The sequence below is a fragment of the Parus major genome, chromosome 6, assembly GCF_001522545.3.
Source record: "Parus major isolate Abel chromosome 6, Parus_major1.1, whole genome shotgun sequence".
In the NCBI taxonomy this organism is placed as follows: domain Eukaryota; kingdom Metazoa; phylum Chordata; class Aves; order Passeriformes; family Paridae; genus Parus; species Parus major.
Window position 1 is genome coordinate 15,747,595 of NC_031775.1, and position 129,377 is coordinate 15,876,971.

A 129,377-nucleotide genomic window follows, 5' to 3' on the forward strand; every position below is an offset into this window, starting at 1 on the left:
TACCCTGGCTTTACTGTAATAGGTGGATGCTGTGTGTGGTATGTGTACCACATGCTTGTGACAAGGAAGTGATTAACAGAATGCCTGGAAACCTGTTATGATTGCTTAATCTATATAATTTTTTAAACCTATGTTTGCTTTTATGCTCAAACATAGAGACAGCTAAGATTTCATTGCTCTAAGTTAAATGAAAGCTGCAGAGACCTCTGTGGAGCTGGTTTGCCTAACCTAGCAGGGAAAAATCTTGCTTCTTTTTTCATGGGTGTTTCCTTCATCCCTAATGAAAACCCAAGGTTTGGCCTTCTCTGTTTCAGGTAAGGGCTGTGTTACCTGATACCATTAGTCAAGCTCTGCTTTTCAGATTGTTCCCCTGGCAACCATGAACTGTCGTGACAGATGGGGATCGATCAGCTTATTTATATCTTGAGCATTAAGAAATATTCCCAGAGAGAGGGACCACTTGGGTAGGTGACTCTGGGAGATGGGAGTTCTTGTTCCATTTGGACATGATCTAGTAAAAGTTTTTGCCTTATTTGTGCATTTTCTTGCAAGTAGATTGGTGGTTTAAGTCTTTGGGTGTATTTTTGTGCACCTGTGTCACACTGGGTAAATAGCACTGACTTTTGTAACAGATGTATTGCACATTTAATGTTTGCTAAGTGATGTAAGTTCATTTCATTAGAAATGTTGTCTCTTTGTCTTCACAAGAGAGATTGCAAGCTTGTAGATGATTCACGTGTCTGCACAATAAGATGTTTATCGTAAGTTTCAACCAAGGTTAGCTTTCTATTTTCATTTTTGCTCTTATATATCACACTGCAGCTGTTCTGCTTCTAGATACTTTGAATCCTGTTTAGCAGATGTTATACCATTGTAAGGTATGTTTAAAATACAAATCTGTTCGGATTTATTTTGTTTTTTAGGAAGTTTTCTGACTGCTCACCCATTTTGTACTTTCATATCAATGATCCAAAGCCCTTACACCAATGTGTGAGGGACAGTTTTAAACTTTTAGTGCAAATATAAATGCATCTGTTTATTTACATATCACACACATTCCCATGTCTACTGAAAATAGCTAGATGCTTCACTTATGTCATCATGTCAAAAAATGATCCCTGTTTCTTCTGGGACATGAGCAAGTCACTGTTTCTTCTGGGAAGTCTCGTTTTGCTGCAGTCAGTACCCATCAGAAGCTGGCATGCTTCCTGGGATAAATGCCAGTGGTGCTGTAGTTTAGAGCTGAAGCAGCAGCATTACTGACCAAGGCCTCAGCCAAAAGCAGAGCTGCCAATAATACTGTCAGATGTGCTTTCTAGTAAAAGCTGGGTCAGCTTTTAGTCATCAAGACCACCAGAAGTTTTGCCAACATCAGCATTGTGGCTTGCAGTAAGGAAGTATTTCTCTCTGGACCAAGTGCAAATTAAGAACATAATCCATGTTACACAGATTTTCCCTGGATGATCACATTTTCTGTTTTGATGCATGTTAGCCAAGCTTTGCCAGAGTGACTCAGCTCCAGATGAACTCTTATAACTAAATTAGGTTGTTTCTTTACAGTTTTAGAAACTGTATTACACTTAGACACCTAGCCCATGGATTTAGGGAGTTTGTCAGTGAATACATCAGAGTGGTTTGTTTGGACATTGCAGGATCTGGTAGAACACTTACCAACTTAATGAACTTAAATGACTTTTTTTTTTTGGATGTGAAAGTGCCACGGGACCTTTACTTAACTTTCAGGTATGCACAAAGTTACATTCCTGCTAATGAGCTTTGGTGCAGGGACATCAAAACAAAAGCTGTGGTGAAAGTCTGAAGGATTTACAAGCTAAACTTGTCACCAGCCTCTCATGCTCAGGAAATGCACTCAGACATTCCCTTAACACATTGGTCTGCTGGGTTGTACACTGTGCAGAGATCACAGGTACTATTGTTTCCTCTTATAGCTGAGAACCCAGTGATTAGAGAATGCACTTATTCATAAAGTTTAAGGAGAATCGGCCCTTTTCTTTCCCTGACGTCTCAGAAGAGTAACTTGAGAGCAAAAGGGGTTCTTCAGCTCCAAACTGGGACAGCAGCTTTACTTTTAAAAGCCACATGTTTCTGAAGAAAGGTCTACAGTGCCTGTCTGCTGCAAAGAACATCTGTCTATAGTCAGGCTTCTCCTTAGCTAGCATTCAGCTAGGGCTGGGGAAACAGAAAAATCAATTTTGCAAAAGCAATGGAAGTTCAAATAACACTTTAAATTCTGCTGTAAACCCTTCTGGCTTCCCTAATTAATGCTAATCATGTTATTTCCCACACTGTTTATGGTTTTCATTATCAGTGGCCATTTGAGATGACTGATAAGATGTGACTTTGAGCTTCCCATAAACGGAGTCTGGCATGCATGTATGTCTTAATTAGGTTGCAGTTTTCTGTCTAGTTGCATGAGATGATACCATCCCTGTCAAGCTGGTTACATGGATAAAACTATCACTTTCACTGGCACAGTGTAGACATTCACCAGTTCTGAATTGATCAGGGAAATTAAACCTGGTTGCACGTCCATCAAGAAGCCAGCTGGATATCACCATGATAAGGTCCCAGGCTTCCTTCTTACAGGATACTTTGAAATACGTTATCTTGGTCTATCTTTTTGGAACTATTAATTCAGTATAAAATACTGAAAATTGGTTGGCCATAGAGACCACCAAATGAATATCTGTCCCTGACTGCTGGTGGGGATCTCTGAAGGGGGACTGGGAGTGAGGGGAGGTCTCACTTCATCAACACATGTCCTGTTTGAAGAATGCTTTTTTTGCAAGAAATGCATGTGACATTGACAATGTTAGAAGAGAATTTACATCTGTGGCTCCTCTAGAGCAGTCATGTCTCTCACTGGCTGGCATGGCCACCTCCCACTCAGGACACCAGCTTTCTGAATCTCCTTCCTGGAGCACCTTATGGAGGGGAGCCTAAACTCCCCAAGTACCAAAGACACAGTGGTGCTGTTTGTTGAAACAATGTGGGAATGATGCACTTCTGGTAATCAGGAATTAAGTGACATCAAGTTGTGCTGTGTTATTTATCTTGTTTTTCTGCTATTGCAGATAGCAATGCATGAGTGCAAATATTGATTTGAAGCAGTATTCTATGGTATTCTATATCTGCTTAGACTAGAAGTTCATACAGACATAGGAATACCAGTAATTTTCTAGTTGAGAAACATGAGATTAAACTGTTTTAATGACTTCTGGTGCAGTAGCTACTAATTTAGTATGTAGTGAAATAACAATATATTCTAAAGAATAAGATGAAGAGTCAATGCAGAAGAACTATTGTGGCTATTTTATTTAAATTTTGCAGGTCTTCATGTGCCGTTAAAAACAGGGCTTCAAGGCAGTGTGAGAAATCAGTGGCTGATGTCCCTGAGCCAAGACAGCCTCGCCTGTCAGGGGTGGTTTAGGTAGTTACATAAGTGTCCCGATAAATCTCCAGTGGTGGAGATTTCACAGCCTCTGTAAGCAATATGTTTCACTGCTCATCTACTCCAGCCACCAGAAAGATCTTCCTTATCTTTTGCACTTTTGAACGTTACTCTTCTCATTGAGCACTGAAGGTTCTTCCTTGAATTTGATCAGAAGTCTGAAAGACTTCTACTACATTCATATTAGTCTGAATTGTTCTTGAAGTACAATACTCAACATAACCACGTGAAAGATGATTATAAAAACTGAGATTAAAAGTGACACAAGCAAGGAGAATACCAGAAGTTCATTTATGGATCTAAGAAAAATAACAGAGCCATCTTTCAATTTTTATTTTACAATTTTTATTTTATAAGCTCTCCTTATGGAAAAAAATTGTGGAGTTTTAGCTGTCTTTCCAGCTACCCAACATGGCATCAAATTCATTTAATTTGCTGTTTAAAAAGAACAGTATGAAAGCTAGGATATATAAATATGCTACTAAATATTGGTAAACCATTGTATTAGCCCCCAGGTTTCCCTGGATCAGTAACTTCAAATAACAGTCTTTCTGGTAGGTTGAAATTCAATTACTTGAAGGGGATATAACAGAAAAAGGCTCCTGACATTGTAAATCCAAAGTGCTTGAAGTAATGAAAACATTACTGTTGCTTCCTGCCTTACAAATAATTAGACTTAAAGCTAATTAATTCTTATCAGTAAGGAAAGCATGTTAGGCACAAACTTCTCTTTTCCACATATAACTAAAGAGAGGAGCAGCAGATCTCCTTTGTTAATTTTCAGGAAAAAAAAATCTGAGATTTCTTAGCTTCTAAGGAATGGAAAAAAAGCAGTGATATGATCTGCATACCATATGAAGCTGGAGTTTTATAGTTGGTTTTAATTACATGTAGGTAATGGCAATAGTATTTGTGGGTCTGCTTTCAAAGTAAGTGTTTTACTTCACTGAAACGTAATTTTGGTATTTTGCAACATATAGCACAATAATGACCTGTATAAATTTATCAGCAAGAGGTTTTTCTTGTAATATTTATCAGGTAGGACTAAATCCATTGTTAAAGTTTATTAAAGGTAGAATGAACAAAACTTTTTATCACATCATGAACTTTCCAGTCTCCCTCTACAGTACCAGTTTCTAAAGTGGAAGTGTTTTATGCTAATTTAAGAAAGCCTCAGAACTACAGAAGAGTGCTGACCTGTAGTAGGCAAACTTATTTCATTTATAATACATAAAAGATCAGGATTTCCTTTTGCAGAAACTATGCTGAGTATGCAGCTGGGAATAGAATACTAGCTGATTAAGCTGTTGTTAAAAGACAAACTTTCAAAAGTAGTTTAATTAGAGATTAAAATTATTAGGCTGCAATGAAAAGCATAGTTATTATCCTGAACTAAAAGATTTGTAAAAATATATGAAATTAAGACAATTTCTCTCATGGAAAAACCTTGAGATTCTGAATCACAATTTCTGTTTTACTCCTTAGCTTATTATATCTTTGGTCAGAAAAACTGTTGTTAGCAATTGAGCAAATTGTCAAATACAAAGATTAGCCTGAGACATGGTCAGTGAAATTGAAAAGTGGATAGGGAGTGGCTAATACAATAAATCTGGCAGAGATATTTCAGATATAAAGATAATATCTTTTAATATTTTCTGTCTCATGAACACTGGATTTAATTGAGAATAACATCACTCGATACTATCAGTTATTTTCAACAAATTGGAAAACACCTTCATATTTAAGAATAAAAATGTAACATCAGGGATTAAGGTGAACATTGTGGGGTAAATGCGCGCAGTTTTGCAATAAAGCAAATGGAGAAAGCTGATACCAGCTAGCAATCAGAATCAGCAGGCCAGAGAAACATACACCTTGGGTACTTGTGTGTCCTCAGCAAACCACAAACTTGTAAAATGTGCAAATTTATTCTTAACTAGTGTATCTTTGCAAAATTTCCACATTTGAATAATTTCCATGGAAGTAACTTCTTGTTGGGACTTCACTACATATGCAAGGAACAAAATGCTCACAATCCATTCAAACTTACAGTAGGTGCTAGAGATTGCAATTTGCAATTGTAAATCCATCAGTGATTTTTTTTTGCCAGTTTCTAATTTGTTGCCAGAATTTGACATTAACTTGTGTTTTGTATTAATACCAAAATACAGCGACACTTCAAATCCACTAGAGCAATTTGTTAAAAACTGCACTTTGGGACATTTGTCAAATCTAAGGCTGAATAACTGACATTTCTCAACTTTAACCTCTAAAATACAGAAGCAAAACAAGTTTAATTCAGAGTAATCATACACCCAAAATTCAAAAATGGCCTCTGACATTCTCTGAAATATAAACTTTCTTCAGCACTGAGGAAGTTTATGTTTGCCAGGAAGTTGGTTTTTCTGAGATTAAACCTTGGTCAGCAATTTAGCCACCCCTGATGGTGGTTCTGGATGATCAGCTACTTCAGATTGATGTTTTGACCATCAGTCTTAAGCAGCAAAGATCTAACATGACCCTCCTGAGTTTTTATGTATCAAGATGTTGATCTATTCCACATATATATATAACAGATGTATGTATATACTCTACACACTACACATATGTACACACACCATGTATAAATAAATATATATATATATATATATATATAGTGCACCTTCGAGGGCCAAAAATCTTTTGCAGCCAATCTTGTCAGTTAAGGTACAAGCACAATCATCAGGATTCAACAACCAAGAACTGGGTATGCCAAAACTAAAATATAGTCTGACACAATAATTGTGCTTTTACTATTCTTACATTTAATAGTGCAAAAAGAAAAAAAAAAAAAAAGGCCAGTAGTTTACTATTTAAAATATTCCTAATTCTAAAAATATTTCTGTTTGCAACTAGAAAATGCAGGAGCTGTTTTTCAAAAACATGAGGTAAAATACTGGGGCCAAATTATAATATTAATACTTTTTGTGGAACTGAATTATCATTTTGTCATTTATACAACTGTAAGAAATAAGCTTTAAAAGATCTTTTGCCTAGCATATTGGCAGCATATATGAAGCAAAGATAGTAAGTTCATTTGGAGCTCAAGCTGTACAGAAGTCAATGTGTGCTAGTAATTCTCTATGCTGGCTCGTTGGATATGGCACTTTACATCTGGGACACTCGAGAAAACTTTCATCAAGGCAGCTGGAATGTTTCAGGGGAGGACTTCTGTCATATGTGGTCAGCTTCTTGTCAAATACAGCTTGCAAATCTTCTTGTGATTCCATATGTCCAGATTCTCGGAGTTTCTGCAAAAGGAGGAGCTTCACTGTAAGACTGGGGCATGCATGCACTAATCAAATGCTGTGGGAAAATACATTAAGGTTTGATGGCACACAGGCCTTGGGTGTGTTACAGCACAAAGGACTGTGCCCTGTTCACCAGCAACAAGTCTGAGTGGAAGCACATTGCAGCTTTGTCACGGTGCAAGACAAAACTGGGTCACACACTGTGATACAAAATACAGAGTGTTCCCTGCTCAGCAGGGACTGTTCTGGAGCTCCTGCTGCAGTGCTCCCGCTCCATGCTTGCTGGAGAGAAAAGCAATGCCTGCCTGACTGGCACAAGGCTGCACCTTGGGGAAAGATATAAAGGATGGAGGGACACTTAGTGCTTGGAATAAGAACCCAAAGCAAGAGGATGTGTGTTTATTAAAAATCCCTGACTAAATTCACCTGTAAGTTTTTCAGTACGTACCAGAGGCTCCAGACGGGTTATTTTCTCCTTGGCCTTGCGCAACTCCTTGAGAACATGGTTTAACTCATGCTTCAAGTTCTGGCGGTCAAGCTTTCCATTCTCTAAGTCCGTGGTGCATATCTGGATCTGGCAGCCCAACAAAGTGAAAAACTGAAGTCAAAGTTAGTATGAATCGGGAGGAATGTTTCCTATTTATATATTTAAAGTCAGTTTTGCTCTGCAATAACATCTCAAAATGGGATTAAAAGGAAAATTTAAATGAAAAATTAAAAATTGCTGTTGCTTTCATTACAGTGAAATTCACATATGCCCAATTATTAAAATCTCCTTTAGCAGAGGTGCAGTTTAAAGTTATTTTGTTTGGTGGGTGTTTCAATTTCAAATAAAGAAAATAGAAAATACGGCAATGCAATTATATCTATATCAAAAATATCTTACAAAGCTTTAATTATGTGATTAGTTTTAGAATATTTCCTGTGCCTTATCTGAGGCTTTACATGTTGAACAGTGATTGTGGAGAAAATAGCATCAGGTTTGATCATACCTTCTTATCAGTAGAACATTACAGATTTTCCTCCTGACAGATGTTTCAAAATTTTTGAAAGCATCAAGAGATTATGCACTGTTGAATATTCATGCCTAGCATTACTTTATTTAATATACTAATCATTCTTAAATGTGAAGTTAGTCTAGAAAGACTTTGTGCCTAACACAGATTAAATATCAGCACTTTAGCACGTAATTTTGTACCTGTTGTTCCAACAAAGCTATTCTTGTGTGTTCTGCCTCCTGTCTGAGCAATGATTTACGAAGAAGTTGCACCTACAAGGCAGATTAACACTTGTAACAAACAATTTCCATATACTATAGTTAATAAGCTTAAAAATTTATAATGGGATGGAAGCAAACTCTTACATTCCAATGCCAACAGAAAATGTATGCCTGTTATGCAAGAACCAAACTCAATTCAAATCACTATTTCCCCAGGAAAAACCCTAGTGAAAAATTATTATTGCACCAAGAAGAGGGAATGCAGGATGATGTTATTGTTAAAAAAACCAAAAACTGAAGCCTCCTAGGTGATTGTCAGGATGCTGACAAAAATATATTCACAAAACCTGTTTGCACTCACATGATATGATGTTAATAAAAACAAACAATGCAATTTTTTTTAATATAAGAGAACAAGTTTAAAGGTCAGAAAGTACTATATCATAATCATAAGTAAATGCATACATTAAAATATCCTCTGCTTTCAGCATGTATCAACTTTTATGATAATGCTGTTGTTCACCTTCAAAAAATAATAATAATAAAACAAATAATAAAACAAAATAAAATAAACTTCTTTTAATCATTATTAACCAGTGACAACCGCCTGTCTTTAGCATGCTTAATTGTTGTTCTGGCTTTGGCATACTTTGGTGTCTAATAAATTTTATTCTCATATTTCAAATATCAGCTGTATTTTAGCTTCCAGGTGACAGCAGATATTATTGGTATTCCATAGTTGGGAGCACATAATAAAATGAGTTTTCAGCTTTCTTGTTCTCATTCACTATCAGTCTCAAGGATGAACTATATCAGAATCAATTCAATATTTTCTCCTTTCTCTTTTGTGTCTCTTAAGACCAGGGAAATAAATGAACAAAGAAGTTTCTTGTTTAAACAGTTCAGTTTTAACCAGAAGGACACAAGTCTAGATCTATGTGAAGAACAGTTATCAGAGAGAGGCATAGTCCATTCTGATTAACTATGAATTTTCATCTCTCTTGATTCTTTGCTAATGACCTCAAACCTCCAAATCCATCAACTTACCTGACATAAAAGTTCCTCAGACTTTTCTTTTTCTTCTCTGAGCTGTTCTTTGATAGTTTCATTTTCTTGTTTTAGTCTTTGTGCTTCCTCTTTCATTTTATTTTCGTTTTCTTGAGTCTTCAATTCAGCAACCCGTTGTGACTGCAATAAGGCATTTAAACTCATCATTTCCCCTTGTGTTTCTTCATATGTCTTTTTAAGTTCATCAAGTTCAAATCTCAGCTGGGTTATAGTGCGTCTTTCAGTCTCATGATCATTCCTAGCAGCTAGTAACAGCTGGTCATGGTATTCTTGCTTTTCCCTTTGTAGATGACCTTAATGAGTCAGAAATAATTGAGTTAGTAATGTTAAAACAATAAAATCCACTTAAAATCATAGAAGTAGATCTTGAACAGCATTTTAAGGTTTATTAATAGAAATTGACATAGTCTGCCACTGCAGAGCTCAGATTAGAACTAAACTTTGGTTGAAACAGCTTTCAGTATTTATAATACATTAAGTCTCCTTACCAACATACTGGAAAACACCATTCTTCTAAGGCCTCATGCATTACACTGACTCATGGGAATCTGCCCCAAAGACACTGGATTCCTACTTCCACTTTTAGGCTCTTTAGCCAAGCTGCTGGCATTACCCCCTCCCCAGAGATACTCTTGGGATGTGACAGATTCTACTTCAACCTTGTTAACCACAGCCAGACCTTCCATTGTCTTTTGCAAATCATCTTCTCCAAATAGTATGTCATAATTTACTTCTAAACAGCAAATAGAAAGGACTAGGATATTTATTTTGATTTAAATGCTTGCTTCTTGGGTAGCAACTATTATTTAAACCAGTGCTAGAAAATTTCTGCTTGTTGACCCAAGAAAGGTTTAATAAGTAGGAAAAAATTAAGAGGCAGAATGCAAAAAATCAGGAGCCATACAAAATATATCTAGAAGCAGAACAACGGATGTAGAATTTCACGGGCTTTGCTGATTTTTAGCACTGTAAGTTTTGTGACTTTGATACTTTTCCTATTGAACACTTGGACTAATTCTTCAAAGTATAATTTACTAGGGAGAGTTTCCTGCTTGACAGTTTTCCTTTCCCTCAGCTATAAACTAAGCCCTAGCTTCTCATTAGCAATACTCCTTTATAGCAGTGACATTCTCAGAGAGAGGCCAAGTTTTTCCTTGGAAAAGGTTTTCATATATACTTTTAACTTGTATAGCTAGATTCTTAGAAACTTGGAGTTCTGCTACTGCCTAGCTGATTGAAGAAAGGAACTTTCTAACACCCTGACTTCAAGTCTCCTGTCTGCTCTTCTGGCAAAGCTTTGACTGCAGTAACTCTGGGGTACATTTCCTGGTGAGCTGAGTCTGCCTCCCTCTAAAAATACTGTTCACAGATTTCTGAACAGCACCAAAACAAGATTAGGATGATATTTCACTGTTTTCCAGAAAGATTCAAACAGCAATACAGAAACCAATCCACTGCCCTTGAATTACTATTGCAAGTCTGTGAGTATGTTCTTACTCCACATGATGCTAGTTCTGTTTAGTCATTTTTACCTTGCAGGTGAGTTGCAGCATGTATGAAATTATCAATTTGGTAATAAGAAAAGCAAGTCAATTCCTTCTGGTTCTTCTGCTCAATATTATTTTAATTTTATTAATACTGAGAGGGTGTGCCTTATTGAGGAACTGCACAGCAAGGAAGTGAGCTGGAGCTGGCCAGATCCTTATTGTGAAACACTGCTTTGGAGAGGTGCCAAAACCTGTCACAGGCTTTCTTGCCCTGTAACAACTGTTCAGGTGAGTAAAGAACATGGCAATCTTGAGTCATTTTTATAATATTTATTTTGAAAAAAGTAAATTTAAAAAAATCTGATCCACACCTAGCTAATAAATCCTTAATGCTTCCATTATGTTGACTGAAAGTGTACTTTGAAGGATGGGAGACGTACATCTATTTGCCTCAACACTTTCCACAAACAGATAGGTTGCTAATAGAGTGTCAAGGCTGTTAAAAACCATCTCTGAAGTGGATAAGAGCAGGAAGTACTGTTGGTCAAGTAACACAGGTAGATAACAGCAAGCAGAGAAATAGTATTTAACCAAGTTTACCATTAAGCAGCCAAAGTGTTGAGAACAAAGCTTTGATTTTAAATGTGCTACAATTTGTTTTCATAAAATTTATTCTATAGATAATTATGGTTTGGGTCACTTGTGGGGGTAAAAATAAAGTTGATACCTTCTGAATTTGATCTAGGTTCTTGCCAGCTAACTATTTCTGTCTTCTGTTCAAGTTCAAAGATCCTCCCAAGCAATCCCCTGACATATGCTTCCCGTTGCTGGTCATACAGTAGCCACTGCTGGTTTTTCTCAAGAGCCTTCATAAAAAGAAACAGAACAACAACAAAAAAGACTCTGGTAATTAATCAGCTTTTAGAAGTATTTGTCTTACGTCTTAAAAATATTAGAAGTTATATATTGGACAGTTTAAAGATAAGCTAGTTAAGTCTGATGCAAATTGTAGTAATTGGAACAATAAATAAATAAATCCATCTTCATTTGGAAAGTTAATTCAGGATGCTGAGCATAAGTTAAAAGTGCAGCAATGGGAAAATTACTTAAAGAACAAAGGCTTCCATGAGTTGTGCCTAGATTATGAAGAATTAGCTTTTCAATCTCAAATAAAAAATGAAATATAAAATAACAGACCTTGAAAATGGAATAAAATAAAACAGTATCATTACAATTTAGTTTGTAAAAACAAGGACATGGATGTTTTAGTTGCTTGGCTCCTAGACTTACTCAGCTTGGAAGGGACCTCAAGAGGTTTCTGATCCAACCTCATGCTATCCCAGGCAGTGTCAGGTTCCTACAGGCTCCTGACTGGTCAGCAACCGCTTTGTTCTGATGTTCCAAGCAAGCTTTTTCAAAGATGATGGAAATCTTAATTTTTTTTTCTTTTGCAAGTTTTTGGGTTTCTAAATTTAAATTATTGCCATATCACAAAATAATTTTAGGTATTATATTTTAGAGAGAAACATACCCTCTGAGGTCTCATACTACCCAAAAATGTACATGATGATAATTTACATTATTCTGCATCTCAATACAGGTGATATGTGCTTGAAATTTACAGGAAACTTACATCTTTCAATTGTATTTCAACTTCAGTGCTGTTTGTTGCACCTTCCTGCAGACAAAGAACAACTTGTTAATGGTGGTTAAAATACATGGCTGAAACAGCAAAGCTACTCCTGTACAACTATTAATCTCACATAAGTAGCATAAGAATATTTTAAAAATTAAAACAGATGCATTTAAAAATTGAAACAGATGTGCCTTTTGTGTTTAAAGATCTTTATAGTTGGTTGCTGACATTTGTTTGAAGGATCCAAGTTAAATAGAAAGGCATTTCATGTATTTAAAATAGACTCTCCTGCAAAATACAGGACAAAGATTTACATGGAATTTATTCCATAAGTCTGCAACTCGTAGTTACATTAAAACATTTCCTAAGGAAACTATAATGTATTTTTTGCTGAACTGCTGTCTTGGAAGTCCTGAAGGGTGTTCTGCAAAGAGCTTTTGAAAAATGAAGATACTTGAAGGGTATCATTTAAGTACAAGGAGAGGTAAATCTTTCTTCTATTTGTGTATCCCCATACATATGGCAATGACCCAGACATACAGAAGTTGTCAGGGAAAGACAGAGATCTTGGTGCTTCTCTGGGATAACAGGAAGACTGTAAACATCTGGGTAATTGTGCAGGCCTGTCTGGAAGCATAAGGACAAACTGCCTGATTTTCTGAGACCTGATCCCTGGTGCAGTTAGTATGACTTTTGTACACATATGAGTAGGAGAGTTCTTGAGACCCATCTAAAACTGGAGAGCAGTTACACAGACATATATCTTCCACTCTGACATGTATCTTCTCTGCATGATACAAAGTGGTTATGAAATTGTGTAGGTGTAAGTCAGAGGGAACTTCACTGAGAAAAAAAAAAGTAGACTACTACCCAAATCCAAACCACATTTTTTCCAACATTTTTCTACAGATCTTGGAAGAAATTATAGCTGAAAAATACAGAACTTTGAATGTAATTAATAAACTTAAACACTTCCTAATAAAAATAGTATTTAGAGACACTGAACTTGTTTCTATGAACATCAGAGTCCTGCCTCAGTAAAAACTTTCCCAAAATTATGTCATAAAACTCTTGTTTCCATTTCAGAGCTCATATGCCACCAAGCAGTTTCAAGTGGCATTGCTAGACTTGTTTTCAAGTTCTCCAAGACATCCAGTCAATACATCATTGTCCTGTTGATAAGTCAGTTAAAAATTAAAAAGAAAATTATGGTTTTAAAGTAATATATATTTGGTGGTTTATCGACAAAAATATGATGGAAATCTGTTGACTCAATGTACATTTTAATACGTTTAATGAAGTTTGAAGTGTCTTAAAATTTAAAATAAATACACTGCATTTAAAGTGATATTTCTCAATAAACTGCATTATTAGAAGTACTCTATATACATGTGTTATTCAAAAGCAGTAGATAAAAATAGTCTGTTATTTGGCTACAGCAGAATTTCTAGAAATTGCTCAACTGCCTTGTAGAGCGCAGGGAACCAGCACCATCTGCAGGTCAAAAGCTGGAAAAGAAAGAAAGCCACCTATTTTTAGGCACCTGTGCCCAAACAACTTCCCTGTGCCCCTCATAGAGATGCTACTGCATTTCCCAAAGAACATTAGAACAGAGCAGGGGTGGAAAAACAGCTGTAGAATCATTAATGGACTTGTAAACACTGTCAAGGATTGGCAAGATACCTATAAACCACTTAATGAGGGGAGAAACTCATTAATCTTGTCCTATCCTGTGTCACATTTAAGAATTTACCATGTGTGATACCATAGAAGGTAAAGACAATTAGTTTTAACAACTGAGACACAAATGAGGATTCATAAGAGCAGAGAGAAGAAAGATATTCCCATGACTGAAACTGAATTAGGTGAGCAGCTTAGTCTGTCTTTATTAGTGCCCCACATCTCTTACCACCGCTGCCTTCTTACTCTGTCTAATCACTGAGCACACAAATCTGAGAAGGGCACAGTGCCTGCCTAAACAACAGTGGATCATCCCACATAGTATCATAAGACACACTACCCGTGTGTGAACTTGAACAAGGGACCTTGCAATAGAGCAGGAGAGCATTCCCTCCTCCCCAGATGTGTTGCCTGAAGTGTGGTCTCTGACTGTCCCTCATTTACAGTTCAATCTGGATACCATCTCCCTTCATACAACAATATTTCAGCATACAACACAGCTTGTAAGAAAATTTTTAAAACATCCTATTTTATAACAGGTATTGGTGTTTAGTGGGCACAGATTCCAATTTGCAATTGCAATATTTCTTAGTGCTTACCTGGGCTGCCTGAGAAGTACTACTGGTTTTGTTCTCAAGATCAGAGCATTTTGCCATGGCTGCAGATAAATTACATTTTAACCGGTTCATTTCTTCTGATAGAGAACAAAGTAACTGTTCTCTCTTTTCTGCTTCCTTTGTTTTTTCCTCTAGCTGATTTTGTAGTAAGGAGACTTCACTGTTCTTGGTTTTGGACCTGAGCTTGTTTTTCAGGTTTTGGATTTCTTTGTCCTTCTCTCCAAGAAGGTGATTGTATTTTTCTTTTTCTTTCTCAAGTGAAAGTACTTTCTAAACGAAAAAAGAATAAAAAAGAGTAAATGTTACTCTATGCATCAAATGCATTAGTAAGTTTACAGTTGGAGATGATCTGAGCAGCAGGGTCTAGTGGAAGGTGTCCCTGTGCATGGCAGGGGGGTTTGAACTAGGTGATCTTTAAGGTGTCTTCCTGCCCAACCCTTTCTATGATGCTCACTTTCAAAGTTCTCTCTTAGCCTTTAATTCACTGAGAAAATTACTTTTAACTCAAAGCAGACAATACTGGAGCAATCATATGAAATATTTCAAGTAAAACCAATCTGAAATAGACGAAACGAGGAGAGAGTGCAAAGAGCCAAGTTTCACAGGTTTGGTAGGTACTCAGTTTTGCATATAAATAAAGATCACTACAGTATATGAACCCTAAATCAAAAGCAGTATAAGAACTCCAAAACACTTCCAGCAAAGAGGTTGGTGCTACATTTCTTAGTATATTTCTTATCATATTTGGTAGCTTTGGGGAAGCGGCAGAGCCTTCTTGCAAACTACATGACAGTGAGTTACAAGAGCTGTAATAAAGCATTCAGGAGAAGGATCCTGTTTTCCATATTATCTGGGCCCATAGTTTCAAAATGTGCTTAGTAGATATTTTCACCATGCACTCTTTTTCCAGTAGACCTCCAGCACAGGTAATCATTACACAGAATAATACCACATTTAAGATTCCATGGGGCTCTGTATGAACGTCAGATGTGATAGCATTTAATTTTGCTGAGAAGGGCTGATGTTGAAATCCTGCATGTTGACATTGGAAAGACAAGTCATTAGAAAGAGAAACAGAAAGAAAGTGAATTTGAGAGAGCCTCATTTATGGAATGGTTGAACACCATTGCTCACTAAAAGTAAAATTAATATTAAAATTAATATTATTTAAATACCAAAGAGTATCTGGCATATCAAACATGATGGTGACTTTCCACCTGTTTTTCTAAGTTTATAGGAAGCCAGTATTAAGTTACCAACACCAAGCAAACAGCAAACAGCAACAGACTCAGCAAATACCCTAAGGAATTTAGACAAAACTGTGCATGAGCTGCCCAGCAACAGCTCATCCTTGGCTCTCAACTGACATTGTGGCACAGACACATGACAAGCCCTTTGGTTAAAAAAAGTGCCATAGAAATATTAGTATGTCTATTCTACCTTAGTTGTACCCTTTTCTAGTGTCTATCTGAAGTTTCCCTGTCCTTCTGGGAAGCCTGACAACCTCTGACTAGGTCATCTGTTGAGTCGTGAACTTCTCACTTTCAACCACAGGTTTACCTCGAGTGGAAGAGTCATATAGACATACAGATGCTTCAATACCTTGCAGCATCTTAGTTTCTGCTCATTAGTTGCAAAGGAAGTTAATGTAGCAACCCAATTACATTTTCATTTACCTATAGCTGAGTGGGGGGGGAGCTTGACAATTCAAACAAACATTCTGCACCCTTCGGCATATTTTTAATCAAACGTTTGCAAACATAAAATTCTTTGCAGGAAGTGCTTAAAATACTTCTCTGAGACGTGTTCTATCTGGCACGTGAGGACGGGTCTTAATGGACTAACTGGCACCTCTGGCCTCAAGTCTTTGTATTTACCAGCCTTGTCAGACGAGTGTGATTTTAGTAGCTCAGCTGTCATTGAAAAATATCTGAGAATTAAAGTGTGAAACGAAAAGTTCGTCTAAACTGTCTAACGCTACTAAACCAGTCGTGACATCAAAAGTTTTGAGAGGAAGGGTGGGGCTCCGGCTCCCGAGGCCGTGTCGGTGGGACAGGGCCGGCGCTGGCCCGGGGGGAGCCCGGCTCACCTGCAGGAGCCCGCTCCTCTCCGGCTCCGTCTCTCTGCCTGCCGCCACCTCCTCCATGGATTTCCGCGGGGCAGAGCCCTCCTGCTTACCCTTCTCGAGCCCGCTGTCAGCTCTGGAGTTGCCCGACTTTAGCCCCCCCTTGCCCATAATTCGATCTATGGCCGTCTTGGCGTTCATCTTGAGGCGCCTGTACAAACCAAACGATGCGCTACGGAACAGCGATCCCTTCTAGCGGCCAGGACAAGCCTTCCGACAGCTGGAGTCGAGCGCAGGCTGCGCGGGCCTTCCCGGACCCCGCGGGGCCCAGAGGGGCCGCGAGTGACGGAGCGGGGACACGGCCCGGAGCGGGGACACGGCTCTGTCCGGGCCCGGCCCGCGCCGCTTCCGGGAGTTTGAATCCCGCGGCTCCGGACCGTCACTTCCGGCCTTTCCGGATTCCCCGCGAGGCGGGGGCGGCGGGGGCGGTGTCCCGTGGTGTCACCGCCCCCGGTGTCACCGCCCCCTCATGTCGCGTCCCTACCCTCCGCCGCCGGGCTCCCGGGCGGGTGTCGGCGGCAGGGCTGGGCCCGCGGTGCGGGGGCGCGGAGCGGTGCGCCGTGGTGCTCGGATGGCCCAGTGCCCGCTCAGTGCTGTCTCTTACGTGTCTGTGTCCTCGTTTCTCCCTGAACGCTTGTGACTCCCTTCTCCAGAAATCCTTTTCATCTACCCCAAATCTAATAATTCTAGAAATTACAAAGTAAGCTAGGATAGGTCTCGTGTGACCAGGTAAAAGCTAGGCTGAAGTGCGCTCACTTGTGACTCATTTTGCTCCATCTTTCTGGCTTCCCCTTTCCTCTGCCCTGGGGACACGGGGACACGTGTGGCAGTGGCAGCGTGAACCTCTCGAGATTTTATATCTGTTCACAGCTGAGAAAAACTAACGCTGAGCACGGGGAGCTCAGAGTTCTTGTGCTTGTCCTGTAATGTTACCTAGTTCATACCAGAGTGTTTGTTAAGACAAAATATTCATATGCCTCCAAGCAACATATGTCACTTTTAATTTATTTTTTCATGCCATTTCCTTAATACTCTTAAATTTTTAGTTATGGATGTATGTTTCAATAATTCCTCAAGAAACCTACTATATCCAGGACGTTCCGTGGGGAGGCTGCAGTGTCGTTGTTCCACAATACAACAGGAGGGGGAGGACTTAGACTGGTTTTTGGGATCATCGCCAGTTCGTGACTAGGCTGGCACGGAGACAAGCCAAAAGCATTTGCGAGCAATGAAGTTCTAAAAATTAGGGGGGAAAAAAATAAAAGCCATCTTAAAATTTCATACCTTGGTATACCGAGAGGCAGATGTGGTTTAGCTCGAGTTCCAGAGTCGTGCTTAAAGTTCATGTTGCTTAATTCTTGCCTTGGTTTCTGACGACAGATCTATCAAGCAGTTTAAGAGTAAAAGCAGCAACAAGAAATCGGAGTTTTTGCAGCGTGCCCTTTCTGTTACAGGATTTCATTAGCGAGAGTTCTCTCTGTGCAGCAAGACAGAACCTGGTGTCAATTTACAGGACTCTTTTTTTCCCGGAGCTTTTGAGTAGCTAGTCCGTCATAGATCCACCCATAGACCTCCTTTGCTGTAAACCAGTAATTCCCTGCCTCCTCTTCCTGCTAGCATTTCGGTCCAGAAGTTAAGGACTGTGAAACTGAGGATTTAATTCCTTCAGGGGCAGTCAACATTTAGGCAAGACGGGAAACAATGCTTCGGGTGATTGTGGAATCTGCTACCAATATCCCTAAAACCAAGTTTGGGAAACCAGATCCTATCGTTTCTGTTATTTTTAAAGGTAAGCAAAACTGTCATAGATGTAGTCTGGGAAGAAGTTTTGTAAAAGATAGTGCCCTTTGTAAGTATTTGAAAATCTAGGAAAACATGTTTTCCTGAAATTACATCTGATGTAATTTTTAGGGAAGATTTTTAAATTAGAGACAGGAGTTACCTGAATGAAGTTTGAACTGGGTGGAGCGCATTGGGCTGTTCTCACCAGCTGTGCTTCTGTTTCAGGATCCACATTTTACAAGCTTTTCCAAAGGATTAGCCTGTTGTTTAAAAACAAATCTAACTGCATAAATTAACCCACTTTTAATACTGATATTGAAGATAACATTGTTTTCCATCTGAAAAATCATTCCTGTCTTGATTTCTTTGAACAGGCACTGCTCACTGTCACATACATACAATAAAAATGTGATTTATTGTTGTTACAAGTGACAAGTTACATTTAAAAACAGTAGTACTGTTTCTGAAGGTGTTTGATTTTGTTTTAGTTTGGTGTGGAGATGTTGTTGTTTTTTTGGGTTTTTTTCAAAAACAGAATTCCACATCAAAACTTTGTCTGTTAAGATTATTTAATTACAAGATTTTGGAAGGAAACTGTATTTTTCACTTTCATTGGTCATCAGTTATAGACTGTGATAAAACTAGCATTTATATGTAAAGCTAATTATGTTTTACAGTATACTTAACCTGTTGCCATCATTACCTCACTTGGCTAGACTACAGGAACTCGATTTCTGTATTGATTTTAAGGTGCCAAAACCGTTAAGCAATTTTGGATCATGTAATACATCAAACCAAACTTTGACAAGCAGGTGTCTTATCTCCTGCTAGGGGACCTGGTTTTCTAACTGTGCACTGAAATCCAAATGGTATTTTAAAGTGTGAAAAATCCTTGCAGGAGTTTGTCACCTTTAGAAACCAAACCTGAAATCATGACAGCTGTAGGCTGGAAAAGGCACTGTACATGCAGAATCTTAACCTTCAAAGTAACAAGTTTTCAGATTTATTTCAGCATCAGAAAGATGTGAAATTGTTATATTCACTGTAGTTTCCTCCTTTTTTTCAAGGTTTGTTGTTTTGGTTTTTTTAGCCACCCTGTCTGTTAGAACAAGTGGCAGAGCCTGTCTCGATACATTTTGGAACACCATAATTCTTAAAATATGATTTTACTTGCCCTGCAAAAAGTGAATATACTGTAATTTCTCTGTTTTGTTTCACAATCTGTTTCCTCTTAATTATCCATTTTCTCTTTCCAGTTCCTTGTCTTTCTTTGCTTTCCTGACAGTTTTGCCTTTCTGTGTTGCCTCTATTCCTGCAGTTTGGAACTCCACAGCTGATTTTTGCTTAAGTATCTGTTTAATCCCTCCTTGTAACCTTTTCTTCCTTCTATGTGCTCTAATGCAGTTCACTTTTACCTGGTAAATATGTCACAGATTATTTTTTTTTCTTTATTGCTGAATTTGTTTTTCAGTCCTTCAGATATCCAAATGAATCCAAACTGGACAGCAGACATTAAAGGAATTAATCTATATTTATCCTTTATGTACTATAATTGGCATTTTTAATGTTCTCCAACATGCTTAACTGCATGCAAACATGCAGTGTCAGCTTTGTAATTGTGACAGGTTTATAATAGGATATTTAATTTCTCCTTATGCTGCCACTTCCATTTATGTGATTTTACTACATACCATCAGTCTGATTTTTGCTTCTTCTCCAGAATGATTCAAGTGAGACAGAAAGCATCAGGCTTTTACCAGCTATTACCAGATCTGATTTAATTTGCAAGTGGATTGCCTGGTTACCAAGCACAAGGGCATAGAGTTAAATCTGAAATATGTTCCACTTCTAGCTGTTTATGTTTATAGATTTTTTTTTAAATATACACTGCTGGTTCCCCCCTCACCCTGTTAATGTGTAGAGATAAAAAAAAGTCTTATTTTGGGAAGATTATGTCAAAGGGCATTAATCTTTAACTTTAGTCCCTACCCAGTGTAAATCCTGGGGGACATAAAAACATGTTTGGGAGTGCATGTTCTAGACTGGGAAAAACTCAAGAATTTGCAGGACTATGGCCATGGCCCTGCCACACATTTTCACGTTCTTGTTGGACTCTGGAGTATTCTTGGTGAAGTCTTAGTGAAAATACTCATTTGAAAGAAGACTGCTGTGGAAGCTGGCATTTCATTAGAACATATTTCTATGTATTTTCAAAGTATTTTGTTCAAATTTTAATTTACAGGGCCTTTGCTGGTGCCAGGTTCAGTAAATTTGAGCCTCCCAAGGAAACACAGTCTTTCAGTCTCAGACCTTTACAGCCATGCTGTGAAGTAAAAGCTCATGATCCTGTAACTGTTAGTATGAAAGTGACTGAAAATGTTTTATGTATTAAGACATGTAAGTTAATATGGTTTCATCTATGAATAGAATAGATTTCATCCAATTTGTTTAACTAAGCAGGCTACAGACTAGGTATTTAATATAATTGTTACAGTGATACATATTAGCTGCATATTAGGAAGAAATAGGCAGCTGTTTCTGTTCTGATATAGCAGAGGAGTTTTGTGCAAGCAATTCCTTTTTTTTTTACACATTTATGTCCAGTCCAATGGGATGGAACTTTTATTTACTTTAAGAACAGCTCACAGTTCAAAGAGATCTACACCCCAAGAGTAAACGAATATCGCTATCTGGAACTGGGTGCTGTTCTTGCAGAATTCTGAGTTTGTCACTCAATGTGAGACAATTAATTAGTCAAATCAATACAAAAAACTGTTGCCATTTGCTAAACTGACACTAAGTGATAATGATTAAATCAATTTAATTGTTTTGGTTTGTTAGATTCTTGTCTCAGTGTGTAAAAATTGATTCAATTGCAGTCAATGCTAGCACATTTAGTGTTCTGATCATTCATCATGGCTGCTTCATTCCACTTTATGCAGTAAAAACTGAGGTGAAATGGCATTTAATTTGATTGATCCAACTTGATTCCATTTGTGCTTAATCTAAGAGTTTTTCATCAGGCCTGAAGTAGTTCAAAGCTATTTTAGTTTATATTTCAGTCTGTGAAAGAAAATAGTTTTAGAATGTAATTATTCACTAGATTTAAATTTTCTGTTTTGCAGAAAGTTAAATTATCTGAATTTAATTTCCAGGTTTTGGAGGTCTGCCCTTTTGATCCTGCACTTGCTGCCACCATGCAATCTTAATTCTCATTTGACAAAAGTTTTATGGGATATTTAGTTGACCAAAGAGAGAATGTGATTCTCTCTTGAATCTTAGACTTAGGACTGTTGTAAAAGATAATGTTTGTTTCTGCTATTCCCCACCTGCCTATGTTGATTAAAATGTAGTTATAATAGGAAAAAAGATTAAAATGGAAACATTAAGTGTTTTGCTATACTGTAATATTTTTAATGATGGAACTGTTATTATTTAAACAGCTCACTTAATTTTTTTTGGACATCAAGCCATTCTTATTATAGTCATTTCCACCTGAGAATATTAATTAGCATCTTATAAGGTAGTATAACGTCTCCATCAAGATAAAGTAAACAGTGGTTTCTTCTACAATACCACTGTTACTGTAGTTAGTTTTTAAAGAAACTAGTATAGAGTGTTCTACCTGTATCCACTATAATTTCTTATTTCATGGTAGGGTCACACTCAAAATTGTGAGTGGCCCCATTGCACAGTTTATCCTGATGTGGTTTAATCCTGGTTGCTATAGCTGCAATTGTTACCAGCAGAGGAAAACAGCCTGAGGACCTGAAACTTTTGTGAGCTCCTGGAATAACTGAGCAATCCACCTCACCCTACTTGGCAACAGGGATTTTTGATTGGAAGAAGAAGGAGCTTTGCCAAGAGCTTAAAAACAAATACTACCACCACCCAGTGCATTAAAATACCGATAAAGGTGTAATAAAAAGGAAGTCAGTAAAGAGACGAGAATATATGCAAAATATTTCCTTGAGGAATGTGAATGTCACATTCTGGCTAAAATTACAACTAAAACCCAATGTAAGCTGTGCTTCCCAGTGTTTTTTTCATCCAGCTTTCACAAAGACTCATAACAGGAAAAGGTTTTTTTTTTCTCAGTGTAATCTAGAATATGTGTATTAGTGGAAACATAAATCTTGCTTTTATGAAAATGGATAATTCAGAGTGGAAAATTTAGGACCAGTCAAGAACTGTTCTGACTCTTGCTCAAGCCAGGACTCACCTTAGAGAGTTACATTTTAGCTTTGGCAGGGACCATAGGACTTTTATCCATTAGTGCCATCAGAATCAGGTCTGTAATTTACTATCCTCTTTACAAACAGCTGTAATTGTTCCTTTTTTTCACTGGCAGTGAAAACATCATTTAATCTCCCAGCTTCTAGAGGAACTTGGAGTATCAGTGCCCAACCCCAGATATTCTGGGATACCCAGTTTTGTAAATGCTTTGTCTCCTATTAGATAGCATTAAGTTGAATTTCTCTCACTAGCTTGTTAATTAGTTCTGGGTTCTGCAAAATGTCAGGCCACAGTATGGTACGTTATGAAAGCTTTTTCCTTTGTCCTACAATGAGTCAATATCCTGTGTGAATTGTAGACAATTCCTGTTACATAAATGGAAGTCAGTTCTTGTAATCTGCAGCATGGGCAGATGACTTTTTCAGTGCATCCCACTCTCATCCAATAAAAAGAGCCACACAGTCAGCAGCCTGACTAGTGGGCATATGAGCTTGCCCTTTTGGCATATCTTTACTCTTGCTTCCCAGGCCCTTGCAACATTTTCCAGGCTAAGTAGAGTCATAACTTCAAATAATAAAAATGCAGTTATCTTTACTAGAGTCCTTATAGATGTGGAGTGTGTGTGAAGCTTGGACTTGTGGTGGCTGAGCGTTTTGGAGATCAGCAGCTGCTTTACACTCTATACTTAAAGATGCTAATTTGTTATCACAAATATATGCAATTTCTGTTCAAAGATCTGTGTGTTTGTGCTCTTTTGTGCTTCTGGTTGTCAAAATACTTGTCCTCCATTGGAGCTATGTACAAATGTTTTAACTGAACAGGAAAAATAATGCCAAGCTATGTATCATTTGCACCACACCCCACATTCTCATGATTTTTAGCTTGCCCAAATGCAAATTTTACCATGAAGTATGGAAATTTTGCAGGTTTTTTTAGTTTTTAGGCCACAGTAAGTTCAGTGAAGTCACATCTGCATAACCTCTGGAAATCATTTTTTTCAGGAAGGATTGCATTTTCTCTTACAGGCATTTCTTCTAATATTTGCTCATTTAAAACAGACAGTGCTGACACTGTAAGCATATTTTCTTAAGATTTTTTTTCCATGTGATTTTATTCCAGAGCTAAACATTCAAAATTGTTTTGTAACTCAAATATGGTAAATATGTAACACACACTTTTTACGACTTTCAGAAGTAGTATTTTACTGCTATTACTTAGAGGTTGTGTTTGGTTTGATGTCTCTAAGTATTTTAATCTGTGTTTTTTCATCATTATTGAAGGTGAAGCTAAGGGTCATAAAAGGTTGCGAAACCTAAATATTTATTTTGTTTTTTTGGAACTACATCTAGCTATTCTTAAACAAAACAATGAAAAACTTCATCTACTAAAATTGCCCAGGGGACTTCTTGATTGTAAAATGTGTTACTTCTGGAAGAGCTAAAAAGAATTGGAACATTTGGTTTAAAGTTCAAACCTTCTTTAGAAAAGTGAAAGGAAAAAATACAATATTTTTGTAGTGCTTTAGCAAAAACAAATAATCAGGCTTTGTTTGTATTTGCAGATGAAAAAAAGAAAACAAAGAAAATTGAAAATGAACTCAATCCTGTTTGGAATGAGGTAATTTTTTTAAAAATAAATCCTTAGTCATTTTAAGACAATGCTTGTAAGGTCATTAAGTCAGTTTCAACAGCTGAGCATTTTGCTGGAAAGGGGATCTAGTGCTTTGTGTTCTTTCAAGGTGTTAGTAAATGCAGGGGAATGGATACATCTTCAACATGTATTACAATTCATTAGTAATGTGTTAATGTCAAATTGAATGGATCACTGATGAGTTTGTGGCCTGGTTTTGTTCCCACTTTCTTTTCATCAAAATTCAGTTCAGCCATTGTTTAGCCACATGTATGGGAACATGATGGGATAATTTGTTATGTACCAGTGAAAACCATACAGAATTAAAAGGAATTGTGTATTGATAGTCCTCATTGTTTATTTGTAGGCCTTGTCTTATGTTGCATCTTCAGTAATATTTTTCTTGGGGAAAACGTTTTATTGGCAGTGTTTTTTTTACAATGATAAATGAAAATTAAAGTTTTTTCTTACATTTTGTAATTAGAATTATAAAGAAAGGGAACACACAGCTATTTGTTTAAATTCTACAGCAACCGAGTTCAGCCAGTATTGGAGGGGATTAATATCAGATATTATGAATGACAAGACAATATGTATGTTAGTGTGAGGAAGTGGAACTGCAAAATAAATGATGGCTCACTATTAAACTATTTAATTGTGCTATTGTTGCCAGTAATTAGTAAATCAAATACATGTTATGAGCATTTTTTACTTAACTTTTGCAAATGTAAGCTGGATTTGGTCTCTCACTAAATGAAAAACTTATTTCAGAATAATTTTGTTGTATATGCTACTCTGTTGTTAATTTTTACATAACTTGTCATTATAATTTGTGTTTGGTCCTTTTTTTTGTTGTTCAGATTGTTGAATTTGACTTGAAAGGAATTGCTCTGGATAATTCATCTTCCCTAACAATTATTGTGAAGGATTTTGAAACAATTGGACAAAACAAGTATGTTAATTATTTTCCTCTCCCTCCCCACTGCCACCTCAGCATTAAACACAACTTTAATTTAAAAAGTACAGAGGGAAAATGGAACTGATAGCTGCTGTTTGCTGTGCTCTCTCTTTTCTCTCAGTGCCAAGTAGTGTTCTCTGTTGCTATTCTGAAAGGAAGTACACTCATGTCATCTTTTCTATTTTTTTCATGGCAGATTTCATGTGTGTTAGGCAAACATTCATGTTTACTCATAGTAGCCCAATTCCATTGTTAGCTTTTCTTTACTACTCTCTGCCTCGTCCCACCATGTGGATTCTGTTTTTTACAATACTCTAACAGCTCTGTGATAAACTGTGAATCAAGCCAGTGCCCTCAGGTCTCTCATTCTTGAGATTCCTGGAGGTCAGATAGGCAGGAATGTATTGCAGGCCTCTGACTTAGGGAGATTTCGAAAATTGAGATAGGAAAACTTATCAGTAATCAGAATTTTGTAATGGACTTAATAATGCATCAGAAACTAAAGGAAAGTGATAATCTGAATCACCTCAAATGTTTCACTCTGTATATGGGCTCAAAGTTTAACAGTCATATGGTTGGTTTTCTTCACATTGTATTTGTAAATACCATCTAGACTCATATTTGTAACTTAACCCCCAGCTTGTGCAAATGCCTGTTTGCTTTGCTTGGGTTTATGTACAGAAAGTTATTCACACCAAAGCCAGAGTAACAGCTTCAAAGTCAGGCTCTTTGAAAAGAAGAGATTTGATATTATGAACATTCACATTTAGATGGAAGAGTACATGAAAGGAAGGAACATAGATAAGTTTCTCACCTACCAATTGATGTATGCATAGCTTGTATTTCTGTAGAGTTACTGTTCTATTTACTGAGTTGGAGAGAGATTTAAGACTACCATATCATAGATCTGCTACTTTTACAAGGTATCCTCTTTTAATACTTAAGAAAAAGTCTATAATTAAATACACATCTGAAGTGCTGCAGCATTTCAGAAGAGTGCTCAGTGGAAGAGTGTGCAAATATCACTTCTATGGTTTGTCTGCATGCTAGTTCAGGGTTGGAAAGGTGGAGCACAATGCCTATCTAAAGTCCTTACTACTGAGAGCTATTCTAATGACAGTTTAAGAAACCCAGTGTTTGCTTTTGATGTTTACAAGCAGACCATTAACCTGGGAGGTGTAGGTGTCTAAGCAAAGTGGGTTTCGAGTTGAAATCAACAATCATCCCTTTAGAGATTCATGTTCTCATATATTTTATTTTAAAATCAAGATTGAATTTGAATTTCATTTTTGAGTGTAAAGAGTATGTCTAGGGGCCTCTGTTGCCTGAGAACAAGCGATGAAAAGAACCTATGCCATGTCTTTGGCTTTATTTTCTTTCTTCTGGAGGAAAATAAGCAGTGAGGATTGCTGTTGTCACATTCAAGGTAGTGACAACTTTTGCTCAAGTGTTCTGCTACTGTCTGTCTATAGGCCAGGAGTAGAGCACTGGGTTTCTCAGCCAGCCTCCCTCCCTGGCTGCTCACTCCCAAAGCTCCTGGCCAATACACACTCTGCTGTCCCATGCACTCTTACTCCTGGCTAGTTCCAGACACCTGGTCTGTTGCTATGCCCAAGAGGTGACTACAGAACCTGCACTACCCTCTGGACAACAGAGTAGAAGGTTGCAATATAAGACATTATTGGTTCCAGCTCCTAAAAGTTGATATAACTATTCATCCAGTCTGTTTTTAAACATGCAGGAGAAGGAGTACAGTGGATGTTATTCTGCTTTTACACTGTGCCAAGGCACTGAACTCATTGCTTTGGTATGTTTTTGTAAATTAAGCCTGAAAGAACATTTGGGTATTTTTCCATTTCTTTGTTTTCCTGGAGAGAAAATTTACTGCTTCATTTACAGGATCGCTAAACTTTTGCAGATAGGTTAATGAGAGCTCATCATGGTGAGAAGTCACAATAAGTGGAAAAGATAAATAAAGCAAACCACTGTATACAGACAGACCATCATAGGAATAAACCAGAGGACTTGTATGATTCATGCTTAGTTAGATTTTCCGGCATAAAGATGTTTGAAAAGAGAGCACATCTGTTTTCTATTACATCTCATACTGTTAGTAGAAAGATTTCAAATTCTTCCAAATCTTTATGCAGCTAAAAAAATCTCAAAACCCCCACTGTAATGTCAGTTGTCCCTGTGAAGTTAAGAGAATGAGCTGGGATTATGTGCTTCACCGTGTCCTTTGTGTAGTTAGTAACCTAGTGAGACAGGAAAAACAGATTGGGCACACCCTTTGCTCTAACAGAAAAATGCAGCTACAAATGAGCAGTGCAGCAAATTATTTAATCATTACTAAGGATTTCTCATAGTTAAATAATTTCCAGATTGCTTAAATCCTCCTACACTGTACCCTTTTGTGTGAATTCTTTTCCACATCAGTGTGACTGTACATAGTTGTAGGCTTTCCTTGCATCCACTGTATGCAAGATCTAGACAGTTTAAGATTCAGTTCTGGGCTTTTCTTCCTTGCTGAAAACAGTATCCATGTTTTGTTTATTTTTTGAAGTTTGTTCTTGCAAAGAGTATTATCAAATAAGTAAAGATAAAATAGAGGTTTTTCTTAATAAAAAGAGTTAAACATAGCAGGAATAACAGAAGGTGGGTGTTTGGTCTTGTAGCATAATCTATAATGAAATATACACATTGAGAAAGGTTGAGTATATAATTATAACTGCAGCATAGAATCAAGTTTGCTGATGAGAATCATAAATATAAACCTCTTCCAAAATAAACCCTTAAAAATAGATGAAAATAATTTAAATGCTTGACTCTTGAGTAATTGAAACCTTGGGTCTTCCAGTAGAAGTAGCATGTAAGCAGCTAGAGGCCATGAGAGGCTAAAGAATTTAGTATAGATTGCAACCTTCAAACCAAGAGGAATAATAAAGTGGTTGGTACTGTGAGTTAACACTTCCTGATCCAGAAATGGGTGTGAAGTTTCACTTCACTTGGTTATTTGGGCAGCTAACAGGAAGTGCTAACCACAGCACTAACGGATTAATTAGCTCTGGCACAAATGCAACTCAGTGTTTAATAGTTGGTCATCAGTAGTTCATTGATTTCATGCTTATAAGGTAGGTGTTTTCCTTTGATCACTGGGGAAACTGTCATAAGCCTGGTAAAGTTCAAAATCATCTTCTGAATAGGGACTTTGCAATAATTTTAGGTGTTGTCTCCAGTGGTAGACCAGAATGTTTAAACTGCTTGTGGCAAGACAGGGTTTTTGCTTTACTCCTGCAAATGGAAAAGTTTAAGAGGCCAGACTGATTGGGCACGTTACCTGTAGAAGTCTTAGGGATGGCCAAAAAGGTACTGAAACATTTAAGAAACAATATTCATTTGCTTTGGTCTTCTGCTAAAACAGCTGATAAGCAAAAGGTCAGAGGATGCATTAAGCTGTTCCAGTAGCAGAAACTGTCCCCCTTGATGGTGTCAAGATACTAGTGTGATCTGGAATTAGATGGACAAATGTTGATCTGCTCAGGCAAGAAAAAGAAAGCTGAAATAGGACCAGCAAATAACAGTGTCCTTTGATGATGAACAGGTGCTAAAAACTCTTTTCAGCTATGCTGGAAGGAAAGGATTACTTATCATCTTGTAAGTCATGACTTCAGATGGAGATCGCATACAATCCTGCCTGAAGATGAAAAGTCTTCAAAGTTCAGAGGAACCCAGCAACTTCACAGTAGCCATGCAGAGAACTGGTGTCTAGTTACCTGTCAGAGGGAGCAGACCTTGCAGCAAAGCACTAAACATCAATGAACTGCTGAGGGACATGATCTCACAGCAGCCCCTGAGGTCTGTCTTAGCTGACTTAGCCCAAAGATTAAAAACCCAAGAGTAGCATGTCAGAAAAAAAGGCTTTCTCTAAGACTTTACAAAGTGACAAAGATGAGACCTAAGGATGATTTTGAGTAATTTCTTGTTACTTTGGAATGTATTACTTCAGTTGTTGAGTAGATGTATGATCAAAACCAGACTGGACATAGTCCTGGGTAACCGGTTCTAGCTGACTAAGCTTGAGCTGAGGCACTGGACTGATCCTGAGTGATTCCTTCCAGCCTCATCACTTCTGTGGTTCTGATAAAGGAGGGGTGAAACCTCCCAAATCCAGGGAAGAGGATGACTTTGGGAAAGACAGAACAGTGCCCAAAGCTTAGAAATTGTCTAAAGTCTAGAAGTGGACTAAGATAGTTTATAGACTGAATATTAAATTTCTCAGTCTTGGTAGAGTGGAAAGAGACTGGAGACTGTTGTTGCCTAACCTGCTAAAGGAGGGGGAAATAAAAGAAGAAATAAAGAAATAAAATATAAATATAGAGGCAGCTGGTTGCAAGCAAGAAGTCTATATTACTGATTCCCTCTTCAGTCTGCTGAAGGTGGTCACTATTTTAAAAATGGTTACTATGCATTCAAATGTGTGCAGTTATCATTTGTACAGGGCAGATGAGGATGTAGAAATGAAAATATACAGTGGAAAATTTCAAAAGCACTACAGGTGAACAGAAATTCTTGAGTTAATGTCACCAGATAGGAGGGTGTGGTTGATGAAACATTCATCCTGATGATTTGAGATTACTTTGGGTGGCTTCTGAATTGATGTTTTTGAAGTTAAGTCACTCCAGCTCATATCAAATCAAAAGGTCAAGTCTACATAAATTTTCTACAAATGTGCATAGGAAAATATTTTCTTTCTCTAGAATCTGATTTGGCCTAGCTGCTTATGGGTAGACTTGTTGGGTTTTTCCCTTCTATGGCATCTCAAAATATGTAAGTTTCTGCAACTAAACAAGTTGTCATGTGTAATACCTGGAAGGTATATTTGCAGGAAATTGATGTCTTATGCTTCTTTATCTTAATGCACTTTGCAAAAAATTAATTTATGTTCTTGTGACACAGAATGCAAGAGTAGCTATAATGCTCCATGTCAAAAAATACCCCTGCATCCTTAGCTGCTCCATGAAAAAACTGTAACTTCAGGGGACCTCAGTTAGGTTCTCTGTGTACAGATCTTTTTTCTGCTTTGGCAGCAAAGCTGGTATTTTATTTGTAACACATATTTTTTGAAATATTTACAGGGTAAAATTATCTTGGCTTTTTTTTTTTTTTTAATAGAAAAAATCCCAGTTATTCCAGTAATCCACTTCAATATGGGAGTAAACTGCTACTACATACCATGGGAATGAAATACAGTGCCAGTGCAGAATATCATGAGATCAGTACCACACTAAGAAATGTTGCCAAAACTAGAAGTAGTCTCTCAGGTTAAAAGTACATGTGATTTTCATCTTTCTGGGAGAGGGTGGGAGTGACTGATGCAGTCCCAAAGCAGGCAGAAGTAGCTCAGAAGTCTGACACTTGTCAGATCCCTTTGAAACCTTCCTTTGGTAGACTGCTCTAGAACCACTAGAAACATTCTGAGAATTGAGAGGCAAGAAGATGAACCTATTCCAAAACACAGAGTATGGACAAGAAGATTAATTTTGTAATCCTCTAATAAGCACATTAATTTCATTTGTTCTCTTTCACTGTTTTCTTTACAAAGATGTGAATATGTCTGGTTTTGCATCTTTTTCTGTGTAGTACAACAGCTCTTATACCTAGTTCATATTCACTACTTCTCACCTGAGAGTTTGCAAATCAGTGTATGGAAAGAAATTTTTATATTCTTTAGTTTACCAATGAGAATCCAGTGTTGGAAATAAGTGTCATGGCTGTTGAAAGTTATAGAGAAGATTATTTTCAAAAATAAATGAAAAATAGTTTCATTTTCTAACATCTTCTAGGTGTCTAAAGCTCTGGCTGCCAGAAAGAACATTTGAGTGTACTGAACATTTGAGTGTAATGAAACAGAAATTAAAACTTAGCAGTACACAATCATTTGTAATAGTCTTTTGTTGTGCTTTAAGTTTTCAAGTCATGGCTGGAGGTACTTGGTTGACAACAGATACTAGCAAAAGACAAATGGGAACATCTGATGTATAGTTGCATTCTAATTATTATTTTTATTTAATTTCAGATTAATTGGAAGTGCATCCGTAGCACTTAAAGATCTTGTAGGCAACCAAAGCAGATCTTTTCCCTTCAAACTCATACCTCTACTGAATGAAAGGGGACAAGAAATTGGAGTGAGTGACTTACATTTTCTTATTTTACTGGATTCTTGATCAAAATGCTCCAGCAACAGGGCTAATATCAATTTAATTCATGGAAATTTCTAGCAAAAGTTCCAGACAGAAGAAATTTATAACCAGACATATATTTGTATATGTCTATACAATTTTGTTTTCTCTGTATATATTATGTATTTGTATATATGTGTTATAAATATTATGGGCCACAGAGTATGCATGAAAATCAGTCTGAGGTTGAAAAGGTGCATTTTCCAAGTTGCATATGCCCTTTTTTTGCCCTATGCTTTGTAACCTGTTCAGCTTTAGCTACCTGTTGTCACAGCACTGGTTCTGGAAAGCACGTGGTCATGTGCATGTTCACTGCCAGCTCTGTTCAGAAAGTTACACAAGAACTTGCTTAACTTGATTTAGCACATGTTTAGATTTAAATGGCTATTAACTTAGTTATTAATTAAGTAGTTTTTGGAACCTGGGACCTTACTGTGTTTGTGCAGTGCAGCTGTAAAGGCACTTCATACTGCATTCTAGTACACTTCAATAATGAGAGGCTCTAAGCATTAATTTCAGTATCTCATCAGCTGTATTTTAATAACATGATTAGTTGGTCACAGGGTTGGGCTTTTTTTGCTGACTTCTCGTGTTACTCTGGCAACTGGGAATAATAATGGTTTGTTCAATAATCCAAAACCACAGTCAAGCACAAAAAAGATGGTTCTATAATTAGAATGGGAAATGACAGTGTTTTTCTTCCAGGATGGAGATATGAACAAGCAATTAGAGAAGTCAGATAGGAAATTTTACTTATGGTTCAGACTTGTTAATTTGTTGATGAGAGAGTGTTCTCTACTGCCTTTGTTTTTCTGTCAGCAAATTTAGGATTTCACCTTGTCTGCCCTGATTATTGTGGAACTAAACATTTGTAGAACATTTTACATGCTTGTATTGTGACAGATTTTCTAAATATAAACACAGTAATTCCATTTTTTAGATATTATTTTAGAACTCAGTCCATTAGCTGTGAATTATTGTTTGTATGTATGCATATATATAGGTTAATATTCTTAATAATAGTTTATTAATTTACTAGTAGATAAATTTTATAAAAGTGTTGTGCCCATGAAGAGTTAACTGTTAAAGTACAATGTTAGAACAACTTACTGCTTTAAATCAACTGTTGTGAATACTGTGGGCTACATAAAAAACTATTTTTCTATAGGCAACAATTGATTTGGTAGTAGGATATGAGCCACCAGCTGGACCTGCAAATCCAACTGATCCAGGAGGGACCGGTGCACAGGAAGGTATTTCAATCTTTTCTCAGAATTATTGTTAAAAGCTCCTGTAGCTGTTTAAGGTAAGGCAAGAAAGCCATCCAGCACCACTGTTCAGCAGATGCAAGCATGTCAAGACTGCCAGGAAGTGATTTTAAAGAAATTAAGGATGATTCAGAAGCTAAGAAAAAAATTTGCATTTCCTGACATAAAGTGGATTTTAGTATCATTTTCTTTATTTGCTTAAAAACTTTTCAAAATGGCTTTTGTTTAGGAAAGAAAGGTTTTTGAATGTTCAAGTAAACAGTGATTATCTCCTGCAATTCTAGGGCTGTCCAAAAACAGAGAAGTCCCATCTATTACTTTCAATGTCAGGGAGCTTTGTGAAAAAAAATTACTGAATAATTAAAGCTCTTTTCCCTTTTAGAAAAATTAAGGTTTGGAATGGACTGGTTTATATTAGGTTGATATTTGACTAGCCAATGAAATATTGTGATCAGTAGGGAATATTCTTTGGTCTCTCCATATATCGTATTAACTAGGCTTTGGCTAAGAGCATTTTTGAGATCTGGTTTTCTAGACTCTTAAAATAGCTGTGAAATAACAAGCTTTTGCAGTACATTGGAAAATAATAAGCCTAATATCAAAGCTGTGTTTGTGCAGACAGAAAGAAGTTTAATAAATGTTTTGTGTTTGAGAAGTAAATCAGTTTGATCATTATTTGGTGATAGATAATAACATAAGAAGGAAAAAATTGAAATCAGGAGTCTTCTGGAGAGAAATTTTGATTGTACTGGGTTCTCTCAGAGGTGTTCTTGGAGAGTGGAAGAATAAGTAATATTAACCCAAAAACTGTGTTAAATTCTGCACTTCAAAGTAATTTTATAGAAATGTGGACTTGAAGGCTAAAAATGCAAATTCATTTTTATGAGATTATTTTGATAGCTGTTAAAATATTTTTTAATTGTAAGATATATAAATGGCAGGTTTTTGGTACACAGCAACTGCATGAAAATTATTTCAGTGTGAATTACCTAACACACCTTAGTTAGTTATTATAAATACCAATTTCCCATGAAATGAAATCGCTTTTCCTGAGATAGCTGAGTCAATTTCAGAAGTGAAAAGTTAAGTGCTAGGGTATGTAATCAGTTAGCTGCATGGATCCATTCAGTCAAATGCATTTTGAAAGATGTTAGAGAGGTGGGTGGAGCCTTCTGCTTGTAAAATCCATGGTATGTCAGTCTCTCTGGTTTTATACGTCTCTTACAAGGACCATGGAGGACTTCATTGTACAAGGTGATCATCAGCTGTAATTTATGAAGTTAGTGTACATTCTGTTAGTGCCAACCACCAGAGACACAGCTCATTCTTCCTCTAAATTTTACCATAGTCACTGTCCAGTTAAGAAAAGCCGGAAACACAAGGGAGTCACCACTTTTGTGGTCTAGATATTTATGGATCCTATTTTGCAATACTGGAATCTCAGAGTAAGATTCAGTATTGTAGTGTCATGTGGCTGTAGAACTGTCTTTCACAAGGGTTTGCTGATTTCAGAACTGTCAAAGAGCCTTACTGAAAAACTTATTCCACAATTAAATGTTGTGGAGAAGGATTACATTTTATTTTGGATGGCAGACTTTGAATGTATTCATGCATTCAAGATTCTGAACTAAAAAACAATGCTGTGCTATAGCCTAGTCTTGCTGATGGGAAACAGCAAGATTCATTAAACAGCAATGTTTATCCAATAAAATTAATAATGGAATAAAATTAATCCCTTGTGGTGTGGAATTGTGAACTAGTTGGGGGATGATGTCAGCTGAACTTTGCTACAATCGGTCGATTAAAAAAATGTATGGGAATTGTATTAGACACTCTGCATCCAGAAGAGAGACAGATCTAGAGTTAATTTTTTTTTAGGATATAAACTTGTTCTTAAGCAGGCTAAAAATTACTAGCTTTCAAAAGGAGTTGGAAAAATGTAATTGGCAAAATGTAGTTGGCAAAAAAATTGTTGATGTGAGCTAATAATAGAATTTTAGTGGAACTCTTGGATATCAGACTCTTACTCCTGTAACTTTAATAGCAATTTCTGCTATTTATTTATTAATTACACTGTTTTTTGCTGTATGAGATGGAGAAGATGATGGAGGTTACGAGGATGGGTTGGATGGTGCAGTTGGTGGTATCACACCAACAATTCCAAGTGGCACAAAGGAAGCCCAGCTAGCTAAACGCATCACCAGAGGAAAGAAAACACGGAGAATCCTCTCTAACAAACCACAAGATTTTCAGGTAATAGGTTTGTTAAATATTGTATGTTCCCTTTTTCTGCTAAGCATAACACTTATTTTACACAGCCTGAGCATAATTTAATATCATCTTATCAAATGCACCACAGAGATAATTAGCCACTGCATTTGAAAGCCAGTATTTCAAAATTATTCCTCAAATGTTCCTGTTACTGAGATGAATGATTTTGTACAGTTCTGACTGAAACAGGGATGAACCTTATTTACTGTATGGTTGTATAGATTTCAGACTACTGTAGCAGCTTTAAAAATAAATGGTAAAGGCAAGTGAAAAAGCTCTAGTGAAATAATTAACCCTAACTTGTCTTGTGAAATTATTTACTGTCATAATAAAGATTGCAAAGTCTGGTTCATATCTGTCAGCTACTTCAGGTGTTGGGTAATATTTTTGGTGGTGTAATAAGCAACTGTTGTGATCAGGATCACAGATAATATAGAGAATGAATTAGTACAAATTTTTTTTTATTTTTTTTTTTTCAGATTCGTGTTAGAATCATTGAAGGTCGTCAGTTGCCTGGAAATAACATAAAACCAGTAGTCAAAGTTCATGTTTGTGGTCAGACACACCGGACAAGAATAAAAAGAGGAAATAACCCATTTTTTGATGAAGTAAGTGGTGTGAGAACACACTAGCTGAAGTGTTGGGGCTATCAAATGTAGAGAAATAGTTCATACAGCTTTCATTATGATCAATTAATAAGAATTTACTAATATTTATGGGTAATCATGGCTAACATGCATTATGACATCCCTAGTCCTTTTCTTTATGTATTCACATCACTGAACACATCTCTGTCACTGCCAGTCTTAGCAGATAAAACTGCCTAGAAGGAAGTCAAGCTTTGTATGAGACATATGGAACATTTTCTTTGGTGCAATTGGCCATGTGACAGAATCACTTTGAATAGTATGTGTGCAGGTTATAAAAATCATAGAAAGATTAATTAGAAATCATTGTAGATCTCTGTGGTGTGTACAGATAAGTGCTCAGAGCAATGCCATAGGACTGCCACAGAATCTGGAAATGTCACTGCCTTTCTACCCATGATTTGTAAAAGCACAACTAGATTTCTCTGTCCAGACAGGGGGTCTGTATATCAAACACACTGAAATACAGGAGAGAATTCAAAGCCATCTAAGGGACACGAGAATGATCCCATGGCTGGAAGGCTAATGCTGCAAAATTAAAGTGTAATAGAGAAAATGCTGAGGGCAACTCTCATTGTCTGGGCATGTGTGGAAAATTCAGAAGCTTTTGGAACATGGCAGGCACGTTTAACACACAGAGACAAGACCAAGGAATTTACAAAACTTTGAAACTTGAACTAACCTGTAGGTAGCAGTCAAGATTTATGAAACCATGGGAAAAATAGGGAGGGCAGAAAGTTGATTGCACCTTATATTGAAACAATTCCTTGGCAGTCTCAATATCCATAGTAGTCTAAAACTGGAATAGGAGGGACCATGTTTACATACCCTTCCATTCTTTTTTTATAAAATACTGACTGGAATATAGCTGGGATCAAAGACCAAGCTTAGTGAGGCATGATCTGTTATGATAACAAACTAATATATAGTATATATATCTTCATGCTATCAAACTATCAACTATATATATCAATCATGCTATTGATTACTATGGCCTTGAATTTAAATGGCCTTAAAAAATTCAGATAATTACAACCACTATCACCACTAACTCTAAACAAAGGCTCTGAAAAACACAACAGAGATGGTTACACCAGGATTTAGTGCTGTGGCAAATGAACTTTACAGTTTCTGGAGTTGTTCCCCTGAGAAAAATATGAAGTGCAGAGCAAGGAGCAAAGGGCAGTGCTGGAAGTTTGCAGCACAGTTATGCTGACAGTGTTAATTCAAATGGAAGCTGTGACTGTCTTGCCTGTGGTGTACTGAGTCAACTTACCAACTTCTGGTTTTCATTCTGCACTAAATTACCACATAAAATATCCATCAAGGAAGCAAGGTAAAAATACTGTATCAGGCATGCTTCACATGGCTCCTAAAATAATGCTTTTGCATTTTATGTTCAAGTAATTGTGTTTATCATTTTAAGACAGGGTTTTTTGTTTTTTACCTTGACAGATATTTTTCTACAATGTCCACATGACTCCTTTAGAGCTGCTTGATGAAACAGTTAGCATTCGGGTAAGAAAAACCAGTGCATATTCACAAGGTGCTGGATACCTGTAGCATCCTCTGGCCATTTCACCAGGTTGTTTAGGAACATTCCAGTTTCATGTTCCTCTGTCTTTTTAGGTGTATGATTCTCACTCTCTACGAGCAGACTGTCTAATGGGTGAATTTAAGGTGGGTATGAAATAAGCTCCATATCTGGACTAAATTAAATAAAACTAGAGAAAAATTTTAAGTGCTAGTTTTAAATGTTTACATTTATACTTCTTTTTCATGGGGCCAAATAATTATCTGATGATGTCTTGTTTCTCAAGCTAGAAACCATTTGCTCAAAGCACTAGTAAGCAGGTTTTTTTATTCGAGTAGAAGACTATTATTAAAGAAATTTGTGTGGTTTTTATACCAACTTCTCTAATTTGCATCCAGGTAACTCCTTCTTTTGTGGTCAGGTGATTATTTGGTATGAGGTAGGGCTTGAAGAGATGATTTTATTAGGTAGCTAATAGGCAGAATAGTGATATATATGGCGGTGTAAAGACACACATTTTCAAATTATGTGGAGAAGTGTTCCTTTAGTCAGAAGTTAAGTAAAAACAATGGTGGAAAATTAACTTATTTAAAGTAGTTTCTGTGGTTCTGATGATATTAGTGAGATTGTCTCTATCTGGATTTGTTATGGTCAGCTTTGGGAAGTAGACATCTGCCTGCCAAGAATTCCCATGGCAATTGTAATGGCTACTGGGATCCACTGTTACAACACTTCCAGTATCAGTGCTGGCTGTCTTTTCTGCCTTTTTGCTTTTCTGCTTTTCTGCTTTTCTGCTTTTCTGCTTTTCTGCTTTTCTGTTTTTCTGCTTACTTATTTGGTACTGCATAAATTCAATAGGACCAGCTTTTTACAAAAATATCTAAAGAGGGAGGAGTGTCCTTTTCTAAATGAAACACCTTCTGCCACGAAGCTGGTTGTTTTTTCTTCTCGCTGCTTATTTTCTTTGTGATTTCTGGTGATTCAGTCAGTGGTGTATTTCTCTGTGGAAGTTTGAATATTCACTAAGCAGGTGACAGCACATCACTCAGCTGCTTTCTGTTCCTGCAGGCACACATTCCAACAGGAAACCACAAGCATAATTCTGTCTAGAAAAATCACCCTTTCAGACTGTACCTGCAAGGGATACTAGCCCCAACTGCCATGAGCAAACATACTTACATTCCTGAACATGTTTAAAGTCTGATACAATGAATGAGGCAATCTTGTCCAGATTTGACACACTGGGGAGAGAAACAGTCATATTCTTAATAAGAAAAAGGAAATTATTAATTTAAAAAACAAAAAACCAAGTCTCATTTCTGGAACTGAAGGATGAGATGTTGAGCAGGAAGAAGGAACAGAAGTGTTCTGAAAAGCCTGTGTGAACATAAAATAATGAGTGAGCGTAAGGAGTTCAAGAAGCAGTAAGCCAGCCCCATCTTGTGTCTCTGGTAAATGAAAAAGCTAGGGATCCAAGAAAAAAACAAAATAACTACATGTGTTATTTCTAACACATCTTTTCTTGCATTTTCTTTTTGTCTGCTCTATCCATTTGAAATCCCTGATTTTTCAGTGTAAGGCATTTTCTCTTTCTCCTAGTAATATTCTCTGTAAACTGTCTTTTCTTTGTGACAAGAGAACAATGTAGTATTGCCCATGAAAAACATGGGGGGAGTTGCCCACCATTTTTCTGTTTTGGTATTTCTTCAGAAATTTCTTCTTCTTTTTGATCTTTATTTCAGATTGACATTGGCTATGTTTATGATGAGCCTGGTAAGTAATGGTTACTTCAGAACTTCTTGCCTTGAAACTGCAAGTTGAAACATTTCATTAAATTTCTAAAGTAAAAGAAGAAACTTAATGTAAAATTATTAAGGTTTGCTGCCTTAAGTATTAACTTCAATATATAGCTCAACTTCAGTATATAACTCTTTTCAGTGAATTCACAATGAGGTACAAGCCCCTTTTATATCAGACTTAAAATTTGAAAAATAACGCAAAAAATATTGGATAACTGTATCCCTGAATTAGTACACCAAAACAGTTTAACACCAGATTTCTTGTTTTGGATGGCACTATTGAGACCTGTCTAGGACAGGATTATTTTGTTAAATAATTGAGGTAATTTACAATAAAGCATACTTTTGAAATAGCTCACTGCTTATATGATGTCTGCATTTTTTAATGGATATTACTGGGGCCGATGATGATGTTTGTTTTATTTCAGGCCATGCAGTTATGAGAAAATGGCTTTTGCTGAGTGATCCTGAAGATACAAATTCAGGAGCCAAAGGCTATATGAAAGTCAGCATGTTTGTCCTGGGAACTGGGGATGAGCCACCAGTAAGTTTAATTTAAATGTTTTTCTTCCCCTCTCCATCCCCACTGATATTTATTTGTGCCCCCCCAAACACTTTTACTACTGTATAATTTGCTCTGTGAGCAGTATTTATAAGACAGAATTTACAAGTGGTTTCTGGGGCATCCTGTACTAAGTGGTTAACTCAAAGCTTGTTTTGTTTTTCTGCTCAGTTCAGCAACCTCTGTGATTTGTGGATACTCCTTCACATACTGGAAGTAGAGATCTGTTAGCCTGGTTTTGCATGCAAACTAATATGTAATTCTCCTTAGCATAGCTAAGCAGGCAGAGTAACACTGATACCAGTTCCAGGACTAAGTCAGGAGTGTCTCCACTACCACAAAACATAGACAAGCCCATAGAGAAACCAGAGTACTAGAAAGCTCCAAATTTTTCCTGATGAGGATCAGACCCCTCAATAATTACAAGTCAGGCACAAGTGATTTGATGTGGATAAAAGCAGTAGATAGTTTTAACAATCCAACCTTCACTCTCTGCTGTTCTGTCAAGGTGAAAAACAGTGATTTTTTTCTTGTAATACTTTTCTTACCTGACCATTACCTGTATTTTAAGTTCTGCTTTTCTTCCTGTCTGATATTTTTTGCATACTGTTACTCTTTGGTTAAATGTAATGCCCAGAACCATGGCAGATTGCCTTTTAGTTTCTTATTAACTGTTCCTCTCTGCTATCCTTTTAATTCTTGAAATCACAAGGATATGTGTAGTTATTAGTGGTGTTTTTATTTTTAAAGGAGGAAGCAGTAAGTTCTGGTAAGTTGTATCAGACTTGTTAGCCTTTGCTAATTGTAGTAAATGCCTTCTCTTGAGACGAGTATGAAATTTGGATGAAGTTGGCATTGTACATGTGCCAAAGTCATCATTGTCTGATGGTGATGACTTTGAAAGTGTGATTATAATGGGCTCCTCAGTACTTTGGAGATAAAACTGAAAGTAAAATAGTTTAGCCAGAATCAATTTTTTTGTGGCTTGATAATTTGATACAGTCTCATTCATCATGAAACTGACAACAGCCTTTAGCTAATCAACAGAATCCTAATTCTGTACATTGCCTTGTCTTTTTTTTGTCTGCAACTGTATCCCCCAACAGGTTGAAAAAAGGGAGAGAGATAATGAAAGTGATGATGTGGAGAGCAATCTTTTATTACCTGCTGGGATTGCACTTCGATGGGTCACTTTCCTTCTCAAAATCTACAGAGCTGAGGACATTCCACAGAGTATGTAGCTTCTCCCTACTTGTCCACTGGTGTTTGAATACCATTAGAAATAGTTATTTATGGTAGCTGTTCAGAAGAGAATATAGGTGCCTTTTTATCCCTTACTAGCATACTTTCTCACCTATATCTGTGCCAAATAGCAATGTCTTCAAATATATGTATCATGTTTTTCAAATACAGTGATGCCTTTAAATTCAGGAGCAGATCAGAACTCTTATGATGTTTGAAAAAAATTTATATTCTTAAAATTGCTCCTAAGCTAAAATTCTTAATTTTTTACCTTAATAATAACCTGAATTTAATCTTTGACAACTCTCCAGTGGATGATGCTTTTGCACAAACTGTCAAGGAAATATTTGGAGGAGAAGCAGACAAGAAAAACCTGGTAGATCCATTTGTAGAAGTTTCTTTTGCTGGGAAAAAGGTAATTTGGTAAATATCTGAACCTTTGTATTCTTACTGTAGTCCTGAGAACAGATTTCATATGCCGACATGAATGTTTAAGTTTACTGGAATTATGGAAATTTTTAAAAATTAAAAAATAGAGTTAACTTTATTTAACTTCATAAGCTTTTAAACTTTGTTAACTTTATTAACACTTAGTAAAATGACAGACTTCAAGGTACAATAGAAAGGGTGTAGAACTGATGACTAATGAAAGGAATGTATGACTAAAGGCTAGAACTGACATATGCCAGATTGCTCACCTAACAGTTGTTCCTGATTGCTTTTAGTAATTGGTGATACAGATCTTTCTGGGCAGACTGACCACATTTGTTCATTTAAATAATAAAGTGTTCCTTAGAATGCCAAATTTGATGTGGATCACAATTGCACAACCTATAAAATAACCTATAGTACAACAACCTGTAGTAAATTTTTCTACAGCGAGTAGTGTGGATGATCTTTAGAGGACGTGACTAGCAAATAATGCAGCCTCTACCCTACAAAATATTCTTCATCTATGCTAAAACCTGCATAAAGAAAGCTGGAATCAAGTCATTCCTTCATCTCATTTCTCTGCTGTGATAAAAGCACGTTAATTGTAGCTTGTGGAAATAACAAGCTTTAATAATTTCATTTAGTCATAGCTAGTGAAAACGAAAGGGAGCATAACCCAAATTCAAGTTTAAACACTGTTTCAATATTTTCTTTTCCTCCAAAAGTCATTAATGCTGCATAAGCAGATTACTCTAACAGTAGTTACCAGTGGAAAACACATTGAGCATCAATGGCTCATTGCAGCATTAATTCAGGATTCGTTGACTACTATCCCTAATTTTTCCAATTGGATAGTGATGTGTCCTAAATCATAGCTAGTAAATGCTTTTGTTTCTGTTTTACCTTTGATGTCTTGTATATTTGGTTTCATTTTTGGCAGGTTTGCACAAATATAATTGAGAAAAATGCTAATCCAGAATGGAATCAAATTATTTATCTTCAAATCAAGGTCAGTTTTTTACCCTTGTTTCTGTAGAAAGCCATTTTTTTTGAAGTCAGGGCATTGATATTAAAGAGGTGAAAAAAGTAATGAGTTATTTTACTTTCATTGTTTTTTTTATTTCAGTTTCCCTCGATGTGTGAGAAAATAAAACTTTCAGTTGTTGACTGGTGAGTTACGACTTTTAATCAAATTACTTGGGAAGGTAAATGATGATAAGCAGAGAAAAGTCTGGTTCCATAGATGTCAGGTATTTTTACAGTGTCTGACAGTATTTAAGCAAGTGTTTAAGTACCTTTATGGTTTCTTTACAAGAGATCTGATTAGTGTAACATGAGATTATTTTAATTGTGTGCAGTGAGAATTGAACACTGTCACTGTTTAATGATAGTATAAAAGTCAGGTGAGTTCTTCATTGTCTACAGCCCACTTTTGTAACTTGTCATTACTGGTTTTGTTAGTAATATTGACATATTTTGGGCCATAGAAAATGTGTGTACTAGTAGCTTGCCACTTTGTGTGATGACCAGCATTATATTTAAATAAAATCTTTCTTTTTTTCCTTTTTTTGTAGGGATCGACTGACAAAAAATGATGTAGTCGGAACAACATATTTAAGTCTTTCAAAAATTGCTTCTTCTGGAGGAGAGATTGAAGGTAATTGTTTGAGCAGTGTGTAACACACTATCTTCTCTTGTGTTACACAGAATGGGAAAGATCAGTGCTCTAAGAAAGTATATATTTATCTACAGCTTCTCAATTCCCTGGCAACAGGATTGTCTGTTCATGAAATTTTCAAAACAATTTGCCTAGAAAACATTCTATGGGACTTTTAAAAGCAAAGTATTAAAATTTTAATGATTAAACCACATCATCATGGAAATGGCAGTGATTCAAGACTTGGTTTTCCATTATATTTTTATATATATATATATATATATATGTGTATGTATGTAAATGAACTAAGGACATTTGTGAGTACTTTCCCAAGTTCAGAAAATGATGTGATATCACAATCTACCATGTGTAAGATATGAAAATTTACTTAGATGCTTAATGAGAAATTTAATTTCAAGACAACCTGGAGTCACTGCTTCAGAACCACTTCTTCTTTGGACACTGGTAAACATGACTCCTTTTGCTGCCTTAGAAGAGTATCTGTTCTGTCTCTGAGAGGAGAACCTTGAAGCTGTGGAATGTTCCTGAGTAGTTAGCCTAAAGGAACTATCTAGAACCACATACTCACTTCCTTGACACCACTAAGCTGCTTTCAGATGCTATATTCTAATATAATCTTGTGATTACTGATCATTTCTTTGTGATCTATATCTATAATCACCTCTTTATATAGCAAGATCTTTCATACAGTTTCGCAGGCTCCCAGACTAGGATTCTGTGTTAATTTGCCAGAAAAATTGTTTTATCTTTTTAATGAACGTAGTTTGGCATACTAGTTATCCATACAGAATTGCAAAGCTCAACGTTAATCAGGCTTAATATGTATTTATCTGACTGTCTACACTATTTTGAAGGGCACTGTCTCAGAACCTTTTCACCATTGTTGCAATAAGAATCTAAATTAGTAATTTTCTCTCTTGTACTGATAATATGTATATGATATGTCCTTGTCTGAGACAGACAAATTTGTCCTTAAGGTGGTGGCTATATCAGGTGTTTAAAAACAAAGTTAGTGGCTCCAATACTATACTGACTTGAGGCAAGAATTGGATGGAACTGTATTTTCAATCACATAAAAGCTTATAATGTAGTCCTCTTAGAAGGACTGCTGTGGAAGTAAGACTTCATGCAAACATTCTTTTTATATATCCTATGCAAAGACAGAAGCAAAAGGAAAGGGCAGTGGGAAAGCCAAGACAGAAGGGTTGGGCTGTTGGGGAAAATTCAGCTCTGGAGAGATCACTGTACTCCCCATAGGAGTGTGTATCCTGAACTGCAGCTGAGTCACAGCACATTTACACTTCAAACACAGGCACTCTGTAACTGGGGAGATTGCTTTGGTTGCTCTCTCTGCTGAGGTATTGACATTGGAATAGCCATTTCTGTTATCTTCTCTTTAGTGCTCTGCCTGAAGCCTGTTCTGGCTTGTAAAGGATTGTGAAACTGAACTAGTCTATAGTCCTCAGTAAATGTAAATGTAGATAACCTAAGGGGCCCTGAAATGTAATTTAAAATGTATTTTAAATGTAATTAATTGTAAATTCTAATTTAGAAATGTAAATTAGAAACCCTAATTTAGGGTTTCTAAAATGTCCTCAAGATTTTAAAAGTAGTTTTAAAAATAAATCTGTATTTTGTGTGGACGAGAATTGTACAAAGCTGAAAAATAAGTGCTAAAACAAGATATTTTGTCAGACACATGCTGTTTTTATCCCCTTTGGAATTTGTAGAGGAAGAGTAATAACTTCACATATTAACCAGAAGCAAAATTCTAGCTGATATGATCTTTATTTTTTCTCAAGCTTTCAACTTTATTTTAAAAGGAGATTGCTTTGTAATGTGAGGGGTTTTTTTAAATGCTATTGTCACTTGTCATATAACTACTTCTCTTTCCATAATATAGATTTTTCATCTTCAGGAACAGGGGCTTCATCATATGAAGGTTTATATCTTCACCTGTTACTGATTTTGTGTTCCATTGCCCAAACTGAAAAGCATTGCCTAAGATACTCCATCAGCTTAAAAATATTTTTAATAATTGTTTGTCTAAAAGATTTGACCATTGTGATTAAAGAGTATCAAACAAAACTAACTCTATAAACCAGTTTTGGCACTGGAATTGGTTTGAAAATATTTCTGTTTGGCTGATGCTTCAAGCTGTGTGTTAGAGATGAGCATGTAGTCGCTTCAATTGCAGAGTGCTAAGTCTAACAGTGGCTTGAAATTTTTAACTTAGCTATGGGATCACAGGCATATTTGCACCTGCAGAGCCCTGCAGAAGTAAATAACTGCTTATAATAATTAGTGGCTGTTTTGCTTATGCTTAACAAGATATATAAACAAAATCTGGAAAATAAAATCTGCTTTTGTTACTACCTGGAGAGGTGACATTTTCCATAACTGTCTAGGTTGACATCCAGGTTTGAAAGACTTTCTAGTAAATATTTAAATAGTATGAAATAAATACAACTGGAGTGAAGTTGAAAGGTAGTCAACATTCATCCACATGGTACTTCATTTACTATCCTTCTTTCTTAGTAAAGTAATATTAAGTTAAAGGCTGAAATGATTTCTCAGAGTCACTTTCTATTATACATGATCATTAGTCTTCTAAAAGTAAACAATTGAATTTTAAATTTAAAAAAACCCAGAAAATAAATTATTTTCATTCCAGTTTTGGGAGGGTTTTTTTGTTGTCTATATGTTTCTAAATTTATATTCTGTTTAATTGATCGGCGTCAGTAAGTAGTGAATGCATTGATTTAACACATTTCTGTTTCTTAAACCTAGTCATGCTGAGGTCTGATGTGAGCAGTTCAGTCTTAGAATTTTTTAAAAATTGGACATTATTCCAATGATTTTTTTTTTTCATTCAAATTTTGAATTGTTTCTGATTCAGAGGTAAGGATGTGAAAGTATCCAGATGCAAAATAGAGAACTACAAATCTTTATTTTATATTGTGCAGGTTATACATGACTTTGTGTTGACAGGAAATTGCATCAAGACATCACATTCACTTTTATAATCCACTTGTGTCACTCAGCAGTGGCAGAGTGACACAAGGCACAACCCTTTACTGTCACTGTGTTACCTCAGCCTTCTTTCCTGTGAGAAATAATTGCATCCCTCCCTGTGCTGCAGATCACTCCAGGCAAAGTTGACCTGTTTCTCATCTTTTTTTTCTGCTAGAGAGTGCATCTTTTGTGTGGCTGCTTAGTTGGATCATTGGCCTCACAGTGCATTCAAGTGATTGTAAATGTTGTTTTACACAGTTTCATTTCCTTCTAGAAAACATGCTTTCTATTAGCATAAGAACATATTACACATGGACATAAATTAAAACCATATATTTGGAGTGTGACATAAATTCTTATTCTGTGGGATTTTTGCTGCATGAAGCAGTATTTAGTGTAAATGTTGTACAGTGAAGAAAGAAGTTAGGTACAAGTACAGTCAGTAGTATAATTACTTTAAATTCATATGGTATATCCAGAGAGTAAAGTGTTCTTATATTACTAATACCTAACTAATATCTAACATTTCTTCTAATGAATTTGATAGTCATGTTATTTGTTTCTTTCTGCCTCAGTATGGTAATTAACAAAGATATGATAATGTCTTCTGTTAGTAAACTCTGGAGAAACTGAAGTTGGCTTTTTACCAACATTTGGGCCTTGTTACCTAAACTTCTATGGAAGTCCAAGAGAATACACTGGATTCCCAGACCCATATGATGAATTAAACTTTGGAAAGGTAAGTTTCTTTATTAATTGTTTTTCATAAAAGAATTAACCCAATTCTTTTTAATCAATTAATTTATTCATTTTAATGTGGTTATTTTACATTAAACATCTCTTTCTCTTTATTTTTGAATAATAGTTTATATTTATGATTAATAAGGAAGTATGATAGTATTTTCCATTCCTGTTTTTCTTTTAAAGATATTTTTCAAGGAGCAGCAATGATTTTGATGATTTTTACTAACTGCACCTTTGCATGCATTTGTATTTCTTCTTTCCTTGTTTGCATAAATATGTTTTTGACTTCTAGCATTAAGCCAAATGCTTTATTTCACTTGTTCCAATATGTACATCCATGCCTCTGCAGGAGTTTTGAGAACACTTCAGTGAAGCCAGAATCATGTACCACTAAAAAAAATATACACTTCTTTAGAGAAAATATATAAAATTTGATTTGGTATGTGTCTGTGTTACAGGGAGAAGGAGTTGCTTATAGAGGGAGGATTCTGGTTGAGCTGTCTACATTATCTGAAAGCAAGCCTGTTAATAAAAAATTAGAAATGATTCCTAATGATGACTTACTGGTTGTCGAGGTAAGTCCTTGTTTTATTGTCAGTTTTGGTAGTGGAGATGTGCCTTGGCTGATTGTTTCTAGAGAGTGATCTGACTCACTAAAATCAGTACAACAAAGTGCAACCCCCAGGTTAAGAGATGTTTACTGGTGGCTGAGGAGTAGTAGCTACAAAAATGTCATGCCCTTGTAGCAAGAAGTGTTAATCTGAAACATATTTTATAATATCAAATAGAATATATTATATGTGATATTATATTATAATATTTTATAATATTGATTACAATTGTAATTGTAAAATTACAGAGATTTTGTACATTATTTGGGCCAGCTCCCAGAAAAGGACTCTGTGTTAATTTGCCAGGAAAATTGTTTTATCTTTTTTGTAGAATATTAGATAAATAGTAGAATATTATATAAAAATACATATGATGTATAGAGTATATAATGTATAACATATAAAATAGAGTATATAATACATAATATTATTTTATATTATGTTATTTATTATATATAGGTTATATAATATAAAAACATAATATTTTATAATATCAAATACAGTAATTTATTATACATGCTATATTTTTTGGTTTCTTCTCAGAAAATAGTGAAAAGATTAAAGTTATTATTTCCATTTAGATATTGCTATTGTTTTCTATAAATGTGGATCCTGTTTTGAAATACAACTGAAAAGGTTGTTTTGGTAGAAGTACCAGCGCAGGAGGAAGTTCTGCTTGGCTGCTGTGTTCCATTCTGCCACCATGCTGCAAGACACGGGCGAGCCCATCCAGTTCGAGGTGAGCATCGGCAACTACGGCAACAAGTTTGACACCACCTGTAAACCTCTGGCATCAACGACCCAGTACAGCCGTGCTGTTTTTGATGGTAAGGATGCTCTGGTTTGGGGATGAAATACTCTAAAGTTGTCTTTTGGAAGTGCTGTTTATAGCTTTGGAATGTCGGCCCAAACTGCACTGAGCACCTCCTGAAAATGCGACAGAAAAGAGCGTGTGGCTCTTCACAGCTTTTGAGATGAAGTTACATTTATGGAACACGTGCTGCAAGGCCTGCTGAGGTTATCAATAAAATTTTGACAGAATTCAGTAAAATCTTTAGACCATGTACTAGATATGCACAAGTTCTGCAAGGAAAAGAAATCAAGTTATTTTTGAGGTATCTAGAATTAAGCGGGGAAAACGCACTTTGAATATCCCGATCTGGAATAAAATAATAACTTGTTTTTAAACCATACATCTCTCAGCCTTGAAAGAAACAAATTAGCTAGATCACAGGAAAATAGACTTTGGCTATAGTTTGTTTATTAACTGCAAAGAATAGTTGTTGTTTTTTTTACTGTGTATTAAATTAAATAATCAGACTCAGTTTAGAAAATGATTATTTGAATATTTTATTTAAAAGAGAAAGTTATATTAATGTGCCATCTACATCACTCTGTTATGGGAAATAATATGTTAACAACTAATTCATTTTTTAAAATCTGTTGGATTTTGAAACAATTTGAAAAAATTTGAAGTGAGTATTTACCATTCAGCAGATGCTATAGTGGCTTGAAAATACAAATCCTTTTGTGAATTTGGAGTAGCTTGTATGTCCTTAATGATTTGTAGTATATAAATCATATGAATGTAGCAAGAGTGTACAGTATGTATTCCTGGCATGAATTCTAAATCTTACATACAAATGTTTCACACCAGGTAATTATTATTACTACTTGCCATGGGCAAACACAAAGCCAGTTGTAACGCTGACTTCTTTTTGGGAGGACATAAGTCATAGATTAGACCCTGTGAATGTAATCCTAAACATGGCTGAAAGACTGGTAAGACATTTAAAATCTTTCTTATTCTGATAGGCTTTTAATTTTTATTCTTTTTCATTTAGAGGTGTAATCAAAAAGTGACATTTTGAGCAAATAATGGAGATTTTGTGATACTTCCTCTACTTTTTTTCTTAGTCAAAAGTTGCTTAGTGTAACAAATGGCACTGTTAATCATAGGCCTGTATTTTAGCAAGGCTCAATAGACTCCTTGAATCCACAGGGAATTCCCACGGGAAGGAAGAGTCCTCAGTGTTGGTTAGGAGCATGTTAAGTCTGTGGGACTGTCATTTGCATGTTTTGTTAAATACAGTGGGGGAGAACATCAGAATAGCCCTGTTAAATACAAACTAAGTTTAAACATGAGTCTTTTTTTGGTTTGGCCTTTACACAGACAAATAAATAAGATCAGAATCTTGAAACTCCTACTGACCATAAACCACAATGGCAGCTTGTGAGTGCAAATTCTTTTCTTTTAAATTCCTCAGCAATCCAACTTAGCCACCTTAAAATCAGGAATGCAGGCTAAAGTGTCGGAAAACCGATTAGCTGAGATGTGGTTGAAGCTGATTGATGAACTTACAGAAGATATAAGGTAAAAGAACTTTTTTATCTCTTATGTTATCATTCCAGGCCTGCTCAGAATCTTCATTATTGCCTCTGCTAAGTCAGAAAACAAATTCTGAGGACTATAAAACTGACTAACCCATGAATTGACCTAAGAACTGAAATTCCAAAAGTGTCAGAAAGTAGTAAAACATCATGCATATTGCAAATCAAATAATCCATGTATTGTGTAATTCTCCATTATCTCAGGATAGTTTTATTACTGACAGTGATAAGACAAAACAGTATCTCTTGAAAAAAATCTGAGGACTGTTCTGAAAATAGCTATTAGGTCACTCTGTTGCCTTTCTTCCATCCACCCTTCTTTAGAATTCCTCATGTACCTTTGCTTTACCTGTGTTTCAATGTTATTTCTGAAACTTCTCCTGAAGAGGGAAGTCAAGTACTTTACTGGTAAGCCCAAAATGAAAAAGTCAAAAGGTATGCAGGGATTATGGGCCATAAAGATCATAATTTTGAATAAGCCTCTCATCAATATGTCTGTATGTGTGGGGGTGTTCAGAGAAGGCAAAAGGGAGTCAGCATTTAGAGTTTTGAAAGAGAACAAATTCTAAATAGAGAGGAATGAATTGTAGAGAAAGAGACATTAAAAAAGGGGCTATTGAGAGTGGGAGAGTAAACAAGTGGGTGATAAAGTAGCACAGGAAAAGGAAAGGGAAAATGACAGAACAGTTGTTATCCATAAGAGGAAATAACAAAGAACATGAAATGAGAGACCAAATTCATCAAGTTGTAGAGCCAGTATAAAAGCAAGCATAGGAAAAACAAACAGTGGAGATCAGTATATACTAGCAAAGAATTACATGATAGAAAGCTTACGCAAAAATATAAACTAATAACTTCATAGAATGCTGTGATCTGAAAGAAAGCAGAGAGAAAGGACTGACAAACTCTAGGAAATTAAAATGTGAAGGGCAAACTATTGTCACATGGAGCCATCTAGCCAGTGTGGAAACTTCAGGTCAGTTCCTGACACATGTTTCCACTGTTATTAATTCAGACCATTATTTCATAAAATATCACTCAACAATTATGGAGCAATAGCATTTAGATAAAGCCACCAAATGAACTCCATGTTGCTCATGGGATATAATACTCTATTTGGGTTTTTTTCAGCAAACTCAAAAAACCTGCATCAAAGACATAGTTCCCAGTGTTGAATTCATAGAAGACTTTTCCTTGCTGTGCTGTGGTTTAAATGAGTTAAGAGTTTGAGAAAATTTTCAGTTCACTACTTAAACCTAAAATGACGTGATTTTCTGAAGGTTCTGAAGGTTTCTGAAGGTTCTGATCTGGTGCATTTGCTTCATGTCTAAGTAGCTCCCAGGGCAGACAGCCCTCGCATTCAGATTAGTAGAATTAACTGTAGTAGAAGGCACAATAGTCAGTATCAAGGTTTTACAAAATCAAAGCCCTTAGAAGTACATAGCATGTCATTAAATGTAGGTTAAAGAAGAGTTGGCATTTTCAAACTAGGCAGTGTCTTTGGAAATCTTTGAAACTTTTTGTAAAATATCGTATTAAAGACATATTAATGAACTCTGCTAAAGGGATACAGCCATTGGCCATTGAAAAGTTGCCTTTTCCTCAAACCTCCCTTCATTTTTGTCACAGAATTGGACAGCACCCTCTGATGCATGGTGTGATTTTTTGGGGTTATTCTCTGCAGAGGCAGGGCTCAGTGATCCTTGAGAGTCCCTCCTAACTCAGGATTCCACGATATCTTGGTTCTATTGAATAGTTACTCTGCCCTCTGCTGACTCAGAAGTTCTGTGTCACAGATTTCTTAAGAGTTCTTTAATGTTTTCTTGCCAGAGGGTTAGATAAATCCAGCCATAGCCACAAGCCATGTTTGTATATTGAGTTTCTGAGAATATACAGTTTCCAGTGAAGGAAAGAAACCTAATCTTGGTCTGAAAGCCCTGGTTGCAGTTTCAAGATGTACATTTTGAGATGATAATTTTTACTGTGAATATATAGAGAAATGGATTTCCCTTGGCTTGATTGGCAGCAATTACATTAAAGCAAACACCTCAAGGTGTTCTACCTTGGTGCTTGCTATGTAAGTACAACCTTTCCTTCCTTTCTATAAATACCTTGTGAGGTGAAAATCTCTGCAGAAATAGATGCAATAGCACTTTTTCAGCGGTTTTCAATCACAGGAAATGATGGCACTCAATCCATTGCCACTGTTTGCATGTCTGCATTTAGAGTATAGCTAAATAAAATCCACTTAGATTACTAACCATAACAAATGTTCTCTTTTCAGTAAACCATTTCCCCTCATAGAAGGCAAATCTAATATTACAGTCCTTGACACTCAGATAGAAAAACTGCGCCTCAAGTCTCTCAAACAGATTGGAGAAGCAGCAGCGAGGATGAGAAGTGAAGCTACTGACGTGAAAGCCACTCTGACAGAAATTGAGGATTGGTTGGATAGATTACTGCAACTGAGTGAGGAGGTTAGTGCTTCACAGCACTGGTGTTTGGCTTAGCAGTACTGGCTAGTTTAGCAATACCTGTCTAACACAAATGGGTGTAAAGCTCACTGCTGATCAAGCAATATCCACTCTCCGTAGAATAGTAATTTTAGATCTTGTGAAGGTAAACATGTTCCCCTCTGTAACTGCAATTTACTTAAACAGAACTCATGTGTTAGCTGTTCTCACTGAGAATGTGTGTTGGGTAATTGATTACTGTAATTGGTAGAATAGAACCTACTCTGTTTAAATGACTATTCTGTCCTTTCTTTTCTTCCAAAGTTGCAAGTCACTTGTTCTGGTTCAGGGACTGCAAGGGTGTATGTTGGATTTCCACAGATTGCTAGTCATAGTAATCAATTCTAACAGAGTTAAATCTCTTTCTGTGGATTTATTTTTTTTTAATTTTCAGCAATGTTTTATGTTTTCATCTTGGCTATCTCATAACTGGTTTTCACATTTTAGACATGGTTTTATTTTTAATTTGTTGCTTCTGATCTCTAGAGCTACTGATTAGAAAAAAAGAAAGAACAATTAATTGGCCAGACTTGCAGCTAGCTCACAAAGGTGGACAGAGAACTCCAAAAAGGTCTTCTGCTAAAAGTCTTACAATGACATACCCTTAATGTGGAAGCATCACAAGCACTTTAATATGTAGCAGGTCTGTCCAAAGCACCAGCATATGGCATCCAGCCACTATCATCACCATAAGGGAATCGAGATACAAAAATTTAATTTAGAAAAATTTATAAAATATGTAAGGATTGGTTTTTTTAATAAAACTTATTTTGCTTTCCAAAATTCCCAGTGGTATCATCTATGATTCTTTCAGTATATTGGCTTACTTGCAAAGCAAAACAATTCCCTCTATTATTCATAAGTATGTTGTGATTCATGATTCTAAACGATAAATCATTTGACATAAACTCTTATTTATGTTTCTCTTTTCTAAGCTCTAGATTAGTTCATTTTTCTATTAATTACTCTTAACTCTCCTTTCCCCACCAATAACCCTCAGCCACAAAACAGTATGCCTGATGTAATCATATGGATGATCCGAGGGGAGAAAAGACTGGCCTATGCTCGTGTTCCTGCACACCAAGTGCTGTACTCCACAGCAAGCCCTGAATCATCTGGTAAATATTGTGGAAAGACCCAAACAATCTTCTTAAAGGTACTATTTTTTTTTTTCTTCTTAAGAAATAATTAACTCCCTAAATTGAGATGCCATCTGACATGAGTGTGAAACATGCGAAAGGGCTATGAGCAATGAGGTGTCCAACTCAGGACAGATTAGAAGCCAACTGCATATAGTTTCTTCAAAATATCAGAGAATTTTTAAGTTCATCATAAGCCAGTAAGAACCAGTATTGTCCCTGATCTGTGAGACCTTTCTAAAAGAGCTCAAAATTGTGATAGAACTTTAAAGTGTTACTGGAGTTGGTATTTGGGGACTGGACATGAATTGAAACTTTCAGAGGGAATAATAAGTGTAAGTCAGAGAAGTTCCAAAAACCTATACAAAATTTTGGATGGTTTTCTGTAAGCAATAAATCATGTCTACACCCAAAAGCTGTCTCTCTGAATTGAGTCTTACTCTTGAATGGGAATGTCTTTCTTCATCCAAGCTGACATTGTGTTCAATAGAAATAAACCAGAAAAAAGCAATCTGACAGTAAAACAATAGCAATTACAGAGTTTGTCATTTTACTAGTAATTATATTCATGAATGCCTCAATGCAGACAAGCCTGTATCTTCATGGTTTATTCAAACCCCCACTGATTTTGCTTTTACTGAACCATCCCTGCTCACCTCTGATTTTCCAGAGTCTCCCAACAAGAAACTCAAATATCTACATTGTAGTTTTAAGTTATTGCCAAAACCTCATTGCTGAATGAAACTTGGGAGAGAATATACAGGAACAGGGATAATACTACTGTTAGTGTGTTTGGTTTTTACATGCCCTAGGCAGGTATCATTTAAAGAATGTTTTCCTTCTGAACCACTTATTACTGGCTTTTGAGAAAAAGCAGTACAGGAAGAGATAAATAAATATGTATTGTTACTTATATCTCTTTGTTATTATATATAATTTACTGAAAGCTATGATACCTGCATAACATAACAAATAATAACATTTTTGTTTGTGTGCCAGTACCCACAGGACAAGACGAAAGATGTCAAAATGCCTGCAGAATTGCGAATTAACATTTGGCTGGGGCTCAGTGCTGTTGAAAAGAAGTTTAATAGCTTTGCTGAGGGAACATTCAGTGTTTTTGCAGAAATGGTATGTCCATCATTGCTTTCTTGCTTTAAACTTGGATGTGAGTGTTGGGAATTCACTCAATGCAATTCAACTCAATGCTGTTGGAGCTCTATTGAATTTCCTTGCATGCCAGACAGAGAGAGAGAGTAGTGTTTATTCTAAGGAAACAAGCAGAACCCATTCAAGGCAATTAATAATCAAGTCCATTGTGCCTACCAGATGAACTTCAGCAGACCAGATTCTGAACTGGTTAGTCAGGTACAAATCTGGTTAACTCCAGTGATTTCAAATACGTTTATTTTAGATTTTTATCAATGTAATTAAGATTGAGATCTAAACTATTATGTTTTGGCATGTGAATAATCTTTTTTTTTTTTTAATTGCTTCTTCACTTCTACAAATTATACTTCAATATGAGTGGTTTTGCTTAATAATGGTTCTTTTGTAGCAGTGGAAAATTTACCATTGCTGACAAAATGCTGTAATACGATAACATTTCAATGAGAAGAGTTAACAAATTCCAAGTACAAATGCTTGAAATAGTCCCACAGCATATAATAGAGGTTTTGAATGATAATGGTGAGTAGCAGGTGTGTTTTATATGCCACATCACCTAATGGTGCATATAATCCAGTATCAGTAAAATAGGTAATGAAAATACATTTTTACAGTGATGTCACTGTTGCACCTATGCTTAAATATTTGTTAGTGCTGTACTAAGTCACTTAAAGCAATGGGTGTCCAAAGCCATTATTTAAGTAATGTTTTAACAGTTTAAGAGACTATTGAATGTCTCATTTGCTGGTCTTCAACAATCCAATAGTTTTCAGGAATAAGGGCAGAAAACTCAAGACCACCATAAACTACAAATAATCCCAGGAGGGGAAATAGACTGGGCTGACATCAGACTCACACCCCTGGTAGCTACTATGATTAGCTTTTGATTCAGTCTGACATGTTACAAAAGAGAAGATTTTAAATAGGAGGAGATTTGAGATGGAAAAGAATGACAGAATAATGCTTTTAGGGAAGAGGAGGAACTTCTTTGAGTAATGTAACTGAATTTTATTTAACAGAGCTTTAATTCTGAGAAAATTTTACTGTAGTTGTAGTTGTAGGGAGGCATTACATTAAGATTGTTTATCAGGCAACACAGAAGAAAATGAAAGAAAGAAATTGATGATGACATTGCAGAGTAATGTGGAAAGGGAGTACTTAATTTCAGTGGAAGTAAATTTATAGTAAAGAGTTTCAGTGATAGTCACATAATTTTCTTTTTTCTCCCAAAAGCTGTTTATTATTCCTAAATAATAATGGGATTTTTGCTTTCTTCCCACACAGTATGAAAATCAAGCTCTCCTTTTTGGAAAGTGGGGTACCTCAGGACTTGTTGGTCGCCACAAGTTTTCTGATGTTACAGGAAAAATCAAACTGAAAAGAGAGTACTTTCTACCCCCAAAGGGCTGGGACTGGGAAGGAGAATGGATGGTTGATCCTGAAAGAAGGTCAGATTTTTTTAATTTTATGCAGGTAGGAATAAAGGCATTTGTGGTGTTGGGTAAAAGCTCCTCTCTGTTTTCTTAGATGAGAAAGGGATTTTAAGCTGAATATTCCAGGACAGCAAAAACCAGCCAATAGTCAAAGCTAGTTAATAGTGCTAAAATTAACATTACCTTTTTCAAAAGTATAACAAAACAGGCAACAGAAAGAAAACATCCATTTCTAAGAACTAGCTTATGGTTTTTGCAGTCCCCATGTTATGATGGCTAGATTGCTTATATTCTCTGGGTCTCAGTGCTTCATCTTTTTAAAAGGGATAATAATACTAGCATGTCATGCCTCAGAAGCTACTATGAGGTTTACACATGTCTGTGTGAGATCCACAGATCCTGCTGTGATGGTTTCAGAGAAGACCCTTGGATTGGTGGATCTTCCTGGATAGAAACTTAACTCTGGCATCCAGTACAAACCTGCAGTTCATGCTGTAGCAACACCATTACAGCATTTGCATGGGCATTCACAAGCACTGGATGTTTTTTTGTGTTTATTTCATTAAATGGTGAAAAGTTCCATTGCTAAACAACTGACACGGGTTATTTCTCAAACTGGCTGAAGGCAGGCATTGTTTTCAGCAGAAGGTTGTGGTGCCATGTGGCAGCTCCTCCCCTGGCAGACAAAATTCATGAAGTGTCAGTCCTTGCTCAGCTCTGACAGGTTCACTCTTGCTCTGCCGGAGGTTTTCAGCTCTGGAGTTGTGCCAGTCCAACTGTGTTGCCACACCTTAAAACAGACTGGAAACATTATTTGTTTCATAAACAAAAATCAGTATAAGAAACAGACTGTTTTCATTCTTCCCAGAAGAAAATATTTTGTCCATTTTAAATTCTTGTGTTCTGACTGCGAAAAAGATACAGAACTGTTGCTATAGAAAAACTGTGTGGGAAAAATATGTGCTATTATTTGATCCATTTTAAAATTTTCTCAGTTATAGGTATGAATGGATGAGGTTTTGTTTATATTAAATCAGTAGTTTTTATGAATTACATGAAATGAAGATATTACATCAGATCCTGTTGAAATGCATATTTCTGCCATGCATCTGCTTACACTGGGAGATGATCTGTGGCTCAATTTGGCCAGCAAATGGCAGTGTGGAATGCACTTTGGTGCCTTCTGAACCACAGGGAACCACCAAGGGATAGCAAAAGGCTTTTATCTTATTTAATGTGCTCCTATTTCTTTTACTTGCAAATTAGAAAAATATTAGCCAACTGATTGCTTGCCTTGTCAACATAACTGAAAACCTATGTCATGTCAAACTGGAAACAAAATGTCAGCAAATGGAAACAAAATTAAGTACATTGTCAAATTTTAGTGTATACATAGATGCATGTGCTTTAGAGACGCATGTAATTCATACACAGTCTGTGTGTGTCCCCTATACTAAAATTAGTGGTATTTTTTTCCAAGAGAATGCATTAAAAGCAGATCCTGAATAAAACAGTAGTTAAACATTGCTGCTAGTCACTCATGTTCCTCCTATTGCTTACTACTACTGGAGTTTCTTCAGTGTTTTCTTCTAAGTTTCGTTTGTGTAGCTGGACAATCCAGAATACCCCATGTGTGCACATCCTGTACTATGTTTCTATATGTTTTCTGTAGTGAACTAAATATTTATTATTGTATTTTATTTTGATGTGCAGTCTATTGACTGAAGCTGATGCTGGTCATACTGAGTTTACTGATGAAGTGTATGAAAATGAGAGTCGCTATCCTGGAGGGGAATGGAAAGCAGCTGAGGAGAGTTTCACAGATGTGGTGAGAGTTAAATTTTTCACTGGATAAGTAAAGGTTTGAGAGAAGGAGTACTAAGTTTTGCTACACAGTGTATTTACCCTACTAATGCAGAAAACTGTTGTATCTCCCTTATATAAAAGAATGGAGAAAAAGCCCCACCTCCACGTGAATTCACATGTCCTTTTGGATGGGTGTGGGAAGATGATGCTTGGAAATCCGACTTAAATCGAGCAGTGGATGAACATGGTAAGATTTACTGTTTATCTCCTGATATTCGGACAATCTGCTGTAATTCATAATGAAGGAGGACACATGTCAAAACTGTAGCAATATTCTGGGTGTGATATTGGTTGCCCTATGGAAAAATACCAAGGAAATATTCGGATAAAGCTGCTTAAGGAATCAGAGAATATGACACTGAGAAAGTGTTCAATGTCTGCATCTGTTTCTATTTCCATTTTAATGGTTTAGTAGCAGCAATTGAGGGGTTTTTAGAGAAGTCAGAAAACTGAGACCTGAAACCTCTGTAATTGCACCAAGAATATATGATAAGAAATTTTTGTTTTGTTCTAAACAAAACAAAAACTCTCAAATAGTTACTGCTTCTAAATAAAAAAAATAGCTAGCTATTAGAGTAGGAAAAAAATCTTATATTTATCTAGAGTACTGACGTGTCTTAATTAGAATTTCTGGTAGGAGTCTGCAGTAAGTTTTAAATGAGATGAATTTAAATTAAATTCTGAGTCTTAGATGCTCGGCAACTGAATTATACATAGACCAAAAATACAGTAACAGGCTTATCAGTTCTTAAAGTTTAATTATCAGAGTTCATGTGAACTCTGACTTAAAATTAAGGGTTAGATTTTCCTGCAGTGGTAAAAATGTGATGTCAACATCTGAGAAAACAAAAATGGAAAGAAAAGAACTTGAATATTATTGTATCTGTTTTAATGTTGAGATTTTTATTGTCACATATATTACTACACAGCATCATTATAAAATGTCATCAGTGGCCCCCTGACTATTGGGCTGCAAGGGTCTGCAGTGCTGAATAGTCTTGTGTGATAAAGCTTCACTGACTGTAGGTACAGTCACTCTATTCCCCATGTTTTTCTTCTTTGTATCTCGCTTGTATTTCTGAAAATATAACAACTCATCAATTCTGTTTTAGGGTGGGAATATGGAATTACTATTCCTCCAGACACTAAACCCAAGTCATGGGTTGCTGCAGAGAAAATGTACCACACACATCGACGGCGAAGACTGGTGCGGAAACGTAGGAGGGAACTGTCTGAAGGAGTGACAGCAGGAAGGGTAAGAAAAGAGAGATCCAGTCAGGGACCTGCACATTGCAACAGTTTGAGGTTTTTGGTTTTTGTTTTTTGGTTTTTTAAATCTGCATGAGATTACTCATTACCTGAATGAAGAAAAAAATGTAATACCAACCAAAAAAAAAATTAGAACAACCTTTTATATTTTCATTATATTCCCTTTTTTTATCTTTTTGTACACTGATGTTTCTAGCTTTGGTTTTTGAAGAGGTTTATAAGGGAGCCTGCCAGAGGAAACAATGCTCTTTTTCACTACACTGTGGATAACAGCAATTTATATCTTCAAGGGAAGGTCATCATATGAAGATCAAGAGGGATGGGAATATGCTTCCTTGATTGGCTGGAAATTCCACTGGGAGCAACGCAGTTCTGATACTTTCCGTCGAAGACGATGGAGACGAAAAATGGCTCCCTCAGAGACACATGGTGCTGCAGCTATCTTTAAACTTGAAGGTGCTTTGGTAAGGGACACTGTCAAAAACATCTTTCAAAGGTCAACCTGTTAATTCGCAGTAAATAAACAAATATATCAGACATTCTAGCCCCTGAATTGTTAAACTAGTATATAATTGAGAATCTAATACAGTGTACATTGTTTAAATCATTTAGGTGGAAAGGGCCATTAAAGTTGGGGTAGAGATTCTTGTATTATTACTTATTTTTTATATTTTTATTACATATGCAATATTATAGATCACATTGTATATTATTTGTTTTATATTTTTAAATATTATTTTTTACATTATTTTCCAATTATTTTTATTTTTGTATTATGAGAGGTTTAGCTCAAAAGGCCGGATTACTAGATGAGCCTCCTGAAAGTAAAGTGAAAAGATAGCTTAAGATTTTCATGCATGCAGTTTATAGTTTTTATGTTTTAACATCAGCACAAAAGACAACAGGCTTGGAAAAAGCTGCCCCTGATGAATATTTGTTTGTATAAACAACCAAACACAAGAGAAGATAGTAAAAAAAAAAACCACAAGAAAAGAAAATAAAATGTTGGAGAAACCAGAATTTCATATGACACAGATAGATGAGCAGGATGCAGTTATTCCTCAAGTTTGGAGGTTAACACAGGTTCACAAATAACCAGTATTTACCAAAATACAAACTGCAGCAAGTAATGTGAGAAGGCTCCTTTGATTTTATAAAATATATAATAATTCAGAGTGTATAGCATTAACAAAACGTTGCACTTTTTTCTCGGTTTGTTTCTCTTTTTTGCATCAAATCTTTTTACAAAAGATTCTCTGATAGAATTTTCTTTCTCCAGTTAATTTGGTTCTTCTGAGTTCAATAATTCCTATTTTGGTTTCCCTAACTGCTATAATTCCTGGGCTGGGCTAAAGCCTTAGAGCAGTTCTCTGGCACAGCACAGTGCAGGAGACCTGTGACCTTTCCTCCACTATGAGCTGATAGGTATCTAGATATCTCCAGAGATAAGACATTCTGGAAGTAAGATGAAATGACTGCAAACGATTTCTGCATAGCTCCAATTGGCAACTGGAAACGACCTCTGGACATGAATAAACATCTTGTAAAGTACATTCACTCACAGAAGTAGATTTCTCCTTGTGCTGGAAAAGTGATTGAAACCCATAAATTCCCCCACAAAGTCCATTTCTATCAAGTTCCTTCTATGTTTGTAAATACTCAATAACTTTTCTCTATATGTAATTTCAGGGAGCAGACAATAGTGTCGATGATGGAGAAGGGAAGAGTTCAGACAGAACCAAGGAGTCAGCTACAATGGTGTTTGGTGCCAATACACCAATGGTTTCCTGCTATTTTGACAGTAGGTTCTTTAACAATTCCTTTCTCAAAAATCATGTCTGTTTCATTTTGGTCTCAAACAGAATCATAAATCTTTGTGGTTTACATCTAGCTTCTGTAGTAATTACTGTCAGACCCTTGATTGGATCCTATTTAAGTTATTCCAGAAAAATTACAGTTAGGAATTTCAGTATTTCAGTCCACTGTCACACACATATTTTTAAAACCTGTATGGGACAGGAATTTCAATGCTAAATTTAACTTTTTTGTTGGTTCAGGTCACTTGACCAGCTCAGTGCGGGATCAGACAGTGCCTGGCCCAGAGGAAGCAGTACCATGTAGTTGAGTTGGCAAAGTGAACAAAACTGTAACTTTGCCAACCTGGATGGGTTTTAAATTCTTTGTAATCACTGTAATGTGAATCACAAAAGCAGGGATGTTGAGATGGGAGCCACCAGTGCTAGTTAACAGGAACAGAGGCCAATCCTGGGACTTAACATCCTTTTTGAGGACCTCTGACTGAGCAATGGTCTTTATTTGAGCTCTGCAGAACTTGCTCAACCTGCTGAGAATGGGTGTCTAAATCTTAAATATTTCAGAACTTGGGAAACATTGTTGAAGCTTCTTTTTAATAATGACCATAGCTGGAAGAAAATGGCACTTTTTCTTGCCAGGGGTCAGAGGTTTCAGCCCAATGAGACTATATAGTGGCTTAGATTTTTTGAAGAGCTGAAAGGCTTAAACCTGACATCTTTTAAAGAAAAGCTGTAGTAAATTAGCCCCATACGATCCTGGGCTTGGGCCACTCACATCTATCTTTTTTTTTAAGTTATTCCACCTAACATGTAGTGGTTTATTTTTTTTTAAACTTTTAATCAAAGTGACAGAGTTGCAATTAGAATAACTTTCTTGGCTAAAAGCTAAAAATATGAAACACCCCGGACCTTGGAAGTGCTATGGTGAATGCTTAAATTAAGCAAAGGAGTGCCCAGTTCTTGATTCTCTTTAGATGAGCTAGATTATCACACTGTTTCAAACAGAAATTTTTGAATAGAAGGATTTTTAGATAATTGTATGGTGAAAAAAGCCCAAATACCATTAGTGATTTTTTTTTGCATTTCTGCTTTGTGTTGGAACAAATGTTCTCAGGTACTAGCTCATTTGTATTAATACACTCATCACATGAAAAGAAAAAATGTTACTACAGTTCTTGTGTTAAAATGTGTAAGGCATTTGTATAAACTCAAAATATCTTCATCACAGAAAAGAAGCCTGTATAATACAGTTGAACTGGTTTTATTTATTTGATACAGGAGTATATACTTACCACCTTCGCTGTTACATCTACCAGGCAAGAAACCTCATGGCTTTAGACAAAGACAGTTTTTCAGGTATGGAAAAATCCTTTTAAAGGTGCAGAAACCCCACTTTTGCCATGAATTTGTGTCTTGATTTATTTGGATGTAGAATATCCTAACTCCTTAAGGTCTGTGTGTAGGTCCCAGCTACTGAAACTGTGCTGTAAAGGAAGTCTCAGGTTTATTACATATTATCTGAATTTGGTTACTAGTGACCCAGAGGCTGCTGCAAGCAAAGTGCTCTATATGTCCTGTACCAGCTTCTGCCAGTGAATTCTCAGTGAAGGAATTGGATTTCAGATGAGGTCCAAATATCACATGACCAGGTCCTTCCTTTTGCCTTGGACTCTCTTTCTAATCAAAGCCTACATGCAATTTTGTCCAGCAGGAAGCTTGCACAAAAAAGAAAAGCTGGAAAGCTGGATGGTTTCTTCATTGGTTATGTCACCAAGTGCCTAACAGTGTTCAGTGTTTTATATTAATTCATTACAGAAATGAACTTGCAGAAAGCTACACTGTGCCTTACCAATAAGCATGTCTTTTATTTGTTTATATGTGTTTATTTCCTGCTCTTAGGTATTCCAGCAGTGTTGTGTCCATCTGGCATCTTTGTAGTCAGGATAATACCCAGTTTTCAAGTTTTCCTAACTCAAATCAAAATTTCACTGGAAAGTCACAGCGCAAATTGAATTTATATTCAGTAAGAATAGGACTTTACACTTCCTTTAAGGAAGTTCAGCAAAAGACAAAGCTAAAATGAATTTTCTTTCTCCATTACCCTCCATTTGTATCCTTCTTTTTCTCCCTGTAATTGAGTAAGTGTAATGCCTCTGTTACAGTGCTGATATAGTGCTTTGCAAGTTTAGTGATATTTTCTAAAATGAGGAGGGTTTTGTATGGCTGCCTGTCAATTTGGTCTTATTTCAATATGCAGCACTTAAAAGCAAAGCAAAGAAACAATTACAAATGCCTTTAAATTGTGTATGGATAATTCAGGACAGGCATCTCAGATACAGTCATACATAAATTAGCTCATCTACATTTTATTTTCCTCTAAAATTAGTTTGAAGAATTGGCCAAATTTTGTAAAGTGCTAATCATGTACCTTTTCAGAATCTATTGAAACTGACCTAAAGATAACCTTTAAAATTGCCTTTAGTCTTTAGTAATTGCAATTTGTACAGGAAACATTAATGGCCATCATCAGATACCTTCTACAGAGCTCTTGATGATTTAAAGGCCTGCCAAATACTGGGCCTAGACCACTTCAATCATTCAGCTATTTCACAAGAAGAGGTTGCTATAAATAAGCATGTTTGAAACCTAACCATGATCTGAGCAATATACCCTGGGAGAATTTGTTGTTTGGCAACTAGTCAGAACTTGAATTATTTCTTTCTATTATTTATGAGGCTGTACTGTTGTATATCAATGGAGACAACAAAGAAGAGTTTCTACGGACAAGATTTAAGACAAGATTAGTATAAACAGTGTTTCATTTTAGATTTCTGGTTCTTTTTCTGCTTTGCAAGATATTTTATCATTTTCATTTATTACTCTGTTAATCAAGCCTTTTATGAAGGAAGTGATTTAGTAATCAAATGGAAATTGCTCTATTAAATGTAAATTATGTATATGTATTCATTTTTGTTTTACATAGAATGGCTTATAGAACTGGTAACAGTAGAAAAACAACATATTTGATAAAAAATGTGCTCGTGTGCCTTATGGCTTGATGTGCTTTTGTTTGTCTGTAACTCTGTGCTTTCAATCTTTGTATGATATTTCAGATCCGTATGCTCATGTTTCTTTCCTCCATCAAAGCAAAACAACTGAGATCATTCATTCAACTCTAAATCCTACATGGGACCAAACTCTCATATTTAATGAAATTGAGATCTATGGGGATCCACAGTCAATTGCCCAAAATCCACCTAATGTTGTTATTGAACTTTTTGACAGTGACCAAGTGGTAGGTGAAATCCTTTTACCCTGATTGCTTTTTTATTTATTTATATTAGTTGACAGTACATTAATGGTTATTTTTGCTATTTTTGGTTGCAGGGTAAAGATGAATTCCTTGGAAGAAGTGTTTGTTCCCCCATGGTCAAGTTAATCCCAGAAGATGACATCACACCAAAACTGCTCTGGTATCCTGTAACAAATAATGGCAAAGCTAGTGGAGACATTCTTTTTGCTGCAGAGCTTATTTTGAGAGACAAGGTATGTATTTCTTTTTTGTATGTGTATATAATAATGTGTATGTCTATGTGTAATATAATAAGATGCAACATATATTCTGTCATGGTGAGACATTACTGGAAGAACTGTATTAGTGCTTGCAAGGTATTTCATCTAAGAAAGATGAGAGAAACTAATACTTATGCTTGTGTCTTAACAGAGTGGTACCAACCTTCCAATTCTTCCATCACAAAGGGCACCAAAGCTTTACATGGTCCCTCAAGGAATCAGACCAGTAGTTCAACTCACTGCTGTTGAGGTATGGTTACTCTTAAACTAACTGCATACAAGTGCAGTCTTCCCATCCTCTAGACAAAAAGTTTGTGTATTTACTTACAGAAGACAAAAAACAAAATTCATAGTGAGAAATACGCTTTTCCCTAAGTGTTTGTGAAGCTCACTGTTTTTGTTAATTTTCCTAAAACTAGAATCTTGAAGTATTTTGCCAGACACATGTTATTATTGAAAATATTTCATTTCTTCTTTCCTACTTTCTGAGTATTCTATTAAGCATATTTATATCCTTTCCCACTTCTGCTTATGTTGGATTTTATTTTACAGATTCTGGCCTGGGGGTTGCGAAACATGAAAAACTACCAACTGGCACCTGTTATGTCTCCAAGTCTAATTGTGGAATGTGGGGGTGAAATGGTGGAATCTGTGGTGATCAAAAACCTCAAAAAGACACCGAATTTTCCATCTTCTGTTCTCTTCATGAAAGTTGTACGTTATAAAAACCTACATGCCAGCTATCTTAGCAAAATAAGTTCCTCCATAGCTTAAAAAGTCAAGGATTTGTTCTGAGTAGAAAAACTCACATCCTTTTTTCATTTACCATAAGCAATTTATGAGCCTGAAAACTGTTATAAAGATCATGTAAATATGTCTGTACAGTCACTGGTAGGTTGCACAATTTTATATGCACTATCCAGTGCAGTTTATGTTGTTTTTTATTTGAAAAGGTATCAATTTATGTATAGATGATTGGCTACTTTCTTATTGCTAGGATGGGTGCTGTGCAAGAGTCAAGAAAATTCAAGATTTGGGGCAACGATTCTTACGGACTTTTATTAACTGAGAAGATTATTTCATTTCATTCACCATACAGCCATAGAACATAGTAGTTCAATATTAAATAAATGAAGTAACAGCTCTAGTTTAGAGGGGAAATCTTGATTCTTTCTTTTTCTTCTGTTTGCATTGTAAAAAACCCTCTAACTTTCTATTTTTAGCTTTTACCAAAAGAGGAGTTATACAGTCCATCTCTTGTTATCAAAGTAATAGACCACAGACCATTTGGACGGAAGCCCATCGTGGGACAATGTACTATTGATTTACTGGAAAGCTTTCGCTGTGACCCCTACACTACTAAACAGGACATTGCACCACAACTGAAAGGTAGAAAGCTGGACAATGAAAAGTTTTACTTTCTTGTGAACTGCTAGAATTACCTGCCCATTTACTCTGCATGCTGTACTGATGAACAGCCATCTTGAGTTGTGCACTTAGGTGGAAATAATATTATCTGAAAGGAAAAACATCTAACAGAGTACTAATTAGTGTAACAATCTGTGAAGCTTAAGAGGGCATAATAAAGGCGAGTCCACTCTTGGACTTGTGCTCATTCCTTGAAGCTCCTCCTTAGTACCAACTTGGAAGTTAACTACCTGCAGATCACCTTAGCACTAGTGCCAAAGAAATCATCCAGTATTCCAGCAAATATGGTCTGGATACAACGGTGATGTTTCCTCTACATTTTTTTGAGTTTTACTCTTAATTTTATTTCTATATATTTGAGAAATGTTTGCATATCCTACACAAAAATACTTTATTTCCAGCAAAAAGTGGCAAGGAATTGCTTTCTTTAGAGGATCAAGCATGTAGCACATGAATTATTTTACATCTTCTATAACTGTCTGGACTTAAATCTGATGAAACTGTTTAGTAAGATTATTTTTTCTACACCATATTGCCTTAATAAAACCTTTGGCTTACAGTTAGTCTGCTCTCTGCTGCACCTCGCCAGGATACAGTAATTGATATGGAAGACACACAGCCTCTGCTAACAGCTCAGGTAATCTTTGAAATTTGATGCTTGACTTTGTTCTTAAGATCTCTGATTTCTAAGGAACTACCTAGACAGCAAAATTGTCAGAAACATATGCAACTCTCTGGAAAGCCAGATGGGAGAAAGTTACTTGGTGACAGGAAAGCAAAGGAAATTTGTTAATAATTTTAATCTTTGTTTTCATATAGTAAACACCAAAATATAGCACTTAGTCCTTGGTCAAATTCACCAGTAGCTTAAGGATTAATTCACTTGGTTCAATAGCTACTGAAAACACGGGAAAGAATATCACCAGTTCCTGCTGATGGTGTTTAGAGCAGACTGATTTTGTACAGACTGACCAGTTCTAGATAAAGGAGTTAGAAGTAGGTGTATGCTCTGGTCCCTGAGCCCTCCGTTTTATCACAATCACGGCTTGGCCTCTCTTACCTTGGAGCCACCCCACCCAATACCACTGAAACAATTCTTTTCTGCACTAACACTTCTTTTCCTTTTCCATTGAGCCTTGTCTCTTTACTGTTTTGATTCTTTTGGAACCACCACAATACAGTTTTACTTTCCAGGTAAAAAGCAATTCTGCTTACAAAATTTTACTCTTGAGCTAAAACATGACTGAAGATAGATTCCAAGCAGTACATTTTTAAGTAAAAATTGTTAATTATTTTATGACTGTAAAACATTCCCCTTGCCTAAAAGGTGTTTTCATAGATTTCTGATGGATGTTACATTAAAGGAAACAGAGAAGTTATGCCTTTTAGCATACTACAGCAATTTTTCAGGAATGCAAATTCTCATTAATACTTAATTTAGAAGTTTCTAACTTTTATCTGAAATAGGTTTTCTCTTATAATATAAAGCTGGAACAGAGAACTATAATTTTCTTTAAAAATTATAAGGAAAAATATTTAGAAAATAAAGGAGACTTAGCACTTCAAAGTCACTGGTAAAATTGATTATATTTATGTAGTTTATTTCAACTAAAAAGGGAAAATTTTAAATATTACATAAGCAAAAACACAACTTCTTTTAGCCTGACATCACCCAAGTCACATATAACATTAAGATACAGTGAAAGTATCCATGAGGAATGAAAACTCAGAACAATCTGAATTGAAATAAGTAGAACTGTGGAAAGTGTAAGTAAGTGATATGCAGACAACACCCTGGGGACACAAAATGCCAAAAATTTCATCAATTACATTCCAATTTCCAGTGTTTAAGCAGTATGTCAACAGCACTCAGCAAAATGGCTTCTCCAACAACAGTGCATGTATGTACCAAACTGATGCATGCAGGTGATCAGGATGGGTTGGATGGGGAGGAACATTAACCTATGGGGCCTTGAGGGGGTACTTGGAAATTCTACCAGGGAGAGATTTTGGAGGAGATGATACTCATAAGTCCGGTAGGATTAGTTATATTAAGGTATCCTTGTTCTGAAAATCTTACTATTCATATACAATATGTATGAACTACTAAAAACTTCTTTTGTGTGTCAGCTTACCTAGAATCTGTGTGATAAAAGCAAAAAAAAAAAAAAAAAAAAAAAAAAAAAAAAGAAACAGGAATTATTGCTATTAATATTTAAACTTTGTTTAGAAGACTACTTCCTGGAAAATAAAATTAGAAATTACATTTAAAAAATTCTCACTCAGACTTTTCTAGCAATCCACTGTATCTCTTAGATTTTTGTCCATAATTCCAGATTGTTCCATTAACAATGTTAATGTCTAGATAGATTAATGTAAAACAATCTACAGTGAATTTACTGGGTACATTTTAAAAAGGACAGTAACATTACATTGTTTTACCATGAGAATATTTCACTCCAAAATCTCTGATTTATCATATGGCATTTTATTCTGTGTTTTGGCATTCTGTGAGCACATCCTGATTACAACTTTTAGTAACAATAATATCTGAATATTGAAGACTGTTATTTGCTCTGGGAATTTTTAAAGAAGATCTCAAATTTTTGATTTCTTTTTTTCCTTAACTACTTCTTCCCAAAACTACCAAGTGCATTATTTGAAGAGACATATGGAGGTCTATCAAGGGATAAAAAAAAATACAAACCTAAAACATAAAGTCTGACTTAAACTCTTCCAACATTATGCTGAAATGAGAGATGAAAGATGAAATCTTTATGATGAAAGATTTGGTTCTACACAGTATATTTTGTTAAAAGGTTTTTAATTTGGTCTTTAAATTATGATTGCATAATTATGCAAGCTAACCTTTGCATTGTTAACATTACAAACCAGTATTTAAATACAGTGATATTAAAATATGGCAAACTATTTGAAATTACCTCACGAATTCTGCCAGTAAGTTTTCCAAATCACTAATAATGTCGTTTCCACAAAAAAATCACTCCAACTGTCTTTAGAAAATGACAATCCCATGCTAATCTGGTAAGAATATGCTGTATTTATGATTTGAAGGTAGAAAAGACAAGTATAATATGACAGACCTGAACATCCCAGCAAAATAATTACTTAACAGAACAGCAATGGGAATAAATGAGAATGATATAGCAGAGTGATGTCCTGACCTATTGATGCATTTGGCTTGTATTAATAAAATGTTTTTCTTTTTTCTTCTGCTTTGCACAAAAATTCATTGCTAATGCTTTTAAATGAAAACATAAGGTATAATGTATCAAAAGTAGCAGAAATGACACTTGCTAATCGTGGCTTCCAGATGGGATGCATGATGCTTGCTCTTAATGGACTAGTGGGTCGAAATTACGGTGTCTGTGATTTAACAGATGAAGCATTTTGGATTGTGCACATTGTTTTTACTTACATGGATAAGTCTATAGACACCATTCTTTATTTTTTTTTTACTATTTTTATATGTGAAGAACAAAGCACAGGTCTTACAGTCCAGAAAACCCACTTTCTAAAATGTGTGTAAATATATATATATATATATATGAATATATATACACACACACATATATATGTATGTATATGTATGTGTGTGTATATATATGTGTGTGTGTATATATATATGCATGCTCCAGTTCAATATCTAGAACATTCTACTTTTCTGACAGCCCAAAAAAAAAAAAAAATCAAATAAAACACATGGTGTCTCAATATTCTTCAAAAGCATTTCTCAATTATTAATGTTAGTAACTTACTTTTCACACTTGCATATACAAACTCCTAAACATTTAAAGCCTATTTAGCTGTATAAAATTCAACAAATCATATCCTTACCACTGCTTTTATTTTGCTCTTTTTTTATGACTTGGTCCTCACGAGCAGCTCACAGAAAAGGTAACGTACACTACTTTTAAAAAATCTACACATTGCTTTCTCCAATTGAAAATCAGTATATCAATAGTGCCTACAAATCAGCAGTATTTTAAGCATGTGGGTGAGAACAGTAATCTCTGAAAGTGTTTGATATAAAAACCTATATTACCATTGTAACATGGTAAATTTAGAAAAATATTCAAGACTGAAATAGGAAGCCCTATATATAAAAAAACACCCCAACAAACCCAAAACAGCCCAAACAAACCCTCACCATTAATGATCTTCATAATATTTTAAGATTAATTAAGATTATGATTTTTAAGATTTTCTGTAAGTCCAAACAATCTTAAGAAAAAATATCGATGAACATATTTATTCTCTTTATTCATAGAGAATTAATGCTATTTATTACCACTGGAAGTTTGTTTTCAGGGGAAAATAATTATGTTATACAACCCCTGAGAATACAGAAAATAGCACCTTCTTAAAGAGTGATTATCAGACTTAATAAAAATAAAAAACCCCATAGAAATACTGTATTAGTAGAATGTATAGATTGCTAGTATCTAGATGACATGAGATTCATTGAAGTACTATTTTTAAGAAGCAAGACTCAACTACTTTTAAACTGCATTTGATTAACAATGAGGTAGATCTGCAACTGCCTTAATTATTATATTCTAATTTTCTTTCAGATTAAGCTTTAGTATTACCTATCTGATAATAAGTTTTAGAGTATATTATTTGTTACTATTCTTAATTGTTCATTATTTCTGCTGTGTGGTATAACAGGAGAGAGTCTTTATACCCCAATAAAAGCTTTTTTTATTTGTTTTTCTTTAAGGAGGAAGAAATTGTTGACTGGTGGAGCAAATTTTATGCTTCAATAGGAGAATACGAGAAATGTGGACAGTACATTAAAAAAGGATATGACACTTTAAAGGTATTACTCAGGAAAAAATAAGTTAATATATTTCAGAGTTTATAGGCCCAAGACCTGATCAAAACTGTCCCCCCCCCTTTTTTTTTAATGCTCTTCAAAATTTAACTATACATGATTTTCTATAAAGGTTCACTTTCAGTCAAAGGGAATTTTACTCTTGACTTCTTTGTGTGCCAGGCAGGCCCTAAATAAACATACACATTAAGAAAGTATGAGCACAGAAAATCAGTACTTTTACTGTTGTCTAAAATTTAAAATGAGACTCCTTTCATTTCTTATCTAATGCAGCTAACAAAGAAAGTAAAGATAAGCTTATGACATGCTACTTACTTTGGTTTTAACCAAGCCTAAATGAAACTTTATCACATGTTCTCCAAAACACTGCATTTGCTCCCACTTTGATATAAAAATAGTTCCAAAAGCTTTGGTTCCCTAAAATAATCCATCAAATATAAAATACTTTGCAATGCCACTATGGTGGAGCTGATATATTTGATAATTTCTAAACTTTCCTTTTTTCTTTTTTTAAGGTGTATGACTGTGAATTGGAAAAAGTACCTGAATTCAATAACTTAACAGACTTCTGTGACACATTTAAACTATACAGAGGGAAATCTGAGGAGAGTGATGATCCATCAGTGGTCGGGGAATTCAAGGTAAATTTCAAATGATTTGCAGCAAATAAATGCTAGTTGCATTTTTGTTTTGTATGTAAGTGGTTATTGAAGTAGATCTACATGCAAGCATTTCAATTTAAATATGGATGTGTGCATTAGTAGGGGCAACAGATATTCATAAGTACTTAGCTAAAGGCCCATCTTTTTCAAGGAAAGTACTACACATTGCTCACACTAGATATGCTACATGTTAATTGAAAATAAATATAATTCCTGCTAATGTAACCTTCCCAGATAACCTCTTAAACAGGACTAAAATTCCAAAAAGCACGTTTTTAGAATGATTTTGAAAAGGTATTTTGTACTATTTCTGTGTTTCTGTGACTTTTATAGATTAAAATAATGCTAATGTACATAAAACCAACCAACCACTCAAAAAATCTCCAAACCTTAAATTGTATTTTTGGAGAGAGAAACAAATACAAAGTATCTGTTACATATTCTTAGCCAGAGCAAAACTGAGTAATTGTGTTGACATCAAAAAGCTGAATTGAGTTAAATTGGCAAAGGATATAACCTTGTCTTTTTAGTCTTATCAACCAAAACCCACCAAAACAAAACAGAACAATTCTAAATCACTGTGGATTAGGCTATAATTCTGCTATTCCTATATAAAACAGAGTGTGTATGTGCAGGATAAATAAGAAAAACCAGACTTAGCAGAGTAATTTCTCTACATTTATCTTGACCAAGCCTTTATACTGTGATTTAGGGATCATTTAAGATCTATGCACTGCCTGACGATCCGGCTATTCCAGCTCCTCCGCGGCAGTTCCGAGAGCTGCCGGACAGCGGGCCCCAGGAGTGCATCGTGAGAATCTACATCATCCGAGCCCTGCAGCTCCAGCCCCAGGACAACAACGGGCTGGTGAGGCTGTTTGCTTTTGTTTGACACCTAACTGCTCTCCTATACTTCAAATAAAATTAGTCTTGATACCTATTTCTTAACAATATTCTTCTTTCTTATTTTAAATAGTGTGATCCTTATATAAAAATATCTCTAAGCAAAAAAGTAATTGAAGACAGAGATCATTATGTGCCTAATACCCTCAACCCAATCTTTGGCAGGTAACATATTTTTCTGTATTTTCAATTTACTGTATTTTAGAATGTTTTCCTATTTTTCACGGTAAACCATTACTTGAAATATCCAGTGCTCTATTCAGTTATATACTGACAGTTAATTGTGAGTAAAATTGCATAAGGTGTTTTCCTTTGAAATCATTGGAAAAAACAGGTGTTTGGCTAATCCATAGATTTTCTTTGTCATGTGGGTAAACTGCACAAAGTAAAACAATGTATATATCTGAAAACCAGCCTGTTAGGCATGTAAGAATAACAAAATATGCTTATGGAATATGGAAAAAGTTTTAACTCTGAAAACTAGATGGATCTCTGAAGTAATCAGCTTAGCATGCATTCCTGGTCTTTCCATCAAAAGTTAAGTACAGCACTGAAATACATTAAAATAATACTAGTTAGGAATGAAAAGTAACATCATCTGCATAATTACTATGAAATTATGGGTCTGGTTTAGAGTTGTACGAGGATTTTGATAACTTAGGAGGTTCAGAGAGGAGGAGTAGAAGGATTGTAAAGGGTTCAAAAAGCATAATTTACAATGATGTGCTACAGTTTTTCAATTGTTCAGATTATGCAAAGAAATAGACAGCAAAAATACATGATTACAGACAGAGTAACTTCCTTCCTCAGTCCCAATTCATGCTGATGTACAGAAAACATCTAAATAATACATTGTGCAAAAAGGAAAAAGGTTATATCCAGAAGAGTAAAAATGAAATTATTTATAAGTGCAAAAATAGAAATTGGAGCATGAAAGATAAGAACTGCTGCTAGATTTACCAGCACTGGAAGCATCCTTTTAATACCTTCTAAAGGCTACTGCTCAAAAATAAATTAGTGCTTTTTTCAATTTGTATTTTTAAGTTTAAAAATAAGAAGCATTTCTCAATAGAGCAATAGCCTTAATGGGGAAATTTTATGTTTAGAATGTATGAACTCAGCTGCTTCTTGCCTCAAGAAAAGGATCTGAAAATTTCAGTCTATGATTATGACACATTGACTCGTGATGAAAAAGTAGGTGAAACCATAATTGATCTGGAAAACAGATTCCTTTCTCGTTATGGATCTCACTGTGGCATCCCCCAGCAGTACTGGATGTAAGTAATTTTGTCTGTTGAAAATTTTTGTCTGTAAGACCTAGTACTCAATCTCTAAAAAAACCTTAATTCTATGGTTAAAAAATAATGCTGTGGCTTCTCAAGGATATTTGTTGTGCTTGTGCTATCATCTAAATTCCAAGTGAAGCTGTAAAACTTCAGAACAGACTTTACCCAAAACCATGGCATCAACTATTTTAATATTTTCTTAATACAGTAATGTATGTTATTTCTGTCCAGAGTACTCATGCTTAACATAATTTTCTGACCTACCGTTGCAGTTAAATATGAAAGCATCTGTGAGTGTAAATTATTTTGATAACTAAAGAAAAAAACACTCTGTCTTGGAAGGTAATTGAGCTGATACAAAATTATGTCACTGTATCAAACTCCAGAGCCCTCAATCTAGGCAGTTACAGTGCTGCTCTTTCTGAGCTAGTTTAATGAATACATTTTACATGATGTGTAAATGCCCTGAATGGTGGATAATTTTAGGATATGTTTCTTTTGCTTTCATAAAAGTTCAGGTGTGAATACCTGGCGTGATCAACTAAAACCCACCCAGTTATTGCAAAATGTAGCCAGATTTAAAGGCTATGCTCCTCCTGTCCTCTCTGAGAATGGCAGAAAGATTAACTACGGGGGTCAAGACTATACTTTGGAGGAAGCTGGTGAGTTGATTCACTTATTTCATATGTTTTTATATTTTATTTGTATGTCTTAAATTCATTTTTTAATTAAATTTATTTGTATGTCTTAAATTGATAAAATATAAAACTTTCAATTTATTTATGGAGTACTAGAAAAATATCTTTGATTTTTCTCCAAGCTGAACACACTTTTACGCTCAATTTTAAACATCTGGTTTTAATTATTTCTTTAAGTTCAAATGCAAATTCTAGTTCACAAGCCCCTGCTTTTTTCCCATGTCTTTTATATCAGAAGCTAACAAAATCTTGCATCAGCATCTTGGTCCGAGTGAAGAGCGGTTAGCCCTTCATATCCTCAGAACCCAGGGTTTGGTACCCGAACATGTGGAAACAAGAACCTTATATAGCACTTTCCAGCCCAACATCTCCCAGGTACTGTGAACTGGCTTGGTTATGGTTTCTTGAAAGCAGAAATGGAGCATTCTGGAATGCATGTCATGTTGTTAATGGTGTGGTATCTCTCCAGGGGAAGAGGGCTACAAATCATTAATGCTTGGCTTAAAATTTAAAGCAGGTTGGTCTAGAAACATAACAAAACACAGCTTTCTAAAGAAAGTTTCTGTAGAAACAAGAAAACTTATCTGAAAAATTAAGGGGCCGTGAAAAACCTATATACAGCAAACAATCCCTCGTCTATCTTCTTTACTGCTGCAGGGAAAGCTGCAGATGTGGGTGGATGTTTTCCCAAAAAGCTTAGGTCCACCAGGCCCTCCATTCAACATCACTCCTCGAAAAGCCAAGAAGTGAGTATCCCCACATACTACATACCCTCTGGCAGCCTTGACAAAGCACTCCAAATCTCTTGCCCCAAACTTCTCTCTTAGGTATATCTTGCGTGTGATCATCTGGAACACCAAGGATGTCCTTCTGGATGAAAAGAGCATCACAGGAGAAGAAATGAGTGACATTTATGTGAAGGGGTAAGAGCATTCTCTCATGTAACACTTAAAATTAATAACATTCAGAATGTCCTGGGAATACCTTGACCATGGGTTTCAAATATTATTTGGTTCAGCCAAGTCAAATGCTAACCTCAGAGAAGTACAGAAGTGTTATGAGATAAAGCACAACCAGTTAATGTGTGGTGAGAGATCCCAGAATCTAATCTCTTGAGATGGAGAGCAATTGGAAAGGCAGAGTAAGGTTAGCTTTGGTACTGCATAGCTTGAATTCTTAATTTTTACATTCACTAGTCTTAATACAAAAAAACCCAATAGAAATCAGAGAAATATACTACCAGGCAGATCTAATTTCTCACTAAAAAAGAACTTCCTAAAAAAGACCTGCGCTGATACAGCACGGGTCTTAGATCAGAAATTCAGTTCAGATGTTCCTCTTTACAGTGCCAAATTGGAACCAAACTGCAATGGGGCGTGAAAAGCTCCGCAGCCCTCTGTGAGCAAGTCTTACAGCTTGTCTGCAACCCTTTAATGACACAGTTCCAGTACAAACAGGCAGCAGTGCTGTCTCACTGCAAATACCAGACACATCTCTCCATATTTTCAGATGGATGCCTGGAAATGAAGAAAATAAACAGAAAACTGATGTTCACTACCGATCATTAGATGGCGAAGGGAACTTTAACTGGAGATTTGTTTTTCCTTTTGACTATCTCCCAGCAGAGCAACTCTGTTTAGTTTCCAAAAAGGTAAGTATTTCTAAAGATTTCAATGCTTAGAATACAGATTCTAGCGTGGTAATTTGTACCTACATATTGAAAGAGACAATATGGCTCAGTTCCATATACTTTCTCACACTGCTGTTGTGAACAGATTCATTTTGGAACAACATGCTGGCAACAAGAGCAGTCTGCTTTTAGCAGGGCAAGATTAAATCTTTTAATACTTCCACCAGCCCCAGAATTCACAAGTGGCTTGTACTAGATCCCAGTACTACCAGTACTAACTGCCAGATTTGAATTTCTGTAAATAATTTTTAAAAGTGTTTGGTATTTGTTTTTAAAAATTTTAGGAACACTTTTGGAGTCTTGACAAGACAGAATTCAGAATCCCACCCAAACTGATCATTCAAATATGGGATAATGACAAGTTCTCCTTGGATGACTATCTGGGTAAGATTTTGAATGAAAATAGTTACTATTGTCTCAAAGCAGGATATCAAAGTGAACCATTTTAAATTATCACATAAGGATTGCATTTACAGTGAGACAATGAGTGTGGAAATATACTCCAGCTTTCCTTTACAGTACAGGCTTACTGAATGAATAAGTATTCACTCAGTAAAGGCCTACTGGCAGGTAAACCAAGATACTTTTTATTCAGGTAAACCCTCTCACAAAGCATATGAAATGTTAGCATGCACGAAAATTTACTTTGCTTCTTTCTTTAAGTAAAAATACTTAAACAAGGCCACTTCACAAGTCCTAAATAAGAGTATTGACAGTAGCATGTAATTTAGGTTTAAGCATCTACTTCACATTGTTCTTAATCCCTGCCTTTTCTACAGATACTGCTCTGCATGAGATTCTCTGCCCTGTATTAAGAACTGCTCCAAAGTCTTTAGCTTACATACAAACAATATAGGCCTCAAAATCTGAAAACAAGTAGTTGATTTATAACCACCATTAAAGTTTGCTAAATTATGCATTTAACTGCCAGAAATTACTTATTACATTGCTGTATTTGGGCATCTTCCATTTAAATGTGTGTGGGAAAAAACCCCTTCTATTAAAAAAATCCAACAGTCTTGCATTAAAGAAGGGGGAGTCCAGCTTGTTGAATCCAATTTATCAACACCAGCAAGAGGGGCTTAAACACAAAGTGTCCCACTTCCCTACCTCACAACATCTTTAGACAAGCAAGAATATAATGTGTCTGTTGATTGCCTTTCCTGTAGTTCCTGTATGTCTGTGTTTAGAGGTAGCACAGGTTGATGTTGAGCTGCTGTGCTGTATGGTTGGTTGTGTTATGCAGTGTTTGTTTTATATCTGCCTCCTAGGCTTTGTGGAACTTGATTTACATAAAACAATCATTCCAGCAAAAGTTCCTGAGAAGTGTAATATAGACATGATTCCAGAATACAAGGCAGACAGTGTTCAGAAGGCTCCCAGAACCGCCTCTCTCTTTGAACAGAAATCCATGAAAGGATGGTGGCCGTGTTATGTTGAAAAGGATGGCTCCCGCATTTTAGCGGTAAGGTTATTACTTCTTTTAAAAGTACTTTGAACATGCTCACCTTACTTTTCAAATTTCAAAGGAAGACTCCCACTTAGCTGTTAGCTTTCAGTGGATAGACAGAGGAGGGGTAAATAGGACATTCCATGCACAAGTCCATGAAATTGGTGCAGCAACAATTTTTTTGTTTTATAATGTGAGTTTAATACTTCATTTATGTAGCTTCTTGCTTACTTCGTTTAACTTGAAAGACTGTGGTGCCAGATTGAGTCATGCTATCTTTCCAAAGCAGCTGATGAAGTCCTGTGAATGAATGCATAGCCTCAAGCTGTGCCAGGGGAGATTTGGCTTGGACATCAAGAAAAATTTCTTCACAGAAAGGGGTGTTAAGAAGTGGGATGACTGCGCAGGGAGGTGGTGGAGTCACCATCCCTGGAGGTGTTCAGGAGAGGACTGGATGTGGCTCTTAGTGCCATGGTCTAGTTGACAAGACGGATTTGGTGATCTTAGAAGTCTTTTCCAACCTAAATGATTGTGTGATTCTTTATCATATTATTGCTCAGAAGAACATCAGAGACATCCCAAATGCACTAAAGATGAAAGGAGAATGTTTAAATCCAAAGGAGTTTTGTACACAGCAAACATAATCTCTCTACTGAGAATCCAGAGTAGCTTTGTGATTATGTAAGCAATCAGAAGACCAAAAACATTCTAACTTGTTCTACAAAGAATATAAATGTATATTTATAATTTTCAGTGAGGAAAAAAGATTCAGAAGCATTCACAAGCCACAGCAATATGAAAAATTAGATGCATGATCATTTGGAAAATATGCAGTCCTTGGGTTACTCTTGAAAGAAAAGAAGAACTGGCTTTGTTTTGCTAAATTGGAAAAAAAAGCTACAGCTTAGAACTAAAGATGTTTTAGCAGAACAATTTTATGTCCAGTGATTTAGTTTTTCTACGTCTTTTCCTGATACTGTGTTGTGACACCATCATAGTACAGAAATCGGTATATTTCAAGGAGGAAATCAGAAACACAGATGTACCCCATGAGCTGATCCCAGCTATTCTGTATAAAAACCAAGCAAGTCCTTTAGTGGAATTTCAATAAGATTCTTGTCTCGTGCCACTACTTTGTTCTGAAGGGTAAAGTTGAAATGACATTGGAAGTTGTCAATGAAAAAGAAGCTGAGGAAAGGCCAGCTGGTAAAGGAAGAGATGAGCCCAACATGAACCCCAAACTAGATCTACCAAAGTAAGATATTTTTATCCCACTATCTTTAGAAATACCCAATATCTAGCTACTCTGATGCATGCAGTAATATATTAGTCATCAGTTATCCTTTGCAAAACTCTGTTTATAAAAGCCAATCTTGTTTCCTCCTGTAAGCATTAGGATAAAATGCAAGGTGGTTTCAGTACTGCTGCTATCTTGCATTTCAAACCTATCTGTTTTCTTCAACCTCCAGACCAGCATGTATTAAAGTGATATAATCTCATGCTTCAATATTCCATGGTTTTAGAGTATAAATAATACTTACTTCTTTCAAAATACAGCCGGCCAGATACTTCCTTCCTTTGGTTTACAAATCCCTGCAAGACCATGAAATTTATCGTGTGGCGCAGGTTTAAATGGCTCTTCATAGGCCTTATCATCTTGCTGATCCTCTTCCTGTTTGTAGCAGTGCTCCTCTATTCCCTGCCGGTAAGAATTTCCGAATTTTACTCTTCCTCAGCTGTGGGTTGAGCTTATCAACCAGGAGTCATCAACAGGATACACTCCTGACTCAGAGTTTATCATCTCTGTTTTAGAAGGAGATAGGGATTATATCCTTATAGATATAAAAAAATTAAACTGTTTTTTATTGAGAAACAATTAAAATTTAGGTTAAAACTAACCTATTAACTAAAGATGGAACAAGGAACCACTTTAGAAGAGCTAATAACCTGCACAATTAAACTAACTAATAGTTGGCCTAGAGCTGACATTAGTCTGAAAAAAAACTACCTCTTTTCACTGTATTTTAACTGAATTACCACACCCTAAATACATTTTGATCCATTTTAATATTTGAAATGTCTTTTTCAAAACTACACTGAAGTATTTTGTGTACATCATTTTACCTCTCTTTTTTCCTTCCTCCTCTCCCAACAGAATTATTTGTCTATGAAGATTGTGAAACCAATATAAGGAAGATTTTTTACCTCATGTTTTAAATAGTGCTGAAATTTTGCCCCAGGCTGTGGACCAAAATCAGCTAGACTCTCCATCCTTTGTATCTGCTTGTATTTAGAATGGTAAAATAGATAATTAAGACTCTCAATAAGGCTAGCCAAGGTTCAAGAGGTCATGGAAGGTGTTTTTTAAAAACAAGGAATAACCCACAACCCCCATTTTTTTTTACTTCAGTGGTATCTATGGTGAAGTTCTGACTTTGCTTTTAAATAAAGCCTCACTCAGAGGCTGCCTGCTATTGCTGTCTCTGGTTTTTAACATATACTTCCTTTTGAGAATCCTTTTCGTTGGGCACACTTTTAAACTCTGCATTTTAAATTAAAGGAAAACAATCATTCCTTATGTCTACCACAGAAACATCACAGTGGAACCAAAGGGTCATACATTGTTTCTAGTTCCAAATTTTCATCATCATGCTGCTGAAAGTTCTTATTTGCCATGCTGTAGACTTGACAACACTATATATGTATCCTGACAAGTTAACAAACATAGTAATTAATTATACATTGTTTTTTTAGCATAATTACAAATTTTTAAATAAACATATCCACAAGTAAAATGCAAGTTTCCAGTTTTCTTCAACTATTTCAAAAGTACAGTGTATTAGGACTTGTGTAGGATCTATCAGAAGATGTAATGTCACTTACCTGGAATTTAAGGTATTTTACTGTAATTTGCACAGTGAAGAATAAGGAAATACTTCTGCACAAAGTTCTCATTAATCTATTCATTAATTAGAAAATTAATAAAGAAATATATTGACTATTTTCACTATACTTCTTGTATTTAGAGATGATTATCAGTCAAAACACAGGAGACCCTTGTGAATCAACCCTTGTTTGATCTGCACATGGGAAGTACCTCATTTTGCCTCAATCTCTTCCCCCAAGACAGAGTAAAATATCACCTGCACTTAAAATCGGGTTATGTTCTGTGATTCTATCTCACTTTTACTGAGGGCTGATGCAGAAGCACCCCTGGACATCCTTTGGTCCTTGAAATAAAGGAAATCTGCAGCAAAACCTGAAATCAGCATTTGGTGTGATTGTCACATTTTTGAATAGAGAAAGACTTCAGATGTCTTTTAAAAAATCAAAAGTCAAAAATAACTACAAAATTTAATTAGTCTTTAAAAACTTCTGTCATTGTATTCAGTGAAATACTTAACACTTTCTTATAACACAGTACTGTAAAATAAAAAGCATGTACTTGTTGGGCAAAATAAGTAACCTTATTCTGTTGGAGGAGTTAAGGTAAAGGTCTAACATTAAATAACTTCCATCATGTAAAGTTCCAGTGGCTAGAGTGGAGCAAGCAGCAGTCACCCTGTCAAAAACATAACACCACCCTTAGTTTTTTGTTGTTGAGAAACTCTCAAGCATCTTGAACCTTGAGTGAGAGCTTAGAGCTGGAACTAATCACTATCCAGATGGATTGTCCCTCCATTAATGATGAAACAGCACTCCAGAAATAACCAGCAATTTGCATGAGCTAATGTTTGATCATCCACTATTAAAATCTGTCTCAATCAATGCCATAAATCTGACAAACGGTAAAAATCACAGCAAACTTATTTTCATGCAAGACAAGAAAATGTGTTGCTTCTAAGGGTTGTAATTAGAAAGCATTTAACTTCAAAGAGCAAAGAGCAGAGATCCAAGCAAGCCTGTTCACAGAACATTTGAAGAGTGGCAGGTACTGCCCTTCTGAGTGGAGTTCACCCTCTTCCAGATGCCTTTTTGTTCAAGCATGCATAGGCTTGATCGTTTCACTTCAATTAGGCAGTGCTATTAAAAACATAACTGAAAGTCTGAGAAGCCATTCTGTCTGCCAGCCTGCCCTAGTAACAAACAAAAAACAGCACATCTTCACAAGAAAGAAAAGGTAATATTTCCATACAATGCTAGTCAAATCTGTAAGCCCTGTGCATGACTCCAACATGCAACAGGTTTTTGTCTAGCTGGAACAGTTACCAGAAGTTTAGCCCTGTGTCAGGAGCAACTTGGTGCTGCTCCCACTGTGCACCAATGACTGGGATGTTCACTTTGGCCAGTCCAGCTCTGAACCACTCCAGTTGCCAGCAGCTGAGGCAAATGGCCTGTGAGGCCACAGAAAAGAGGGCAGAATGTAGATGTGCCTGATACCACTCCTTATTGCAGGAAATTACTTAACCCCGGGAATTCTTCCTCCTATGAGCTTGTTTTGCCAGTCAGCTGGAACAGCCAGGGAAAGTCTAAAGCTAAACTGAAGGTGCTTATAAGAAAAAATGGGTACCTAGCAGCAGTATGTCAGAGTCCTCTTGCCTCTGCCATCACATAGGTTCAAACACAAGTGGCTGCACTCTTAGATGCACTCAGGCATCCAAGCAGCATATGATTTCCTCCCACTGAAGTCACCCCAAACCCTGACTACTGGCATGGGCTGTAAGGAAGTTAACAACTACTGTTACGTACTTTACAAAGAAAGAGCCACCGTGTAATTCAGGATCAAATATTTGGAGAAACTTGCACCTATACCAGCCCATTGTAAAGAGGCAGTAAACTCAGGCACACTTACAAGCTGTTCCTGCATTTCTTTGAACAACCACAAGATGACATCCCAAGTCTCGTGTGTTCACAAAGACCTTCCAGTACTCCTGTTTTATTCCTACCCTAACTACATCTCACAATGGTGATGAACAAGATAATTTAATAGTCAAGGGAAAACAGTCCCATCGAGTCCATTTCTTCTAAGCCTGTTTGAAAAACACAGCTGTAAGCACCTTTGGGACCTACCTATTACATACTGACCTCTATGCTCCTGTATCCACTCCCTGTCCCTACATGGTTAAGTATGTATTTAGCAACTTGAAAGCAGTACTAAAGTGTGAAATGGCAGCATTCAGTGCTGTATCTTGTCTCAATGCTAGCTCAGCTATTAAATACCGTGCAGCTTTTTACACAATACTTGCCATTACTCAGAGCTGCCGTGTCATGTATACAGACAGGGATCTGAAAGACAATTCTTTAATGGAAAACTATCAACTGCTTTAAAAATTCATATTTAAAAAAAAAAAATACACATCTTATCTGTTGAGTCTGACCATGTTCTGACCACAAAATTACCCTTTGAAAAATTTATTTCCCTTGTAACCTTTACTATGGCTAAATTGCATTCACTGACAAGTGCAAGATGAGGAACACTGTAGGGAAAAAACACTTTCCTGAAGCCTGCAAAAAACTCTGAATGCATTGTAGGTGCTGATAAAAGACCCAAGACAGTTCTGTTCCTTTCCCAGTCCTACAAGGTGTCCAGACTTGCAGCAAACAGCAGCGGGGCATTGAGAACACAGCAGGAGGTACACAAACACCCCGAACAGCAATGGTTCTACCAGCCACCTCACAGGGATCCTGGAGTGCCAGCACAGAAGGGAGTGCTGCTCACTGCACCTAGGGGAGCTACCCAGAAGCGGTCAGTGAGCCACAAGGAGCCTCCAGCATGTCTTAACACAGCACTGGGCTGCTGCAGGGTGCCAGCACCCACCTGGGCTCTGCAGACCAAACCACTGCCTCTCCATTCCTTTCTGCAACAGCAGTGCTACTGCAGCAGCAGTGCTGCAAAGTGGGCACAGTGCGTCAGGAACGGCCTGGCACACTCAGCCAGGCACCACATGTAGGTTTAAACCTTCCAGGCAGAGAAGCAAACTGAACCTTTGCTTCCAGTCTCCTGTGTAATTCTTGTCACTGCTAAGCAGATATAGTAAAACAAAAGAAGAAACAGATGGCACCACCTTCTAGGAGAAATTGTGGACAGTCAGCTCCACAGACAGCTGTATGAGTGAACCTGTCAGCACAGGCCTTTGGAGATACTGAAGCTTTTGGTCATGATGCAGGTTCAGTGCCAAGCTGGTTAGCTGTAAAAACATACACATGCTTCCAGAAAGGAAAAGATGCAGAACCAGGAGAGACTGGAGAGTTTATATAAACTGAAGTGCTGTTAGGCAGTAATGGAACAGTTACATATTTGCACCTAAGCACCTGAACTCCCAGTAGTGCCTCTTCACACAGCTGTGTGTCTGTTGGGTCCTGTCACTGCTCTTTAAAAACAGCAGTTAGGAAAATTAATGGAGTTGGATGCATCATCAAACAGGAAACAATTAATAAACTCAGGCTATGTTAACAGTGTTCTATCAATCATAATCCTCTTATGTTCAAACCCTGTATTTTATTTTGCTACAGGTCTCAAAAAAAGGCACTTTATAAATGAATAAAGATTCAAATGTGGATCATGAAAAGAGTCAAGAGCAAGCAAGTAGGATAAGACTTCCTGTACCATAAAAGCTTGAGACATCAGCACTAGCCTGGAAAGTGGCAGAGCAACAAGAAAATAACCAGTGTCTGAAGTAGCCTACAGAGAGGTAGAGAACATAAATCAGATGCATTTATTCAGGGACTATATTAAAAACATGCACATGCACACATGAAGACTTCTTCTCCCCTCTCAAAACCTTCAAACTAAAAGCCAAAAAAATTTACAAAATATTAAAGGAGACATTGCAGATTTTAGGTGAACATACTTGCAGAGCATATTATTTAATTTAATAAGTACAGAGAAAGTCTGCAATGCCTCCCTGCATTTACATATTAGGACAACATTATGAAATAAACTAGTTCTGATACTGCACCCCATCATCGCTGGAATCCCCAGAATAGTATCCCACTCTAAGATAGCACTGTGCTTCTGAGAGGAGGATTATGCACTCACAGCTGTGAAAGATGTCCTTCCCTGTTGAATTCCCAAGTTTTCTAGCCTTAACTGCATAATCTTCAGGTTATTAGATCAAAAACCATGGAGAGCTGGTCATGGACCAATCTCAGAGCCACCATTCCAGTGGGGCCATGGCTTCACAATGCATTGATACCAGTGACATGACTAACTTCAGGTATTTATTCCCATTCACTACCATGCTCTTGACTAACAAAACCAAAACAAAAAGAAACCCTACCAACCTTCCTACACCCTTTCTGAGACAATCCTCTTATTTGCTTCCAGCCATAGTACTATGGTGTGTTGAAAGAAATCATGGGTTATAGCCTTGAGAAGAATATCTTAAGCTGACGTAGTCATCAAACAAAATATTCTCAAACTGAGTCATCGGCAAGTTCCTTTGCCACAAGACTCCATTTCAGGACATCAGAGAAACTCACAGAGACAAGAATACATCAGCAGCACCTCAGAAGAATTTATTCACTCACAGGAGGACAAATATAATAAAGAAAATAAAAAGAAATAAAATATAAAATTAAGGTAACAAAAAAGGACATAGCCACCAGCTCATGTATGTACCAAAAATGAGGATGGACACTGCAAAGAGAACAACTTATCAGTTGAGATAAAGAATGCATAAGAAGGCCAAGACTTACTCAAAATGTAAAAAATACATTAGCATGTCCTAAAACAATGAAGGCTCCAGTAGCAGCAAAACATTAGACATCATCTATCTTGGAGAAGAGCACCAGGCTTCTACTGCAAACTACAGATTTCTTAACACTCCTTTCCATGTTTTCAAGAGGAGAAACCTTGCAGAAGTATTTTTTATATGATTCTGCTCTGCTTATATGATTCTGCTCTGCTTTTACTCCCAGAAACATGAAGCCTTTGTTTTAACTGAGATAAGTCCCCGGCTGAGAACCGATAGCACAGTTAATTAGCACCTTCACTCCAGCCAGAACACCTCCTGGGCAGTCACACAGCAGCCCCCAAAGGCAACTCGCAGCCTCGGCACCTCTGGGACCAGCCATGAGCCCTGACACTCCCTGGCCTGGCAGAGGAGACCCATTTCAGTGGGCTGCTTTCAAAGCTGGAGAGTTCCTGTTTTGGAGTAGGAGACAGTCAATTAAACTAATCCTGCCCACGTCAGAACAGACGTAGTCCCAAATCTACACATTATTCCTCATAATCCACTTGCCTTCATGCAAAAACCTGCATGCACTATATATGAATAACTGCTACTGTTAGAATGTTAAGAAAGTTTAAAAAAGAAAAAAAGAAACCCAAGAGAAAATTATTTATGCAAGAAAGACAGGAACTAGAACACCTGGCAAGACCTTCTTCTGGTGTTGCCATACAGGGACTTTGTTACAGAGGATTTATTCCAAGTTTTTTTTACTTCTTGCCTTGAAATATCCTGAAACAAAATGGGATGGTCCCACTGTGCTGTGAGCTTAAACACACACACACACACACACAAAGTAGACAGGTAAGAGCACTAAAAGCAATCAGTTCAGAGAAAAGAATTACTTTTACTTCAGTTCCACTAGTACATGTGGGTGTGTTTTTAAATAGAAATAAGATGTCTCCACTCATCTTGCCCTGATCCATGCTGTGCCAACTTAAACCCTGGCAATGCATCTGAATAGTCAAACAAACGTCTGTCCCTCCCCAAACATCCACCATTCACATTAAATAAAACACATAACAATGGAGAGAAAATAGTACTGAAAAGAGCTTATTTCCAAATGCAAAGGTCTAACCTGAGGATAGCTATTTTCATGCAAATCTGTATTCTTCTTGCTCATATACATGAACCCAGAATTATCTGTTCAGTTAACATTCTTAGCTTCTCTTATGCAATTAACAGGGAGGAGAAAATTAAAGGAAAAGGGAATGTAAATCCCCCAAAGCAATGAAAGAGAACCTTAGCTGTGTTGCTCCCAACTAGCAAAAGACCCTGAAAACAAACTACTGTGCTCAGGGAAACAAGGAGGGGAGAGAATGGATTGAAACCCCAAATCTCTCTTCACAGCAAAAGCCAGGCCAGCTTGGCACATCATGGGAGAGTCCTGCTGTCAGCACCAGGTTAGTGACTGTTAATCCCTTTTGGAGCATGGGGGAAATGCCTTCAATTCAGCCAGCCTCCAAATCAGTCTTACCTTTGCAAAGGTCAGGCAGTACAGATGCTGATGCACTACTGAAACACCTTCCCACGGCAAATGTTCAGCGTGTGGCCACCTGCTCCGTGAAAATTCCACTCTGTTATATCAACTGCAGCATGCCACTACTGGCTCAAAAGCTGCATTTCCAGTTTGGAAACTGGAAATACCAAATTTCATCTCTGATTTATTTTTTTTTTTAATCTGAATGCAACTTTTTTTTAAAAAAAAATCTTGTGAAAGTTTGCTGTGAAAGCAATTATAAAGGGGTAAAGAAAAAAAATTATCCATTGCCCATCTGTGAAAACACATACTTTTTGGTTTTTCCATGAACAGCAGTTTCAGTGAAAAAGAGGAGAAAGCTACCAGAATCTCTTCTGGTAACAGCAGTGACATCTAAACAAGCTCAGGGCAACACTGGAGCTGTGATGAGCTCTCAGACATACACGCCAGGCTTTAACAGAACCTGCATTTGTATCTGTAAATGAACAACACCTCAACTGAAATGTCAAGATCAATGAACTTCTGTTTTCTTTTTATGTGTAATGAAGTTATTTAATTTTATCCCATTTGTGTTTCTTAGTTCCTTTAGGTAACTACATGTCTCTGCAAGATATATGTCTGACAAATATGACAATTTTAACTGAGTTTAAAGCAAAATGGTGGATTTCAAACAAAACTCAATTCTAAACTCATTTGTCTTACCTCATAACTCAGAATTACCCCATTAAAAGCAATTATTTGGCATAGGACAGAATCACTAAGCATCTGAAAGAAGGATGTGTGGTTTAGAGAGGACTTGAGGGAAAGGGAGAATTTGTCTAACAAGCATTTGTAAGAAGAACATTCATAAACAATGGTGCCCTTATGTCACCAGAGAAAATAAAATTAAATTAGCATTTTTAAAAAGTGTTATTAATTTCCTCCCTTTTTTCCCCATTTATTTCACAGAACAAAATTTCTAACTACACATAAAGCTAGGCCAGCAAAGATCTAAGAAGGACATCATTACCCCTAAAGATGTTAAGGGTAGGCACAGCCAGGGTAAGAGGAGTTACCAGGTCCCACACCATGCTGTTAAAACACCAGAGTGGAAGAATGACCTGAGGTCCCCTCATGACTGGGCTTGTCTCAGCAGCCTCAGCTCCCAGGCAGCACTGTTAATCTACAGAGCCTCCATGTCCCTACACAGCCTTTGAACAACAATTCTCTTCTATTAAATGCAGAGAATAACAGTGATAGCGTGATGGATACCTGCTGAGAACAAAGAGCTGTGGCTAAATTTAATCAGCATTTCCTCTAAATGTGTCAAACAATCCTGTGCTTTCATTGTGTAAACCATCTACAGAAAGCAGTGCTATAGCAGGTAAGGAATTTCTTAAATATGTTTCAAAGCTATTAGCAGATGTCACCTTTACTGTGCTACCCGACATTTATAACAAGCAAGGTTACTTCAAACTGTGTGCTTCAGTTCACCTACCTACAGGAATTCTTCTTTCACTTCTCTGTCCTCTGACATGAAGACTGAAAGGGTCACCTTCATAATAAAGGAGAGCATAAGCTAAATCCACATTCCTGTGTAATATCTCTCAAAGGTTATAAACACCTGAATTGTGAACTTTAGTCAAATTTTTCAGAAAATAATTTTATCAAACACAACCAAAAGCTGCTGAAATTTTAGGAGACCTTCTTTTACAATGGATTATCTTACCTCTTGAAACAGAAGATCTAAACCATGTTCATTAGTTCTCTGCTCTCATAGCACCTGCTGAGTTTGGAAAGGGACTTTTTATCAATATCTGCCTGTGAAAGGCCTGGAGGATCTCTCAGGTCCTTTTGGTTTTGTCCTGAGCTCAAACACGCAGAGAGACTGTCCCAATACCAAACTGATATCCAAGTATTTTAGCTTTTTGTCCCAGGATTCCATCTGCAAGCCCATTTTCTTTGGTCCATTATTATCAGTCAGGTGTTCTCTTATCACTCAGCTACCTCAAGATAAAAACCTTGCTGTTTAAAATGCAATCAGCATCCTTGTTTGAGCCCAGCCTGCATACACTAAAAAGGGTCTAAACTCTAAATAGTGCCAAAAGCAGTTTTATACTTTCAAGTACTTATGGCACATAAGCAAGTGTTCATCTCTGAAGATGGAACATTCAGACTGGATTCATCACCTCCTACCTCTCTTCAGTAAAATTAGTTTGCAGCCTCACCCCGAGCATGTCAGGCACAGCTCGTGATGCCTCACTAAGCACCCTGGGAAATTCTCAACAGCTGCCTATGGCAAGCAAAGGCTCATCTGCCTCAGAGGCTCATCTAATTTTGTTCTTTCTACACAAATATTATCCATGATTTCTGTTCCACAGGATCCACCCTGCACTCTCTGGATTTTAGAAAGCTAACAGTCATTTCATTTTGTTATGAAAGGAAAGCATCACCGTTAGACTGTGTTAAATGCTTTGCTAACAGGTAACTACAGGCTTGATCTCACTGTCAGTGATATGGGTAAGACCCTCGTAGACAGCATCAATAATTAGTTTGATATGTGTGTTTTAAAACAGTATTTCCAGACACTAAGAGCATTGTTTGTCAAATGAAATATATTATGCTTTAAAATTCCATTATGTATATTTCAAGGGAAAGAAATTTCACTGCAGCAAATATACTACTAAAATGTTTCAGAGGTACAAATAGCTCATCTCTGGTTCTTTCAGAAACTGAAAACAAGTAATTAGCCCTTCTGAACTCCAGAATCTGTAGCCTGTAGCTAATGTGATGTTACTAATGCATTTATAAACATCAGGCTCCAAAGCCAACACTGAGATATTCCATCATAATTTAGATCTCTCATTAACTTCACCACCCTGACCAACATGCTGTCACTGGCAGAGTGCTTGACAGTTTACATTACCTGCAGACATGAGTTCATGTCAATTCAATTAAGAAAGATTAATTCCAGAACTGACAATGCATAAATATTTTTAAATTACACCTGGCCTTGTTGGCACTGCTTATTCCAAGACTGACTTTAGGAGAGAGAACATGTCTTTAGCCTCCTGGGCAGAAAGGAAAACTCAAAGGAAGGTGGAAGAAAGAATTTATCATGAATTCAGTATTCCATCATACTGTCTAATCTATCTTTCATTATTCCCCCTCCTCCCCCTGCACCCCCCCAATAATTAAACAAGCTTATCTCTCACTGTCTCTTACAGAATGAAAGGAAACAGGAAAGATTCGATGCTAACAGGCACTGCCAGAAAATTGTCAGCGACATCTTTATGATGATCATAAGTTGCTGACTGGTTTAGGTCTAATTTGTGTACATCACTGCTTTGGAAGGCATTCAGATACCATGGTGATAGACACCATATAAGAATGTAGATAGATAATATTTGACATTTATCTTCATGAACAAAGATTTGGGTAACTCCCCACTGATTGCACTTCTGATGAGTGAAGATAAATGTCACATCAGACTAAGCCATCTAGCATTCTAGTGAAACACTCTTACTCTTGGCTCTGATGTGTAAAAATACCCAGCTTCAGTGCATGTGAACAGGTTTAATTAGGTAAGCATCAAGCACACAGTGCTAAAATGATTTGTTCACCGTTACCAAACTGGTCACGATCCCAAATAACAAAATTTATTAAATTCTGGCCCAAGGTTTAATCTACTAGAAGCAGCTTTTTCTGAGATTTCAATGTAACAATTGCACAGCCATTTCTGAAAAGTACATTTTAAGAAAAAAGCTCTCCTGCTCTACTCAAATCTGTGCCATACCCAAATAAACAAACCATTGAAAAAGCGAGCAGCCCCTCATGAGCATCACAACGATCCTGCTTTAGGGACCAGAGCCTTGTCTTTGTACTAAATTATGCTGAACTATGCAGATCCACCAACTCCAGTGCTATTAACATTGGCTGATGCTAAACAAGGCAGACGTCCTTAGTGCAACAGGAGTGGGAACCTCTACTAAAACATAAACTGGGAGCACAATGGGGAGCATTCAGACAGCAATGGGAAAGGCAGGGAGAGGTAACACACTTTTACTATTTATAACCTGATGGCTCATCTCATGGACTACTTTTTCTGTCCTACTGAGTGAGCTTGGTATTAGGGTTAAATGAGACGGAAGTAGTCATGGAATCCAGAGCTACCTGACATAAGCATTCAAGATTTTAATGCTTTGACATGACTTTTCTAATTTTTCTGCACCCACAGGTTGAAAAGCTGAATTGAGTAGCTTGCAAGGTACCTTAAACTCATCAAATGCATGTACTTCTGTACTAGCCAACATAAGGCAGGATAAAAAAGAGACAAATACAGCAGGAGAAACAAATCCAGAAAGTAATAATGTTTTCAACTGTTTTCAAAATGTTCCAAAAACCTATACTTTCTAAGGTACAGGTTTGAGTAGATATTAAAAGACTGTACCAAATGTGTTAAAGTGATGCTCTCATGTTTTGTTTTGTTTGGGGTTTTTTAGTATTTTGGTTAATTTTCAAATCCTGGATTGTATTTGTGATCGAATTAGTTGTTCAACACTTCTGTTATCCTAAGTTATAAAAACAACAGATTTCCAGATTCTGCCATCATCTTATGGGAGAACTCTTAGGTTTAACTTAGAATTTTAGTTTTTTCAAAGGCTAATGATTTTTAGAATGTGCAAGGAGAAACAAAATGTTTCAGAGGCTAGATCTTTTTAAAATCCCTTCAAAATTACAAAAGAGAAATGCCAAAACCCAGAGAAACAAATCCCAAAGTCTTTTCATGTATTCTACTTCACCTCCCCCTCCCCAAAACCTAACACAACTGGGGAGGGGGGAGAATGAGCAGTTCATATAGGGGGTCTTTGTATGAACCAGAGATGCTTCAAGGTCTGGAAAACAACGTATATACACACATATTACAGCTCTCACTTCTCCAGTCAAGCTTTACTATCACATACTACATCTGACCTGGTCACTGCACACATCAAAGCTTTTTCACCAGACTCTGTTATCCTGTCTGACAAAGGCACCCACCTGTGGGCTTCCTGTTTGTGAGGAACATAGATTTGGCCTTTTGAGCACTAAAATTCATTAATCTTGGCAAAACAGAGAGAACTACAGCTGAAAACAATTTCTTTAGAGGTCTTTCATTTGAGTGAGATTTAATGAATTTGTATTCTTAATTCCAGAAATGTAAAGAAATCTGGGCTTGCTGAAATTCTGTGACAATAAATTTGTAAACAAAACCACCCAAGCTAATAGGTAGTACCAAGTCATTAGAAATATGTAGCTGTATTAGAGAAGAAAAACAGAAAGTAAAACCACCATTGTGATCCTAGGAAATACTGTCCTTCCATGGAAATTACATTTCTATGTGGAGTGGGAAAAGACAGTCATAAACTGCACTGAAGCCACAGAAGGCAATGTTTCAGCTGCATGGAAGTCACACACCAGAAAAACAAGTGACAATTTCTGCAAGAATTTTTGGTTCAGACGCAGATAAATTTGTATTCTTTCATCTAATCTCCTAGGTTAACACAACAATTACTTCAAAAACAGCACTAAATTAAGGTGAATTTCAAATCTCTCTAGCTAACCAATTTGTAAACAAACTGTTGCTATTTTCTCTGATACCAGCTTTGGAGGGAATGGGTTTCAGATTGAATAAAATTTTGATGATATGCTGACTGAATCCTTTGCTTTTTTTTTTTTTTTGTGTGTTTTTGGTTTTGATTTTTTAACCTGAGCACCTTATTTTTCTGTCTCTTTTTCTTTTAAGTCACTTTTTTTAAAAACAAACCACCTCAGGTGGAAGGACAATAACCTTGGGAGCCAATGTACAAACTGTTGAGGCCACTTTTAGGGGGAAATCAGAAGAACTATTAACACTTTTTTTTATTTTAATATGAGATGACATTCTCTATTCTCACTCTTTCTTCCTTTCTAACACAGCCATTTTTAGACAGCTGACTTGCTCAGCTGTGCTATCTTTCCCTGGAATATTGCCTTTACTGGAGCAGAGCCAACATCATCACTTGATGTCTCAAAGTGAGGGGTGCTTACACTTGATTTCTGTCAAGGATCAACAACAAGGCAAAACTTGCACCTTTATGGAGTTGAAAACCTGCTGTTCTGAGCTTTGGGCCAGAAGTCTTGACTCATACCAAATTTTTCTTACTGTAAGTAAAGTAGGATGCCTGATAAATCTCTACTTTGATTCAAAATCTTAGGAAGTGGGGTTTTTTAAGGATTTCTAAGCCCTTTTGCATGGAATTTCCATTTACACTGTTCCTTCCACTGCACAGTCTGTGCATGTCACAGTTACTGTTCTTGCAGCCAAGTGAAAGAGGTTCTAGGCTGCAGTACCCTGGGACAAGTAAGCACAGAGTAGAACAGAAGGAATAAGGACAGTACAGTTTTCATTCTCCCTTTGGGCTTATCTTTCATGATCACAATGGAGATGCCCAGTGGCCCTGGCATAGCAAGATCATCAGCAGTCTGATCAGCATTTTCAGCAGGAGCCTATGTGCTGGGAATTGGTTCCTGCAAAGGCCTGTAAGAAGCAGTTTGAAGCAGAATACAGACTAATTTTGTTTTACAGCTGAAAGAAATGCAGGTATAAAAGTGCAAAAAACAGAAGAAAACTCAAGCAAAATGGAAAAACTCATGAAACTGGCATGATAGCTTAAGAAAGAGTTACACAAGAAGCAACAAAGCATATGTGAGCAGCTAAATGCCCAATAATAACAAGAAGCAACTAGAAAATAAGAGTCACTACAGAAAACAGCAGAATGGGAAAAACAAAACAACTTTTTTTAAAAGGGCAAAGTATCCTCCCTCCATCTTGTTTAAGATTTTTAGGCACAGTGCTTCCTCCTTATGTGCTTTTAACACCTATACTATAGCCCAAACTTTCAGACACTACAGAAATAAACACTTCATAAGAATCTCAGTGTAGCATGTGGCAGATGGTGCAGCACCAGAACAAAGAAGGCACTGAAAGGCCAATACACTTAAGGTGTCTTGGAGTTTGGTTTCGGTCATGGAGGGGTGGTTTTGTTCTGACTCTCTTTGAAAAGAACATAACCTGCAGTACTGCATGAGCAGCCTCTGTATCAGGCAGGAGAAGACCTCCCTCTGAGATGTTTAGACCCCTCTATGTTTTCCTGAGTCAATCCAATATGACCACAGGGAAATCCAACTTCCCTAAAAAGAGGCCACGAATGACATCAAGCAGCATACCTCACTGCCAGCTTTCAAAGCAGCTATTTAAATTCTGTATAAGGCTTTATCCTAATAGTTTGGTTTGGTACATATATTTTTTTCTTTTTTACTATTAACCAATGACTGTGGATAATTTCTTGCATTTATGTTTTTTAAATCTCAAAATATTAAGAAGTTCCTTAAATTAATACTGTCCCTCACATCTTAAACTATTTCTCATCTGCATGAGCCATATCTAAATAGCATCTTCCAAACACAGACTATGTCATATTTTTATAAAGTCCATTCTAGGCTATGTTAAGATAACCAGGCTTTGGGTTTTTTTAAAAATAAGAAAAGTAAGTATTTTGTTCCTTGTACTTCTCAGTTTTTAGCAATTTTCTTGCTATACTGCAGACATGTTGTGTGTTTCCAAACATGCCAGAGCAAGAGTCAAATGTAAACAGCTGCATTAAAATATCACACTGATTAAATAACACCAAATGACCCAGATTAAATGATGCCAAAAGACCTGGCCTAAGAAAATAGGCAGGAAATTAAAAGCCACATCTGACACTTCATCTTTAACTCAAACGACTGAAAGATTTAAAGGACAAAGGTTCTTTTATCTATGAAATTAATCCAAGACACTGAAGAGTGAGACAGAAGGTGACAGACTGTCTGCAAGTTGTACCATCACAGTCACCTAAATAGTTTATTGTCAACCCATACAACAATAATTGTAATTCTCTTGCCACTAAATAAACAATAGTTTATTTAGTGTTTATTTAGTGGCAAGAGAATACACAGGGCTATCCAGAAGCTGTAAGCAATGGAACCCGACAGTCAGCTACAACAGGCACAGCAATATTCCTGATCACTTAGGCCATTAAATGTTTCAGGGCATTTAGAGGGGTAAATATATCTGTTCCACTGCACTATTCTATTCATTCTTCTACTCTCCTTATAGCACCACTGAGTGCACATCCTCCGTGTCCTTTGTTGGAAATTACATGGCTCTGTTTTAAGAGAAGATAAAGTGATTTCAAACAAATTTCTAAATCTCTTCCAATTGAAAAGCATTATTCAACTCTATGTCTGATGTATTTGGATGTTGTTGAATGGAACTTCCAAAACTCAGTAAATTTTAACTGTTCTTAGAGAGGCAAAACCAAATACAAATTACAAGCCAATTGACAGATCTAAGACCTGCTCCTTTTAGAACAGTCCGAGAGAGATTCTGAAATTAGTTGGAGCTCTCTGAAACACCATCATGGCATCCTTGGTTTCAGTGAACTGGAGGTTTGGAAAGCACTGATGACCAATGAGCTGGTGCTCAATGAACATTCAGAGGTCCAGAAATTATCCAATCACATCAGTCCAAGAGAAATGATCACTTATCAAAGGCAACTGAAAAATTTGGGTCTTTAACAGTTAAGATTTCTTAGATACATCCAGCTGAGCAGATAACCAAACAAGAAACCAGTCACCCCAGTGGAAAGCTGATATATTCCACTGACTCGTTTCATAGTGAGATGACAAGAGGGTATAATAAACCACAAGATGTTGCCTTGAACCATAAAAGCTTTGTTAAGTGGAAGCATTGCCCTAACAATTAATGGACTATGAAGAAATATCCAAAAGGTTATGGGTGAGCTCAGCTTTCTCCCTAAGTGGAAGACAGAAATCAGTCTCCATCTGCCTTTGTGCATTTCTTCTGCAGGAGTTCCTCATCCAGAAGTTGAGAAAATTACAGACACTAAGGCATTAAGCAGTTGCAGTGGATGCAGTGGACACACTTCTGTGGGGATTAACAAGGAGGCACAGCGCTGAAACTGAGGTATCCATAGGTGCTTTTATGTCGTGTCCAGAGGAGCCTGATTGCTGGATATGCTCAGTACTGAGTGGTGTCCTCTCTAACAGGGCAAATGATCATGATGTGATGCTGCTGAGGACCACAGAACTCAATGCACCTGAGAAGCAGAAAGTGCTGTTCTGGGATAGAAATACATCTATTCCAAAGCAGAGCACTTGGACTTATCTTCACCAAAAATGACTAAGAAGGCTTGAACAGATGACTGACAAGAGAAGACTGACAACCAAAGCTATTAACAGAATTTTCTCCAGGTTTTGTATTTGGGTTTTTTTTTCCCCAGCAAGCATTTACATGCGCTGAAGATTGATGATAAAACAGCAGCAAATAACAGTAGGACCAAAATCTTCATAATTTCTCTACATGAGACTTATTCAGCAAAATGTTTTATCCTGCAGGCATTTGAGAGGATGTGGAATTGTTATAGATATACTCCTCCTGCACAAGAACGTGAGGGATAGCAGAGCATGAAAAAAACCACTACTTTCATGTGAAGGCAAAAAACTGGTCAGTCTCAGGAACAACAGCACCGCACACTTGTAGTGTTAATGTACTTACAGACTATCACTTCAAAAATAACATAGTTAGGTCCAATATAGATATAGTATTGTACAGTGTAGATATAATAATGTAGGATCCTGTATTATGTTGCTATGACCCCAGTGCCACTTACTAATAGTTAAAAAAGATGAAATCTAAAACATTAGCAGTCACAGAAAATAAGAAATGAGTAAATAGTAGCACTGTGACCAGACAGGAAACAAAACCAAAATCTCTGTCTTGAAAATAGAGAAGTCAGAAGTTCAAAAGCAGAGAAGAACAAAGGCCTGTTAAGAGTGAAGACCTATAACACAAGCAAGAAAAGAGGGCACAACTGTCAAGAGTGAGAGGCCAGCAGCTAAATGAAAACAGGCTGAGTAAAGACCAACTGAAAACAGGATACATGAAATGTTTGAAAGAAATTCATCCCCAAGAGTCCAGAGAGAGAGAAGAGCAAGAGACAGCTATGGTCTGTGTTAAGCATGACTCCATGTCATACAGCACAGTCACAGCTAAGCAGCTGCCCAGTGTCTCTCCCTCTTTCTTCTCTGCTTAGACTATAACTGAAATTGCACCAGTTGGGCACTAGCTCAAGAAAAGAAAGTTTAAAAAAAAATAGAAGAGGTAGTCTAGTTTAGTGGGATTCTGACCTCTATCACATAAGGCTCCTTGATCCCCTGGCAAGCAGGCATGAGTAATCTAACAGAGCGATGGGATCAAACCAAGCAGTGGAATTAGGAGAACTGAGATGTCAAGTTGGGCAGCCTCCGGTGAGCTTCTTTACATGAAAGAGAGGGGAAAGACCTGGATAAAGATGATACGAAATTCTGTGGAATAGGGAAGAAGACACTGAATGCAATGCACATGTGATGAGCAAAGAAAATACAAAAAATTTAAAAAAATAATTATCAGAAATGTAAAGTTTCAGCTTTTGAATTATCTTCACTCAAAATACACTTTGACAGAAGTACTTTTTGCTTTCCTAATATTCAAAGACTAGACAATTTAAACAAACCTCATCTTCAGTAAAAACACCTCAGAATCTATGGGTAAAGAAAATCAACAAATTTTATGTAGACTGGAAGTCAAACCCCACCAAGGCTTCAATGAATAAATAAGGCATAAGGAAAATGAACAATGGAAGATAGTATTGGTTTATCCCAGAACAATATTACACATCTCCAGCCAGGAGATTTCTAAGCATACGAGAACAGTGTTTACTTTTGTTTTACCCAGCAATTTCTTAAGACTCCCAAAATGCATTTTAAGAGCCCAGAGACACTTTGCCATTGCTAAGCTTTTAACAACCCCACAAGAAATTTAGGTCAGAAAGCAAAAAAAAAAAAAAAAAAAAAATTAAAAAATTAAAAAATTAAAAAAAAATTTGACAGAACATACTTGTAATATAAGGAAGATTTCTGGTTTACTGAACAAGTACTATTAATATTTCTACTACTTGGTTCATATTATATTCTACTCTGACTCAAAAGCTTTTTGCCCCAAATCTCTGTAATTAAATGTATCATGGCAAACACACACACATTCATAATCTCCTATTTGTACTGGATCATGAAATCTTAGGGACTCTGTTCAGCCCCCCAATAAATGGTAAAGGATCTTATCTCTGAGTCTTGTTATATGGGTCATGAATAATACAAGAAAGCAGTGCTGTGTCTCAAAATTGGATGACAACAAACAAGGGAGCTACAGAAGAGGAATAAACACAATAGACCAAAAGAGAGAAACATACATCCAAGGCACTATGTCACTGCCCTACTTCATTTATAAAAGAGTTGGCTAGTAATGAGCATTAATTTAGTTTACATTTTTTAATGGTATGACATTATTCTAGACATACGTCTTCAAAACAGAGTAGTGGCACATTGGGTACTTTTGTACTTTTACATCCAGTCCTAATTCCAAAATTGGCTAAAAAGCAAAACCATTTAGGAAAGAGATGAAACTCAAATAAGATACACGCAATGAAAATCTGTTTTAATCACATGGATTACCCAAAAAGAAGGGGGAAATCATCATAAACAGGTCCATTTTCATCTTGACTCTCTGTAAATGTTTAATGTGAAAAAATGTGATAATTAACGTTTCTATACTCTTATGCTTAAGGAGTCATTACAATCAGCCTTTGTTTGCTACAGAGTTGGCAGCGCAGACCTGCTGCATTTGAGAAGGGAATGTTTTAGGGTCATTTAACATTATATCACTCTTGGTGATCCAAAAGCTGCTATAATTCTGCCAAAGAGTATAGAGGGTTTCCCAGTCAAGTTTCATCCTGATTTTGATTATTGTTTATCTCTAGTCCATGTCTGAATAGTTGTAGTAAAATAGAGGAAGTTTTACTCCTGAATTTGAGGTCAGCTTGTAATGAACCATGGTTTCAATCGCATGAACAGCTGCTTCTTTTATAAGCAAAAAGGGTTCACTTACAGTTCAGGGTAACACAGTAATAATTTAAGGAACAAGGAAGCTTCTATTCATTTCTTTATTTTTTTATATGTTTTTGAAACATTTTGACATCTGAGTGCCTATAGTGGACTTGTCTGAATAGAATGTAATATTCACACTATTCTGCTTTACAAAAAAAAAAAAATGAACAAAGTGAATTTTAAAACCAGAAATACAGTAGAGCTATCAATCACCATATAAAAGCCTTTTTCATTGAGAACTTCATTTTTCATAGCAAGAAAAACTATTATTGATCTTCAAAAACTTTGTAACTCAAGTTAAAGGGGACATAGTAAATCAGGTATGGTCTCTGTAAACCAGACCAAAAATATCTGGAAATTATAAGAAATCAAAAGGACAAAACATCCCAAAACTAAGACATAATTAAAGTCAGTGGGACATAAAATTTCTTACAATTAACCAAGATCTCATCAGAAATAAAGGGGTTGGTGGTTTTTTTCCTCATCTAATTTGTAAATGTCCTTCTGGATGAGCAAAAATAATTTCTACAAATTAAAGAATTAAACTGAAGAAGACTAACAATGAATTTTTCATTTGTTGTCTATTGCTCACTTCTCTGAGAAAATATACTGTTAGGCAGACATAGGAGTGAGCAATTGTCCCAGCTCACAGATGTCCTAAGGAGAACTTTACTCATTCTTCTTTCCAACTGTCCTATCTTTACAATAGATTTGACCTGTGTTCCAGCCACTGTGACTTCAGTTCAGCTTGGACTTTTCCAAGTTATTCTGTACCTGTGCAATGCTGCTCATTGGATTGGTTCCTTACCTACAGCAACAAAAAGGTGAAGAAAACCTGGTGTTTTTGCTTTACCTGATACATTTCATCACTCAGCCATACACATCCTTTTTTCCAGTGTTATTTTACTGATACAGAAAATGCCTTGATTTCCACCTGTCCTTTTAAACAAGATTTAACTTGCCACTACCAGCACACACACTCACACCAGGCTTGCCTGCTTAGGGACATTCATTTAAATGTATCCAATTGCTTTGCAATGCACTTCAATTTACATCCTCTTCTCTGTATTAAGTAGCCATCATCAAGTGTGGTATATGATTTTACAAATTACTAAAGTGTTACTAGAATTTAGTAGTGGGATTAGCTTCTTTGTAATGCATTTCAGCATGGTGATAGCAAGGGGAATCCAAATCCAAGACTCAAAGTTTTATTTACCTAGGAGACAAAGGTGTGCCAACTTCCAACTCACATGAAGGATGACTGTCACAAGGAATTGTCCTGTGTCCCGAATTTAGAGGTAAATTGCTTCTTTACCACTTGGTAAATACTCAGCTGTTCACAGCAGAACTAACTGATGGAGAGAGAATCCCAGGAGCAAAGCAATGAAAACTTAGAATATGCAAAAGGATGCTTGGCCATCACACTGTGCCTTTATTCCTCTCTCATGGTTACTTCTCTGATAACTCAGGCTCTCGGCTCCTTTCTGAAGTGGTTGAGGTAGAGATGAGCTAATTCAGGATTTTATGTGACCTAATTCAGAAAACACGTAGCTCTTTCTCTTCAGCATATACTGTTCTGCAAGTATTTTTATTCATGTCTATGCATCTCCAAGGCTTTGGAACTTGGAAACCTATGTTCCTGAAGCCTGCTGCTCTCCACATTTCCTCCTTCCTCCCTAACATTTGCTGTAATTCACCTCTTTACCAGATGAAATAGTAACAAATTGGTCAGGATACAGTAACCTCAGATTCCTTGTTGGACTGGCCATTTTTAACATGTCACAGCAGAACAGCAGGACACATTTCCTGCCTTACATTCAATGGCACTACATGCCACAAGGAATAAGTAGCATGATGAAAGCAATCTTTCCACATCTCCTATCTGAGCAGTGATTCTTGCCAGTTCTTGGAGCACACATGTGGCTGCTGACACATGGGATTTATGTGAGTTCTGTATTTGAAATCTTATTTATTCCTTCATTTTTGATGGAGAAAAAGTCTTATGGCATCTTGATGTTTCTAATTCACACCATTGCTTCTTTTCACGCCAAATTAGATTTCTTCCCATTATTCTTCTTCCTAGTCTCACATTTTTCTATTTTTGACACTTCCTAAAGTAAGGATGACTTCCTGAAGCAGAAGCATGACCAGCTAAGCAATGCTGCTCATCATTCTCTTTCACCAGTTCATACTATACATTACAATTTTTTTTTTCCTTTCTCTTTTATTATATCAAACTAAAATTTTTCGTAAGGTAGATGCTCCACTCCACAGGTATGAATACACCCAGTTATTTAAAATATAGCTTGGGATTCTTAGCTTGAACTTAAAGCAGTAAGTATTTCTTTAATAAAAGCAACAAACAAACAAATAAAAAAATAAAATTACACAGATTTGCCCTTCTTAAACTACAAGGCATACTAGTATTGATTTATGCAGCAAGTTTTTAACCTATTAATTCTTAATCTCTTCCGGTAGTTAAAGTAGAGATATTTTACTTCATCAGTGTTCAGCACACAAAACCTAAATCTAAACCTAGGGTCAACCCCTAAAGAAGAAATTAATAAACAAGTATAAACAAAACAAGAGGGAAGAAAGCAGTAGTTAATTTTATTATTGAAATTGGCCTCCTTTGTGTTGTGAAAGAGAATAACCTACATTTGTAAGGTTGGTAAACAAAATAAGAGAAAATTTCACCTCTGGTAAAGGCACATTAGGTGCCAGACTCCTTGAAAGACTTGATAAGATTTAGGCACATGTTTTTCTTAAGTCTTTCAAAGTCTCCCTCAGAACTTGGTTAACAAACTACTCTGTCTCATCTCCCAGCAGTACCACAAAACTTTTTCCTCTGTGCTCCCATCAAAAAATAAATTCAAGATAAATTAGAGGATGTACCAGGACCCAAACCTGAATTCTGGGAAAAAAAAAATCATAAAATTACATTTTATGTTACTCTGCTTTCTTTCTAAGCAAATTACCTGGACTTCAAGAGATCATTGCTTTTAGGCAGCAAGACCATGCCCTCTAAAATGTTCAGTTCTCCCATGTGTCAATTTCTAATATTCTGAAAAGGAGAAATATATAAATCACATTTAAGATGAGATCTGTTAAGTACATGTAGGATTTTAATTGATAAAACAACTGATTATTTCTCAATTATAAACAGCATACTATAAGGAGGCAAATAAATATCCTTGTAATTCAAAGTTTGGTGACTTATTTTTATTTCCATATGAATTATTCTGCATTTCTGTGCTGGGTTAAATGCATGTGAGCTTGTTATGATTTATGCTAATACAGCTCAACTGGCTAACCAAAATACTTTTGCAAGTAATTCCCTACTTAACTAATTGTAGTTGCTATGAAAGCCAGGGAATCTAAGGCTTTACCAGCTATATTGTTTCATTAAGATGTTTGTAATGGCACATCATTAGCTAAATCCATACACACTTAAAACAGTATTAAGACTCAACACTCATTCTTCTTTTCCTCTTTTAGCTATTAAGTTTACTACTCTCTTTAGTTCTTCTACTTTCATTACCATTTGCTTTTTGTATTAATAGTACTTGGGTTTAGCATTGCTCTGAAGGTCTGCTTCTCCTAAGAGTACTGAGGTAGATACCTGTAATTTTGAGGATGCAATTCACAATCAGGATAAGGAATCATCCAAGGGGTAAAAGCAAGTAAGCCCAAAGAAACAGAATGCAAGCTGATCAAAATCTGGGACACTGTTGGTGGGTTAGTCATACAATGCTATTACAAGTAACTAGAATAAAACACACGTGAAATTTCAGGTTCAAAAATGGTGCAAAGAGACACTATACTGTGAGCTCTGCTACTGGAATTCAGAAAACTTCACTGTATCCTCCTCTCAGCACAAAGCACATGACAGGGTATAAAGCAGGAGATGCACTTATGTGTCACAGCAGGGAAAGATTTTTTAAAACTAATCATAGCACTTTAAACAATATTTAGACACAGAATCCAATCCCAGAGGAAAAATCCCAGAGGAGCAATGCTAAGATGTAAGGGTGGAAAGAGGACTTTAATAATGTTCTGTGTGCATAGTAAGAGTGTCAAGCATTACACTTCCACATCAAGCCAAACATGGATTCCTCTGGATTTTTAAAAAATGGACTGAAAACTTTTCAGTTTTCATTCTTTTATGTGGGTGACATAAAAAAGAATGATAATTTTTTAATAACTTACACTTTAAAAAGTAGCTGAAGTCTCAAACTTATTGCAGTGAGTGAAAAAATAACTGCTGTGCATAGGGTTTGCTTTCTAACATCGGAAGTCTCTGTCCTAGTTACAGCTACCATTTGTGTAAAACCAAGGAAACAGCAGCTTACTGACTTTCTGAGTTTAAATCCACAGAAGGCTTAACAGGAGTTACAGCAGCCTAGCTTGTGGTACCTTCAGTGACACTGGCTAGCGCTATAGAAAACTATTTAAAAGCAATCAAACAAACAATCAGGAAACAAAACTTCCAAGTATTACAGAGGTTAGTTTTCTTACTGGACCAATGTGAACATGCAGACCACTCCTGGCCCAGTATAAATATTTTTTTTGTCAGATGAAGTTTACTTATATGCTTCCTCTAAAGAGAAGTTTCCTTTATACAGATAAGACTGCAACATGCACACGTATGGATGTTTGCATATGCTCAGTGGAATGTGTCTCAGCCATGGAAATCCCATCAAACTGTAAAGGTTTATGAATGAAATCCAGAGGCTACACAGAACACCATCAATGATGAGCTATTTTATAAACTGGGAAATAACAACAAGACTTTAAAAACCCTGTAATCTGTAGCCAGAGACACACCAATGTAAAACAGATTGCTTTTTGAATTGTACACTTGACAAAACTACTCTAAAACCTTCTCTTGATGGTTCTATTCACAAACTGTGCTTAAAGTGTTACAGCACCTGCCAGTATGCAATTATGCAGCTATTACACTTCAAACAAACAAACAACCTTCCCCCCCATCCCTCCAAACTAACAGCAACAAAATGCCAACACCATACCAGAGGTACCAGAGTATTGCCATACTTTGCTCTCACAACCTGTCTAATACCGTAAAACCACAAACTATGAGCAAAATATGACAGTTTAGCTTCTGTGGATACACTCAGGTTATCCAGACCCAGCTTCTGCCAACATATTTGAGTCAGTATCGTGTAAATTCGAGCATTGTCCCATCACTCTGATGTGTTTTAGAAATACAAAATTACTAAACCAGGACTCTGCTACAACCGTCTTTAGGGTTGTAAAGTTACATAATGAGGAATAGAGACACTTGATGTAACTAAATACTAGCTGAAATAAATGGCAAGGTGCTTTGTTTAAACAGGTCAAATCCCATGGTCAGCATTCAGAAAAAAAATCAGAGTGAAGTTAATGTGATTCCTCCCTAGACAATTGTAGCAAAATGGCCCCATGATAATGAAAATAAATTAATTCTGTAATTTCAAAGATTTGAAGCAGATTAGAACAACCAGGACATGGTTTTGTACTTCCATCTTAATACATGTGTGACTGCATTATATTTAGAGGATAACTGTTTCTTCGAAGTTATGGGAAAACATGACAACATTGCCTGTTTCAGTCTCTAGTCAAATTACTTCGTTCTACATTGTTTACTGGATCACAATGATCATATCCTTCTTTTGACCTTAAACCTTGAAAAAATACCACAGACTGCTAAAATACTTACAGTAAAAGCATCCATCTAATCTTTCTACTCGAGCAAAACAGTATGCTCTATCAGGAATGAAAAACTGGTTTCACTAAGGCTCACTTGACATAGGAATGAACCCACTGAGTATGTAAGGTAAAGACAAAGGGTGTTAAAATAGGAGTGAAATGTTGCAAGAAGCATTTCCCCTTAATGAATTACTGGGAGATTTGTAGCAGGCCAGCCAGGGTAAGTCTTTCAGCATGTGTATCCAGAAGTGTCATGGACTTGCTGCACTATATCGTTGCTGCCCTTTCCATGAACTGGGCAGTTTCCTTTCACCAGTTTATTTTCACTTCTATTCTGGCAGCTGTCTACAGCAGTAGGCATTTATCTTAAATAATTTGCTACTTGTTGAAGAATTCACGGAGGGTGGGGGGAGAGGGAAATAGCCATTCTTGGTGCACCATATCATAACTGATTAAAAAAAAATCAATAAAGATTAAACAGATTTCCCAAAGATTTTCCCCCTCACTTCAGAGGAAATCTTACACATATATGTACATTCCCCCTCCCCTAAACAAAACACTACTAGAACTTGCTGAATTTATCTTTCCAATTATTCAAAGTAACAAAATTTGTGGAAGCTGTGCTTTCCCTTAATTAATTCAAAGTATTTTCCTTACCAATTTAAAAAAAAAAAAAAAAAAGCTCAGCAATAACTGCAGTAAAGATTAAACTTGGTAATAAAAAAGTAAATGTTTTCATATTATTAACTTTTTCAATAACAGGGCAAATCCTTTGATGCAAACTACCTCTTCTTATGCTTGGCAACTAACCTCAAGAGTAAAGTTTCTGGAACAAAACGATTGGGTAGTGGAAATTCAAAATGTAAAAGCATCATTTAATGGGGAATGTTACTAAAATGTACTTTACATTACCTTAATCTGTGTCATGAACAAAATTATCATTTTCCCAGTTAGTAGAGTACTGTGGAAGAAAGAAAAAATGTCATTGTTAAGTGCCATTGGTAATACAAATAAAGAGAAAACTAAACATTTTCATTCTCCTTATTAGATACAGTTATGGGAGACTGGAAAAGTACAATGCAATGTAGACCTTACAAAGTGTTTGGTAATTTTTATTAAATGGGAGTGAAAGCAAAATGGGAAAGAGTGAAAGTCAAATTATATTCTTATGTCATGTATATGAAACCCACGGGAGCAACCAGTATTTCAGTCACTGGTTGTTACCAATGATTTGATGAAAGACCGGTAGCTGTAAAACTTTAATGCTTTTCTAGGCTTTACACAAATTCTGTGAAGTCAGAAGTTCACTGCAGCAGGTGAAAAACCAGGCAAGCATCCCTGGCCCTCATTTTCTCTCATTTGAATGCAACAGTTTACACTGCGATTTTGCATTCTATAGCCCCACAATAAAGCAAGCAGAACCATAATTCGTTATTTAGAGTAACCTATCATTTCAGACAAGCTAACACTAAAACAAAACATTTTTCAGTGACAGCGGCAAAAAAAAAATTCATTTGCATAACACATTCATCATATTTATATTTCCACTCCACTATCCCAGAAAAGTTTCAAAGGCAGAAAAACAACAGACAATGTTGAAAACCAAAATATTTTCTTTTCACCATAAAGTCTGAGTAATAACTAAATGGCATTCTTCAAATGGAGATTAACAATGTTGAACCAGATGTTCTCCATTTCACAAGTGTCTATGCCTCAAAAGTACCCAAGACAGATATTCCTTGGAAAATCCTACATCCAGAGTTCAAATTCAAGCTTAAACAAAACAAAATCAAGTGGAACCAACACTCCCTCCCTTCTGCAGTGTGTGACACTTCCCCACTCTGCATATATCGGTGTAAACTGATAGACAAAATGAGTTTAAAAAGTTATGTGTGCATGTGATTATATAAAGTCAGTTAGAGAGGCGTTATAATCAGAACCTCGACTGAACCTGATTCATCTAACATCTCAGAAAAAAATCAGCTTCAGCTATGAGAGTCAGTCTCCTCAAAGTTGTTCAACACTGAAAGAACAGCTTTGACTCCAGTTAAAATCAAAACCAGACAGATTTTCTTCAGTTCTAGTCTGTTAAGAGTTGGTTGAAATTTTCATGAGAATATGAATTTCCATAAGGATTGAATTTCAAAGAGCAGACATCTTATAAGAATTGCTAACCTTGAAATATTTCCCTTGGAATCTTATGGCATGTGGATGCCCTTTCATCTGTGCCCATTTTTTTTCAATGCAACCTTAAATTACATTGGGCCTAAACCTCTTTACTCAGTATTTTTAGGAAGCAGCAATGAGAGTGCCATTTGTATTTTCCCTTGTACAGAGACTTACAAAACTATTCAAACTTTTCATTCAAATTTAAATTAAAACTTAGCTGTTTAATTTGTATGTATGGACAGAGGGTCTCAGATCTGCTACAGTGATGTTTATCTGGGAGAGATAATCTTAAGGGAAATGAATATCAATACTGTGTTACAAATTCTGATTTTCAAAAAAATTTGATGTAGGAACCAGTCATCTCCAGACCCTGCTTAGCTGACCAGAAGCATAGAATCATAGAGTCATACTGCACTATAAAAGTCTCTTTTCAACTGCCCGTAACTTCACTACTCTCTTTAATCTGAATATTCATGTTCCTCAGAGGTGGGAGTGGCTTCTGGAAAGCTGCAGTGCAACTGTACCACTGCTCCCTGAATCAGGAATACTTTTTCCCCCCCAATACATTCAGATGATAATGGCCAGCACTAGAATGCTCAAGAACAAAGACTTGGCTTGGGAGACCACTATGTCACACTTGCATGAAGTTGGTTTGGAGACTAGGATGAGGAGCAGAGAGAAAAGAAAACAAAAATGTTTCATCAGACCTCAGCAAAAAAATTTCCTGTCTGCAGAAGATTTCATATCATCTTCACTGAGTTAGACAACAAGGTATAGGTGCTTGTCAGACCAAGTCCTGTGACAGAGGTTTATGTGGGATCAGCTCTATGAAATGGCATCTTGTGGAAACACATAGATCTTGTTCACTAACAAGTAATTTTTGTATTCAGTTTTTACAGAATACAAACAGCCAGTAACAGCCAAAGTCTTTTACATCATAAGCATTAACTTTTCTTTTTTCCAATTATTCAGGCCTAAATACCTCAGACTGGAGTCACAAACTTAGCAGAAACTCTTGAACCAACTTCTCTGCACTTTTGTCATACTTCATAAGATGAGGCTGTACCCTCTTCACACTGTAGAGCTGCTGTGAAAACAAAATGTCTTAATTAAGATATTAGCTAAGCATTCCAGAAGGTACCCTTGGGAAAACTCAATATATATCACAAATAAAGTCATATCAAAGTTATCTAATTAAATGAAAGAGGCACTCAACTGCAAGCAGCTACAAAAAGAGCCAGTCTACCCAAAATATCTGTTAAAACATACCCACTGTTAGGCCAAACATTTCTAGATTTCTTCCCTTTCAAGTTTTGCTTCCTGTATTAGCTGCTGATAAAAAACATTTTGCCACTACTTAGCTGGGCAGAGAAAGAGACAAAGCTAAAACCCAAAAAGCTGTTACATGGTTTATTTACTTAAAAAAACATGTTTTTATTGGAATATGAACAAGGCTCAATAACTACATTCTGGGAATTAAAGATTCAAACCCAGTGTTCTTAATTGGTATTTTTCCATAGAGCCAATCCTTTCAGAGATGCTGCATGGTCTAGTGATGGTCAGAGGAGAAGACTGAGAGCCTTTAGGATACTGGGTACTTATCCAAATTCACAGCACTGACTCATAGTCTGGGACAAGTCACTTGACCTCCTATGCCTCAAACAGTCCAGCTGGAAAATACAGAAAGAAAAGCAGCAATCCTGAATGAGAAACAGTTATTATGACTAAGATCAGCTCCTGGATAAATCCAACATCAAATAAAATGTGTTTTCCATATGGAAGCTGCTTTCCTAAAGTGGAATAAAACGTAAATGCCTGTCAATTACAATGATCTGAAAGGCAAGTGGTGAGAAAAGCTCTGCAACAGAGCAACAGGAAAGACTGATAGGAATGAAGGACACTTCTTGAGGTGCAGAGAGAGGGGAGATGGAAAGCAGTCAGGCATCTGGCAGCAGCAAAGGTGAAGCCATGATTTGAGGAGGTCAGAGGCAACAATGTGTCTGAGTCAGAAAAGGTCACTTATTCAATATTCCAGCTGTAAGATGAAAGAATGCAAGTGGAGATTTTTCAGAGCAGAGATCACAGATGCAAGAACATCTAAAAGGTGGACTGTTTGAAAGTGCCACTGACAGATATGATGAATCCATCTTCTCAGGCTAAAAAATTTCTCAGCTCTTGATTTTACCTTTTCCTTCTCCTCTCTTGCTTCTCTAAGCAGCCATCCCTGTTTCCCAGAGTTTCCCTCCCACTTGCATTCAAGCAAGCCTGTTCCAAGCACTTCAAGTCTGTATGAGGAGATAACCAGCTCCCAAAGTGGAGGCAGAAAATGACATTTCCTGTGTTCTACTCTGCCTGAGCTGTGCTTTCTGTGCATTTTTGTGACAGCCATTCCATTAAAATACAGTGTTACTGAAAAAGCTTATTTTCTATACCAACAGAACAGCTGAGGTAGCTGTGTCATTCCCAATTGGTATTTATATGAGGCTCACGTGAGAAGGAATAAAAGAAAATGCCTGTAAAGCAGATGAATTTTAAGGAATTATACCTTATAGATTAATACCTTATAGAAGCACATGGAATCCAAACTGCAAAAGAAACAAGTACAGCATTATTTGACCTTGGAATATGTACTGATCTCCAGCATGTCCACAAACTTTCAGATTCACCAGCTGAATTTATTTCAGAAGAAACAAAAAACTACCAAAAGTTCAGATGTCCCTGATGTAGGCTGAAAAATTAAGTCAGTGAGAGTAAGGGAATTGTGAACCAAGGAAAAGAGATAGTCTGAGAGGCAGTCAACTACAGATTGCACAGTGAACTATTCGAAGAAAGAAATTTATTCCCTTGGACTGACATTACAAAGCCAAAACCAATTATGGAAGTGTTGCATGAGCAGCACTCTCCAGCTCAAGCTGGAAACGTGCCATCAGAAAGTCCACTACTTCCACAGCTCCTGTGGAAATTGGTAAAGCTTGTTCAAAGCAATAAAACCAAACATATGCAGAACTTGATTTTAAAGGACTGGCCATATCAGAAACTGCAGCAGTTGATGCCCTGATGTTTCAGCAATATTGCCACTACAGAGAAGCAGTGAATCCTCTTGAGTTTTTACGGGAGTGGGATAACATCCTTGGGCACAGGACAAAGCCAGCAACAGTTCTGGCATCCCAATGTGAAGACAAACAAACCAGCAAGGAGGCCACTGTACTGTGTGGCCTCGGGCAGGTCCACAGGGTACAGAAATGCACCCTGGAAGTTTCCTACAATAGTACATTTTCCAAAATACTGTGGTGAAAACTATCAATAGCACAGAGTCTTTTATGGGCTGTGAAGCCAGAACTGACAGTTTCTCACTTCTATCTAGCCAGGAGAATATCTAAGCTAAAAAAAATGCTTTAAGCAGTTATAGTAAAAGCAATTTGAAGAATAGGGGAACAAAGGGTGTCAGCTGAGCAACTGCCTGAGAGGAGACTGAAGGCTTAGGCAACCTATAGTCTTACCATCGGCAAACAATGCAAAGAATTAGACCTGCTAACCACAACTTGGCCAGGTACCTGAGCTGATGATGATGAGGCTATGAAACACATGTTAATGCATGGCTAGCCTGCTGTCAGTGACTCTCCTTTGACAGAAAAAGGGGAAATAAGTTCAAAACAAAAATCTCTCTTGACAGTATCCTTAGCAGGATGTCAAAGTATTTGAGAATCCCAGTGCAGACAACAACCAAGACAAAATTCTTGTTGGAATTCTTACAACTCACATTTATTCCCTTATTTTTTCATAATCTACTCCTTTGCCATTCACAAGTATGCTGCTGTGTATTTCATCGCTCCTGTTAAGGCAATCAGAGACACAAACACTTGAGCAAGCCATGGAAGTAATATCTCACCGCTCCTGTGGACCAATGGCAAAACTGGAATTCCTGCAGGCACTGTCTCTTTGCCCAAAGTAGCACAACACTTGACCACACTGACTTAGAGTTGGGACTGTGTTTTACCACTTCCCTCTTCCCTTCTGGGAAGGCACCTTATTACCAAATTATTTTCAGACTTCTGAGCAGTCAGAGGATCGGGTTCCTGTACCTTTGATGTGTTTTTTGTTAACACAGTAAAGACATACACTAGTGCACAAGCCTGATCTCTGTGCTGTCAGTGCCAGTCTCAGCTTTTTATTGTTCAGGCCTCAGTTAAAGTGACTTCACTTTAAACTTCATGTCAGCCCCCAGAAGACCAGTAAATCTAACAATTAACCAAAGTAACAATGCATTTATGAAGTAAAAAGGTAACACAATATTTACTCTTAAAGGACACTATTTGAAAAAGAAGTTCAAAGCCTCTACTGCATTGTATAGATAAGACCAGGAACCACTGAATTAGTAATTGTTCAACCACTCTGGCAAAAAGTGTACAAATTTTCCACCACTGTCATCCAAAAATATTTTAAATGTTTTTATGTCAAGTCTAAACAGAATGTTTCTGAAATCACCTTAATGGTTTTTCAATATTACTTAGCTTGCAAGCAGAGCCAAAAGGATAAAATACCACTGAAAATTCTCTTTCCCAAATATGTGCATAAGGACCAGTAAGAGGTTAGTATCTGAAATCAACTTTTTAGTTCAGGTTTTCAAGTCAACATTTGAAGTCTCAAGAAGCTTGAGAAAAACTGACACCATTTTAGGTGCTTAAATCAACAAACTCCCAAATTTCAGCATTCTCAAAGTAGGCAATGTGCTTTCTTTCTGTGCTGATCATAAGTAACCCAAATAAAGTTATTGATACAATTACAATTAATAGCAAATCTTAGTAAATGTCATAGTTGTTGAACCAAACAACAAATTATAATTAACTAGAAAACCTAGTAATTCAAGCTTTAATGAGCAATACAATTCTTATGTCCATCTTTCTCCCATCCTGGACTTATTTCCAGTCACTAAATAATCTGATCACTCCCATTAAGAGTAGTCTGAATAGAAAAATGTATTGCATTTGTCACCACTATTATTCTACTTCAGTCAAAACAATATGAGATGAATGCAGTCTAATTTATGAATGCTGCTAGAGGAGTCTGACCTTTTTCACATAGCTTTAGTAATTAATCTCGGTGACTATCTGTTTTTTGCTATTCATACCCACACAGAACTGAGATGACCTGGTGAAGAAACATGTACCAATAAAGTGAGTTGCACTTTTCTTTTTTTTTTTTTAGGATTTCAGTTTTCTCAGTCTGACTCTAAAATACATTAAATGCATGCACAGCAATTACTAAACACTTAAGAGAAGTGATGATGACAACAGGAGCCCTATTTAGTTTTCACCTGTCAAAACCCACCAGAATGAATTAGATCCTGAGCATCTATTTGTGCAAGAGATATCTAGAAGTAAGTATTGTTCTATTATCTCACTAAAGTTGAATAAAAGAAACAATACAATGAAAAGTATGGTATTGCATTAACATTATTAGTGTTGCAGCCTGGTTTTAGTAGAATATTTTTCAGTAAAGCTCATATTCCCAAATGGAAAAAAGAAAACGGTGTTTACAGTCACTGGCCATGTTCAGAATAGAAGAAAAGTAACCTATCCTTCCTAGCTGTTCAATTTCCCCAACAACTGCAATCAGTGAAGGGCCACCTCATCTTTCATTGACTCTCCCTTCAGTTGGAAACTCACACAGGACTCTGGTCTAAACTGCACCTTGCAAAAACAAACCAACAACCAAGTAACAACTACCACCACCCCTGCAATTCTCTTCAGTTTACAAGTTCTACAGCAGTTTAGGAAGGCTGTGCATGTGTTGTACCTCCTCTGCAGAGAGCTCTCAGAGAAATGACAGAATGCTCAGTGGGCTGAAAGCCATCTCTGAAGCCAGTCTGTCACAGTTTCTGAGGTGCCTTGCTGACCATGTTACAGAGGGCTGCCCAGATGTGATGAAGTGATTCCCCTATTACCAACCCACCTCCAGAAATGCTGGAAGACAGGGCAGGAGAGCTCTCAAAAGACACTCTTCCTCACCTAGATCTAAAATCCTAAAAGCTTGTTGTACTGCTCAGTGATTTTTACCCAGCATAAGGAGACTGAGGAAAGACTTATGTGCATATATAAAAACTTTGTTATAATCAAAACTTCCAAGTAGGTTTGTGGATCATGCTGAAAATCAGTGATGCATTACATAAAACTTCTTGCCAGCACTAGTAGGAAACTATTGCCACAGAAATGCACGGCTTATATTCTCAAAATTCTACTTTTCTACTTTTCCTTGCTTTTTCCACGACAGCCTGCCAGCAGGAAGAGAACTCATGACTGCCACAGCCGAGGTAGCCCACGAGTTTGGTGTCACCAACCCATGCAATTGGTGCACTTGGTTAAAATGCTGCAGCAGAAGTGCCCAAGATAACCAACATTTGCAACTATCAGACAAGAGACAATGCACATTCTCACAATGTGTACTTTTTCCACTCAGGAGACACAAAAGTTCAGAAAGAGGAAGGAGATAGGGCAGTGATCCTAGTGGTAATCAGAGCTCAGATCACAAGCTCAGTCACAATCTCAACTACAAGTATGGGCTTAGCAGCAGCACAGCTGGTGAACTGTTGCAGACATCCACTAAATGTGACATTTCCTCACTCTCTCTTTGCTGTTCACAAAGAAGATGATTGCTAATTTCTTCTCTATGTTCATATCTGTTCTTTGCTGAGTAACACAAGGATACATAAATTATTTCAATTAAATTATTCCTTCTGCCAAAAGCATGTGCTTCCTACAGAGACCAGATTTTATCAAGAACGTGTAATTATTTTGCTTTCCTTAAATGAGAAGTTCCTAGAGTGTTATAATCAAATTATAAGCCCCAATATGAGGTCTCAGGTCTTATACAGCATCAAGAAAAGTGCAAAAATTCCAAATTTTTGTAATGTAAATAGCAGAAAATATATGTGATACTGAAAAATATATTTCAGATAACATCCTTTTGGGTTTGGAGGATTTCTGTTCTGAGCCTTGAAATACAGCTTCCAAACAGTCAGGAACAATAGCCTAAAGTAACTTATAATTCCAAATTGAAGTCTGGAAAAAAAAAAAAAAAAAAAAAGCAAAAAAAAAAGCAGCTTCTTCCTGATAGATTGAGACTCCAGATCTACTAGGAAGAAGAAGAGAGTATGCATAAGGAATTCCTTTTCATGGAAAGGAAACTGAATTTATTACAGGCTCTTCAGTTTCTGGTAAGTTTCCACATTTAAAAAATAGTTTTGCACAAACCAGTTTTGTCCACACATTTTTAAATTCTAGCAAGTAGGTGAAAATTGCATTGACTGATTTTTCATTCCTACCAGTCTTATACTTCACATAGGCTAGTAAAACCTTCTCAACTCAAGACTATATCATGAGATGACATAGATTCAAACTTTAAACAAATACATAAAGCCATGACCCATTTGTTTTGATATTCTGCAATGTTCCAGACAGGGAGAAAAGCCATCACTGAAACCATGAGACATACAAGACTTCACAATTTATTAAGAAGATTAGCTGGGTTTAGTTTGTGCAGTAATGATTAGTCACTGAATATGTGTTGGTTTGAAAGCCTAAAAGGTCAGGGATCAAGGAATTATTTGGCTTAATTGTGTTTGGGTTTTTTTGTCTTTTAAATAGTTAAAAGGTTTTTTTAAGTTGAGCAAAACTTTGCAAATGCGGAACTCCAAGTATATTCCACACGGAACAACAAACGCACCTTAAATATACCATGTTTTTTCACTTTTGGATTATATTTGTAGAACTGCCTGCTGTGAAATGACAAAGTTCATGGTTCATCTGAACTTTTGAACTCAAGTGAGTATTTGACACAGCAAAACAATCTAAATGAACCTAACACAAAGTTTTCATAGTTTAAACCTAGCTTTCAGGCCTTTGTCTGGGGCAATTGGGTAGGAAAGTTCTTTATTGATGTTGTAAAAACTACCAGTTTAATAACAGGCAGAGAGAGTGGAATGATCAGTGGAAAGAGCACCTTAGCATTTCTGAAATAGTGCTGGTTTGGTAGTTCATTGAACTTTACCTGACCCCATTACGAAGGCTTCCCCAGGACAAGTTGTAGCTGCATTTGTGACAAGACTGAACCTTCCTATCTTATTTCAAATAGGCTCCAGGGCTGGGAGTTTACAGATAAAGTTAGTTAAAAAAAAAACACAAAACAAACTCTGCACACATGAGTTCACTTGGCTCCTTGCACTGCTATTTCATATTGATGTTAGGCTGTATTCCTTTTATTATGGAGAAGTAGAGATGCTCTTTTCCAAAAGGAAAAAAGCTTGTTACCTTAATTCCTGATATATTCCAGCAAAAGCCTTTGAAAGACTTGGAAAACACAGTGCGTTTAAGATTCCTATGCTGATGTCCCTCCTAAATCTTGGTCTGCATGCCAGTGACTACTACCATCCCTTCTTAATGTTAGTAGAAATTCTACAGCAGTCTTAATTTGTGTTTTATCAGTTTTAGACCTATCAACCAACAAAACCTGGAAAATATTTTGAGGCTTTTAAAATTACTAAGACTACAAGATGTTCTGTACTTCAAGTTCACAAGCAGTTTCAGAACTCACTGGTGCATATGAATGACAAATATTTCTGACATTAGAAATGCTTACTACCTAGGGTTCAAACAAGCCTTACAATATCCAAAGAAGAGCGATAAACTTCTACAACTGCATAAATTCCCTGTGATAATAATCATACCACACAAAGCCCTGTATTTCACCAGCCTGTAAGGCTGCAGTCACTCATTACTTCCATCCAAAAGAATGAGGAAAAGCAACTCAGAGATTACTTACAAAGAACAGCTGTAGCAATCACTAACAGTCTAATATCACTTCTCTGTTGCAGTTTACTAATGCAGTTGTATGTTTTTAATCAGCTGAACTATGACAGGAAGACAGCTCCAAGATTTAGAAAATTCTAAAGCAATTTCATGACAGTTTGCATTACTAACTTTTCTAACTAGGTCTTCCAAGTTTGCCATTTAACTCCAAAGCCCACTTATACAGCTCTATTTCTAGCCCTCCCACTTCCTTTACTGGCAAGTTTTATGTCCTATATCTGCTGGTTTGATTTTTTTTTTTTTCCCTATTCACCCAAGAGCTGAGCATTCAGCAGGAATGAGGAAAGGAAATACCTATCTCGCTGAATTAAAAAAAAAAAAAGAGTGAGAGAAGGGCGGGGGAGCCGGGCTGGCTCGGCCGGGCGGGCAGGCGCGGCGGGTCCCACAGGGCCGGCGGGGAAAGCGCAGCCCCAGCCGGGCGTTCCCGTTCCCGTGTGGGCCCGCCGGGCCTTTCCTCTCCCCGTACCTCCCGCGTTACCCTCCGGAGCCTCGCTCCGCTCCTGGCCGGGCAATTAGCAGGGTGCACAGATACAGAGAGCCGTGAGGAAGTGCCTCAGCTGGCTCCCAAAGCCGCCTGCGGAGCCGCTTCGTCCCAAGCAGCAAACGGCAGGGATGCCGTGAGGTTCCTACGAATCACGGTCCCGGCATCTTCTCACGGCACTCGCAAAGGCACCGAGCCCGGCAGGCTTTGGCAGGGCCGGCCCGCGGGGCACGGCCTGAGCGGCGGGGCCGGGCCGGGCCGGGCCGCGCGGCTCCGGCCGCCTCTGCGCGCCCCCAGCCCGGCGCGGGCGAGGCCTGGGCAGCGTCACCTGGAAAGGATTGTGCCACCTGCGCCTTGGAACCAGCCCTGCCTCATAACCAGGATGATGGCTCAGGATCCCCTTTATTATTATTTACTTACTTTCTTTTTCAGAACCCACCTGTGCTACTGAAATATGCGAAGTAGCTGACAGTGAGGCACTGTTGAAGGGCAGCACTGAGCTGAAATTCCATCTAAAGCAATAAGATTTTGTACATGCCAGTATACCTATATAAATGTTATATTAAATATAAATGTTATATTAAATTAGATATAAATTGTATGTAAATTGTATAAAATTATATATAAATTGTTCTATTAAATATAACAATATATGTAACAATATTGTTACCAGAGATAGGAAAAATAATCACCTGAATCGCCACTTGATTAATTCTGTACAGTCCCCATGAAGTATCCAAACTGACACCCCAGACGCTCTATGAATTAACCTTCTGAACTTTCCAAGGGATAAAGCTGAGTTTCTCCATTGCCCTGCCCGATTGTTGAACACCCTGAGCATTCCCTGTCAAGAGCCACAAACGCCACCAAGCCTGAGCCCCAGGTGCAGTATGCACACCCTGCAACTGTGCCATCACAGATTCACCCCACGGTTTTAAAGCTGTCTCTGCTAAGTGAGCCTTGCTGGGCACGGCTTTCCAGTCAAGCCTTTAGGCATGCAAGAAGAATTTCTTTTCATCTCAAATATATGGGAGTGATTTTGCTGCTTCCTGCCCCTCTCTGAGCTGGAGGAAGGGCTGTTGGCATCCATTTTGTGATCCAGAGAGAAAGTTAGCTCTGGCATTTGGAATGATAATGCATATAATGATTTTGTTGCCAGCACCCCTAACGCTGCTGTTGCCTTCACAATGACAGGTGTGGATGAGCAATATGTGTTTAATCCCTCAGATCCCCACATCTTTCTTCTGGGAAGTTCAGAACAGTATATCAAACCCATTCCCCCACCGAAACACTGAATTCTCTGTGAGACTTAGGAAGCTGACCCCTGCTCTGTAGAGCCTGTGCGTGCCCCTGCTCTCCCATTTCTTTCTAATTTGTTGTAGGACTTGTACTGGCAACCTATTACAGAAGCATCAATCAAATCAGCTCCTAAAATAGTTTGTCAGGCTGCTGTGTTGATTCATGCATTTTTAAGAGTTTTGGAGGGAGAAAGTTAGAATCAAACAGTGCCACTGAAAGGCTCAGACCAGTTTTATTAATTTTGGAGTAAGCAGAAGCAAAGTAGCAAAGTGTGCAGAATACAGCATTTGAAACTATGAAGCAAATGCCACAAGCTTTTTAAAAGTCTGTGTTTAGACATCACATCTTTAAACCAAACAGAATCTCCCTGCTTGATGCTAAAGAAAGGTTGGGTATGCAAGGCAATTCAAGATAGCCAGTAGATCAAGCAAAAGTTAGTATTTCCATTTATGGGCTGTTGTGTGTACAAGTTTTGTATGAGTGTTATTAATTGTTCTTCTGTTGGCATTGCTGCAGGCCTTAGCAATGCAGCATAAATGCAAAGCAGGAAAAAGTTCCTGAGTCCCTGCCCCAAAGAGCTATACCATTAAATAAAAGACCACAAATTATAACAGAGCTTTACAAAAGAACACCAGAACAATGCTCATCAGCTTGAAGAGCAGGCATCTCAGGACCCCAGCAGTCTGTTGTTGGCAATTTTTATGTAGGCATTGTATCTAAGGGCAATGAAGATAAATAGGTTGTGTTTCTTTAGAAGTTCTCAATGGAGGTTCTACCAAATATATGGATGAAAGCACACCAGTGCTCTTTTGAAAATGTAACAAGTGGAAAATAGACACTGGCATCATTAACAGGTTAAAAATAGAAGTCAACCTTTAGATGCTGAATAAGATTACATAAGCTATGAAACTTCTAAAGGACAGGTGAATGAAATAACAGTATAAGAAAACAATATTTTAGCTATCTTTCTGAACAGAAATTCATGTGGAAGAACTGAATTTGTGAACACCAGACAAAAAGATATGTTAGAAAAGATATGAGAGGGTGAGAGTTATAAAGGTTTTAGAAGTGTAGGCATCTGGAGGTCACATATCAGGAAGAATCTGTAAGATAAATATAGCACCTTGGTCAACCCTGGTACTAATTTGAGCGTGTGGTGTTGTGCAGACAAATGGGTGAGGGTTGATTACATGGAACTTAGCTGTGTACATGGTCTGTAGACCAATTCCTTGGACCAGACTCTAGATGTGATCATCTCTTTGGCAGCTAATCCCAGTCATTTGTTCTTCAGATTGTATGTTGCCCTGGGCATTTGTTTCTTCTCTACCAGTTTTGAACTATTTCAGGCAGTAGTAGAAGTTAAAATGTTAACAGAGGTAGAAATACAGACTTGGCACTGAAATAGTTCAAGGCTATAAACTCCAAGGCGAAGAATATTATGTTTTATAACCATAATGATATATTTATGGCTAGGATTTGAAAGAATGTATATCAGGTCTGTGCTCAGACCTTTCTGGAATATAAAACTGAAAAATATTGTATGGAAGCTAATTATTTGGTTCCTCCCACTGATCTCTTTGCACTTCTCTAATCACCAATTACACATTTTATTCAGTTAGGTTTGATGTACCTGAATCATGCTCTAAGTCAATTATTCTAAAGCACAGAATCAATACATTAAGAAAGATGTGAAGAAATGCACTGAAACCATCCACATTTACTACCATAACTACAAAGATGTATTTTTCATATATTTAAACCAAAGGATATTTTTTTATCTACTCTTTCTGGTATTTCCTGTGGCGCTTTTATGTAATCAGTACCAGCTGTATTGTTAATACAGTTCACAGCAATGTAGATTTCCAGCTCAAATAATTGACAGCTTTCTCCACTGACCTCATCCTCTATTGAGGCATCATCTCTAAAACGCTTTCCACAGACACAATCCTACTGTTTGCAAATTCTTAACTCTTGCCTCTGGTTACTGTCAAGTTACATTTGGGCCTCCATTTGTTCATCCATTGTTCTTCTGAAGTTTGTAAAAAATTAATGGGATGATGTTGATACAGTATTATGAAATATTTTCTTGGTCATCCTAATATCCACTGCAAGACCATGATTTTTGCAGAGCATCCTTCTTATTTAATGTTCATGCTTTTTTTTTTTTGTCACTAACACTCCTTCCTCTGTCAGCACCTAATACGGTCTCATATAACAATCTTAACAAAAACTCAGGGATCTTTACAGGTCACTAAGTTTCTGGGGAAATGGCCATTGACTTTAGCCAATTTGTGGTCTTCTCTACTGATTTAGTTCTGGTTTCCACTTTCTTAATTCTCTCAGGAGTATGGTTACTCACTTAAGGACAAATTCTGCCGACCAGGGTCTGCCCTCCAAATGAGTTTTTAATGGAAAAGATACCACTGGAGTCTCTTGAAACCCTCAGTTTGTGGTGTCAGCCCTGCCCTTGCTGTGACCATATTTCTCTGATATGCTCTCAGATAAAACTCTTAAGAATAGATGAGGTAGCACAAATAGTTTCTCTGCCTGATCATTCAGCAAAGATTTCCCACAAGATCATCTTGCATCTTTTATCAATACTGATAGAACTGCCTGCCTTATTTGTAGCAGTAGGTTTTCTTTTAGGGCCTTTGGCTTATACATTTTATCTGTCTCACATTTCTCCATCTGATCATGTTTGTTTTCAAATCTGTGTGCAATCTTTAGAAGCTGTCATTAAAAGCAGCTAGTACCAAACACTGTTAACTGCTGCCTCCTTTTGCAATGAGCCATGCTGTGCTGCCTCTGGATCTATTGCCCCAATAAACATCACATCTGTGACCCCAGCTCATTCTCTTCTATGGACCTCTGTGTTTCTCTCTTGGGAAGCACATTTTTTGCAGAGGGTTTTTTTTTACTTTTTGAACACAGTTTCTCATAGTTTACCCTGTGCTGGCAGTTTTGATTTTAATGGGATGATTAGTGCTCCATTACTTGCACCAATTAATATTCATATACCAATCAAATTAATTTAGGGGCTACTATTTAGCATAATTATCCACCTGGCCTTTCTATCAGATATCACCCTATGTGACCTAAGTGAATTCTGGACTGGGACTCTTAGTATTTAGTATTTAACCTGATGAAGTTAGATTGTACCTAAGAGTAGTTGATTACACAGTTTTCAATGGTTTTTTCCTGTATAGTGGAAAAGTAAGTTCTATTTGAAGAGGTCTATTTCAAAAGACAGTCACAAAATCAAACTTTATCCTACATCTCTCAAAAAGAAAAAAAGGGGAAAAAAAATCACAAACAAACAGAAAAAAACCCCCAACAACAACAAAAAAAAAACCCAGAAAAAAATCCAAATCCTTCTGTGAACTGACCTGTGAAAGCTATACTGTTCATACATATCACTGCTTTTCATGTAACAGAATTCACTTTGATCCATGGATTCTAAGCTGTCTTGGCACAACTGAAGCAGGATTTTGTTGTGCTATTTGTGCCTGAAATACAGATTACTTTATGTGATAGGATGAACATCTTGCCTTACAACCTATGCAGTGTTGCTTAAAGATAGCAGGAGTACATTATGGCATTATCTAGGAACTGCTACTTCAACTTTTGCAAATTTCCACTGAGGTAAGTGGGATTACTCAACTGAGTAGTGTAAGCAGAATTCACTACCAAATGGATGTTTTCAACAGATCTGTACATAGAGCACACAAAAGACTGACTATTGCAACCCTTTTCAATAAACATCCATCAAAAACTTTACATATTTTGCTGCTGAATTTTCTGCTTAATTTTTGAAATTTTCTGTTTAATATTCTACCATTTTTAGTCTATCCAAAAAGTAAACAAAGGAAGAAGTGAAGGTGTTTCACAGACACAATTGCTTCAGGCAACTGTCAAATGTAAAATTCAGTGGAAAACTTCAGCATGTCTCTAGTTTAACTCAGTTGAGGAATGCTGCAAAAACAGGTGTTGTCTGACACAAGCAATAATTATCTTTCACCTTGATGGATGTTAGTTTAATCTGTTTTTTACATGGTAGCTAGGTCTCAGCTGGGTTAATGCCAGAAAGCAGATGAGATACTTTGCGTACTTTATGTATGACAATCTCCCAGACTCTTTTTACTCACATTTTTTATTTATTAAATGGAACGATTTTAATAATCTCAATGGTTTATCCATTAAATTTTTTGCTCTAGATTCATTTTATTTTACATTGTCAATGTATTTAAAATGAGTTTAAAATTATACTGCTGTCTATTGAGTATTTTACTGAAAGAGACTGATGAACAGAATATGCTTCTAACATACAGATGGTTGGTGACCTATGCAATATTAACAAAGTAAAATAGCTTAAAGAACAAGATTAAGGGAACAAACTTTAAAAAACAAACAAAAAAAACCCTGACTTCCTTTGCATACATTTAAACTAGAAAATAAAAACATGTAAATTCTACGTTTAATCTAAAATGCTTTACTACTTTCTAGTACCAGCACTTAGAGCACATCCTGCCTCATATTAAGTCACTCCAAACTGGACTACACCCTTCCTATGGCCTTGGGCAGAATTTCTAGCCCTGTGGGCATGGGAATAGTCTGTGAACCATGCTAACATTGAACTTGGCATACAATGTCAGGGATTCTCTTTGCATAAAAGTGTTTAGCAATTTCTTAAAGGTGTTAGGCAATATATACAGCAAGGTAAACAAAAGGCATGCAGGGCCTCCTGATTTGGCAATGTTTTTTACAAAGCTTAAGTAAATAGATATGTGGTACACCACTCCAATATAAGATTCTTGCTGGTAGTTCTCACTTGTGCACACACATGGTGTTAAAATTATTTTAAACTAACACACATACCAGTCACTAGTGACTTCTAGCAGAACATATACAAGTAAATTTCCACCAGTTCCTGTCATTAAGTTTGCTTTTAATAGCTCTTGTCTAACACAAAATTTCAGCATGACAGGAACCTTGTGCACTGAAAATGGTGGGTTAATATTAGCAGCACTGGTTCCCTCTGAATGTACACTGTACTTCCCCCACTGTGCAGAACAGCCAATGGTTTAAGTAAATTCCCTGGCCTACATACTCTTCTCTGCACAGTCTGCACCTGAGAGTCTCATTTATTTGCTCTCAGAAGACAGCTACCATTACTATTCTGTTCTGGCATTAGGCTAAAACAATAGGAATAAACTGTTTCAAAAGGACAAGGCATAGCAGGATTAAAAGACATGACTACCTGAAAAGCAGTGTTGAAAGCAGACTGTGTTCTGCAGATCTTACAGATGCACAGGGGAAAATTGTCCCAAAGCCATATTTCTGAAAGAGACCATTAAAAAGAACGTATCAGCCCCCACAAAACAAAACAAAACAAAACAAAACAAAAAACCACCACTAATGGAACATGGGTACTTTCTATTAAGAGTTACCAGTAAACTTGAATGCTCCAGGCTGGTGGTAAATTTTGTAACTCTGCATTTTTCCTCAGGGAAAATGGAAGTCAGGTAATACAAAATACAAGATTAAAAAGTGCAAAGAACTTTACAAGAAAGACCTACACAGAAAGGCAGAACCTATCCATTCACCATAGAATAGAAAACTAGAAAAATGATGAAGCAACCTTCAATGATGATGTATTTGATTTCATTTGGGTATACCTACATGCAAAAAATATGGAAGTACCATTGAGTTATTTAAAAGTCCTATCCCATGTATGTTTTCATTCCTTATTATTAAAACATGGGTAATACTTATTCTCTAACATACTCCAGCAGGAAATGATTCTATGATCATGTTTTCATTTCTAGAGAGCAGCACAAGACTCTATAAATAAAAGAGAAGTGCCTACATTTTATGTATTGCATATACAAACATAGTTTCATAGTTGTACATCCATTTTATAAACCTTTCTGGTTACCCATTTCAATATGACCCCCAAACCACAAACTTTGCACAGAGTACAATACTTGGCAGATGATTTTACACTCTATGGAAAAGAAAAAAAAGATAAAAAGAGATGGCCATGTGTGCTTAGGTATTTAATAAAAATACTTACGGATATATTTTAATTAAAAGTGAAGAGTAAGTCTTATAACAGGTGCCCAGGAATTTCTGTGAAAGACATTCATATGAAAGATTGGCCAGCTTTCAATACGGAATCTGGTTCTATTTTTTCAATGTTTTTAAGATGGCATTATGATTTATTTAGCAGCAGCTGGAGATATCATTACTAACATGTGCGCCCCTCCCAGGGTAAGTGTCGGAAATGCTCAGCAGGCACCTCAGATACAATATTAATGTTTTTGGATGTTGCTACAATAGACAGAGAAAGTCCACACATGTAAAGCCAGAGAAGAAAAAGCCATGCACCTGTATAGATAGAAAATATGACAAAGCAGAAGGACTCAAAATTTGTAATCAAATTTGTAAAATTATGCATAAACATTTTTCATCCAAAAACTCAGGAATTCCAGGCCATGTAAGATCCTCTGTTCTTAGGAGTTTTTCTTTGAAAGGTCAAGTTAGAAACCACACATAAAGCACACTAACCATAGTAAAACTGCAGCAGTTAGGACATGAGTTGAGGAGTTGAAAATCTGTGTTGAAGTATGCAGGCAGTCATAAACTGAAGCATGCTGAGCGATATGTGAAACAAGATTAATGGCAATTCCTTCCCTCATTAATAAAAACATAAAACACACAGGGACTGCAGTACTTGGGTATTACATTCATAGTGGCTCGATGCAGGACAGACCAATCTCAACCTGATCTCAAACTGCTGCTTGGGGGCTGCTTGGGAAACTCCCAAGTTTGGGAGTGAAAATTGCAAAAGGATGGTTGAGGTCTGTGTAGTCATCAACCCAGAAACACAGCCTGCTCACTGGATTAATACATCTCCAGGTACACCTGGCAAATATGGAGGAGTTGCAAACCTCTCAAGGACATATAAAAATCAATATATTCAACTTTAAAGAGTTACCAAAAAATTACTCTAACCCTGGAAAAATGCCACCTTTTGTGGAATAATGGATGAATAAAAGACTGAACAAAGTCAGTGAACTTTGAGTAAAAAAGCAAGTAAGGAATAACTCAAGGGGACAAATACAAGGACATGTGCACCATTTCTTAAATGTTTTAAAATAAAATTTAAAGACCCAAGGAAGAAAGAAAACCAACTACCCTTCAGAGATTGGCACCACTCATGGAGCTCAGAATTTATGGTAGAAATACACAATCATTAAAATTAATGAAGAGTATGGGGAAAAAAACAATGTGAGAGAGATGATCTGGCATATATTTATAGATATAGATATAGATATAGATATAGATATAGATATAGATATAGATATAGATATAGATCCCCAAAGAACTAGAATATACTGTCATTCTAATCCTACTCTGCACTCTGTTTAAAGTAAAACACAATAAAGCCTTTATTCAAAATAAGTGAAATTAGAATGGGGGAAAAAAAGAGACAGTAAACATTATTTGTAAAATCATTGTAAACAGTATGAGAACTATAAAAAGTAAACAATAACAACATTTGTGAGAAGAAGCCAGAGGTTGATTTGGAAAAAGAAGTTTATTTCTTTCCCTCTACCTCTTCCTCAATCAGGCCAAATTAATTGGAGACATGGAGATTTCTGCTGGGAAATGGGGATGAGATAAACCTTCCCAGAGCAGCAGAAGTAATGTGACCAATCCTTGTTGCCACTGCATGTTTGGATGCACGTGCCTTGGGAAAAGCTGACCACTATTCCTGATTATATCTTAATATAACTTGACTGCTGAATATTCAGATTTTAATTAGATCTTTGATGTGATATATCTGATGAGAGCTACAACCTTCTTTTATTTCCCACCATGTAAAGAGATATATGGTAATGAAGCAACCATTTTTAACTACATAACATTGTCTTATTATACTTTAAAACCAGCAGTCTTTAAAATGTAGCTGAAATTTAATAATTTCTAGCATTTTTTCCTTACTTACAGATTAAAGGTTAATAGTAACCAAAATGGTGTTACACAAACATTTATTTTCTCAGCAAGTTAGATGTTTAACAGTGCTATTACAGCATTGACATACTACATGATTTCTTCTCCCTTCTTTTTGGAGAGAACATGCAGATTGAACAAAACATCCCAAAAGGCTTCAGCTGCCATTTAAATTATTTGTGTTCAGATCGACTATGTTATTAAATATACTGCCTGCTGGAGCAAGTGAAGCTGGGCCAGGCAGGTATAAAACCTCACAACTGCTGTTTCTTAGGCTTGGTTTCAAATGCCCCTGAGTTTCAGAAGCAGGACTTTTTAAAGAGAACCACTCATTCACTCCATACTAAAGGCGTAAGACTAATATTTTGAAAACCTCTAATTCAAAGACCTGTTATCTTTGCTTGACCTTATTTCCTGTCATTGGCAAGAAGTGAGTTGCTTCTATTCACTCTAATAGCCATATAGTATAACCCTTGCTGTGAACAACTGCTATTTATGCATCCCTTTGTAGAGAGCTCCAGTCTTGGGAAGTCATACCCTGCCTCAGAAGGGTCATTTACAAACAGCCTCTTGCTTGACCTAAGGGATACATCACATTGCCTCGCCCTGTACTTTTTACCTTGTGTACTGTACTTCCTTCCTCTCATGTTTAATGCTGCACAGGTGGTTCTGTGCTGCAAAACCAGGTGTCTGAGTCTGAAGTCATCTGCAAAAATGTTTACCTTCTAATGATTTTTAGCTGGATTTCAGTAGTTATAAACGTACTGTTGGGGTTTTTTGTTTCTTTGGGCCTTTTTGTGTTTTGTTTTTTTTTAAATTTTGTTGGTTGGTTTGTTTTTTTGAGGAGGAGAAAAAGCCTATTTATCATGGGTTCTTTCCATTCTGTAAAGAAAAGATTCTGGTACCTTGCTGCATGTATTTGTCATCTGATCAAATGTGAGTCCAAACCACCTACTCATTCCCTTTTCCAAAAAAATATTAACAAATAAGTCATGGATTAAAAAATATATAGGAACAAACAAGAACTAGGAACTTATATCTAAGAATTATAAACCTTTACACTATCAAAAGAATGGCTAACAAACAAACTACAGAAGGTATTTTACAAGAGATTCCAATCACGAAAACTTTTTGAAGCCTCTCTACATTTAATTTCTATTTTCTTTAATAGTATATAAATGGCTTTATATAGGTAACTCTATCTGCTTGAAGTTGTCCATACTGGAAAAAGAGAAAATTCTTTTACTTTCTCCATTCCATTGTGCTTCACAATGTGCTTTGAGATCTAGATCACAAAATAATATAAAGTCATAAAATGGTACAGAATTGAAGTATTTAGTTTATACTCTAAGAAGATAGTATATACATCATCTCTGTGTAATTAGGAGAAAATTAGTATTTCTTGAATCTTGTTTTTCTATTAGGACAGATCAACTGTGCCAGGTGTTTATTCCAAAGATTTAATCAATCAATAAATAAAGTTGATTTTTTGCACAACTGTAGTTGCAAAAATGTTTTTCACCCACTTTGAAAGAATTTAATCATTTTGATTCTCAGTGGAGAAACAAACAGACAAAAAAAAAGCTAGTCAGACAAGCATTTAAAAAGCATTGTCCTGCTTCTTCTGCATTCTATCCCCTCTGTTATGGGAGGAATAAGCTATTGAATATTGCACTCATGTATCACAAAGCTGCAGCTGTTAACAGTACCGTCTCCATATTTGAAATGCATACATTTTAAATTTTTCCTGACAAGTAAAGAATTGTTTCATAGAATGTTGTACAAAATTAACACATGAAGCTCAGTTCTACCAGTGACAATTCATGGTAAACATATTAGACTGGATGAGGCATTTCATGGATGATGGTTTGTTTTGAAGACATAACAGAATTTCTGGGCACAGAGGAAACCTGCAGTGGAGCTCTTGGTGCTGTGTTTTGTACATGTTTCTAGTTAAGGCAGGAATTGAGGGTTGTGAGGTGGATGAGGATTTTGCTAGGGGGGAGGTTCTAAAAGAAGTAATATTTGGTCAGAGGTGGTTGGGTGAGAAATTACTACTGTAATTTCACAGTGATCAGTTTTGTGACCATCTCATTTCATAAGACAGCAAGAAGTCAAGAGGGTGGAAGTGTCTAAAAGAGAACGGTACTCAAGAGTGTGCTAGTGGCATGAAAAGTAATGTATAAAGGGAATGTTTAGCAACTAATAGCAAGAATTAAAATTAGACTAAGATGAGACCAATAATTCTCATCAGCTGGAAACCACTGAAGGAAAAATAAAAGGTCAGGAGGTATTACCTGATCGTGGAAAGACTGAGTTGCCAACATGGTATGGCTGTGAAAAGTCAAAAGTGATCCTGGAATATATGAGGTGAGGCACTTCCAATGGAAATAGGCAAACATTCATAACACTGGAGAAGGTGTTGTTCGAGCCTCATCTGGAATACTGTTCACATTAGTCCATATTTTAAATTCATCTTTGTTCACAATTGAATGACTAAAGTAAAAACTTGCTGTACTGACAGGACCCTGGAGAAGAGAATGAAAAGGTTAGTGTGGTACAGTAGAGTGAAGTCTGCTAGAATGGTTCTCTATACTCAAAATGGAAAAACCTTTATTAATTTTAAAAATTTGTGTGAGAATAAATAGTTACAATGTAGCTCTGAGGAATTTTGTTTTTTAGATTTCAAAGAAGGTTTTAACTGTTAGAAAAGGGACACTGAAGGAGAGTTTTCCTTTAAGAATTATAGAAGCAAGTACCATACCTGTTTTGACATCCAACTTTGATACATTTTGAGAATGGGTTTTGCAACTAAATAGCAATTACCTGCAACAGCAATGTCAAAGAAGGTCTTTTATAGAGCAGTGCCATGATAACATGCATTGCTTTTGGTAAAAATTACTAGCTCTGATATAAAAATTACCACATTGCTGCCAAAGTAAAGCTATATGAAAAGTAATTCTTGCAAGATGCTGACATATTAATATAGTTTCTCTCAAAATTAAAATTTAAAACCAAGCTCTTTCTCCCTCCACTTCTTCCCCCCACCTTGCATCAGCAGATAGTAAACTTTGCAAGAACCACTTCACCAAGCAATAGTAATGGTAGGAATATATTATACATTACTTCCAAAAGAAAACATACCTTAGGATGTGGTGAAGTGTAGAAAGATATTTTTATGGTCAGTGTGAATTTTTTAGTTTCTAGTTTTTGTGGCACATGACGATATTATGTTAAGAAGTTATTATTCTGCAGTGTATGACTTACTGCCTGGTCCTGCTGTTTTAACTCAGACCTTTCACAACTTGTTTTCAGACAAGGGGATTCTTTTACACTAATTGTGCATTTGAGTATGGAATGCAAAACTGGATCCCCATTTACTACATTGAAATAAAATTAACAAACCAAATAGGGTATGAGAGAACAAGGAATTTGTATTTTGCATTGATTCAGTTCATAACACAGCTGTTTTCCAGATTTAACCCTCATATTGAGAATTCCCCTACTACTTGATAAATCACTCAGAAGGGTTCAGGTCTATGACTATCTTTTATTCAATTCCTCTTTCCAGACAGAGATAATAAAGTGGACAATGTTCACATTCAGGCAGAGAAAAGGTGATAGTCCATTAGGAAATCTGAGCATTTCTGCAGTAAGTCAGTGTTGCTGTTTCTTGCCTCACTCTTGTCAGTTTTAACCACTATTCCCAGGACTGCAATGGGCAGATAAACTCCCCAGTGCACTGGCCCATGTTGTCATCCTAATAAACAACTGAACTAAATCATGGAGGGTAAAACCTAAGCCTTTGGAATTAGGGCCCCTAGGAGCTTAAGTTTCATCTTTTAAAGTATTCTTTTCTCAAAAATCATGCACACTCATCATTAGAAAGCTTGGGTTATACAGAGCTAAGGTTGCAGGTGGCACTGTGAAAAGCAGGGTTGAACACACCAGCTCCATGCTCAAGTAGCCATCTCACCAACATGACCAAATTGACACCAAACTCATCCTCAGCCTAATCAAGCTTTCTGCAAAAGATGTTCAACTTCATTGAAGGTACAGCCAACTTTCAGAGAAGCACTCCAGCTCCTGTGATAGCATCCTGCTTCCTGACCAGACCAGTGAATATTTATAATCATGGTCTGGCACAATTCCAGGTAAGGTCAAACTTCTGTCCTGGACCTGAACACTCCACCATGCTGCTGGAGGCTCTGTGGTTAGGAATATCTTCCCAGCAAGAGGTCGAAGCGTGTCACCCAGCCAAGG

At 36.7% G+C, this 129,377-nt stretch overlaps 2 protein-coding genes and 1 long non-coding RNA gene across 9 annotated transcripts; 1 reads left to right on the plus strand and 2 right to left on the minus strand.

Moving 5' to 3' along the window:
• Positions 1–5,093: 5,093 nt before the first annotated feature.
• On the minus strand, positions 5,094–16,953 carry CEP55 (centrosomal protein 55). 2 transcript variants are annotated; one of them, XM_015633475.1, is made up of 8 exons: positions 16,559–16,953; positions 14,452–14,739; positions 12,170–12,214; positions 11,264–11,402; positions 9,029–9,342; positions 7,961–8,032; positions 7,211–7,336; positions 5,094–6,762 (listed from the first exon to the last, which is right to left on the minus strand). In XM_015633475.1, the coding sequence occupies exons 1-8, from the start codon at positions 16,733–16,735 to the stop codon at positions 6,556–6,558; spliced, it is 1,368 nt and encodes a 455-aa protein (XP_015488961.1). In that variant the 5' UTR covers positions 16,736–16,953; the 3' UTR covers positions 5,094–6,555. The 2 variants fall into 2 exon arrangements, with proteins under 2 accessions (XP_015488961.1, XP_015488960.1); XM_015633474.1 differs by having other exon boundaries at positions 7,211–7,360.
• Positions 16,954–17,904: 951 nt separating this feature from the next.
• On the plus strand, positions 17,905–80,384 carry MYOF (myoferlin). Of its 6 annotated transcripts, XM_015633468.3 has the most exons (55): positions 17,910–18,383; positions 24,174–24,229; positions 25,102–25,193; positions 31,276–31,384; positions 32,607–32,691; positions 34,799–34,959; positions 35,457–35,585; positions 37,080–37,142; positions 37,254–37,304; positions 38,901–38,931; positions 39,386–39,501; positions 40,626–40,752; positions 41,073–41,176; positions 42,134–42,202; positions 42,320–42,363; positions 42,768–42,850; positions 44,775–44,813; positions 46,501–46,625; positions 47,089–47,205; positions 47,891–48,068; positions 48,899–49,023; positions 49,509–49,615; positions 51,917–52,109; positions 53,146–53,301; positions 54,284–54,415; positions 55,736–55,899; positions 57,598–57,712; positions 57,832–57,937; positions 58,863–59,005; positions 59,310–59,483; positions 60,709–60,820; positions 62,112–62,189; positions 63,947–64,128; positions 64,221–64,379; positions 64,558–64,656; positions 64,959–65,120; positions 65,630–65,795; positions 66,395–66,471; positions 67,679–67,735; positions 69,741–69,752; positions 70,579–70,677; positions 71,208–71,333; positions 72,067–72,222; positions 72,331–72,422; positions 73,364–73,534; positions 74,057–74,205; positions 74,477–74,616; positions 74,899–74,987; positions 75,069–75,164; positions 75,751–75,892; positions 76,216–76,315; positions 77,203–77,396; positions 78,527–78,636; positions 78,939–79,086; positions 79,537–80,384. In XM_015633468.3, exons 1-55 carry the CDS (start codon positions 18,296–18,298, stop codon positions 79,570–79,572), a joined length of 6,234 nt encoding a protein of 2,077 aa, XP_015488954.1. In that variant the 5' UTR covers positions 17,910–18,295; the 3' UTR covers positions 79,573–80,384. The 6 variants fall into 6 exon arrangements, 5 of the variants coding, with proteins under 5 accessions (XP_015488958.1, XP_015488954.1, XP_015488956.1 ...); XR_004498103.1 differs by lacking the exon at positions 78,527–78,636 and having other exon boundaries at positions 17,909–18,383; XM_015633470.3 differs by lacking the exon at positions 67,679–67,735.
• Positions 80,385–101,553: 21,169 nt separating this feature from the next.
• LOC107206547 lies at positions 101,554–115,989 on the minus strand. The gene is made up of 4 exons (XR_004498139.1): positions 115,785–115,989; positions 107,437–107,541; positions 105,198–105,246; positions 101,554–101,640 (listed from the first exon to the last, which is right to left on the minus strand). It is a non-coding gene; the product is annotated as an uncharacterized LOC107206547 (long non-coding RNA).
• Between the last annotated feature and the right edge of the window lie 13,388 nt (positions 115,990–129,377).

Coding starts and splice junctions, on each gene's coding strand:
- CEP55 (XM_015633474.1), bottom strand. CDS start 16,735: ATGAACGCCAAGACGGCCATAGATCGAATTATGGGCAAGGGGGGGCTA. Junction 14,740..16,558: donor AGAGGAGCGGGCTCCTGCAG/GTGAGCCGGGCT, acceptor TTTTTCGTTTAG/AAAGTACTTTCACTTGAGAA. Junction 6,763..7,210: donor TAACCCGTCTGGAGCCTCTG/GTACGTACTGAA, acceptor CTCCTTTTGCAG/AAACTCCGAGAATCTGGACA.
- MYOF (XM_015633468.3), top strand. CDS start 18,296: ATGCTTCGGGTGATTGTGGAATCTGCTACCAATATCCCTAAAACCAAG. Junction 35,586..37,079: donor ATAACCCATTTTTTGATGAA/GTAAGTGGTGTG, acceptor TTACCTTGACAG/ATATTTTTCTACAATGTCCA. Junction 37,305..38,900: donor GTCTAATGGGTGAATTTAAG/GTGGGTATGAAA, acceptor TCTTTATTTCAG/ATTGACATTGGCTATGTTTA.